The sequence below is a fragment of the Eubalaena glacialis genome, chromosome 2 (assembly GCF_028564815.1).
Source record: "Eubalaena glacialis isolate mEubGla1 chromosome 2, mEubGla1.1.hap2.+ XY, whole genome shotgun sequence".
Lineage (NCBI taxonomy): Eukaryota > Metazoa > Chordata > Mammalia > Artiodactyla > Balaenidae > Eubalaena > Eubalaena glacialis.
In genome coordinates, this window is record NC_083717.1 from 134,580,169 (window position 1) to 134,724,347 (window position 144,179).

The following is a 144,179-nucleotide window of genomic DNA, read 5'->3' on the forward strand; positions in this document are numbered from 1 at the left end:
TTTATCTCCTTGAAAAAATGGCAGCATGGTCCATCTTAAAATAATTATGCTCAGCTCCAAATACCTGTCTCTGGGAAAATTAGATCTATAGATAGGACGTGTAATAGAAGCAGCCTTTTATAAGGACAATTATATAAGAGTTTCCAAAGTGTTCATATCCTCTAATTTTTATTTCAAGGAACTTTTCCTTGCCTCAGATGAGAACCCTTTTAAGTGCATCCTGTATGAGAGATTACACTCTTTGTTATAGGAATCTAAGACAATAAAACTCCTAAATGAGACTGTACCTCTCCTCAAAATTTCTGAAGTACATACCTACACTTTAACATTCTTTTACAGATGAGAAGCAAAATATTAAAAAGGAGAGAGACATTATTAAAAAAAGGAAAAGCTGCTTAAGCATTTTATAAGGTTAATGTTTATGACAAACATTAAGTGAAAAGTTCCTTCTTAGAAATCACAAGCCAGAGAACTGGTTCGGGTGCAAGAAATCAGGAACCACTATGCCCTGAAAGAGGACACTGATAGTAGAAAATTAGTCCATTGATTTGGGTTCTACTCTGTGACTTCTGCTGCAACAGCCACTGAGATATATTGATAAATCAGGTTTTCATTGTCTATTTTTTAGTCTTAACATTGCCATAGAGATAGGATATGGAAGTAGGGAACCCCAAATATGAAGCAGATGGCTGCCAAATTTGGGAGTATCTTTTACTAAAGGAAATCCTTTGAGGAAAAATGTGGAAGATTCCAGCCCTACCCATTGGGTCACCCTAGTCTCTTAAAGGAAGGAGTGTCAAGAGCATGTGGGATGGGACATAGACTGTGGCTACCTCTGGGAAATACAATCTGCTACCAGACTGGTTAAATAAATTATGGCATATCCAATGGTTGGAATATGAGAAACTAGAAAAAATGCTTGAAGACCATTTAATAATAAACACTGTTCATGCTATAATTATATAGTAACACAGATACAAATATAACAGAGTTGATAATGTAGAATTAAATATAATAAGAGAGAATATGATGTAGTGCTATTCCTCAGTAGATATGAGCACATAAAGTACTTTTTCTGAAAAAGGAAAGATGCCAAAATTAGCATGAGAGTAAATTATAAAAGTTGAAGAATAGATTAGTAATTATTAAAGGGTTTGAAATAATATTCAAAGATGTTGCCAACTCTTAAAAAGAAAAAAAGGAAGAAAGAAAAAGGAAAGAAAGGAAGGAAGGAAAGAAGAGAGACGTTTAACCAAGAAAGTTCTGCAGGTGATTTCCATCAAACATTCAAGGGACAGATGATCCTTATATTTTTAAAGTTGTTTCAGATAATTAAAAAAAGAGAAAGACGCTCAAGCATTTCATGAGACTAGTATAACCTTGACTTCCAAATTAGATAAGGATAGTATAAAAATTTTTTAAATCCATAAGTCTATTTCACTTAACACATATGAGAATTCTAAATAAATCATTGCTAACTGAATTTGATAGGATATTAAAAATAACACAGTATAACTAAGAGGAGTTATCTCAGGAATGCAAGGATGATTCAACATGAGGGAAATTTATCAATTTCATTTACTAAATGTATCTCAATTAATATAGAAAACAACGCAGAAAAGGCATTCGATAAAATTTAATACTTGAGACTAAGTGAAAAAAATCTCAAAAGTGAAAAATTGAAGAGAAATCCCTTAATTTAACAAGACCTCTAAACCAAAGCCTACAGTAAATTTTACAACAAAAATATATTAGACACATTGCCTTTAAGTTTGGGAACAAGACAAGGGTGCTTGGTGTCTCCACAAAACTACAACATAGTGTAGCAATTCGGTATAAAAAAGGAAAGGACACTTGAAGGAAAATGACAAAACCATTATTATTTGCAAACGTATGACCATCCACATAGAAAACCAACAAAACCAATAGATACCTTATTAGTTAATAGGAGTTTAGCAAGTTTATTGAATAAAATATCAACTTAAAAAATCTACCATGTTTCTCTATATCAACAATAACCAACTGTAAATTAAAATATAAATGAAATAGTAGCAACAAAAAAGGTATAAAATTTTTGGAGAGTAACACGAAGAATAAAAGGCCTTTATGGAGAACTTTTAAAAACTTTATTAAAGAATATAAAAAAAAGATGTGAATTAGTGGAGAGGTAAATTATGCATATGAATGAGACGACTTAACATTTAAAGGATAAGTCTACCATTTTGATGTTATTTTAATAAAAATTTCATAAAGATTATTGAGGAAGCCAGAAACAATTATAAAATATATTTATAAAAATAAGCACTAATGAATAACAAAGGAACCATTTTTTTTACCTATTATTTATTTATTTACATCTTTATTGGAGTATAATTGCTTTACACTGGTGTGTTAGTTTGTGCTTTATAACAAAGTGAATCAGCTAGATGTATATATATATCCCCATATCTCCTCCCTCTTGTGTCTCCCTCCCACCCTCCCTATCTGTGGTCACAAAGCACCGAACTGATCTCCCTGTGCTATGTGGCTGCTTCCCACTAGCTATCTATTCTACATTTGGTAGTGTATATATGTCCATGCCACTCCCTCACTTCGTCCCAGCTTACTCTTCCCACTCCCCGTGTCCTCAAGTCCATTCTCTATGTCTGTGTCTTTATTACTGTCCTGCCCCTAGGTTCTTCAGAACCTTTTTTTTTTTTTTTTAAGATTCCATATATATGTGTTAGCATACGGTATTTGTTTTTCTCTTCCTGACTTACTTCACTCTGTATGACAGACTCTATGTCCATCCACCTCACTACAAATAACTCAATTTCATTTCTTTTTATGGCTGAGTAATATTTGATTGTCTATATGTGCCACATCTTCTTTATCGATGGACACTTAGGTTGCTTCCATGTCCTGGCTATTGTAAATAGAGCTGCAATGAACATTGTGGTACATGACTCTTTTTGAATTATGGTTTCTCAGGGTATATGCCCAGTAGTGGCATTGATGGGTCATATGGTAGTTCTATTTTTAGTTTTTTAAGGAACCTCCATACTGTTCTCCATAGTGGCTGTATCAATTTACATTCCCACCAAAAGTGCAAGAGGGTTCCCTTTTCTCCACACCCTCTCCAGCATTTATTGTTTGTAGATTTTTGGATGATGGCCTTTCTGACTGGTGTGAGGTGATACCTCATTGTAGTTTTGATTTGTACTTCTCTAATGATTAGTGATGTTGGGCATCCTTTCATGTGTCTGTTGGCAATCTGTATATCTTCTTTGGAGAAATGTCTATTTAGGTCTTCTGCCCATTTATGGATTGGGTTGTTTGTTTTTTTGATATTGAGCTGCATGAGCTGCTTGTAAATTTTGGAGATTAATCCTTTGTCAGTTGCTTCATTTGCAAATATTTTCTCCCATTCTGAGGGTTGTCTTTTCATCCTGTTTATGGTTTCCTTTGCTGTTCAAAAGCTTTTAAGTTTCATTAGGTCCCATTTGTTCATTTTTGTTTTTATTTCCATTTCTCAAGGAGGTGGGTCAAAAAGGATCTTGCTGTGATTTATGTCATAGGGTGTTCTGCCTATGTTTTCCTCTAAGAGTTTTATAGTGTCTGGCCTTACATTTAGGTCTTTAATCCATTTTGAGTTTATTTTTGTGTATGGTGTTAGGGAGTGTTCTAATTTCATTCTTTTACATGTAGCTGTCCAGTATTCCCAGCACCACTTATTGAAGAGGCTGTCTTTTCTCCATTGTATATTCTTACCTCCTTTATCAAAGATAAGGTGACCATAAGTGCGTGGGTTTATCTCTAGGCTCTCTATCCTGTTCCATTGATCTATATTTCTGTTTTTGTGCCAGTACTATACTGTCTTGATTACTGTAGCTTTGGAGTATAGTCTGAAGTCTGAGGAACCATTTTTAAATGAAGAGCAAAGAGGAAAGCAGAATTTATTACATAGTTATAAAAATAAAAATAATGTGGTATCTGCCTCAATAAGCAAATAAAACAGAAATAAATAAAAGAAGGGCTCTGCATAAGTAATTGACTCTACTCTGTCATGATTTAAAAAGAAAGTGGAAGGCTGAGTATTCCAGATTGGGTGAACACAGGTACAGAAGCATGGGTGAAAGATTATGGCAATTCAGGGAACTGACAGTAATTTAGTATGGCTGGAGCATGGGATGCGCATCTGGATAAGTGGTGGAGATGAGGCTGAAGAAGTCTATAGAATTCAGATCAAGAATAGCTTGTATTTCATACTAAGAAGTTTAAAAATATAGGAGGTCATTGAAAGCTTTGAATAAGGAAATGGCAGGCTGTGTTTGACATTTTCAGCAGTATTGAGAATGGATTGGAAAGTTTGGAAAAAGGAAGAGAGTTAGGAGGTTTTGCAGGTGTTTGATTTAATGTGGTAGCCAGGGGAACAGAAGAAGTCAAAAGGATGACTCTGAGATTCTAAGTGACAGTACATGTTGATTCCATTAACCAAGATAGAAAATACAAGAGTAAGACAAGGATGCCCCAGAACCTGAGAGTCAATGTGTAAAATAACACTTCATGAATAAGATTAGTTAGATATATGCTAGATGTAACATTTTCTCAACCAGAGTTGTAAAGTACAGACAAGGTCAAGCTATGTTAGCATATATATAATTGCTCTGGGATAGTCTAACAACTCCCTGTGCCAGTCTGAAACAGGATAACTTTAGAAGATAATTTGTCACAGTAGAGGTGGTGATGTGTTTTCAGCACTTTCCATTGATAAGAAAGACAGAATATGGAGATGGCAACTAACATACTATTAGAGAAGTAACCCCTCAAAGGGGCATAGATGTGGTCTCTCTTGGCCTGGATATAATATCTCCAGTGAGGTCAGAGCTCTAGTTCTGCTTATCATGTGGCCTCTTTTATTGATATCTGGAGAAAGAGAGAAAAAGAGAGAGAGAGAAAGGGGGGGGTGTTTTTGCAGATACACTGATCCATATGAAAATTTTTATTTGTATTATATATTAGAAAATTGGGAATTTAATGGTTCTTGTAAACTTACTGGAATCATTCAGTTCCCCTATCTATAGCTGACATTAGAGCATTAGAGAAGATCAGGTTCATGAACCTGAAAGGCTGAGGCCTGGACCTGAACTATGATAAATTCACCCCATTCCACCCTGGGAAACATCTAGGCAGCCAACCAACTGGGTTTCCTCTGACCAGCTGAGATGTATATGAGACATCTAAATGAAATTGTTTAAAAGTTACCTTAAATTAGAATGAATTTGGGCCAGAGAAAGTGGACTTGGCGTGCTGGACCTTGTAGATGTTAGATGCTGCTTTAGGAAGTGAGATGCCCCAGGAAGAACATGTAAAGTGAGAAGAAAAGCAGGTTAGGAGTTGAACTTGCCCAAGACTAACATGAAGGGATGAGGAGAGACAAATTTACCTTTTTATGAGTATTTATCGAGAAGTCAACTATCCAGGCAAAGATTTTAAGTTTAAGTGTTTAAGATTTAGGTGAGAATGCTGGTAGCAACAAGAAAGGAAAATACAAAATGACTGTGAGAGAGATTGTGAAAAAACAGCAAACTAGGGAAGAGTGACCCTCAGCTCTCATCTAACAGTACTTATTTAAATTCACAGAACTCTCATCTCCCTGAGAGCTTCCTGCCCTGAAGGCACTGACCTTTCCACCTATATCCACCACCTGAGTTAGATCCCAATGCATCTGCCAAATTTGGGGAAGCCCCTGCAGTGAAGTGTTACCACAGCAGGTAACCTAAAAGGCTAACAAGAATTGTTCTACTTGACTGATTACTCCCCACCGTTATCTGGAGAAGGATAGACATTTTTCTTTTGGGAGAAACAACCACACTTTTTTTGGTTTTTTTAAAATTCAGTTACAGCAAGTAAATGCCTCCACCAATTCAAACAAAATCTGTATAACAAACATTGGTGGCGTTGACTAGTGTTCTCAAAGTATGATTCCCCAGAGCAGCAGCATCAGTGCCTTGGGAACTATTAGAAATGCAAATTCTTGGCCTCCTCTCAAACTCAGTGACGAGAAGGGCCCAGCAATGTGTTTTACCAAGCCCTTTACCAAATTTACCAAGAATTTTTCAGATGATAAAATAATTCTTGATTCTTTCACTTGCTCAACAAGCATTACTGGGTAGGCAGCTATAATTTGGGCAAAGGTTCTTTGAATGAATTAATGAATAAGTGAATGAATCAGACCCTATTTCTCCCAGACCCTAGCAAGAGGAAAAAAAAAAAAAATAGAACACAGTTCTTATTTTCCAGAATTTGGTAAAGCAATTTGACATGTGCCTTCTCTGTTAAGTATACAAATCACACCACATTCCTTTTTTCTGTTGTGAAACAATTGTGCACTTGGAGGATAAAATAGCCCTGGACTTTTTATTTTGCCTAATGGCAACTCAATCTCTAGATAATTTCAGAAGCACCAGTTTCAAAATGTCTAAGACATATTGAAGCATAATCTCATGTTTCAGTAATGTTCAGACACTTCTAACTTGTCTTAGTCCAATATTTCTTAGAATAAAACAAAACAAACTAGATGTTTATATTTTTCAATAATTTTAGTATTTTGACCCTGAAATCATGTTGACAATAATTCCTAAGGCCAGGAAAGAAAATTTTATTTGAAAATAACTATGTTAAATTGATATATAACCCTTCTTGACTAGAAGGTATAGAACTTAGAAAAGGATTGGAGATAGTATATGTTCCTGAACCATGTTAGATTGATTAGCTTCTCAGAGTTGGTTCCTTTCTCCATTCTGCCATCCCCCATCCTTCTAAGCCTTTAATTCTGTGTTTTATCTGTTACCCCATAACCCTTTGAAGAGGAAGCATTTTTTTCCTTAAGAATGTACCCTTTTCATTGAGTGGTTGTGGATAAGGGTTCTTAATATTCCTTGCCGTTGCCCCCTTTCATCCCATGGAGTCTGCAAGACCTTAGGAAGCCTGATGTCACTGTGTGAACAAGCTAAATATTGTGGTCGTCAACAGCAAGAAGTTAAGGTCTTTAACCAATATCAAAGCACTGCATATTGAATCCCTGCTTTGTGAGTAAGTGAAGGAGGTTGCCGGGGAGCTGAGAGGGAGAATGGGGGATGGGGAGGAGTTGAGGACCAAGGAGGGAAAGCCAGCAGTGGCCTGCTGACCTAGGCTTAGTAGCATGACAGCTTGAAGATGTGTGTCGCCTCATTAAAATAAAAGAAAGATAAGTTTTGAAACCCATGGCAAAACAAATAGTGCTGTTCCCGTAATCCAAAGTGCAGTGCTGTAGAAAAATTACAATGCTCAAAACCTTTATCAATCTTCAGTTGATAAAATGCAAAAGTCACTCAGTGATCTGAAGAGTACAGAGCATTAGTTGAGTTGCCAAATACCAAATCTTGAAGAATAATTAGGCATTGTAAAACACTTGATAAAAAAAAAAAATTCTCAAATTGTTCTGTTATTCAGAATCCTTAATTAGGTATTGAAATTCAGTTTTATTTTCCTTGGATTTGAAGCTGAGTTTTATCTTCAGGAAATAACCTGGAAGGCTATTCTTATTCATTTCCTGCTTTGAATATATCAAGTTTTAATCAGGAAAATGAAAAGGGAGGAAAAGAATGAAGTATGAAGTCAAATAAAAGACGGGACTAAAATAACTCTCCTAAAATGAAAACAAGGTATGCTAAAATCAGTTAGAATGTGTTGAAAAATTAGGCAAGGAGGAAAATCAAAGCAAGATTTTTATTACTATGTTCCTTAAATATGCAGAGTATTTTTCAGGCTTTGGGTATGAAAACGGGCAGACATTAGTGCTTTTCTAGTTAAAACTCTAAGAACAATGTCTTTTTATAACAATGCCTTTTCATGATAATGCTATTCCATAGTATGGTTTTCTTTTTCCCATTTGATATTAAATATGAAGCTTATTTTTTTTTTTACATCTTTATTGGAGTATAATTGCTTTACAATGTTGTGTTAGTCTCTGCTTTATAACAAAGTGAATCAGCTATATGTACACTTATATCTCCATATCCCCTCCCACTTGCGTCTCCCTCCCACCCTCCCTATCCCACCCCTCTAGGTGGTTGCAAAGCACTGAGCTGATCTCCCTGTGCTATGCAGCTGAAGCATATTTTTGTATAAAATAGGAAATGTTAAGAAAAGAATGTTAGAAGCAAGTGTTGGACATCTGAACTGAGAAACTGCCTATTGCGTATCAAACATTGATTTGGGTTCCTCTTTTACAAACAAGGCTGTTTATTCGGTGCTGAATAAGACAGCAAAGCAAACAGGATATGGGGTTGGTGGGGCGGGGAGAGGGGAGTGAGCATTTCTTGCATATAACAAAAGGGCAGAGTGCTGAAAATATTAAATGGAACTAAGAAAGGATGAAAATACCAGTGCTTTAACAGCAAAAAGTTAAAAGGCATAAGTAAACAGAACCAAACAAACAGAGTAATGACAATTTGATTGGAATTTACATTCTCTATACTAACTTGCCATTTTCATGAAATTTCAAAATGGGCCATAGTGTCAGAGTCCTGCAATTGTGCCGTTGAGGGTATTTGACTGCTTATGAGAAAACATTCCTTTTCTCAGGGAACTGCTCACAGTTTTTTTTTTAAATGACATATTACTTGCGATTTGTCTTTCAAATAAAAATTAAGAGCGTAGGATTATTACCAAGTTTTTTCCAATTACTGCTTTATGGTTGCTAACTAATGGGAAAGAAAAACAAAAACAGTACCACTACCTTCACAGAAAGAAAGTACGGATACTTCCATTTCTTAATTCAGATTGGCTGCTACCAAAAACATCGCTGCTTCAATGCAAGGATATCTCTGGTTTTGCCTCAGTTGCTATCAGATGATCTTTCCGTGTTTGGTGCGATGTCTACTTTCGCTAAATGTCTTTTTTTTTTTTTTCCTTCCCACGCAGGATGTGAGAATCAACAGTTCTCCTCAGTGGGTTCTCCCAGCAGTTCCGGACCCCATGAGATAAATCTCTGAAGCTTGCTCATCCCACAAGCACTAGGTAAACTCACTGAAAACCCTAAGTCATGGAGTAAAACAGCTTCCTGTGGCTTACTGATCTGACTGCCACAGCTCTCAAATCCTTTCCTTTGCCAAAATAATTAACCCCAATACAATCATAAATGCTAAGAAATTTCATGAACATATGAAAAGTATCTCATATATTATAAATGTTTTCTTTTACATTCAGCTCGACTTCTCTGGTACTAATTATTCCCATAATATTTCTAAATTTGTTTTTTAATTTACTCTTGAGAGCAGTGGGCTATAACTGCATTCTAATTGCTTAGCATATTCTACTTATCTATCTGATTGTGTGTATTCCGTTGTTTCAACATTGGTGGTTGTGCCCTCGTAATCAGTTCAATAGAAGAGGGAGACTGCAAAAAATCTGGACTCTTATTTATGACCAAAATTTAGAGTATAATTGTTTTTCATAAGGAAGCTTTATAGGTTTTTTTAGACTCTTTATGTATCCTACTATCACACTGAGAAAAATTGGGTTCAGGGAAATTTGTATTATTTTTATGCTTTTAGCTTTTAGTCTGGGTAAAAGGTGTTCAGTATCCCAAATGTCTACAAGACAGAAGGATTTCACTGAAGGATTTCACTTTTCATCCATTGGCAGATATTTGACGTCCCCTGAGTTGCATTCATTTAATAAATATTTCTTAAAAGTCACCAATTTTTTCGGCATTTTTTTCAGCTTGTAGGACTATGAACAAATTAAATACCTCGGTCCTCATGGAGCTTACATTCTATCAGGTGAAAGAGATAATAAACAAATCAACATGTTACACAGCATCAGGTAAAGATGAATGCTATGAAAAAAATATGTAAACGATTAGACAGTGACTATGCAAGAGCTATTTTAGATGGGTGATCAGGAAAGGCTTCTCGAAGAAGGTGGCATTTGAGCAGAGAAACCAGTTTGTGCTTGAATTGATTTGTGGTTCTTTCTGGAATGACTCACTAAATCCTACAGCTCTTATTTGTCTAGCTGATATTCTTGCGCCCTGCTAATGGCGTTATAGTGAACATAAGCTCTATATCCGAATAGGGGTCTTTTAGGTTACCTATTAAGACTTTCTGGAATTCCCTGGAGGTCCAGTGGTTAGGGCTCCGTGCTTCCACTGCAGCGGGCATAGGTTTGAACCCTAGTTGGGGAACTAAGACCCCACATGCTGTGCAGCATGGCCAAAAAAAGAAAAAAAAAAAAGATTTTCTTTCTATTACTGAGACCCTATTGGATTTGCACTACTACAGGTGAATTGTGAGGTCAACATTAGATTCCATGACAGTAATTAAATATAATAGTATATGACGATGATGGCAATGATGATATAATAAAAGGCACTCAAGATAAATTTAAAAACCTGTAAGTACAGAATTTGTTCTTGTTTTATATACTTCATTAAAACAAGAACCAAAAATTCCACATATTTTCCTACTATTGTTTCTATAAAAGTAAACATCGATTTCTTAAGACTTTATCACATGTTGATTATAATAGAACGTGGTAGACCACTGCTCAGTAACAGCCTATGCCATATATGATGGATAATTTTAAAACTGAGTCATTTAAGTACAATCTTATTGCTTTTTACTGAATATATCTTTCTCCACTGGTTTCTTTGAAAGCAGTTAGATTGCAAGTGTTCCTGAATAGTTTCAGTTGCAAAGAATAAACTGCCAGGTGTAACCCAGAGGCCAACTGCAGTCTAATATTTCCAAGTTTCCTGTGAAGACTTCAGTGAAGCAATAGGGCAAATCCTAATTTACAAAGATGTTGGGGGACAAAAAAAATATACAAGTACTGTTATAATACTTTTCTCTCTCATCTCTTTTTATAATGGTTATATTCAGTTAGATACACTATTTGATTTCATTATTTTCTGAACATGATTATTGATTCCTCATCTTGACTTTTTGTTTTACCTTTTCCCATGACTGTTCATGATATTTAAATAAGTTCAAATAATCAATAGGAGTTTTTTCCCTTTTAATTATGGTGATCATATTGAAGAATTAATTAGCTTGTTTCACAGAAACTATAAAATTAAATCTAAATTTGGTCATCATTCTTTGTTATTTTATAAAAGAATGCTTTGGTAATGATAACTGCTCATTAAGTTAACTCTACTGTCTCTTTTGTTATTGAATGTCCTTTCTATTCATTGACCTTTAAGACAATTAACTAAGTGTTACTAGTCCAAGTAATACAAGATCCCAAATATTTTTCCTGTGAAAATTTGGCTAATTCATCAAATAGAAGAATAATCTTTAAGAGAATATTTTCTAGCATAACTCTTTGGGCAAAAGATAGTTGATCTTATGTTTTATTAATGCTAATTGAATAGGTACGTGGCTGAGAACTCTGGAGAGTATGACTACAGAGGTCTTTTTCAGAAAAACTTGAACTGAAAAATCTAGAACGATCAGGTTACAGTTTATAAGCTGAACGGGCCTTTCACCATAGATGTCTATCCATTGTCTTTATTGTGTGAAGATAATTTATTTAACCCTTTTAATTTTGCCAGAAACTACACTTTATTAAGCCTTACTATAGATGAATAAACTGAATTCTTCTTGAACAGAAAAATAAATAGATTAGTTCTCAGTAAGAATTTATCTTTTGGATCCATGAAAGGAAACTCTGGAAACACAGAAAGGAACATGCTGTGGGTTGCTGCCAGTTCTAGTAGTTAAAAGAACAACTCAGAAGGAGTTGGACCAACAACATGGAGTTTAAGTAAAAATTGTCAAGGAGTCATAGAGTGATAGAATCTTGAAAACACTGAGTTTAAAAAGATACCTTAAATTACATGAAATAACCGACTACCTAATGCTTTTCGCCCTTAAAAATGCCTACTAAGTGAGTGTCTTTCAGCCTATGATTGAACACATACAATGGGCCACTCACTACCACACTTCTATCTTTTATATCTCTAGTAAAAAGTAATTACAATAAAAATCAAACCTACTGATACTGACCCTCAGGGATAAAACCCTGAGTTTTATCCTCAGAGGGGTTAAATAGAACCCATCTTATCAGATAGAACATATCAACAACCCACTGTTTGAAGACAACAGTGAACATTGTGAAGCCAAATGAGGCTACCATTCCTCCCTCATTCTAGAGTCAAGAAACCATTTCTATTAATGTGGCCTAGGATGACATTAGCCTTCATAGGTGGACATCACATACTCAACATGAAGTGAGCTCAGGCAGTTTTAACAATGTTGCTGCCAAGTCATGTATCCCAATTAAAAGGATTTATAGAGTCTAATTCTGCATCTTTTTGAGTTTTTAGCTTAATTTTCTGGTCTTCTCCAAATCACATCACATATGCTAATACATTTAGTCATATGCTTATAATTTGGTCCAAATGACAAACATATTGAAAAGAAGAGTTACAAAGACCTAGGCAATTCATGCACCCCTAGAAACTTCTATCAGTGTCATGTGGTAGTCACTTAACCAGTTTGTAATCCACCTAATTATAGTGGAATTTAGCTACTTCTCTATTTCGGCAAGAATTGAATCATTGAGGTGCCTTTTATATATTAGTTGATATCCAGATAGCCTGTCGTTACATATGATTTACCTTTGAACTTAATAATACCATCAAAGAAAGAAATGGAATTGCTCACTTTTTATTATTTTTCCTCCTTCCACAATCCAGTCAATCACCAGGTATATAGCTGATTTTCTTCTACATATTGATTTAATCTTTTCCCTCATCATGCTCTCATTGACCTTTGTCCAAGCATATTTCACCTCAATTTATTCACCTCCTAACCGGAGGTGGATCCATGTTTGAGGAGATCTGGAGGTTATATAATTTTCAGGGTCCTCCTTAAGAAAAATAATAAAAAATTACAAAAATAAAATTATGTATATTAAAAGTGACCTGTGCAAGGGAGGAAGCCAGAGGCTTAGCTTCACAGTAAAGCTGCCTCTGGGCCTCACTGATTGATCAGGGTTTGGAGTAGCGTGGTCACAAGATTGACATGGTTCCTGATCCCATGGCACTTACATTCTAACCACAGGAAACAGTTCTGCTGCATTAAGATCAGCAGCAGGTCATGGTTCTCAGGTGTTGATTTAATATGAGCATAATGTTGGCAAAAAAGATGTGGAGTAAGACCTTAAAACAAGCTGATTAACAACTCTTTTCCTTCCTTCCTTCCTTCCCTGCCTTCCTTCCTTCCTTCTTTTCTTTCTTGCTGTTTTTTTTTTTTTTTGACTCCTATTCATATTCCTCTTCATCCTGACTCACACCTCACCCAGGACTACCTTTCCCAATCTGACTTAGATTTCTGCCTTCATGTTTTAATTTAAGACATCTGCCTTTGGGAAACTATTTTCCAAACTTCTCGTTCCTAGTCTCCTGTCTTCCTAGTCCCTCCTCCTCAGGGCTGCCAGCACCACACGATGAGCAGGCAGGTAAAGCGTGCAGCTGAAAAAAGCAGGCACTGGAACTTCATGCTTTGTGTTCTTTACAGTGGCTTCACTCCTCATCGTGGATGTCAGGAGACACTGTGTAAACATGTCTGTGGTTTGATGTCTTATAAAAGCCAATATTTGTTATGATAATGAGTGTTTAAACATCAATTTATTACCTTAAATTGCATGTACATGAGATCCTTGACATTTGCTGGATACCAAGCTCTTTCTGAATGTTCACTCTTTTTTTTTTTTTTAATTGAAGTATAGTTGATTTACAATGCTGTGTTAGTTTCAGGTGTACAGCAAAGAGATTCAGTAATACGTATATATATATATATATATATATATATATATATATATATAAAAGAGTGTGTATATATATATATACTCGTTTTCAGATTCTTTTCCATTATAGGTTATTACAAGATATTCAATATAGTTCCCCGTTCTATACAGCAGGTCCTTGTTTATCTATTTTATATATAGTGGTCTGTATCTGTTAATCCCAAACTCCTAATTTATCCCCCACCCCCTTTCCCCTTTGGTAACCATAAGTTTGTTTTCTATGTCTGTGAGTCTATTTCTGTTCTGTAAATAAGTTCATTTGTATCATTTTTTTAGATTTCACATATAAGTGATAATCATATGACATGTCTTTCTCTGTATGACTTACTTCACTTAGTATGATAATCTCTAGGTCCATCCATGTTGCTGCAAATGGCATTATTTCATTCTTTTTTATGGCTGAGTAATATTCCATTGCATATATATATATATATATATATATATATATATATATATATATATATACCACCGTTTCTTTATCCTGAATGTCTACTCTTATACTGTGAAAGCATATTCTGAATAACATTACTACATTCTCTCTTAAAAGGTAAGCCAGTGAAAATAAGCCACCTGTATCAGGAATAACAAGGAAGCTTTTAAAATGCCAATTTCTAGGTCCTGTCCCACTATGTGGTATAGAGAGCAGCAAAGGCCTTCATGGAAAATGACAGGGCTAGTGGTTCTCAAATTTTAGCAAACACCAGAATCACCTGGAGGGTTGGGTAAACAGATTGCTAGGCCTCAACCCCAGGAGTTTCTGTTTCAGTAAGTTTGGGGCGATGCCTGGGAATCTGCATTTCTAACAAGGTCCCAAGTGACTCTGAGGCTGCTGGTCCAGGGACTGTGCTTTGAGGAGCATTGGGCGAGGCCGTCCCACAAGTTCAGTGACATACATAGTGGCAAACTCTCCCTACAGGTTCATCAAGAACACCATTCAAACCGATGCTTCAAGAAAACTACAAACCACCACAAGTCACAGATTTAACAACACTGTATGCGGTCAATTTTAAATCCATAAATGCCATGGGTCTACTCAACTTTTTCTGCCTTTTTATAGTTGAGTGCTATACTTAAGTTTAACCTTTTGTCTCTTTTATAAGGGACACATTTCTTTTATTCAAGTACCTGGACAATACTGTAACTAACATGATGAAAATCTAATGACAATGAACTAAATGCAAATATCAAGTTTTTATGTAAATTTCCAACTGAATACCTGCTTCTGTGCATTAGTACTTAGAGAGTCACTTATCTTAAATCTGTCACACTGTGGCAAGGACTGTGTATTACCAAATTTTGCTAGATTATTTGCATTAACAAACAACTGCAAAATCTCAATGACTTATAATGGTAAAGATTTTTTTCCTTATTCATGTTATGAGTCACCTGTGGATCCCCTGCAGCTCCACTCTACCTATCTTCTCATTCTGGGACCCAGGCTAAAAGGAGCAGTGCCTATCTGGGCATGCCACTGTCATTGCAGAGGGAGGGAGAAATGGCTGAAGCATGCTGTGGTTCACAAAGCTTCTGCTTGGACACACTGTATGCCACTTCTGCTTACATTCCACTGGGCAAATAGTCCCATGGCCCAGACTGATGTTAGTGTGTCATATGACCATATGTGGGGTGTATAATCCTATAGGTTAGACTTCAAATAATTGGAAAGAAAAGTACAATATTACATACTAGAAACTAAGCTTTTCATTTAGCTCTAAATAGGCCAGAGAGTATGCCTGGGGCTTTCAGAGATTGAAATAAGACTCTAAAACAAAGAACACATATGTATTATCTGCCTACTTTGTATTAGAGAAAAAGGACAAGGCCAAACGACGGACAAACTGAAGAGGGAAGAGCATTACAAGAGTCCTGGTCAGTCCATCCCTGAAAATAGAAACTATTGGCCAGGATCTTTGGTTTCTCATCTGCAATGCAAAATTAGAAAACATCCCATAACCCTCCAGGGATAGTATAAGGATTCATTAATTTCCAGAGAGGTAGTAATTTCCCCCAAGGTATTTTCAAGGTTCTGTGTTCCCTCAGAAAAAAAAAATTGCTCAAAAGTCTAAATTTATTTTTAGTTGTTATTAAAGTCATGACATTATACTTACTTGGAGTTAAGCCTGAAAACTTAATTTCTGACCTTGTTAAAGAGATTTTAAATTGCTTTAAAATTTTTTTTTTGTACTTTGATAGATTATGTATCCTCCGCTATTAAATGAATAGGACCAAGGGTACTTGGTAATAAAATTAACCTTGATCTCCTTTCTAAACTTAATAGAATTATCTTATTTACTAGTTAATATATATAATTAATACTTGGGAACATAGTTTTCTACTAACCTATTTTCTATACATACTCAAAACAAATGTTTACTTACTGAAATTCTTTGTTTTCTAAGGACGAAATTCTAATTGCTCTTTTATGATAGGCATGTGATGTACACTTCCTGGTCCTTTCACTGATGGCTTGTTGTTAAGACAATGTAGAGAATGGTGCTATTGAATTTTTTAATCTGCCAATTCTCAAGTACCGAGTTATGACATAAAATTGAGGATGCTATTTGCTTAACAGCTGTCACACTAAACAGGACAACTTGTAATTTCCATGACTACCGGAATCCAACACTAACGGAGGGGCGCCCAGATGAATCTAAGTGACAATTCAGAACAGCTCTCAGGAGTCTGAGACAAGAACCATGACAACAATTGCCAATATGAAAGGAGTCAGCCAGTAAAGAATAATTTCTTAGCGGGGTGCAATGCCTGATAAGCAACAGAAAACAGCAATGCAACATGGTTATTATTTTCTGGACCTATATACACATTTTCTTTTTCTCTTAAATTATGTTTTTACCATCTTGTTATTAATAGATGGCACGTAGACCACAAAAGATCTTCCCATGCACCATCTCATTCTCTTCTCAAGGCTTTCTGGTCATATCCACTTTAAAGATAAGAAAATTATATTTCAGATAACTTATCCAAAGACTCATCCAAAGACACACATCTAGTTAATGAAAGAATTGGAACTTCCTTTGAATTCAGGTCCTCCGTTTCATATTCTGCCTTTACACTAAACCTTGGCTTCCTAGTACTGAGTTTTAAAAAAAACTTAAGCAAATTGCCTTGCAGTCAATTTAGTTCCCTCATCAAAATTTCTGAGAGCATTGAATTGATTATGCTTAATCTTACATAGAAATGATCTGTATGTCTATTACATACTCATTTATCAGAAGTGTTCAAAAATAGTCCATTCTTGCTTCTAGGCAGAGTCTACTTACCATAGCAGGTTTGGTAAATTTCCAGGTACAAAAAATATTTCTTACATGCATATTTAGGTTGGAGTTTGCCAGAAGGTTCTACCAGATATCTGAACCACATCCCCCACACCTGAGATACCAAATTTGAGTGCAGATGATATGTCTATTATGACCCACTGATAACACCTGGCAAAGTTACCTGAATCGGTGAGAAATCAATTAGGATAGGCAAAGAGATGCATTTTTAGGAAAGACAAGGTTTGCTAACCTTTTAGTCAATTACTTTCTCTAGATTACCTTGCTAGATATTATGAAAGATATCATGGGAAATTTGCTATAGAAAACGTACCATCCAGATGAGGAGATAGTACAAATACATCAAAGATAACTAATGATGCATGTTAATGAATTCTTTCATCATATATTCAACAAATATATATCGAACACCAAACTTGCACCAGGTACTATGCTAGAGGTGATGCATACATAAAGGAACAAAATAGAGGAGAGAGCAGTGAAGATATTAAAGCAGAATGGATGCCATGCGTTCCTGAAGAACAAAATACGAGAATTCAGTGTAGACGTTAAAGCAATATAGATGCCACACTTCCTAAGAAAGCAAAAAACAAGGAAACTGCAGTGTAGACACTACAGCAACATAGATGCCACACACCTTGGACAAATGGAGGATTATCCTGGTATTTTCATGGAAAGCCAACTGAGGCCCTGAAGAATGAGTAGAACCAAGAGAGAAAGATTTTAAATCTAAAGATATTTTAGATTAAAAGACTAATATATGTAAAGTTTTAGAAGATGGAAATAAGCAAGACTTATCTGGAAGAGTAATGAGTAATATATTCTATCTATGACAAAGGAAGAAGTGGGAGAAAGGGGTTGAGATGAGTCGATGGAAGGATTCGAATTAATTACAAGTTAATACATTTAGGTGTCTTGTTACAGTGGGGCACCATTAAAGTTACCAAATAGAAGAATGGAATGAACAAAGCAACAGTTTAAGAAGATTAAAGATATGCAAAATGGACTGTAGTAAAGGGGTTGGGGAAGAATATCAAGAGTGGATAAGAGTTGAGGGTACTGCCTGGGAGGGGGCTTGAGGTAGTCTTTTGGGTTATGGAAATGTATATCTTGTTTTGTGGTTGGTTAAACAATCATATACATATACAAAGTGTCAACAGACTGAACACTTAATATTTGCTTATTTTACTGAAATAAGTTTTACTTCAGTACAAAGAAATTAATACAAGAACAACAGAGTGCTTCTAGAGAATGAGGGGAATGCAGATTGAGTAGTCTCTTTCCTTTATCTCGCATATCTAATCCATCTAAAAGTCAAAGTGATTCTACCTTTAAAACATCTTAAATCCTACCACTTCTCTCCATCCCCACCACTTCCTTCCTAGTTCAAGCCAATGATCTCTCTCAACTGGAATATTCCAGTGCCTTCCTAACTGCCTTTCTGCTTCCACTCCTGCTCCACCTCCTTCACTTTGTTCTTAGTACAGGGGCCAAAGTCAAATCTTGTAGATCAGATTGTGTCACTCCAGCTGAACACCCTCCCCTCCCACGGCCCCCAGGAGCTGCCATTTAACTCAGAGTACAATACAACCTCCTACTTCTGACTTACCAAGCTCCGTGTGACCTGGCCTTTGTCTGCCTCCTCCAAATCTTTCTACACTATTCCATCCTGCTTGGCTCTAGATACCCTGCCCTTTCTTTTCCTCAGACATGCCAAACTCATTTTCAAGTAGGACTTTGATGAGCTATTCTTACTCTAGCTGAAATGCTTTCCCCTGATATTTCCTGGACTCTTTCTTATCACATAAATCTCTGTTTAAATGTCACCTCCTCAGCCATCTTTTACATTTTAGTAAAGGGAAACAGACAATAAATTAATTAATTAAATTTAAAAAATCAATGTTAATAAGTGCTATGCAGAGAACTGAGGTATCATGATGTGACAGTGTGACTAGGAAAACCTTTCCAAAGACATGCTAAATTATTCCTCCTGCCCTCATGATTATCATAACCCCCTCTGTGGTATCACAGAGAAAATAACTGAGAGTCTTAGCTATAATACCGTCTCTTTCTAGAAGGATACTTTTTAAAGCTTCTCTGAAGAAGCTTGCTAGATCACCCAAATTACCTTGAAAGAAATTCCATTAACCACAGCTTGTACTTGTTCACAGGAGTCTAAGAGATTACACCCCATTTTAAATTGCTGAAGTGATTCTGCTAGACAAACCACAAACTATTACATCAACATGAAGACAGTAAAAAGGCAAACAGACAATTCCTTCCTCCTTTTCTCCATCTGTGGAATGAAGTTAATGAGATGCTGCATCGTACTACAAAAGTCTTTATAAAGAGTTTGGATATAAATAGAAAGAATGGAACTATTTTGTCTTAAATATGTGTCACATTTATGCATTTTGAATCATCATAGGGTTTATGGATTGTGGAGGAAAGTTCTGTTGGTTTGCAATGATTCTGACGAATAACCAAAATTCTCTACCACTGGCTAGGTCTAGAAACCTGGGCACCAAAATTCAAGACACTGCCCTTAACACAAACCTCAGAGTCATCCTAGATTGTCTGTAATGAGTTGAGATATTTTAAAACAAATCTAAACTCATGTAGAGAAAAATGAAATCATCTTTGAGAAAAGTATTATCTGGAACTCAAAAGGAAAAGCACATAGGAATAGAAAGTCTCAATACTTATGATTAGTTTTCTGTATTAGGTTGCTTCCTAATGGATAGATATATCCATTCAAAAGAAGAATATTTTAAGAAAGTTTGCCACCACTGCCAAATAGTACCACTGCTAGTTTCATAAGGTCACACTATATCTGATGAAGAACTTTTTTCCTTGATGCTTAATATCATAATAGATTTTAAAATTTAATGTGGATTGTTTCCTGCTATGTGTGTATTGCATGTCCTCTGATTGCATTACAGTTGTACTATTCTAATCATTAGGAAAAAATTAAGTTTTATTAGGCTTCTTTTTTTCTTCTTGTTTGGTAATGCTACTAATTTTATAACATTCAACTATGATTCACTTTCTGGCCTTTGTAGTTCCTTTAAGGGCTTACTTACATAATAAAGAATAATATTCTTATTATACTATTGAGGATTTTAATACAAAATAAAGTGATTATTATTAAAAGTGTCAAACTTTTAAAAAGGGAACTCTTTATAATCCCTCATGTTGTTAGGTATCATCAACTTCGAAAAATCAAAAGGCAATTGAATACCTGATTTTCAACTAAGGCTCATCTGCAGCAAATAAAAAAAAACAAAAAACGGAAGTATTACCTGAAAGATTGAGGCATTTTTTTAATAATGGAAAATTGTATTGTTAAATTTCTCTTTTTTAAAGCATATTAAAATATTTCACAGAAATCTTTTCGTCAAATGTGTGTCTTCCCTCAGGAAAGAGAACATACCCTTGGGATGAGATCTCAGCATTATTCAAAAATGGAAAAAGGCAGCTGTAACAGAACTAATATTTAAATTTTGTAAATTATGCAAGAATTAAGTTAATACTCATACTAGAATATTGCTGTGAAAATCAGAATATCAACTGTTAGATTAATGTCATTTTACAACTGACTCGAAGGATATATTTTCTCATGTTTTGACTTAAAAAGTATCAATCTAAATCTTTCATTTTTATAATATTCATCATAGCAATGACAAATGATGATTAAATTAAGTTCTACCTGGAACACTGCCATTTGTCCTATTTTCTATTAAACATAATCTGCATCTTATGTAGTTTTTAAATGCCAGGCACTATGCCAAACATATTACATGTCTCAATTACTACAACACCCCTGTGAAGTAACTATGAGCTTGATGAGGGTAAGCAGTCCATCTCTTTTGTTCACTGATAATATGTAGAACTTAGAACTATGTCTGCCACATAGCAGGGGTTCAATAAATATTTGTTGAGTTGAATGAATTTTATACAAGGCAAGTGAAAGTGCTATATACATAAATGAAAAGTCATATTCCTGTTTGGTTAGAGTTTTTCTTACCTTTCATCCACATGGCAACACATAACTGACTTCCTAGAAAAAAACAAAAACAAAAAAACTATTTCTCCTAGGTGGAGAAAAAGCAATTACTAATTCTATATAAGTTTTGAGTTTTCCTCTGTGGGTTTACAACAGCCAAGCCTCCAAGCTGCAGATCAGATAACAGAGCTAAGAGTAGAGGATAAATGGTACCAATGGCTGGGGGTTGTATGATACTAAAAGTGTAGTTTTAGAAGACTTTGAACATAGGAAATTAATATCTTTGGGAAGACTCTCATTTGCAGGGAACTTGGGCTGGAGGCTGGGGATCTGATGGAGCTCCTGACTCTGGGTGGCAGTGGTAACATAGCAGTCAGACCCCTGAGGAGCTTCTGCTTCTAAACATCCTATTGAACTACAGAGCTTCAGCCTATTGAGATTGGCCCCAAATGATCAGGAAAGATGGTTGAGAGGTACTCCTGAGTAGACTCTAGGTAGGCATGTTAACTTACAGATCACTAAGCCACCTTTATATCTTTCACTATAGTCAAGGTTTTGCTCTATCCGCAACCTAGGACAAAAGAGAGGCTATGAAATTCTGTAAAGCCAAAAACTGGAATGGATGTGGTCAAGAGGCCAGAGACAGCCCTGCACGGGCCTAACCTGGGATTCACAGACCAATGGACAACATCATTGAAGAGATCTCTTTTAGAATGTAGGTGCTTATTGGGTTGGGGAGGCCAAGAGGAGATAACACTGGTGATTCCATAAAAGTGAGGACCCAGAGATCACAACTACCCAAGTTCTCTTTACAGCCCTTTTTCCAAGGCCCCCCCCCCGCCCAAAGCATCCACGTCCTCTCTTTAGCACAGCACCACATATTTCTGAACCATATTAGAAAACCTGAGTTGCTAAATACTGACAGAGTGAATATCAGCAAACTTAAGGAAGACAACTGAGTTAGTGAAATGCCTTAATATTAAAAGCTGCTTCCCTGAAAATGCAATCCCACAACCTAGTGCTAGTTTTTGACTTAAAGTTTCTGTTAATAATCCCCGGTTCTGAATATGCTCCTTAACCTATTCTTAGTAGATCTCCAGCCAGGAATTTGAACATATGGAAAACAATGAAAGAAATTTCCAGGGGAGTATAGATACAAAGGCTATTGGTTTGAAAACTTTTCCCTAAAGGTAGTATTTAATGTTAATATTAAAATCTTGTATCATTTTACCTTGGGTGACTAAAAGAGAAAGGCAGCAAGCCTCAAATGTTAATAATGACTTTTAAAAAATAATTCAAAAAGGTCTTAGATTAAAAAATCAAGCAGTTCTCTAAATTTATTGTTGTAGCTATTTAATATAATTTATTGTAAATGTTTTAACTTCTTGTTAGTTTCTTTAGCTTCTTGATTAGTTAATGCATACACATGTGCGTGCGCACACACACACAAACACACAATTATATCATTAGTATTCCTGCAGGTCACTTAAAATATCCACATGCCTCCTCTCTAACTTCTTAATCCCTTTCTAAAGCTAGTGACAAATAGCAAGTGCCACTGGCACAAAGCTAAAGGGAAATTGTAAAAATTATTACATGACCTTGGGAATCAATCAATAATCTGAAAACATGCTGGAAAAGAAATCATTACCTTTTTAGAGCTTTATTGGCTCTGATTCAGATGCTTCTGTGCTGACTTTCCGATTTGAACCTGAGTGTAGGATAAGTAACCACCATTTCCTCATTTGTAAATGGGTTATTCTGGCACCACCCTTTACTTTCCTTATAGGAATTTCCTAAGGAATCACTAGCCTGCAGTTAAAACAAAAATAAAGTTGTAGAAGTTTCAGGGGAAGTTCCACGTAATCATTACAAACATCATTCATGTTGTGAATGTTGCATGAAATAAGAGAAGCAAAACAGGTATTTTTTTTTTAAATAGTAGAGTTCTTTCTGACTTTTGAAAGTGAAAAACCATTTCTATATCCAATAGATGATATAATATTTTATAAGTCGTGAACATCTACAGGTTATTTAAAAAACATGTTTTGAGACTAACAGCTAAAGAAGAGTTACTATTAAATAGGGCTTTCTAATGAAAACAGGTCTTTACACATAAGATATTTAAAGTGCATTCTAGTTCTAGAGCCTAGAACTGCTTCTGGCACATCATAAGGTCTCAGTAAATATCTGTATAATTAAATGAATTTTACTGATGGGGAAAGTGTTATGTACAGTAAGTGAAAATTGGCATTCCTGTTAGACTAAATGCTTACCTTTCATCCCTACCACACACAAGAGTGGGATGTTCCAGAAAAAACTATCTTATCTATTGAACTATTGTAATTCCTTTATTTACCCCAAAACATTGGAATAATATAACCTTACAAAAGCAAGCCACTAATTATTCTCAAAGATGACATAGTATTCTTTTAAACTAAAAGCTTTATTTGAAATTTTTTCAAGTAGATGCAAGTAGAAAGTCTAAATATGGATAAAACTAAAATGCAAGTTTCAAAATCTAGATATCCACTAAGGAAACTGTTAAATGTCTGATAATAAGTAAGGTATTTCCTATTTTTATTGTTTTCTTAAGTAATAAGATAAAAGCCTGAGGCAAGTATTGCATCTAAGATCATATTGATCCCAACGCCAAAGTAACCTTCAAGCTAAAATTTTATATGACATCCTGCTACTTAATTTATTTCAATGGATTTTTCTGATCACTAATATATAAGAATGTGATTTACATCATTCAGTACTTTCTATCTGGTAGGAACATTCCTTACATTTTAGTACTGAATGGATGATTTCTTTTTGCCATCAAGACCAGTAGGATCACAGTATAACAAGGATAATTCAGATATAATTAACTGCTTTCAAATTAGGAAAGCATTTATTTCTCTTCCTCTTGCTATTATTTATCTTTGGTCCCTTCATTATTTATTTGCACCCCTGTTTCTGGAAAAGAAAACAATAGGGAAAGGAGGTAAAATTAAGAGAAATAATTATGACTAATTGTTCAAAAGTGATTAAAGATTAGATGGGAAGACTGAAACCAGTCCTGAAGCAAAACCTCTTAAGGAATCTGGATTTTCGCCAAAGATGGTAAAGTTATATGAATGCTCTGACATATCAGCCCTTTGCACAACACTGGTCTTAGCAGTGAGTCTCTCTCTAGAGAGATGACTTGATCCAGGTTTGAAGATAGGGGAGGTAGTGAAGGAGGGCTGATATTGAAGCTTCTCACAATGAAAACTTATATTTAAAAATAAATTGTGCAGTTACAGTTTCCCAACATTCAGATTTTCTTGTTCGGTTTCAGATTTATATTATATTTATATTATATTTATATTGTTTTAAACAGTATATTCATATTTATTGAAAATGTGTGTAAATATGAACTTAATGTAACACCCAGAGAACTGTTGTCTATTTGGCTTCAAACCTACTTGTATGTCGACATTTTCTCATTTTAGTTAGTCATCCCATGGTTGCAATCAAGAAGTAACTGCTCTGCAGTTCAACTTTCTGGTTAGAGTATGGAGTATGCGAGACTTACTAAAAGGGCATTATCCTGAAAGATGATTGCAAGTATTGAACCTAGACTTCTAGGGCAAATAAGCCCATAACATTTAATAAAGTGCTGGAGTGCAAGTTATGTGAAGTGGAAAGCTCTCAGAATTGTACTGACTTAAGTGGGTTTCTGATTTGTATATGATCACATGCCATTGATTTTCAAATCACTGGTTATACAGCTAGATAGGCATAAATAATAGATAAGTCTTGGTTTGTTTCAGATAGTAAAACTCTAACTCAGAAGTTACTTTCATAGAGTATAAAACACACTGAGATACTGAGATGCTAGTGCTCATATATATTTTATGGTGTGTGTATGAATCTGTATATTTAAGTCTGAGAATCTTAATGATTTATGGGCCAGTTAGTACCTCTGGTTAAAATTAAATGATAATGCTAGTGAGTTTGATGTCATGGGTAGGAATCTAACAAAGTCGAATTCCCATTGAGTTATGTATAATTTTTTCCAAGATTTACAACTGCATGCTTTAGCTTGGCTGACTATTTCCAAAATGTCTCACTGGTCACAAAGAATGACATAAGAAGGTGTCCAGTTTTCAGCCATATAAATACAAGTAATCATCATGTTATTTAGCACATAAGTATTACATAAATATTAGCTACTATTACTACTACTATACAATAGACTACTTTAAAGATAACCAGAAGATGAGTTCCTACTGATAGTAACTAATACCAATTATAATAGATGGCTACACTTTTATATCATATAGTTATGATAGATATGGGCAGGTAAATACATATGTTCATTTCTACTAAAAAAAAGACTTAATTTTTCACATCTTTCAGAGATGATCCTCTTGGACAATGTTATCTTGAAGTGACATATTCAATGAATAGTTTTCTTAAGGAGGTATTTACAACAACAAAGAGGAAAGAATAGACTGCTTCTTATTTTCAGATTTCCTAGTAGATGTGCCCAATATCTATCAAGGGATGATGGTAATCTCAGTGCAGACCGCACAATTTTCAATATGCATTTCTGCTGCAGAAGTTATTATGATTGCAGTTATATTTATAATTTCAAATGTTAAAATCTTATGAGAGAATTAAGCTTCAATTAGTTTAAATTCAATTCGACAATTAATCAAAATGTGTGTCTACTCAGAAAAAGAAGTAAAGACAATACCAGTGCATGAAGATAGCCTAGATAACATAGTTCACATCTTCCTTTCAACTGCAGTGAATGTAGAACAATGAGAGAGGTAGCTTTCAGGTCAATAGATTTGTGCAAATCAAAAGTTAAAAAGGCCTTATGGCTAAACACTGAAATATTAGCTTGTAACATTCACCCCAAAAGTGACACTGTCCAAATTTAAATGTGGCAACTGTCATAAGAACCGTGGCCTCCATATCTGACCTTGAGTAAAATTACATTTTATTGCAATTCCGTGTAAAATAAAACATAACTTATTGCTTGTTTCAATTACCTTATTTCAATCATTTCTCAGTGTTTATCCAGTTGTACTAATTCCCAAAAAACTACTTTGCCAATTTTACTGAAATTAAGAAATGGTAAGCTATTTTTGATAAATCTTATACAAATCCATATTCTATTCCTTAGTTCTTTAGGAGACTTGTCTTAGATGAACCTCAGAATGATAAATCTACCATTAAAACAATATTTAAGCAGGAAAAAATGTGCTTACTAAGTTAGCTTTCAAAAGAGAAGAAACTTCTGAGACTTCCATAAAAAAAAGGTAAAAAGATACCATTATGCTAAGATGTAAGTGGACACCCCAATAAAAAAGAAAATACTTCATTTTCAGGAGAATTCTTCTTAAATAGTATTTAAACTGCATCATCTAAAATTGGTAGCAAAAGTGCACAAATGCCAATAGTGTGAAAAGCAAATAATATGAACTAAAAACATTTTCTAGGATACTGTGTGGGTCATTTTAGGAGGTGGCACTTTATTCACATCATCATAAAATGTCTCCCTGACAGTTGATGGAATTCATTAAAAGACTAATAAATCTCAGCATGAAACGTTAGGGAAAAATGGGAGCTATTACTTGGACAACTATGTGGTCTGTAAGTAAATTTACCAGGAAAATGGAGCAGCCCATTAACGGTAGTGGAGATGATAGCGAGGTGTCTGTGGAATGGTGAGATTTAATTTGTCAGTACCTGGCTTTAAAGGTAATTACTTAAACATATGGTTGGATGACATGGTGCTTTAAACTGCATGATTCAGACATTATGTTAACCAGGGCACCGTGACCTTCTGTCTGCGCACATAAATCTGAGAAATGAAATCTATTCTAGATAATGCCTGATGTAGTGTATACTGTATTTTATTGATTATGGGAATACTTGTGAAAGCAGTTTGTCAATATAGGATACTGTAAAGTGCTACTTAATTGGACCCCAAATAAGTGGACCCAATTGTACCCTCTAACATGAACATAAAAGCAAAATCCAAAGATAAATTTTACTACAGGCCATGTTTGGGTAATTGACCTAACCGTGCTCTTGAACAATGATCCTATTTCTGAGCCCCAGTTTCTTCTGTAGAACATATAAAGACTTCTTTAAGTATATTCTCAGATGCATGGCTGCTTTGCCTTAACACCTACTGGGAATCAATGGGTTGCATCTACTTAATGTCAGGTTGAATGAAAAGCATCTACCACTAGATAAGGCACTGGAACAGCAACTCCTACTAGATAAGTAGTATTAAGGGTATTCATCACTTTGGTATAAGTGAAGTAGAAGTGCTGTATATAGCAAATGGGTTCTAAGTACATATACAGCAGCCAGAGTAAAATGGCCAAATGATGGTCAGGTCCTGCCAGCCCTTTACTCAGAACCCTCCACTTCTATATGCAGCGCGGTACCCTCAATTAGATCAGAATCTAGGAAAAAGAAAAAGGACATTAGTGGAAAAGTTGATAAATTCCAATGAAGTCTGTAGCTGAGTTAGTAGTACTGAACCAGTGTCAACTTCTTAGTTTTGAAAAATGCACTATGGTCATGTAAGATACTCACATTAGAGGAAGCTAGGTGAAGGTTATACAGGATCGTTATGCTATCTTGGCAATTTTTCTATATATTTAGAATTATATAAATATACATATAGAATTATATTGAAAATAAGAATTTTATTTAAACAAAACAAAGTAAGACCTCCATTTGCTTCCTGTGTTACTCCCAATAAAAACCTCAAGCTTACAATGGCCCATACATGTTCTGGCATCCAAGTACGTCTCCGATCTCAAGTCCTATTACTCTCTCCCATGTTCACTCCTTTCCAGTCACTGGTCTCATAGCTATTTCTCCAACACACCAGGCATGATCTCATCCCAGGGCTTTGCAGTTATTTCTCTTCTTGAAACATTCTCCCTCCAGATACCCACAAGGCTGAGTCTCTCACATCCTTCCTGTCTTTTCATAAAGACCTCAGTGAAACCATCCCTAGCCTTGTCTATTTTCCCTGCTAGAACATAAACTCTAAGAAGGCAGAGATTTTTGTGTGTTTTTTGTTTATTACTTTATCCCTGTACCTAGAACAGTGTTTGATATATAGTGGACACCTGATATTCATTGAATAAATGAATGCACAAATGAAAGAAGAAAGAAAGAGATAATGAAAGATAGACAAATATACCAAATAGTAGCTGGAGAGTACTAGGTTTTTAAAATACATTTATAATCATTTAATGTCACAGAATCATGTAATTTTTAAATAAGAAGGATTCCTCTTTTCATTGTTCCATCACCCAACATGTTATTTCTGCAACAATTTATATTTCTTGTTATTGCTAATAAAAATGGAAGCAGAGGTTGTAGCTTGATCTCTAGATCTTGGACAGAGTTGCCTGTGAAAATAATTTATTTTTGGACCCTCATACTAATTAATTGATATGTTATTTTGCAAAGATTTCGATTTCAGCCCCACCAGTATGTTAGAGAAACACATTTTCAACCTTTTTCCCAAACTTCCACTTGTTCTTGTCATACTTACAAGTGCTCCTCTCTTTGTCCCCTTCTAACTATATCCACCATTACTCATTGCTTCTGTTTGTAGGCATGTGATGTGACTCGACAGGCAAAGGCTTACTTGGATTTCCAGTTCAGGCAAACATTTCAATGTAGACTGAACAATGAGAATGGTAAATGAGCACTAAGTATATATTTATACCCTACACACACACACACACACACACACACACACACACACACACACTGTGTAGACCTAAGCATTCTGACATATTTAACTTCTGCATTTCCAAGGCTGTTTCTAATACAAAAACTCTAGTTTTAATGTATTTTTGCATCATAAAGACAATTATTGTTTAAATAAAGATAAATGCTCATAAATAAAGATAGATGTTCATAAAATTTACCCAGATCCAATATAAGCAAACATTATGAGTATGTCATAATGGTGATGATGGGCTACACTGTGTCAAACTAGAGGAGGGAGTACTGTCATTCTCTAATCCCTCCACCTCCACCCCCAAAAGGATCAACAAATAAATGTCCAAATGCAAATGTTCTAGTATTATATACTAGTGTATTTTGTAAGAAAAAAATATGCATTTCTTTTACTTTCCTTTTTAATCATTATCCCTGGGCAGTATCATTTATCATATTGTCTACTTATTTGTGAAAGCTCACAAATTGTGATGCTGACATTCTCATGTGTACTGTTTTTGGAAAGGGGTATTTTGGAAATCCTGGCCCCAAGGCCAGTGGGACATTACAGCTTAAGTCTTTATAATATCACAGTGTCAACTGAGACCTTCAATCACCTATGAAACCCCAGCTTCCCACCTCTAATTTTCCACTCTTCTACTTTATCTCATGTTTTTTAAAACAATTTCTCAGCAATTCCTATGGAAGTATCATTTGTATATGTTCTCCACTCTCAAGGATGTGACTCATCCTGGCCAGGAAATTTGGAACACATTTAGAACTGCCAGGTGTTTTCTTCGATTGTTCTATCCCATCTTGGACTTCCTTTCCTTCCCAACAATATTTTCTACACTTTTTAGTGCCAATATTACTCATGATAGAGAAGAAAAATCAGAATGCTAACTAAACAGACATTCAGAAGTAAAAAGTATCAGGTTTTAGAGACAAATTATGTGTAAAGGTTGAGGGAAGTATGGAGTTGGGGACAATTTCCAGGACTCTGGGTGGTGTATTAGAGTTCTCTGGAGAAGAAAAAAAAAAAAAAAAAAAAAAAATATATATATATATATACACACACACACACACACACATATATTTACATATATGTATATATGTATATACACACACATGTATATACAGAGAGAGAGAGAGAGATTGAGATTAATATTACATAAGGAATTTGCTCTTATGATTTTGGAGGCTGAGAACTCCCAAGATCTGCAGTTGATAAACTGGAGACCCAGGAGAGCCAACGGTATCAGCTGATGGTTCTAGTTCAATTCTGAGGGCCTGAGAACCAGGAGAGCAGACAGTGTAAGTTTCAGTCCTAGTTCAAATTCAAAGGAAGGAAAAGACCAATGACCCAGCTCAAAGTGAGGCAGAGAGAGCAAATTCTCCCTTGCTTGGTCTTTTTGTTCTTTGCAGGCCTTCAGTGGACTAGATGAGACCTATTCACATCAGAGAGGGCAATCTGCTTTACTCAATCTACCAATTCAAATGTTAATCTCATCCAGAAACACCTTCACAGACACTCCAGAATAATGTTTAACTAAATACCTGGGGACCTGGAAGCCCAGTCAAGTTGACACATAAAACTAACTATACCAGGTAGTTAGGTGAATTGTGATGTTTTCATTAAAACAGTTGACTTCTGAACAGGCATAGTATGAAGTTGCTATGTAATGTCCAATTGGAAATATTGTTTGGAGTCCAGAAAAGATTTTGAGACTCTAGATTCAGATCTGGTGAAAGTTGAAGTCATAGAAATGGATGAAACTGTCTAGGAAGGACACATAGATTCATTAACTGCATCATTTACTGAATATCTATTATATGATGGGTAAATAGGAAACACTAGGAATATAATATTTAACAAAATGAAGACAAACCTTACCACATGGAGCTTAAATTCCAGGGAGGAAGAAAGATATCAAATAAATAAACAAACAAATTATATCATCAAAAGCATGGTAAATGCAACAAAGAAAAATGGTATCAATCTATAAGGAGAGGTAAAACTGGACAGCTACATGTAAAAGAATGAAATTAGAACATTCCGCAATGCCATACACAAAAATAAACTCAATATTGAGCTGCATGAGCTGCTTGTAAATTTTGGAGATTAATCCTTTGTCAGTTGCTTCATTTGCAAAATGGATTAAGGACCTAAATGTAAGACCGGACACTATAAAACTCGTAGAGGACAACATAGGAAAAACACTCTTTGACATAAATCACAGCAAGATCTTTTTTGACCCACCTCCTAGAGAAATGGAAATAAAAAAAAAAAATAAACAAATGGGACTGAATGAAACTTAAAAGCTTTGGCACAGCAAAGGAAACTACAAACAAGATGAAAAGACAACCCTCAGAATGGGAGAAAATATTTGCAAACGAATCAACGGACAAAGGATTAATCTCCAAAATATATAAACAGCTCATGTAGCTCAATATTAAAAAAACAAACAACCCAATCAAACAATGGGCAGAAAACCTAAATAGACATTTCTCCAAAGAAGACACGCAGATGGCCAAGAAGCACATGAAAAGCTGCTCAACATCACTAATTATTGTAGAAATGCAAATCAAAACTACAATGAGGTATCAACTCACACCAGTTAGAATGGGCATCACCAGAAAATCTACAAAAAACAAATGCTGGAGAGGGTGTGGAGAAAAGGGAACCCTCTTGCACTGTTGGTGGGAATGTAAATTGATACAGCCACTATGGAGAACAGTATGGAGATTCTTTAAAAAACTAAAAATACAATTACCATATGACCCAGCAATCCCACTACTGGGCATATACCTAGAGAAAACCATAATTCAAAGAGACACATGAACCCGTGTTCATTGCAGTTCTATTTATAGTAGCCAGGTCATGGAAGCAACCTAAATACTCATTGACAGACGAATGGATAAAGAAGTTGTGGTACATATATACAATGGAATATTACTCAGCCATAAAAAGGAATGAAATTGGGTCATTTGTAGAGACGTGGATGGATCTAGAGACTATCATACAGAATGAAGTCAGAAAGAGAAAAACAAATATCATATATTAATGCATATATGAGGAATCTAGAAAAATGGTACAGATGAACCGGTTTGCAAGGCAGAAATAGAGACACAGATGTAGAGAACAAATGTATGGACAACACGGGGGGAAAGTAGCAGGGGGGCTGGTGGTGGTGGAATGAATTGGGAGATTGTGATTGACATATATACACTAATACGTATAAAATACATAACTAATAAGAACCTGCTGTATAAAAAATAAATAAATAAAATTAAATTTAAAGAAAATCTATAAGGAGATATAACAAGGGAACATAACCTAATTTGGAGAGATTGGGAATACTTCCATGGGAAAGTGATATATATATTAAAACCTGAAGATTGTGTAGACTAAGAAAAAGAGCAATGTGTTGGAAGAACTGAAATGCAGCTTTGTGTCTGGAACTTTGCAATGAAGAGGAAAAGTGTCAAGAACAAGTCTATAGAGGGAGATAAGGTGTGACCTTGCAGAGCCTTGTAGTCAGTAAGAAGTATTTAATAGATTAAACTACTAGTAACAATTCTTCACTCACCTATAGTAGTATTATGCAACCAACTCTTGTCATGGCTTCATGATAAGCACAGGATACTTCTTTATCCCTTGATTTTGGGTTTGACCATGTAACTTGCTTAGGGAGATGAGATGTCAGCAGATTCAGAATAAGTGGAAGTTTGAAATGTGCAGGCATGGCTGGACTTGCCCTCTTGTAGTTTTACCACCACTGTGAAAAGAATATGCCCCCAGCCAGGCTATTATTAGTCAGAAGAGGATGAGAATATTACGGAGATGACCTGGAATCAACGTGTCTTAGGAACTAAGCCCAGCTGAACTTCGGCTACATAATCTGACCTTCAGCAAACTGGCAGACACGATAGTAGAAAGAATCATTGTTCTATATCTCTGAGCTTTGGGGTGGTTTGTTACACAGCAAGAACTGACTAATACAGAGGCCTTGAGGAAAAATAATGTTTGAGGGAAGAGTTAAAGGAAGGAAACCAGAGACAGAAAAAGACTAAGAAGAATAAATCAGAGGTAGAAGTGAAATAAATAGGGAATAGTGTTGGGGATACCAGGACTGAGGGAAATTTCAAGGAAGAAATTGTCAAATTCCACAGAGAGATCACCCAGAACGCAAAGCAAAAATAAAACACTGGGGGGGGACCTTCAAAATGGCAGAGGAGTAAGACGTGGAGATCAACTTCCTCCCCACAAATATATCAAAAATACATCTACATGTAGAACAACTCCTACAGAAGACCTACTGAACGCTGGCAGAAGACCCCAGACTTCCCAAAAGGCAAGAAACTCCCCACATACCTGGGTAGGGCAAAAGAAAAATGAAAAAACAGAGACAAAAGAATAGGGACGGAACCTGCACCTCTGGGAGGGAGCTGTGAAGGAGGAAAAGTTTTCACACACTAGGAAGCCCCTTCACTGGCGGAGACAGGGGGTGGGAAGGCGGGAAGCTTCCAAGCCACGGAGGAGAGTGCAGCAACAGGGGTGCAGAGGGTAAAGCAGAGAGATTCCTGCACAGAGGATCAGTGCCGACCAGCACTCACCAGCCTGAGAGGCTTGTCTGCTCACCTGCTGGGGCGGGCGGGGGCTGGGAGCTGAGGCTCGAGCTTTGAAGGTCAGATGCCAGGGAGAGGACTGGGGTTGGCTGCTTGAACACAGCCTGAAGGGGGCTAGTGTGCCACAGCTAGCCGGGAGGGAGTCTGGGAAAAAGTCTGGACCTGCCTAAGAGGCAAGAGACCATTGTTTCAGGGTGCACAAGGAGAGGGGATTCAGAGCACCACCTAAAGGAGCTCCAGAGACCAGTGCGAGCCGCGGCTATCAGCGCAAACACCAGAGAAGGGCATGAAATGCTAAGGCTGCTGCTGCAGCCACCAAGAGGCTTGTGTGCAAGCACAGGTCACTATCCACACCTCCCCTCCTGGGAGCCTGTGCAGCCCACCACTGCCAGGGTCCCGTGTTCCAGGGACAACTTCCCTGGGAGAACACACGTCGTGGCTCAGGCCGTTGCAACATCACGCCACCCACTGCCACTGCAGGCTCTCCCCGCATACCATACACTTCCTTCTCTCTGGCCCGAGTGAGCCAGAGCCCCCAATCAGCCGTCCCTTTAACACCCCCCGACTGCGCAAAGAACAGACACCAGAGGGCGACCTACATGCAGAGGCGGGGCCAAATCCAAAGCTGAACCCCAGGAGCTGTGCGAACAAAGAATAGAAAGGGAAATTTCTCCAAGCAGCCTCAGGAGCAGCGGATTATATCTCCACAATCAACTTGATGTACCTTGCATCAGTGGAACCTGAATAGACAATGAATCATCCCAAAACTGAGGCGGTGGACTTTGGGAGCAACTGTAGACTTGGGGGTCTTGGTGCTATGGCTGGGTGTCCAGCCTGAGTCTCCGAGGAGGGAGAACAGAGTTCAGGACATTGGTCCACCAGAGACCTCCCGGCTGCACGTAAAATCAATTGGCAAGAGCTCTCCCAGAGATCTCTGTCTCAACACTAAGACCCCGCTCCACTCAATGACCAGCAAGCTACAGTGCTGGACACTCTATGCCAAACAACTAGCAAGACAGGAACACAACACCACCCATTAGCAGAGAGGCTGCCTAATATTATAATAAATACACAGACACCCCAAAACACACCACTGGACGTGGTCCTGCCCACCAGAAAGACAAGATCCAGACTCATTCACCAGAACACAGGCAACGGTCTCCTCCACCAGGAAGCCAACACAACCCACTGAACCAACCTTCCCCACTGAGGGCAGACACCAAAAACAATGGGAACTACGAACCTGCGGCCTGCGAAAAGGAGACCCCAAAAACCGTAAGTTAAACAAAATGAGAAGACAGAGAAATACACAGAAGATGAATGAGCAAGGTAAAAAACCATCAGACCAAAAAAATGAAGAGGAAATAGGCAGTCTACCTGAAAAAGAATTCAGAGTAATGATAGTAAAGATGATCCAAAATCTTGGAAATAGAAGGAGAAAATACAACAAATGTTTAACAAGGACCTAGAAGAACTAAAGAGCAAACAAACAATGATGAACTACACAACAAATGAAATTAAAAATTCTGTAGAAGAAACCAGTAGCAGAATAACTGAGGCAGAAGAATGGATAAGTGACCTGGAAGACAAAATAGTGGAAATAACTACTGCAGAGCAGAATAAAGGAAAAAGAATGAAAAGAATTGAGGACAGTCTCAGAGACCTCTGGGACAACATTAAATGCACCAACATTCGAATTACAGGGTCCCAGAAGAAGAAGAGAGAAAAAAAGGGACTGAGAAAATATTTGAAGAGATTATAGTTGAAAACTTCCCTAATATGGGAAAGGAAATAGTCAATCAAGTCCACGAAGCGAAGAGAGTCCCATACAGGAAAACTCCAAGGAGAAACACACCAAGACACATATTAATCAAACTGGTAAAAATTAAATACAAAGAAAAAAATATTAAAAGCAACAAGGCCAAAGCAACAAATAATATACAAGGGAATCCCCATAAGGTTAACAGCTGATCTTTCAGCAGAAACTCTGGAAGCCAGAAGGGAGTGGCAGGACATATTTCAAGTGATGAAAGGAAAAAACCCACAACCAAGATTACTCTACCCAGCAAGGATCTCATTCAGATTCGACGGAGAAATTAAAACCTTTACAGACAAGCAAAAGCTAAAAGAATTCAGCACCACTAAACCAGCTTTACCACAAATGCTAAAGGAACTTCTCTAGGCAGCAAACATAAGAGAAGGAAAAGACCTACAATAACAAACCCCAAACAATTAAGAAATGGTAATAGGAACATACATATCAGTAACTACCTTAAATGTAAATGGATTGAGTGCTCCAACCAAAAGACATAGACTGGCAGAATGGATACAAAACAAGACCTGTATATATGCTGTCTACAAGAGACCCACTTCAGACCTAGGGACACATACAGACTGAAAGTGAGGGGATGGAAAAAGATATTCCATGTAAATGGAAATCAAAAGAAACCTGGAGGAGCAATTCTCATATCAGACAAAATAGACTTTAAAATAAAGACTATTACAAGAGACAAAGAAGGACACTACATAATGATCAAGGGATCAATCCAAGAAGAAGATATAACAATTGTAAATATTTATGCACCCAACATAGGAGCACCTCAATACATAAGGCAAATGCTAACAGCCATAAAAGGGGAAACTGACAGTAACACAATCATAGTAGGGGACATTAACACCCCACTTTCACCAATGGACAGATCATCCAAAATGAAAATAAATAAGGAAACACAAGCTTTAAATGATACATTAAACAAGATGGACTTAATTGGTATTTATAGGACACTCCATCCAAAATCAACAGAATACACTTTCTTCTCAACTGCTCATGGAACATTCTCCAGGATGGATCATATCTTGGGTCACAAAACAAGCCTTGGTAAATTTAAGAAAATTGAAATCATATGAAGTCTCTTTTCCGACCACAATGCTATGAGACTAGATATCAATTACACGAAAAAGTCTGTAAAAAATACAAACACAAGGAGGCTAAATGATACACTACTAAATAACCAAGCAATCACTGAAGAAATCAAAGAGGAGATCAAAAAACACCTAGAAACAAACAACAATGAAAAAATGATGTCCGCAAACCTATGGGATGCAGCAAAAGCAGTTCTAAGGGGGAACTTTATAGCAATACAATCCTACTTCAAGAAACAAGAAAAATCTCAAATCAACAACCTAAGCTTACACCTGAAGCAATTACAGAAAGAAGAACAAAAAAACCCAAAGTCAGCAGAAGGAAAGAAATCATAAAGATCAGATCAGAAATAAATGAGAAAGAAATGAAGGAAACAATACCAAAGATCAAAAAACTAAAAGGTGGTTCTTTGAGAAGATAAACAAAATTGATAAACCATTAGCCAGGCTCATCAAGAAAAAAAGGGAGAAGACTAAAATCAACAGAATTAGAAATGAAAAAGGAGAAGTAACTGACACTGCAAAAATACAAAGGATCATGAGCAATTACTAAAAGCAGCTGTATGCCAATAAAATGGACAATGTAAAGAAATGGAGAAATTCTTAGAAAAGCACAACCTTCCAAGACTGAACCAGGAAGAAATAGCAAATGTAAACAGACCAATCACAAGCACTGAAATTGAAACTGTGATTTAAAATCTTCCAACAAACAAAAGCCCAGGGCCAGATGGCTTCACAGGTGAATTCTATCAAACATTTAGAGAAGAGCTAACACCTATCCTTCTCAAACTCTTCCAAAATATAGCAGACGGAGGAACACTCCCAAACTCATTCTACGAGGCCACCATCACCCTGATACCAAACCCAGAGAAAGATGTAACAAAGAAAGAAAACTATAGACCAATATCACTGATGAACATAGATGCAAAAATCCTCAACAAAATACTAGCAAACAGAATGCAACAGCACATTAAAAGGATCATACACCATGATCAAGTGGGATTTATCCCAGGAATGCAAGGATTCTTCAACATATGCAAATCAATCAATGTGATAAACCATATTAACAAACTGAAGGAGAAAACCATATGATCATCTCGATAGATGCAGAAAAAGCTTTTGACAAAATTCAACACCTATTTATGATAAAACCCTCCAAAAAGTAGGCATAGAGGGAAATTACCTCAACATAATAAAGGCCATATATGACAAACCCACAGCCAACATCGTTCTCAATGGTGAAAAACTAAAACCATTTCCACTAAGATCAGGAACAAGGCAAGGTTGCCCATGCTCACCACCATTATTCAACATAGTTTTGGAAATTTTAGCGACAGCAATCAGAGAAGAAGAAATAAAAGGAATCCAAATCAGAAAAGAAGAATTAAAACTGTCACTGATTGCAGATGACATGATACTATATATAGAGAATCCTAAAGATGTTACCAGAAAACTACTAGAGCTAATCAAGTAGCAGGATACAAAATTAATGCACAGAAATCTCTTGCATTCCTATACACTGATGATGAAAAATCTGATGAGAAATTAAGGAAACACTCCCATTTACCACTGCACCAAAAAGAATAAAATACCTAGGAATAAACCTACCTAAGGAGACAAAAGACCTGTATGCAGAAAACTATAAGACTGATGAAAGAAATTAAAGATGATACAAACAGATGGAGAGATATTCTATGTTCTTGGATTGGAAGAATCAACACTGTGAAAATGACCACACTACCCAAAGCAATCTACAGATTCATTGCAATCCCTATCAAACTACCACTGGCATTTTTCCCCAGAACTAGAACAAAAAATTTCACAATTTGTATGGAAGCACAAAAGACCCCGTATAGCCAAAGCAATTTTGAGAAAGAAAACCAGAGCTGGAGTGATCAGGCTCCCTGTCTTCAGACTATAATGCAAGCTACAGTAATCAAGACAGTATGGTACTGGCACAAAAACAGAAATATATATCAATGGAACAGGATAGAAAGCCCAGAGATAAACCCACGTACATATGGTCGGCTTATCTTTGATAAAGGAGGCAAGAATATACAATGGAGAAAAGACAGCCTCTTCAATAAATGGTACTGGGAAAACTGGACAGCTACATGTGAAAGATTGAAATTGGAACACTTCCTAACACCATACACAAAAATAAACTCAAAATGGATTAAAGACCTAAATGCAAGTCCAGACAGTATAAAACTCTTAGAGGAAAACATGGGCAGAACACTCTATGACATCAACCACAGCAAGATCCTTTTTGACCCACCTCCTAGAGAAATGGAAATAAAAACAAAAATAAACAAATGGAACCTAATGAAACTTTAAAGCTTTTGAACAGCAAAGGAAACCATAAACAAGATGAAAAGACAACCCTCAGAATGGGAGAAAATAGTTGCAAATGAAGCAACTGACAAAGGATTAATCTCCAAAATATACAAGCAGCTCATGCAGCTCAATATCAAAAAACAAACAACCCAATCCAAAAATGGGCAGAAGACCTAAATAGACATTTCTCCAGAGAAGATATACAGATTGCCACAAACACATGAAAGAATGCTCAACATCACTAATCATTAGAGAAATGCAAATCAAAACTACAATGAGGTATCACCTCACACCGGTCAGAATGGCCATCCTCAAAAAATCTACAAACAATAAATGCTGGAGAGGTTGTGGAGAAAAGGGAACCCATGGGAATGTAAATTGATACAGCCACTATGGAGAACAGTATGGAGGTCCCTTAAAAAACTAAAAATAGAACTACCATATGACCCAGCAATCCCACTGCTGGGCATATACCCTGGGAAAACCATAATTCAAAAAGAGTCATGTACCACAATGTTCATTGCAGCTCTATTTACAATAACCAGGACATGGAAGCAACCTAAGTGTCCATCGACAGATGAATGGATAAAGAAGATGTGGCACATATAGACAATCAAATATTACTCAGCCATAAAAAGAAATGAAATTGAATTATTTGTAGTGAGGTGGATGGACCTAGGGACTGTTATACAGAGTGAAGTAAGTCAGAAAGAGAAAAACAAATACCATATGCTAACACGTATATATGGAATCTAAAAATAAAAAAGTTTCTGAAGAACCTAGGTGCAGGACAGGAATAAAGACACAGACATAGAGAATGGACTTGAGGACACAAGGAGGGGGAAGGGTAAGCTGGGACGAAGTGAGAGAGTGGCATGGACATATATACACTACCAAATGTAAAATAGATAGCTAGTGGGAAGCAGCTGCAACGCACAGGGAGATCAGCTCGGTGCTTTGTGACCACCTAGAGGGGTGGAATAGGGAGGGTGGGAGGGAAACGCAAGAGGGAGGAGATATGGGGATATATGTATACGTATAGCTGATTCACTTTGTTATAAAGCAGAAAGTAACACACCATTGTAAGGCAATTATACTCCAATAAAGATGTTAAAAAATAAATAAATAAACTACTGACTTTGTAAATTAGAAGTACTTTTTTTGGCGACCTTTGCAAAGGCAGCATCAGTTAGTTTGGTATAAGCAGAAATCATATTTCAGTGGGATGAAAAATAAGTGGAAAGGGAGAAAATAGAGGCAGGATCTGTAGACCACTCTTGAGTGTTGCAAGGAAATGGAGGAAGGCGGAGTCAAAGAATAAGACAAGGACCACGGGAGCAAAACCAGAGTCGTATTTGTTCCCTTGCCAAGCAGAAGGGAAACAAGTTACTCAAGGAGAGTTGTGCAGGTCTCCAAAAGCTTAAAGAGGAAGGACTAGATAGGAGGCCAAAGAGGGAGCTTATTCCACATGAGAAAGGATTCTATGCACTACATTCTAACTGGTTAAGGGAGGATTATAAACTATCTCTTGGAATTGATCATGAGTCTGCTGTATATAATAAAAGTACGACAAGGGTTTTTAATAATCCCAGAAATGCTTCCTTAGCCTTGGAATGCATATTGGGTATTTTCATATGCACTTTCATATGCTTGGGACATGCCACACTTTTCTCTTGCCCCAGGCGAAGACTTGAAGGGAAGGCACAGTCAAGGGTACTACTTTTAGAGCGAAGATGCTTTGAACAGGTTTCTAGGTTTAAAGTATTTGATGGAGAGAGTGAGAGAGTGACAAATTTATGAAATACTGTGAGACCAAGAACTTCAGAAAGTAGTAGAGATAACTTTTTCTTGAACACGGCAGGTGACACTGAATGGAAATGAGATTGAGGGTAGAAACTGAAGGCTGGAAGACTTTACTCCTGTTGCCTCTGCTTTCTCTGAGAAGTTCAAGGTGGATCATCTGCTAAGAGTGAAGGGACAGTGGATGTATCCCTTCTGTGATCAACTTTTTGTTCCAAATACAATTTTAAGAATGCAGTTTCACCATAGCGACTTTCACACATCTCAATTCATTTTGTATTTTAACCTTCCTGACAGTCCCTCCTAACTTAATCTAAAATTCATGAATATACATGGGAGTGTAAGTTAATTAATAAAAATTTGGAAGGCAATATGGCAATTGGTATCAAGAATGTTAAATGTTCATACACCTTGATTTAGTAATTCCATTTCTATGAATTTATAGAAATTAGAAAATACACAAAATGGTAATTGAAAAACTGTATTAGTTATTATATTAAACTGAAATATACACTGATAGGGATTTTTAAAGGTAAATTATAGTATGAACATACACACAATAAAATTGTATGCAAAAATAAAAATTATGATATGGATCTATGCTTATGTCTACGGTAGTACTGTTGAATCAAAACAGTTAGAGATTAGTAGCTTGATGCTAAATGTGATTCTATTCACATAAAATTGTTTATATTGTAGTGTGTGTGAGTGTGTGTGTGAGAGAGAGAAAGAGAGAATGTAAATAAAGATCAAAATGTTAACAGTACTTATTTATTGGTTGAAGGATATGGAGTTGTGTTTACTTTCTTCTTTTTATTTGTTGTATTGTTTGAATAATTTATATTAAACATTTATCACAGGTGTTGTATACATGAACCAAAGATGGCCTCTGTGTATAGACTAGGTAGTTTATTTCTTCGCTGACACATTAGCTCAAAAGCCCACCAGCACCAAACTCAAATTTTGACACACCCAGTTGTTTTTAAAATATCCCAAGCAAGCAGATTTTCAGCTATTTAAAGCCTGTCTGCTCTGCATACCCTGTGCACCCTCACTGGACAGCTGTAACCCACAGATAAGATAGAGCCTTCTGGCTATAACTCCCCAAGCCGTATGGCCCTTTGGAGCTCTCTGACACAGATACCCCCTGCTATTGCTGAGCAACAGTGTCTCGAGGTGGAAGCCCGCCTCTAACTTCCTCTCCCCCCAGGAGTCTCTTTGCCCTCCTCCCATTCTGGATGGTGGTCCCCTCGCCTTAAGCCTCTGGATGTCTCAAGCTGTGAAGAACTTCCCCCGTCACAGCCCTGTATGTTACGGCCTCCCATGGCATATCTTTTACATTGATCAGCCTCCAATTCCCTTGAACCCCCTACAATAGGCATCTGTAATAGCACATAAAAATAATAAAGCAATTTTTAGAGTGGTTTTTTTTTTTTTTTTTAAGGATTTAAATGGGCCCGCAGCCTGTGTCAAGAGGAAACTGGGTAGGATCAAGCTTCCAAGGAAAGCTGCCTTGCAAAGCGAGGACCCAGGGCCTTAAACCTCCAGTCAGAGTCTCAGTTGACAACCAAGGTCAGACAGAAAGTATCCTGCCATGACCACAGAGTCACATTGTCCTGCTTTTTGGTCTCAAATACCCTTTGTTTTTAATATTACCCCGTTTTTCTGACTGGTAAGCAGGCAGTGGATATTCTAGGTGTCTTTTCAGGCCAACTGCTCCATTCTTTTTTTTTTTTAATATAAATTTATTTATTTATTTAGTTTTGGCTGCTTTGGGTCTTCGTTGCTGTGCGCGGGCTTTCTCTAGTTGCGGCGAGCGGGTGCTACTCTTCATTGTGGTGCGAGGGCTTCTCACTGCGGTGGCTTCTCTTGTTGCGGAGCACAGGCTCTAGGCGCAAAGGCTCAGTATTTGTGGCACATGGGCTCAGTAGTTGTGGCTCGCGGGCTCTAGAGCGCAGGCTCAGTAGTTGTGGCTCACGGGCTTAGTTGCTCCGCAGCATGTGGGATCTTCCCGGACCAGGGCTCGAACCTGTGTCCCCTGCACTAGCAGGCAGATTCTTAACCACTGCACCACCAGGGAAGTCCCCACCTGTTCCGTTCTTAACCCAGGTGAGTCATCAGGGACCTCGCACAACTTCCTCTTCCCCTCAGGTGATACTTGCTCCTTCTATAGAAGTTCATAGATTCATCTGAGTGTTGTTTTCCTTCTTCCTCCCCAGTCAGATTGCAGGCCAGCAAGCTTCCCCGTTCCCCCCCTCATGGAATGCTCCCCTCCCTTTGGAAAGAGGCTTCATCTCGGTGTCTTCAATCATGTTTCAGAATCCAAATGCAGTTTGTTGATACCATCTGCATCTCTCAGGTCTTTCTCTCTCTCCTTGCAAGATTGAGAGCTACTACTTAACTCTCCAGCCCCCACTCCCAAAGTTATGTTTTCTGATCAGGTAAAAGCTTGATGACTAACTAGGAAATGATCAACCATTAATACTAGACTTTGATAATCAAAAGATTATAAAGCATACCATAGCTATATATCTATATTCCTATATTCCAGACTGTACTGCAAATTTGCAAATTCAGCAGATGCTGTTGTTCATTTGCAATGCAAAAGAAACATACAGTTACTATATATTGAACCTTTATTTGACTCAAACAGATAAGTGGTAAGAGTGATTCTCATTTTTCACTGGGGAATCTGAATCGCCTTTGAGAAAGCAGGAGAGAGAGTTGCCCTGTCGTTAGAGGGAAGGCAGTTATGGAGAAGGCAAACTAATTTCCTGAATTCCAATACCATGTTCTTTGGAGATGTTCCTTGATAATCTTTGCCTCCTTCCTCTTCAAATAAAAAGTGCTTAGTGTTAGTATTCCTCACGTGAAACAGTCTGTGATTTAACCAACAATGGGGAAGGGAACATCATATTCAAAGATTTATTTTTGCACACTTCTAAGTGAACTATGGATAAAGAAAAGCCGAAGAGGTGCCTGAAGTGAATTTCAGTCCATGTAAGCTTTGCAATTTCTCTCTTCTAGACCTGTTGCAAAGAGTGACTGCCAGGTGAATAGGCCTTTGTGACATGTCAGCATAAACCATTTTGATAGAATTATATGTTTCTTTTTCACCCAAGATCCTCTTTTTCCTTATACCTTTTGTTCCTGCCCTTGTCTCTAATTCTCACTGTGCGTTGGAAGTGATTTACTCAGGCTACAGAAAATCACTCTGCTTCTTTCTAAATGTCAATCCTGGGAATCTTCTCACACTCTCTTAGAGCCGTGTCAGGGTTAAAAAGACTTCCAAATCAGACTTTAATTACAGTCACTATTGAGGGCACATCAGCCTCTCCATAATGACTAAGTTAACAGTGTTCATAGTACAGTTCTAACAGTGATCCAGGTTTTTCAGGCATTAAGTGGTTTCATCATTTCCTTACTTTCATTTTTTAAAAAAACAAACTCGGAATATGCTTCAAAGAATAAACTTAAAGACTCTAGCTTTTATACACTTGGTTCATTGTTGCATATAATTAACACATTCTTGTTCTCTTCTCTACTTAATTTAGAACAACATTAAATTTCCATGCAACCCACAAATGTGTAAGAAATTTATTGTTAAGAAACCCAATTGTGAGTTGGCAAAATCTTTGTCCAGAGATATCTGGAACCCAATTTGCCAGGAGCGGGTTGATGCAAAGTTGTGAGGAAGGCAAGTTTATCGTGTCTCCCACTTGGTTTGGAGTATTGGTTCTCTTCTAAGCACCCTCAAAGCCACCTCATCCCCATCCTTGGCTGGAAGGATGCCCAGGGATGTGAAACTCCCCTCACAGGAATAATATCCTCCCAACACACTCACACTGCAAGGGACCGCTTTACCAACTAAGCAACCTGATAAACCTTGTACTAGAGTAGCCATTTGAGCAGTGTCTTCCTGAACATAATGTCTCTTCCTTGTCATCTAGATCCATTAGTGATTCTCCTGGGAGCAATTTCAGTTCTGGGGACAAAGACATCTTCTTCCTAGCTTCCCACAAAATATTTCTCAGTATATAAAAAAGCCATATGGTAATAATAATAATAATAATGACGATCAGTAATAACAAACACTCAAAGGGCACTTATTTTGCTTCATAACAAAGTGTCCTAAGTGCTTTGCACATGTATTAACTCATTTGATCATCATAAAAATCCGATGAGGTTGATACCATTATTATCTGCCATTTTACAGATGGTCTTTTGATGACATGTGCAGACTGCTTTCCCACTGACTTAGGAGCCTCTTTCTCCTACTCAGGATTCTATAATGACACGCAAAAGCTTTTTAACAGTAGATAGAACATATTTCAGTATTGCTGGTGTCAGCAAAATCCCTGACAGGAGAGGATAAAAGGAGTCAGCTCGTAGTGAGTGGAGACTGAACTAGACAGAGGTTCAGACAACATTAAGGTGCTCCTATAGCACAAGGAGAATACTCAGGGAGGATTTCTTTGGCTCTTGCAGTTTTAGGATGCCATCTAATTTGGGCAATAGTCTGAGATACCCACTAAAGAGATCCTTTTAAGGAAGAATTGGTGACAAAAATTCTAGGAAGGTGTGGAATAGATTTCTAGTTGCTGTACCAACATCCATTTACTCTTTCTTTCTTTGTAAGAGACCTCCAATTATGGAGGTGGCAATGTGCCTAGCTAAAATAATGCATTTCTCAGCTTCCTTGGTCCTAAAGTGGCCATTTAACTGAGCTATGACCAGTTATACATAAACAAAAGCTATTAGGTGGAGAAGACAGCTAGGATGTGCCACTTGGCCCCTTCCTCTTTCCTACACCCTGCTTCCTGGAATGCAGATTTGATGGATGGCGCTCCAGCACCATATTGGACTACTGAGGTGACTTTGAGGATGGAATTCAGATACCAAGAATGGAAGAGTAGAAATAAAAATGGAAGGTGGGTCCCCGGCAGCCATGGAGTCACTACATTTGGAGGACTGTACACCCCCCATACTGATTTTAGGTGAGATAAATGCAATACACGGTCATGTGTTTAAGCCACTGTTACTTCTGACTTTTTGTTATATGATGATAACATGATTCTAGCTGGATACATAAAGGTAGCTCGAGGTTTTATGGGCAGCAGAACCTCTCCATTTTTTACAAGCAGAGAAAACTCAAAAAAGACCCCTTTATTAACAGACTGGTCCTGAGGGGAGAGACCAATTGAAGAAATTTGGGCCAAGATTTCCTGAGCCCTGAATGACGGAATTAACCTCTCTGCTTCTCAGTTGTCTCATTTACAAAACCAGGATGCTGAATTTGATCATTAAGGCTCCTTTCCAGGTTGAAAATTCTGTAATTTTTCAAGTAGTAAGAATAAGACACACACAGTGTTGCTCAACAAGCCCTGCTGAAACGGTATCAGTCTGAGTGAACTGTGTGATTTTCTCCTGGTAGAGAGGGGGTACCTGAATTGAATTCAGCTAAAACCCTGTCTCAGGCAGTGGCGCCGTTTGGAGATGTGCCTTTGCACAGAGTTGCTACTACTTTTGAATCAGGTCATGGTTGCCATAATCAGGGAGCATTTAATTGGAACAAACAGAAGCTCATTTAAGCAGGCTGAAGCATTCTTTATCCAAATAATACAGAGATACCTTACTGAATAGAAGGGAACTCCAAGGCAGGAAGTCCCAACAGGGAAACTGGGAATGGAAAGTTGAGAATTCTCTCTCTTCTTGTCTCTGGTCAAAGTGATATTCAATCTTTGCTTTCTTCTCCTGCTTCTTACCGCTGTCTAGCTTTCTCTGCTGCAGTGCTTGCAAGGTAGAAAAATGAAAAAAGCTTTCCCACCTCTACATAATCTCCTTTACAAGCTAGTACACCACAGTGAGTTAGATGCCATCTCATTCAAATTCTTAATTAAATCTGATTGGCTCAGGTTTAATTGGTGATGGCCCTGAGCCGGCATAAGGTCACAGGCTACAAACAGAGCAGGCAGGGCTTAAGGGCTGATTCTGTAGGAAGGAGCATGACTGGGAAGGGATGATTTGCATCTTCAGAGAAACAGCAAGAAGGTCTTCGAGCATGCCTCTTTAGGAGGGGATGCAGTTCTTCACAATCGAAGAGCTGTCCATGGGATTCTGCTGAAGTGGGGAAGGGCAAGTGACCATGCATCATATCAAGATATTGGGTTGTGCTTCCAAACCTACCTGGAGTGGGAAAAATATGTTGCTGTTTTGAGTTTGTAACACTTATTGCAGATGTGCAGTAAGATGTGTGTATGGGTAAACTTGGAATGATTATAGTTATTTGAAATAACTATATTGTGAAATTTTTGTTGAGAATCTAGCAGCATCCCTTCAGATAATTAAAGTCTCAGAAGGAGACTGAAAACTGCTAATTCAACCTCTCTTTTATCTCTTTCTCTAGCTCCTACTAATCTAAGCTCTCTTTTATCTGTTTCTTTTATCTGTTACTAACCTTTCTATTTCATGCAGACCTTATCTGTGTTATTCAGATTTTTCTAATTACTACCTTAACCAGTTCTAAACTCCATTATTTGTGAATCACCTTGATAATTAACTGAATGTTTCTATATTTTAATTGGATGGAATTCATTATTTTATAGCATATTTACAATTACTGTAGTGTAAAAGACATTTTAGTAATAGGTATCCTTGCTTTTTTTGCTATAATAATATAGATAAACTTAGAGTGTTTTTGTTTATTTTAGGATTTGGCTCAAAATAATGGTTTCCATGACATCTTTCATATCTCACATTAATAATTATTTTATCCTCAAGAACATAGATTTTGGTCGCTTGGTAAGATTTTCTGGTTTTTCAAAATTTAACTTTTTGTTTTTCTTTAGTCCCTTAAAGCACAGGAAAAAAATGAAATATAATTCAGAGGGAATACACGAATGTAGAAGTAATATCTGGACTTAAAACTCACAAGTTATGATAGCTTCAACAGGTCATTGAATTCTTCTGAACTTCAATTTTCATTATGTAAAGTGACCAAAACACTATATGAATCTACTACTCCATATGATTATTAAATTTATCAAATTAAATAATGGTTATGAAAATAATTTATAAAATGCAACTATGTCCAGCATCATATGATGGTACCAACAGGGAGTTTACCCACCTTTCCATATTTTGCAAGATGATGAATAGTGGCTGCCAGAAGTAAAAGTAGATGAAGCATAAATAAATTGGGTCACCTGGGCTCAAATTGGTGAATAGCACAAGAGTAAACAAACCTCTCTATGTTAAGTGTGAGTGAGACATCATGATTGGGGGCAAACTAATGTGCTATTTCATCAAGGCAGCATGTCCATACAATATAACAGAAGGGCTTTTAGGGGAGAGTCTATACTTAAATGTGATGCTTGCTAATCAATCATCATTTATTCTTTTATCATGTAAAGTTCCAGACCACTGATTTGACAAGAATCTCATGAATTAGTTTAAATGTATTCCTGATGTGTAACCAGTATCTCCAGCAGATTTCAAGAATGCATTTCAGTGTGTACATCCTTATTAGACATATCAAAATAAGACTTACCTGAAGCTAGTATCATCAGATAAGCTCTTGAGTGCAAGAGCTTACTTCTGGCTCAGTAATCAACTTCTCTAAAATTGTCACTGAGGCTGAAGGGACAGCCTAATAAAAATTGCAGGCTTGCCTTGCTCATACTTTCTAAAAATGTGTTACAGCAGATATAGATACACAAAAAAATACCTTAACTCATATGAGTATTATATGCTTTCTCTAAAGGAATTTCATATTTTGAGATTAGAAAGTATTCAATCATCTAGATCAGGAATTGTATTAAAATCTGACTCACCTTTCTTGAAATCATGTATTGGTAGCTTGTTGGTGTTTGGGCCTGGCTTCTGAGAACAAATTACTTGTCTCAACTGTCTAAAGCTAGTCTTTTTTCCAGCTATCAGAGGTGTGCACATAAGCCGTGTCTCAGACCTATCATCACGAAGAGGTAAACTGAAAACAAATACAAGTTGAAGAAACAAACTGACTGTCAGAGCTCTAGCTCTAAGGAAAAACTACATACCATTTTCCTCTTAAACATGACACTCTGATTTTTTCAGGAGTCTATCTGATAATGGTGGTCTAGACTGATACCTCCTTGTCAGTGCCCCAATACTGCACCCCAGCAAATGGGCTGTCAGATCAGACAGAGAACAGTGAGTTCTCCTACAGTGAAGACTTGAAGAAAAGGAAGTGTTCCTGCTCCTGAACTCATGGAAAAGAGAAGACAATGTGATACCCTCAAAGAATTACCTAGAACAAAGGGAAATGTTACAAAGGTTCAGTCTAACATAGACAGACTTTAGTGACATATGGTTAAAGGGGGGAAAAACCAGCATGTGGAGGCTTGGGAAAATGATTACAGAGACATGCCCAGAAAAATGAACAGTGATGATCTCTGCATGCTAGAAAGGGCTGATGTACATATGTCTGTCTGTCTGTATGTATGTATTTATATCTTTTATTTTTAAAATTTATTTATTTTATTTTTGGCTGCATTGGGTCTTCTTCATGCGGGCTTTCTCTAGTTGCGGCGAGTGGGGGCTGCTCTTCGTTGTGGTGCGCGGGCTTCTCATTGCGGTGGCTTCTCTTCTTGTGGAGCACAGGCTCTAGGCACGTGGGCTTCAGTGCTTGTGGCTCGCGGGCTCCAGAGCGCAGGCTCAATAGTTGTGGCTCACAGGCTTAGTTGCTCTGTAGCATGTGGGATCTTCCCAGACCAGGGCTTGAACCCATTTCCCCTGCATTGGCAGGTGGATTCTTAATCACTGCACCACCAGAGAAGCCCATAATATATGTATTTAAACTGTTTTTTTTCTTTTTCTTTCTTCCTTCCTTCCTTCCTTTCCTTCTTTCTTTCTCTCTCTCTCTCCCTCCCTCCCTCCCTCCCTCCCTCCCTCCCTCTCTCCCTCTCTCTCTCTCTTTCTTTTTCTGCTTACTTATAGGCTCAAAATTCTCTGTGGTGAACATGTACTAGTTTTGTAATAAGAAAAAAAGTGTAAAAAGAAAAAGGCTACACTGTGGTTATGACAGCAAAAAAGGTCTCTATTTGGTGTATTCCCTCAGTCAAGGGATGTGGTCATTCTTATGTCAAAGTCAAGGACAAAATATGATAAAGGAAGATGCTAGATTTTAGAACTCCAGTTCTATATTGTTTTATCCTTTCAAAATATGACAGTCTCTTAAAATCACTATGTATTTATCAATATTTACCAAGAAGATTACTAAAATACATTTTTGTTACATCTGAATAAGTCTGGTGGGAGAATGAGTTGCTGGCTAGCCTCACATAGAGCAATGCTTCTTCTATCCTCACAGGATGATGCTTTTATCGGTTCACGATCAGATGAGAAAAATAAGGAAAATGTGATGTGAGCTTTATGTAAACAAAGTTCATTTAACTTTTAAACTTTATTTTTAAGAATGATGCTGAGCTCTACCCACCACCAGTCCCTCCCATCAGGAAACTTGCACAAGCCTCTTAGATAGCCTCATCCACCAGAGGGCAGACAGCAGAAGCAAGAAGAACTACAGTCCTGTACACTGTGGAACAAAAACCACATTCATAGAAAGACAGACAAGATGAAAAGGCAGAGGGCTATGTACCAGACGAAGGAACAAGATAAAACCCCAGAAAAACAACTAAATGAAGTGGAGATAGGCAACTTTTGAGAAAAAGAATTCAGAATAATGATAGTGAAGATGATCCAGGACCTCAGAAAAAGAATGGAGGCAAGGATCGAGAAGATGCAAGAAATGTTTAACAAAGATCTAGAAGAATTAAAGAACAAACAAACAAAGATGAACAATACAATAACTGAAATGAAAAATACACTAGAAGGAATCAATAGCAGAAAAACTGAGGCAGAAGAACGGATAAGTGACCTGGAAGACAGAATGGTGGAATTCTCTGCTGCAAAACAGAATAAAGAGAAAAGAATGAAAAGAAATGAAGACAGCCTAAGAGACCTCTGGGACAACATTAAACGCAATAACATTCGCATTATAGGGGTCCCAGAAAGAGAAGAGAGAGAGAAAGGACCTGAGAAAATATTTGAAGAGATTATAGTCGAAAAGTTCCCTAACATGGGAAAGGAAATAGCCACCCAAGTCCAGGAAGCGCAGCGAGTCCCATACAGGATAAACCCAAGGAGAAACACGCCAAGACACATAGCAATCAAATTGGCAAAAATTAAAGACAAAGAAAAATTATTAAAAGCAGCAAGGGAAAAATGACAACATACAAGGGAACTCCCATAAGGTTAACAGCTGATTTCTCAGCAGAAACTCTACAAGCCAGAAGAGAATGGCATGACATACTTAAAGTGATGAAAGGGAAAAACCTACAACCAAGATTACTCTACCCGGGAAGTATCTCATTCAGATTCAATGGAGAAATCAAAAACTTTACAGACAAGCAAAAGCTAAGAGAATTCATCACCACCAAACCAGCTCTAAAACAAAAGCTAAAGGAACTTCTCTAAGTGGGAAACACAAGAGAAGAAAAGGACCTACAAAAACAAACTGAAAACAATTAAGAAAATGGTAATAGAAACATATATATCGATATTACCTTAAACGTGAATGGATTAAATGTTCCAACCAAAAGACACAGGCTTGCTAAATGGATACAAAAACAAGACACATATATGCTGTCTATAAGAAACCCACTTCAGACCTAGGGACATATACAGACTAAAAGTAAGGGGGATGGAAAAAGATATTCCATGTTAATGGAAATCAAAAGAAAGTTGGAGTAGCAATACTCATATCAGATAAAATAGACTTTAAAATAAAGAATGTTACAAGAGACAAGGAAGGACACTACATAATGATCAAGGGATCGGTCCAAGAAGAAGATATAACCATTATAAATATATATGCACCCAACACAGGAGCAACTCAATACATAAGGCAACTGCTAACAGCTATAAAAGAGGAATTTGACAGTAACACAATAATAGTGGGGGACTTTAACACCTCACTTACACCAATGGACAGATCATCCAGACAGAAAATTAATAAAGAAACACAAGCTGTAAATGACACAATAGACCAGATAGATTTAATTGATATTTATAGGACATTCCATCCAAAAACAGCAGATTACACTTTCTTCTCAAGTGCACATGGAACATTCTCCAGGATAGATCACATCTTGGGTCACAAATCAAGCCTCAGGAAATTTAAGAAAATTGAAATCATATCCAGCATCTTTTCTGACCACAACGCTATGAGATTAGAAATCAATTACAGGGAAAAAAACATAAAAAACACAAACACATGGAGGCTAAACAATACATTACTAAATAACCAAGACTTCACTGAAGAAATCAAAGAGGAAGTCAAAAAATACCTAGAGACAAATGACAATGAAAACACGACAATTCAAAACCTATGGGATGCAGCAAAAGCAGTTCTAAGAGGGACGTTTATAGCTATACAAGCCTACCTCAAGAAACAAGAAATATCTCAAATAAACAATCTAACCTTACACCTAAAGGAACTAGAGAAAGAAGAAAAAACAAAACCCAAAGTTAGCAGAAGGAAAGAAATCATAAAGATCAGAGCAGAAATAAAGGAAATAAAACAAAGAAAACAATAGCAGAGATCAATAAAACTAAAAGCTGGTTCTTTGAGAAGATAAATAAAACTGATAAACCATTAGCCAGACTCATCAAGAAAAAGAGGGAGAGGACTCAAATCAATAAAATTAGAAATGAAAAAGGAGAAGTTATAACAGACACCACAGAAATACAAAGCATCCTAAGAGACTACTACAAGCAACTCTATGCCAATAAAATGGAAAACCTGGAAGAAATGGACAAATTCTTAGAAAGGTATAACCTTCCAAGACTAAACCAGGAAGAAATAGAAAATATGAACAGACCAATCACAAGTAATGAAATTGAAACTGTGATTAAAAATCTTCCAACAAACAAAAGTCCAGGACCAGATGGCTTCACAGGTGAATTCTATCAAACATTTAGAGAAGAGCTAACACCCATCTTTCTCAAACTCTTCCAAAAAATTGCAGAGGAAGGAACACTCCCAAACTCATTCGATGAGGCCACTGTCACCCTGATACCAAAACCAGACAAAGATACTACAAAAAAAGAAAATTACAGACCAATACCACTGATGAATATAGATGCAAAAATCCTCAACAAAATACTAGCGAACAGAACCCAACAACACATTAAAAGGATCATACACCATGATCAAGTGGGATTTATCCCAGGGATGCAAGGATTCTTCAATATACGCAAATCAATCAATGTGATACACCATATTAACAAACTGAAGAATAAAAACGATGTGATCATCTCAATAGATGCAGAAAAAGCTTTTGACAAAATTCAACACCCATTTATGATAAAAACTCTCCAGAAAGTGGGCATAGAGGGAACCTACCTCAACATAATAAAGGCCATATATGACAAACCCACAGCAAACATCATTCTCAATGGTGAAAAACTGAAAGCATTTCCTCTAAGATCAGGAACAAGACAAGGATGTCCACTCTCATCACTATTATTCAATGTAGTTTTGAACGTCCTAGCCACAGCAATCAGAGAAGAAAAATAAATAAAAGGAATACAAATTGGAAAAGAAGAAGTAAAACTGTCACTGTTTGCAGATGACATGATACTATACATAGAGAATCCTAAAGATGCCACCAGAAAACTACTAGAGCTAATCAATGAATTTGGTAAAGTTGCAGGATACAAAATTAATGCACAGAAATCTCTTGCATTCCTATACACTAATGATGAAAAATCTGAAAGAGAAATTAAGGAAACACTCCCATTTACCATTGTAACAAAAAGAATAAAATACCTAGGAATAAACCTACCTAGGGAGACAAAAGACCTGTATGCAGAAAACTATAAGACACTGATGAAAGAAATTAAAGATGATACCAATAGATGGAGAGATATACCATGTTCTTTGATTGGAAGAATCAACATTGTGACAATGACTATACTACCCAAAGCAATCTACGGATTCAGTGCAATCCCTATCAAATTACCAATGGCATTTTTTTACAGAACTAGAACAAAAAATATTCAAATTTGTATGGAAATACAAAAGACCCCGAATAGCCAAAGCAGTCTTGAGGGGAAAAAACAGAGCTGGAGGAATCAGACTCCCTGACTTCAGACTATACTACAAAGCTACAGTAATCAAGACAATATCGTAGTGGCACAAAAACAGAAATGTAGATCAATGGAACAAGATAGAAAGGCCAGAGATAAACCCATGCACCTATGGTCAACTAATCTATGACAAAAGAGGCAAGGATATACAATGGAGAAAAGACAGTCTCTTTAATAAGTGGTGCTGGGAAAACTGGACAGCTACATGTAAAAGAATGAAATTAGAACACTCCCTAACACCATACACAAAAATAAACTCAAAATGGATTAGAGACCTAAATGTAAGACTGGACATTACAAAACTCTTAGAGGAAAACATAGGAAGAACACTCTTTGATATAAATCACAGCAAGATCTGTTTTGATCCACCTCTTAGAGTAATGGAAATAAAAACAAAAATAAATAAATGGGACCTAATGAAACTTAAAAGCTTTTGCACACAGCAAAGGAAACCATAAACAAGACGAAAAGACAACCCTCAGAATGGGAGAAAATAGTTGCAAATGAATCAACGGACAAAGGATTAATCTCCAAAATATATAAACAGCTCATGCAGCTCAATATTAAAGAAACAAACAACCCAATCCAAAAATGGACAGAAGACCTTAATAGACATTTCTCCAAAGAAGACACATAGATGGCCAAGAAGCACATGAAAAGCTGCTCAACATCACTAATTTTTAGAGAAATGCAAATCAAATCTACAATGACGCATCACCTCACACCAGTTAGAATTGGCATCATCAGAAAATCTACAAACAACAAATGCTGGAGGGGATGTGGAGAAAAGGGAACCCTCTTGCACTGTTGGTGGGAATGTAAATTGATATAGCCACTATGGAGAACAGTATGGAGGTGCCTTAAAAAACTAAAAATAGAATTACCATATGATGCAGCAATCCCACTACTGGGCATATATCCAGAGAAAACCATAATGCAAAAAGCACATGCACCCCAATGTTCATTGCAGCACTATTTACAATAGCCAGGTCATAGAAGCAACCTAAATGCCCATCGACAGACGAATGGATAAAGAAGTTGTGGTACATATATACAATGGAATATTACTCAGCCATAAAAAGGAACAAAATTGGGTCATTTGTTGAGACGTGGATGGATCTAGAGACTGTCATACAGAGTGAAGTAAGTCAGAAAGAGAAAAACAAATATCGTATATTAACGCATATTTGTGGAACCTAGAAAAATGGTACAGATGAACTGGTTTTTAGGGCAGAAATTGAGACACAGATGTAGAAAACAAACGTATGGACACCAAGGGGGGAAAGCGGCGGCAGTGGGGGTGGTGGTGTGATGATTGGGCGATTGGGATTGACATGTATACACTGATGTGTATAAAATGAATGACTAATAAGAACCTGCTGCATAAAAAAATAAATAAAATAAAATTCAAAAATTAAAAAAAAAAAAGAATTATCCTTATAGTAGCTTCCCTCCCCGACCACACAGTCTGTCCTCATTATTCATGGACTCCATATTTATGAATTTGCCTGCTTGCTGAAATGCACTGACATGCACAGAGCAAAGAAAAATCTGAATCACCCAATGGGCACATTCTCACTGAGGTCAAACAAGGTGATGCTCTGACTTCCTGTTTCAGCTTTCATACTGTAAACATGCCCTTTTCACAGTCCATTTAGTGCGACATTCTTTGCATTTTTATGTTTTTTATTAATGATTTTGCTGTTTAAACTTGCCCCCAAGCACAGTGTTGAAGTGAGGTCTAGGGTTCCTAAGCACAAGAAAGCTATGATGCACCTTATGGAGAAAATACATGTGTTAGATAAGCTTTGTTCAGGCAAAAGTTACAGCAGTGGTGCCATGAGTTCAATGTTAATAAAGCAATAATATATATTAAATGAGGTGTTCTTAAACAGAAACACACTAAAACAAGGTTATGTATGGTTGACTGATGAAAGTGCTGTGAACAGAAGGCTCTCAGGAACCTAACCTTGTAACTCCCCTGGGAGCAATGGTTCAGCATTTGCTAATTCACTGTTCCCAGCAAGTTTATAGAACATAACTCTCATTAATAAAAATAATATAGCTATATATATATATGCATATATAGATCTAAACATATATATGCACATAAAGTTTTTAATGTTATGTTACTATTTGTTAAAAAGTAAATTCAGTAACTTAATGTTCATCCTCACAAATTCCTGTTTTAAATATCACATCCATAAAAATTTCAAGTTCTGGGAGCAACTCACTTTCATTCATTCAAACATTATTTAGCTAACACCATTTATTCTCTGCTAGGTTTTGCTGAGAGCACAATAATGGAGAAGACAGTGATAGTACCTGCTCTTTCGAAATACATATTCTAAGGGAAGACACAGTCCACTCCCCCCAAAAGACAAGTAAGCACATGAATAAAATGACTTGACATGGTAATTTACGTTATGAAAAGAATAAAGAAGGGACTAAGATCAAAAGCGAAAATGGGGAAACTTAACTCTAGGTAGTTTAGTCAGAGCAGGTTTCTGTGGGGAGGTAACGTTTAAGACTGAGACTTGAAAGGATAGAGGGAATTAGACACATGACAAGGGGGAGCACATTCCATTCAGATGGGAGATCTTATGCTGAGACCAGGAAGTGGAAATGTGCTTGGCCTATTCAGAGAACTGGAAGATGACCAGTGTGACAAGAAGACGATGAGATGGGAACAGAGTAGAAGTGGAGACATGAACAGGCGACAAAGGATGCAAGAACTGTAGCCTCTGGTACAGAATGTGATTTTACTTCATTATTATGGGAAGCCACAGGAGGAATTTAAGCAAAGTATTCACATGATTTCATTTACATTGTAAGACCATTTTTGCTGCAGTATAGAATGGACCAGAGAAGAGAAAGCATTAAAGTTAGGAGACCCAGTGAGAAGTCTATTCCAATAATGTGAGTATAAGATCATGATGGTCTAACAAAGGTGAAGCAAAGAGATTGACGCCAAGAAATCTATCGGACATAAAAGGACATAGGGATGAACTGGATGTAGGATGAGGAAAAGTGAGTATTCAAGGGTAGCCCAAGATTTCTGGCTTAAGTATAAAATAGGGATAATAATGTTTACTTTACATGGTGTTCTAAGGGTTAAATAAGGTATTCCATACAAAACACTTATTATGATGCTTGATACATAGTAAGTACTACATGAATATTAGCTATTATTATCAGATACGATGTAGAAATAAGTGCTATTTTGTGTTTACAACAGTATTTTTCAAGTAGTTAAATGTCTCCCTGGGTATGTTATTACAGAGAATGATGGTGAATTTAAGGTAAAATTAGAATGCTATTTGACAAAGAGGCCCAAGAATATTGAAATCCTGACTTAGTCCAATAATCCTGCCTTCCCGTGAAGTCTCCAAATTAAAATAACATCCAGTTTACACCTAGAATTTGGACTCTCAAACCCAATATAATTTAGACTGGACCATGAAGACAGTCTTTTTACTATACCAAGTAAGCTTGTGCCAGCTTCTAACCAAAGCAGACTTGTTCACTTATCCTGTGACACCTCCCCGTTCAAGTGGAGTTTGTATCTAAGGTTGGGCTGAGTGAATAGGAGCCATCCTCAACCTCTTGGGAAACTATACGCACTTAATGAAGCACAGTCATGGTCTTGGACTCCTCTTAGGGGTAGCAAAAGGGCTGGAGTGAGGGGATGCAGGAAGGCAGAATTCCTGAGCTCCCTTTAAAGGATGAGGTACACTATAAATTGACTTAGAAAATTCTTTTTCTCATGGCTCAAGCTAAAATGGACTTATTTCATTCCCTGGCCAAATCAGTATAGATCCTAAAATTACAAGAGAGTAATATGATATACTAATTAAATTAGCCACAGTAAAGACTCCCTTCTTCAGAGAAAGACATAATGAAGTCTGAGGCATGTGAGTTTGGTCCCTTTCGGATGCTATTAAAGCCTGAACCAGCCTAGTGGCTGCAGGCGTGCTCATTCACTCAACACGCATTTATCGAGCTCTGGTTCATTAGGGCCATCACACAACAATCCGATTACTTTTAGTCTTCATGGTTTTCATCATAAAGAAAACTGGATGATATTACTCTTTTCTGGTAAAGGCGGGTGTGTTATTTTTTTTTTAATATCAATCAAGTTCAGTTTTGTCAAATACAGCTAAACCTCCTAAAATTTTGAGAGAAGTGTAACAGAATAGTTAATCTTTCTTTTTTTGTGTTTATCTAATTGCATCAGCACAAAATGCTTATTTGCCACTCAGGGTAAAACTGTTAAATGAATAATTAATTTTTTTGCTGCCTGCATCTGTTTAACATGTCAGTTCTTCCAGTAAAAAGGAAGACACTTTTTACTGAGTGATACACTATTTATCATTTATTCATTAGATTTCTGAAAATGTGCTTGTGTTTTAAGACTAGTTACACAACAGAAAAAATATTTTTTAAAATATTGAGGATCCCCCCAGAAAAATACTCAAAGGTACACATACATACATATACACACACATAAATATATATAAGCTTGGAATCCTATCTTGTTACACCAGGGTGGTAGGTAGGCAAAAGAAGAAACTTGCAAACATGCTGAAAACAGCAGTCAGAGAAGTCTGAAGATGCTGGTCTCTCCTATATAGCTTGCTGATTTCAGCAGCTTATGATTGCATAGTATGAACTAATTAAGTCAATACTCACAACACCGGCTAGCCATCAGAAAGGACCAGAGATAGAAAACATAATAAGAGTAGAGAAAACAATGCATATGGATGTATATCGTAACTACGGCAAATTTCTATTCTAAGAACCAATTAATGCAAAGTCAGAGAGTCCTCTACTATTTTAATGAGTTCAGTTCATATTCATCAGAATTTAAAATACATAGTAATAGTAGTGATTAATTGTTATAGTTATCATAATGTGAGTGTATAATAAACTGGAACTCACAGGAGATATCATCTGCTATAGTGTAAAATTCAGTAGAACATAGATTGATTTCAGACTCCTTTAGATTACAGACATTCATCATAGCAAACTAATTTGTCACAAGTGACTGAGAGATGCAATCTTCTCATTATTCAATAATTAATATATATATTGATAAAATATATTGTATATGTATATGTAAACACAACATATAATTTAAGTAATTGAGCATAATAAAATCGAATCCTTAAAAAGCTCATGAAATATAATTGAGTCTTTATTTGCTATTTCCTGAAATATCTGAATTGCTTTAAGGTTATTCTTTCAAACACCAATTATCTATATACAGTACAGCATCAAAAGTTCTGCACTAGTTTTGTGAATATCAGATAAATGGGTCTTTTCTGTATTTTGGGCAACCCAGTCCCATAACCTAGCCTTAAGAATTTTTCTGTTACTCAGCCCTATTGTATGATAATGATATTTTGGATTCCCCTGAAATTTCACAAGTTCATTTACCAGCTGTCTCAGAGTTTAAGAACAGCTTTTTCCTCATGGTAGAACAGCTTATATCTAGTAATTTCACCCACTAAAAAAGGACAAAACAGAAAAACAACATTGCAAGTTACATTAAAATGTAATCTTTAGACTGTAAAATAACCAGAAATATGATTTCTATCCAATTAAGTAGCAGAGAATAAATTCTAATGCCTGCATTTACAGAAGATACCAGCAATCGTTAGTAAACAAACTGCATGCTAATTCACCAGGTAACTGAGAACACCAGGATAATAAAGTTCCTTTTAAGTGCACTGAATATAAAAACAAATAAACAAAAACAATAAAAAGTGTGCAGCAATCAAACAAAGCCTGTCTTTTTTCTAATGAACCATATAATAATTACCAAAAAGGTTAATGTTAGTGAAGATAAAACAGAAACCTTCTAACTAAAATCTTCATAGAGTTGAAATCTAGTTAAGTTTTGTTAAAACAATAATTCAATGGAGAACAAGCAGAAATACAAAAGAACAAAATTTTCTACCTCCTGGGAGGAAAATACAGAATGTACTGACAGTGGGTGAGGTGGTAGTTTACTTGGGTGGGATAAAAAAGCAACAAACAATGATCATTGAGTCAACCAGCCAGCATTCCAGTTGTTGAATTCAATTGCATCTAATTAAAGGAGTAATGACAATGGGAAAATATTTTGAAATGTCCCATCCATATCCCCTGCTGTAAAAAACTGCTGTGATATTTATATATATATATAAAAGGCAAACCTGAGGCATTTACTTTCACACTGAGGGACATTTTCCTGTCAAAATGTTCTCATTTGATAGCTTCATCCCATAAAATAACTAAACAAAAACAAGCAGCAGGCAAGCTACTCAGCTGGCCATCTAGGTGCTTATTTCAACACTTATGAAGAAATAATGTCAGTGGCATGCCTAATAAAGTGGTCTTCCTTGAGCTGGATGCTTGTCAGTGATGGTGACAATGTATGAGTTGAGTATATCATACAAACCTTCTTAAATATACAGTTCTTTCAAGCAGTGCACTTATCATTAGATTAGCAATCTGTTGGCTCAATTGAGTATTACTCTTGTGTGTAATGTAATTTAGAATATTAGATGTCTTCATGTAGCCTTTGCAAAGTGAATGGGTACATTAGAACAGATGGGATGATCCTCCTCTGTCCTCCACCAAAGACAAGATGTAGAGGAAAAAACCATCACTGTGATTGAGTCAGGTCTACTCCTACTACAATAATCTGAAAAAGAGCATCCTGAAAACTCAAATCTCATTTCCCAGTCATTTCGCTTATCTCCTTTCTTAAAGTGAAAGGGTTTTCATGAAGAAGGTAGGGTAGGAGGTCAGACTGATCTTCATTATTAAGAGATCAAGAAGAGGGTTACAGGGCTGGAGGAGACGGAAAGATGGCTAGAAGCTTGGTGTTGTAGACCTTTTGGTGTTTTCACCAGTAAAAAGCTCTGAGGCTCCTCTTGTGTACAAGAAGATTGAGAAATGGAGGGAGAGGGGTTTAAAAGTGCTAGTGTAGGTTTTAAATTGGATCTTTCTTAATTTCCAGTAAGAAATAAAATGCTTTTTAAATTACCTTTGGTTGTTGAACTAAGCCTCTTCCAACACAATCCCATCCAGAACTGAGACACCTGAAGGATTCATTAGGGTTACCTATACCATGGCTCCATCACCTGGAACCTATGATCTAGAGCTACTTCCAAAAATAATAAAAAGTCTATATACCCTTTGATTTGTCCAATGAAGTCATGTAGATAAAATGGTAGCGTTTAAAAATCATGACATTACCATGCAAACAGCCGCAAGAAAGAAGTTTCAAATATTCCTCTTTCTTTTAAGGAATGATTCAATGATGTGATTAAGTGAAGAATAAATGGGATTATTTTTTTCTGGTTGTAGGTGTAATTAGTCTTAAAGAAAGCATTAATAAGGCATATAATTCTTTAAATCTCCTTGATCCATTTAATAAAATATGCAAGAACATCTTCCAGACTAAGAGAATTGTGTGTTCGGGTTTATTTTTACCATTGTTTAGGAAGGGCCATGAGTGGTTGCTTCATGCTACTGTCTTTAAATTTTAAATTTATTCAGAAACTAAATTCAAATCTATCTTAGAGACACACAGAGATCTTATACATTTTGTACTTTCTCGATGGAAACGTGGCAATCTATTTTTTCACCTTCCTGTGGAAATGATCATGAGTTTCAACTTCCTCTTATCAGACTTTTAATTTTATATTCATTTGAAGATTCAAAGTAAAGTCCTTAGATATGTGAGATATAGCTGGATTGCTCTCATTTTGTGTCTTCTCAAGGGGACCGTGACAATCCAGTTATCTCGCAAAATGAATCATGTGAACGAATCTGTCACTGTTAAAGTACTATCTCCTTGTAACAAAGGAAAAGTGCTTTCGTACATTAAAAAGCATCAATATTTATTCAGGAATTATTTCTACTAAAAGAGGTTTCAATATTTGGATAGAGGTAGGAATGCAAGCTGCAATGACTTCTGACACCAACTACCAAGAGTTGAGCCAAACTTCACAGGTTAAGGGCACAGTCCTCTACAAGACTGCCCTCCCTTCAGATATCAGCCACAAGCTCAGGGGTCCCCAGGATACCCTCTGGTTGGCTAAAGATTTGGGTGTTTCCACTACCCCCTCAGTTTCAGTAATTCACTAAAATGACTCATGGAACTCAGAAAAGTGCTATAGTAATGATTATAGTTTTATTATAGCAAAGGGATATAAGTCAGAATCAGTCAAAGAGGAAGTTGCCTTGGGTGAGTTCTGGGAGGATCCCAAACATGAAGCTAATTACATTGTCCTCTCCCCATGGGATCGGGACACATTACCCTCCTGGCACATGGATGTATGACAGACAATGTATTACCAACTAAGGAAGTTCACCTGAGCTTCAGTGTCCAGAGTTTTTACTGGGGTTCCATTATGTAGGCATGATTGATTGGATCATTAACCCCAAGGTTGAATTCAATCTTTAACAGCCCTCCCTTGCCTGGAGATTCGGTTGGGATCATGTGGCTCAAAGCCCCAACCCTCCAATCACATGATTGGTTTTTCTGGCATGACTGGCCCCCATCCTGAATCAACTTGTTAACATAAACTATCTTTGAACCCATTATTATTAACAAAGAAACTCCTATTACTCAGGAAATCTCAAGGGTTTAGAGGTCACTTCCCAGGAACCAGGGACAAAGGCCAGCCAAATTCTTTATTACACAAAGCCTATGAAATCTTATATCTTACTAAATTATTTTACAATCAGTTTTGAACATTTTGGGGGAAGTAGGAACATTTAGGGGAAGTAGTCTTAAACCAAACCCATAACTGGCCCTTGTCTACTGGCCTATATTCAAGTTAAGACAAGAAACCGTTTCCAAACATAAATGTAAAGCTTCCTATTAAACTCTTACTATAAAATTATTACTTCTGAGAAATTTAATTTCAAATAATGATGAACATGTTATACATTTCCCAAGGCAATAATTATACTAATAACTGGATGGTACATCAGAGTAATGATAAGAACCAGGTTTTGCAGTTACTAGTAGGTATGGATTCTAAATTCGTATATTGAACCCAGATCTGCCATTTGTTTCTGAAATGGGAAACACATTAAGCATTTTTGCAATTATCAAATAAGAAAATGTATACCTTGGACTCTGGGAGGGCTCACACCAAGGAATACTTCCCAGAACTTCTGCTGCCAGTGTCCTTGTCCCCACAGTGAGCCACAGGCACCACCCACCTCTGCAGGAGACACTACAACACTAGCAGAGGGCAGAGAGCAGAAGCAAGAAGAACTACAATCCTGCAGCCTGTGGAACAGAAACCACATTCACAGAAAGATAGACAAGATGAAAAGGCAGAGGGCTATGTACCAGATGAAGGAACAAGATAAAACCCCAGAAAAACAACTAAATGAAGTGGAGATAGGCAAACTTCCAGAAAAAGAATTCAGAATAATGATAGTGAAGATGATCCAGGACCTCAGAAAAAGAATGGAGGCAAGGATCGAGAAGATGCAAGAAATGTTTAACAAAGATCTAGAAGAATTAAAGAACAAACAGAGATGAACAATACAATAACTGAAATGAAAAATACACTAGAAGGAATCAATAGCAGAAAAACTGAGGCAGAAGAATGGATAAGTGACCTGGTAGACAGAATGGTGGAATTCACTGCTGCAGAACAGAATAAAGAAAAAAGAATGAAAAGAAATGAAGACAGCCTAAGAGATCTCTGGGACAACATTAAACACAACAACATTCGCATTATAGAGGTCCCAGAAGGAGAAGAGAGAGAGAAAGGACCAGAGAAAATATTTGAAGAGATTATAGTCGAAAAGTTCCCTAACATGGGAAAGGAAATAGCCACCCAAGTCCAGGAAGCGCAGCGAGTCCCATACAGGATAACCCAAGAAGAAACATGCTAAGACACATAGTAATCAAATTGGCAAAACTTAAAGACAAAGAAAAATTATTGAAAGCAGCAAGGGAAAAATGACAAATAACATACAAGGGAACTCCCATAAGGTTAACAGCTGATTTCTCAGCAGAAACTTTACAAGCCAGAAGGGCTTGTAAAGCATGATATACTTAAATTGATGAAAGGGGAGAAACTACAACCAAGATTACTCTACCCGGGAAGGATCTCATTCAGATTCGATGGAGAAATCAAAAGCTTTACAGACAAGCAAAAGCTAAGAGAATTCAGCACCACCAAACCAGCTCTACAACAAATGCTAAAGGAACTTCTCTAAGTGAGAAACACAAGAGAAGAAAAGGACCTACAAAAACAAACCCAAAACAATTAAGAAAATGGTCATAGGAACATACATAGTGATAATTACCTTAAACGTGAATTGATTAAATGCTCCAACCAAAAGACACAGGCTTGCTGAATGGATACAAAAACAAGACCCATATATATGCTGTCTACAAGAGACCCACTTCAGACCTAGGGACACATACAGACTGAAAGTGAGGGGATGGAAAAAGATATTCCATGCAAATGGAAATCAAAAGAATGCTGGAATAGCAATACTTGTATCAGATAAAATAGATTTTAAAAAAAAGAATGCTACAAGAGACAAGGAAGGACACTACATAATGATCAAGGGATCAATCCAAGAAGAAGATATAACAACTATAAATATTTATGCACCCCACATAGGAGCACCTCAATATATAAGGCAACTGCTAAGAGCTATAAAAGAGGAAATCGACAGTAACACAATAATAGTGGGGGACTTTAACACCTCACTTACACCAATGGACAGACCATCCAAATTGAAAATAAATAAGGAAACAGAACATTTAAATGGCACAATAGACCAGGTAGATTTAACTGATATTTACAGGACATTCCATCCAAAAACAGCAGATTACACTTTCTTCTCTAGTGTGCACGGAACATTCTCCAGGATAGATCACATCTTGGGTCACAAATCAAGCCTCAGGAAATTTAAGAAAATTGAAATCATATCAAGCATCTTTTCTGACCACACGCTATGAGATTAGAAATCAATTACAGGGAAAAAAACATAAAAAACACAAACACATGGAGGCTAAACAATACGTGACTAAATAACCAAGAGATCACTGAAGAAATCAAAGAAGAAATCAAACAATACCTAGAGACAAATGACAATGAAAACACGATGACCCAAAACCTATAGGATGCAGCAAAAGCCGTTTGAAGAGGGAAGTTTATAGCTATACAAGCCTACCTCAAGAAACAAGAAAAGTCTCAAATAAACAATCTAACCTTACACCGAAAGGAACTAGAGAAAGAAGAAAAAACAAAACCCAATGTTAGCAGAAGGAAAGAAATCATAAAGATGAGAGCAGAAATAAATGAAATACAAACAAAGAAAACAATAGCAAAGATCAATAAACTAAAAGCTGGTTCTTTGAGAAGATGAACAAAATTGATAAACCATTAGCCAGACTCATCAAGAAAAAGAGGGAGAGGACTCAAATCAATAAAATTAGAAATGAAAAAGGAGAAGTTACACCAGACACTGCAGAAATACAAAGCATCCTAAGAGACTACTACAAGCAACTGTATGCCAATAAAATGGACAACCTGGAAGAAATGGACAAATTCTTAGAAAGGTATAACCTTCCAAGACTGAACCAGGAAGAAATAGAAAATATGAACAGACCAATCACAAGTAATGAAATTGAAACTGTGATTAAAAATCTTCCAACAAACAAAGTCCAGCACCAGAAGAATTCACTGGTGAACTCTATCAAACATTTAGAGAAGAGCTAATACCCATCCTTCTCAAACTCTTCCAAAAAATTGCAGAGGAAGGAACACTCCCAAACTCATTCTACGAGGCCACCATCACCCTGATACCAAAACCAGACAAGGATACTACAAAAAGAGAAAATTACAGACCAATACCACTGATGAATATAGATGCAAAAATCCTCAACAAAATACTAGCGAACAGAATCCAACAACACATTAAAAGGATCATACACCATGATCAAGTGGGATTTATCCCAGGGATGCAAGGATTCTTCAATAAATTTGGTAAAGTTGCAGGATACAAAATTAATGCACAGAAATCTCTTGCAATCCTATATACTAATGATGAACACTCTGAAAGAGAAATTAAGGAAATACTCCCATTTACCATTGTAACAAAAAGAATAAAATACCTAGGAATAAACCTACCTAGGGAGACAAAAGACCTGTATGCAGAAAACTATAAGACACTGATGAAAGAAATTAAAGATGGTACCAACAGATGGAGAGATATACCATGTTCTTGGATTGGAAGAATCAATATTGTGAAAATGACTATACTACCCAAAGCAATCTACAGATTCAATGCAATCCCTATCAAATTACCAATGTCATTTTTTACGGAACTAGAACAAAAACTCTTAAAATTTGTACGGAGACAAAAAAGACTCCAAATAGCCAAAGCTGTCTTGAGGGAAAAAAACAGAGCTGGAGGAATGAGACTCCCTGACTTCAGACTATACTACAAAGCTACAGTAATCAAGAAAATATGTTACTGGCACAAAAACAGAAATATAGATCAATGGAACAGGATAGAAAGCCCAGAGATAAACCCACGCACCTACGGTCAACTTATCTATGACAAAGAAGGCAAGGATATACAATGGAGAAAAGACTCTCTTTAATAAGTGGTGCTGGGAAAACTGGACAGCTACATGTAAATGGATGAAATTAGAACACTCCCTAACACCATACACAAAAATAAACTCAAAATGGATTAGAGACCTAAATGTAAGACCAGACACTATCAAACTCTTAGAGGAAAACATAGGAAGAACACTCTTTGACATAAATCACAGCAAGATCTGTTTTGATCCACCTCCTAGAGTAATGGAAATAAAAACGAAAATAAACAAATGGAACCTAATGAAACTTAAAAGCTTTTGCACAGCAAAGGAAACTATAAACAAGACAAAAAGCAACCCTCAGAATGGGAGAAAATATTTGCAAATGAAGCAACTGACAAAGGATTAATCTCCAAAATACACAAGCAGCTCATGCAGCTCAATATCAAAAACACAGACAACCCAATCAAAAAATGGGCAGAAGACCTAAGTAGACATTCCTCCAAAGAAGACACGCAGATGGCCAAGAAGCACATGAAAAGTTGCTCAACATCACTAATTATTAGAGAAATGCAAATCAAAACTACAATGAGGTATCACCTCACACCAGTTAGAATGGGCATCATCAGAAAATCTACAAAAAAGAACTGCTGGAGTGGGTGTGGAGAAAAGGGAACCTTCTTGCACTGTTGGTGGGAATGTAAAGTGATACAGCCTCTATGGAGAACAGTATGGAGGTGCCTTAAAAAACTAAAAATAGAATTACCATATGATGCAGCAATCCCACTACTGGGCATATACCCAGAGAAAACCATAATTCAAAAAGACACATGCACCCCAATGTTCACTGCAGCACTATTTACAATAGCCAGGTCATGGAACCAACCTAAATGTCCATCGACAGATGAATGGATAAAGAAGATGTGGTACATATATACGATGGAATATTACTCAACCATAAAAAGGATCGACACTGGGTCATTTGTAGAGACGTGGATGGACCTAGAGACTGTCATACAGAGTGAAGTAAGTCAGAAAGAGAAAAACAAATATCGTATATTAACGCATGTATGTGCAACCTAGAAAAATGGTACAGATGAACTGGTTTGCAGGGCAGAAGTTGAGACACAGATGTAGAGAACAAACGTATGGACACCAAGGGGGGAAAGCAGCGGGGGGTGGTGGTGGTGGTGGTGGGATGAATTGGGAGATTGGGATTGACATGTATACACTGATGTGTATAATGGATGTCTAATAAGAACCTGCTGTATAAAAAAATAAAATAAAATAAAATTCAAAAATTAAAAAAAGATAATGTATTCCTTGAATATAGTAAATGTACAGTAAATGGATTCGATTATTATTATTACTTTATATATACGTGAGGTGAAATATATAGAGATTTTGTGGTCTATTTATATATATATATATAATAAATGACAACAACAACAAAAGAAAGTTCCTTGGAAAAAGAACTAAATATCTTGTTGACCCATGAAACTTTTATATATTGACATTCAAGTATAAATCATAAAAGCCCAGTGGAACTACTGATGTGTCAGAATGTGTGAAAATAATAAAACCCACATGCTGGGTTTTTGAAGCTCCTTAAATTTCTTATAGCTCTACTCTTGTCCACCCCTTAATCTTTTCTAGTACGTCAAAACACTGGCAATTCAGCCGTTAACACAAGGAATATCAGTCACTTCTCTCAAGAAACTTACATTAGAGTGGGGGAATAATAGATAATTAACAAAATAAAAAATAAAATATAGAGAGTTTTAGAAGATAAATCTATGAAAAAAATAATCCAGAAAGATGAGGATAAAGAGGTGAGGCTTGCAAATTTAAATAGGATTCCCAGGGAAACTGCAATCTGAGGGTGGTGAAAAAGAGAAGAAAATTCCAGGCAGAAGAAACAGCAAGTGCAGTGGCTCTGAGGCAGAAGTCTGCCTGCTTTCTTCAAAAAGCAGTTAATAAGGTCAGCGCTGCCTAATTGGAGTGAGCAAGGAAAAAGGAGTAGGAAATGCAGTCAGATAGGTAATGTGGGGGGATGGGAGCCAAGTAGGTCATTGAAGGTTTGGTTTTTATCTTGGAGAGCCATTGAAGGGCTCTGAGCAGAGGAGTGACATGTTTTAAAAGGATTCTGTCTGCTGTGTTCAGAACAAAATGAAAGGGAGAAGGTGAAGAAATAAGAAAACTATTTAGGATGCTATTGACAATATGCCAGGTGAGAGATGAGAGTGGTTTGGATCATGGTGGTATTGGCAGGGGAGGGGGTGTGAAAGCACTTAGTTTCTGGATATATTTTGAAGGTAAAATCAACAGGGTTTGATGGCAGATTGTGAAGCTTGTAAGAAAAAGAATAACCAAGGATGACACCGAGATATTTAGCCTAAGGAACAGGAAGCATGGAATTGTCATTAACTAAGATGGAAAGACTGAGAGAGAAGCAGACTTTGGGGGAAGGGAAGGAAAAGAGCCAGAATTCTAATCTACATTTGTCTGATTCCAAAGCTTGTACTCTGAACTACAACAAGTCAGTATACCAGCTTTCATTTATTGGATGCCTGTAATGTTGAGAGAGCTATGGTTTACATATTTTGCCTTATTAAATTCTTTCAAGAAGCCTATGATGATGAAAATAACAATAGGAAAAACACATAATGCTTACTATGTGTCCTTAACAGTTATATACCTCCCCGCCCCCTGCACACATACTCATGTAATCCTCACAATAATCATAGGGGTAGATAACTCCCAAGTCCATTCTTTTATCATCAGGGAGGGATGTAGAACTGAAGATGGAGGGTCAAAGGGCTTGTCACCTAGAGATCACACTAATGTTTGTTCCTTACATAGTCCTTTGGCCAATGGATTATAGAGAATAGCACCTTTCAACTTTCTGTAGGAGAGGGGCCAGGAGTAACAACAGAATCAGTGGCAGTGGCCTGCTATTTCTGGGAACTCTGCTTACGGACTCTAGAGTAATCTAAATGTATGTGGATGTGTGTGTGGGGTGTGTGTGTGTGTGTGTGTGTGTGTGTGTGTGTACATGTTTAGTTTTACTGTATTAGTTTCCTAGGGCTGCCGTAACAAGGTACCACAGACTGGGTAGCTTAAAAAACAGACATTTATTTTCTCACAATTCTGGAGACTAGAACTCCAAGATCAGTCAGCAGGGTTGGTTTCCTCTGAGGCCTCTCTGATTTGCTAGTAGATGGCCACCTTCTCCCTATGTCTTCATATGGTCATGCATCTGTGGGTGTCTATGTTCTAATCTCCTCATTTTATAAGGACACTTGGCAAATTGGATTAGGGCCCACTTTAATGACCTCATTCCAACTTAATTTCCTCTTTAAAGACCCTCCCTCCAAATACAGTCACATTCTGAGATGCTGGGGGTTAGGACTGCAATACATGAATTCGGGGCTTGGGTGGGGGGAGGACACAATTCAGCCCATAACTGTTACCTAACATTGTTACTTAAAATCTTCTTGATGCAGTAGTTAGCAAATCTCTTTCCCACTGAACCTTAAAGGTAGATTCTAAATGTTTGTCATTGGATGAGGGATATACAGAGGCAGCAGTGTGATGGCCCCTGGGTCTCTTTTACTCTAATGGCCTTTTCTCCTCCACCTGCACTCTATGTCTCAGACATGGGAAGAGAGACAGCAGGTAGTGACAGCACCTGGCTCACTCTTGGGTATTGCAATAGCATGCATAGTGAGGAAAGTTTAGTCAGAAGATAACCGATTAGTCAGTTCTGTCAATAATTCAGGAAAACTTGTACCATCTACCCTCTGCTACATGATGGAAGAGAAAAATAAATGCTTTTCAAACTCTTGAATTTTTGAAGCTAAGACTAAGTTGACAGACACATATCAATGTTGAGCTTCTATGGCTTTAAGTCAGTTTCATAAGATTTTTTTAAAGTTGAATTGGACACTTCAATTTTCTTATTTTCCTTCAATAGGAAAGATATGTAGAATTATTCAGAATGTCTATTGATGGAAAGATACTGGAGATTTTTATTAAAAATCTACATGTAAATGTATTCCCTCAAGATTGTGAAGTATTCTCTCTTCGGAAGTACAAAACTGATTAAACTCACCTAGAAATAATCTAGATTCTTTCCATAAATGAAATGAGTACACTTTTAGCTAAAGGGGAAACAGACATTGTCTATTTTCCAGGAATTCTATAAAAACGGTAGACTGACAAAAGTTCACTAAAACAATAATGTGAAAAAGACTTGCAAGCTGCTTTCAGAAATGCATTAATATTCAATAGTTACTGGTGACTATAACCCTGGAGATGAACCTATTGGGTCAACCTTACAACTCACTGGAAGAACTGAATAATGTAGGGAGATGGATTTGCCACACGCTTGAAAGTATGACAGCAGGGCAGAAGCGTCATCAAATTGTAAGGTCCTTAAATTCAACTCTGAACAAAAGGCATTGCAGGAAGAGACAGAACTCCAGTACCCAATTCTGTATTCACAACCTAAGGTTTAATGGGTTAAATATGACTTCTGGGATTGGAAGAATCAACATTGTGAAAATGACTCTACTACCCAAAGCAATCTACAGATTCAGTGCAATCCCTATCAAACTACCACTGGCATTTTTCACAGAACTAGAACAAAAAATTTCACAATTTGTATGGAAACACAAAAGACCCCGAATAGCCAAAGCAATCTTGAGAACGAAAAATGGAGCTGGAGGAATCAGGCTCCCTGACTTCAGACTATATTACAAAGCTACAGTAATCAAGACAGTTTGGTACTGGCACAAAAACAGAAATATAGATCAATGGAACAGGATAGAAAGCCCAGAGATAAACCCACACACATATGGTCACCTTATCTTTGATAAAGGAGGCAGGCATATACAGTGGAGAAAAGACAGCCTCTTCAATAAGTGGTGCTGGGAAAATTGGACAGATACATGTAAAAGTATGAAATTAGAACACTCCCTGACACCATACACAAAAATAAACTCAAAATGGATTAAAGACCTAAGTGTAAGGCCAGACACTATCAAACTCTTAGAGGAAAACATAGGCAGAACACTCTATGACATAATTCACAGCAATTAATTCATAATTCCTTTTTGACCCACCTCCTAGAGAAATGGAAATAAAAACAAAAATAAACAAATGGGACCTAATGAACCTTAAAAGCTTTTGCACAGCAAAGGAAACCATAAACAAGACCAAAAGACAACCCTCAGAATGGGAGAAAATATTTGCAAATGAAGCAACTCACAAAGGATTAATCTCCAAGATTAACAAGCAGCTCATGCAGCTCAATAACAAAAAAACGAACAACCCAATCCAAAAATGGGCAGAAGACCTAAACAGACATTTCTCCAAAGAAGAGATACAGATTGCCAACAGACACATGAAAGAATGCTCAACATCATTAATCATTAGAGAAATGCAAATCAAAACTACAATGAGATATCATCTCACACCGGTCAGATTGGCCATCATCAAAAAATCTAGAAACAATAAATGCTGGAGAGGGTGTGGAGGAAAGGGAACACTCTTGCACTGTTGGTGGGAATGTAAATTGATACAGCCACTATGGAGAACAGTATGGAGGTTCCTTAAAAAACTACAAATAGAACTACCATATGACCCAGCAATCCCACTACTGGGCATATACCCTGAGAAAACCACAGTTCAAAAAGAGTCATGTACCAAAATGTTCATTGCAGCTCTATTTACAATAGCCAGGACATGGAAGCAACCTAAGTGTCCATCATCGGATGAATGGATAAAGAAGATGTGGCACATATATACAATGGAATATTACTCAGCCATAAAAAGAAATGAAATGGAGGTATTTGTAATGAGGTGGATGGAGTTAGAGTCTGTCATAGAGAGTGAAGTAAGTCAGAAAGAGAAAAACAAATACCGTATGCTAACACATATATATGGAATCTAAGGAAAAAAAAAAAAAGGCCATGAAGAACCTAGTGGCAAGATGGGAATAAAGACACAGACCTACTAGAGAATGGACTTGAGGATGTGGGGAGGGGGAAGGGTGAGATGTGACAGGGTGAGAGAGTGTCATGGACATATATACACTACCAAATGTACAATAGATAGCTAGTGGGAAGCAGCCGCATAGCACAGGGAGATCAGCTCGGTGCTTTGTGACCACCTAGAGGGGTGGGATGGGGAGGGTGGGAGGGAGGGAGATGCAAGAGGGAAGAGATATGGGAACATATGTATATGTATAACTGATTCACTTCGTTATAAAGCAGAAACTAACACACCATTGTAAAGCAATTATACTTCAATAAAGATGTTTAAAAAAAAAAAATGACTTCTGTTTACAAAGCTTTTAGCTGATTCCTACTGGGGACTTGGTCCTGATGACCCACTTCCCCAGGCCTCCAAAGAAGGCCTTAAAGACTGGGTCACTTCTAACTCCCACCTCATTACACAGACCTAGAAGAAAAGTAGGTCCTTAGTTTAGAATGAGAACCAAGCTGAAGGTATTTGGGAAGAGTTAAACCTTCTGAAGTTTTTGGTAATGGAATTAAATGCTTTGGTTTGAATTAGAAATGGCAAGTTTCAAGTTGCAGGATTTGTTAGACTGTCTCCTCCATGATAAGAACAATTGCAATATCTACTTATATTTTCAAAAAGGTTTATAACTTATGAAGCTTTTTATATTCGTTATTTCATTTAATAAATTTTTTACAATGTAGAGAAAAGTCCAGGATTCAGCTTCCAAAGGCCTTTGTTCGTGTGTCTGAGCCTTGATTTCCTCACCTATGCCGGAGATAATCACATGAACTCTACTTACCTCAAGGGACAGTTATGAATGTCAAAGGATATAGTATTATATGAAAACAATTCCAATTCCATTGTTAGGTTTTATTTTTATAACAGATTTTATTAAACCACAACCTATGAATTAATCATGTATAATTTTTTCTGGTGAATGATGATGAGAATGGCTCCACTGTCCTGACAATGGAGCTGCCAAAATCTTTAAAAACAAGACTTAATTATTATCTTAAGTTGAGGGAATTGAGTTTTATGGTCATTATACCTATGAAGATTGAGAATTTTAGTTAATGATCACCTTGGATATATCTAGCCACTAGTAATGGAAAAAGGTTAAAAAATTGCCAGTGAGAAAGGTAGTTATTTCTTCCTTTAGGATGTGAAAATAACAATTTCCACTTATTGAGCACCTACTTAGTGCCAAACACTGTTCTAGGTGCTTTGTATATTTCATTTTCATCCTTACATGAGGATGTGTTTACTTTTATTCTGTGTGTGTGTGTGTGTGTGCGTGTGTGTGTGTGGTGAGGGAGAAGCTGAGAGAGGTTAAGCAACTTGCAATTTACCAAAGATTTCCTCAACCAGGAAGTAATGGAGCTGAGATCTGAGCCCAGATCTGTTCAGCTCTAAAGTCCCTTACTCTTTCTAATCAAGATTTTACCACATAAATATTGACACTCAATTACCATGTGTTCTTGTATCTGAATGCATGGAGGTCTGGTAGGGCTAAGAGGAAGATGTACATGCTTCTAGGCATGTCAGAATGAGCACGGATACTCTGCAAAAGGCTGCGATTACATTTGACTTTGTCTCAGCTTCCCCTCTCATGTTCCTAAGGGTGCCCTCATACTAATGCCACAAGAAGGGGATAAAAGAGATTATTCACCAAAACACTTCATGGAGAGGCCGTTGTTTGTGTTAGAAAGAAATACTACCAAGGGTGGGGAACTGCAGCAAACAACAGTTGTTAACTCCCTATGCATAAGTCAAAGAGAGGAAATTTAGTTGTTCCTAAGAAGGAGAAAGAAAAACTGAAATGAAGATGGAAAGTTAGCTAACAAGCTTGGGTCCTGAGCAATGAAAGGGCCAGAGAATGAAGCTCTTAATACAGGGAAGCCAAAAAGAGTCATAGGAGAAAACAAACACATGTTAGGGGTTCTCCAATTGGTCGGTTGAGGAGTATAATGTAAACACTTTATTCCACTTCCTTCAGGAAAATTTACTATAAAACTTAATACGATATTGGGGAAATGCGATGGTCCGAATTTTTGTGCCCCCCCCCCAATTTATATGTTGAAATTTTAATGCCTAATGTGATGGTTTTAGGAGGTGGGGCCTTTGGAAAGTGCTTACTTAGGTCATGAGGGTGAAGCCCTCATGAATGGGAATCATGGTCTTATAAAAGAGACCCTGCAGAACTCCCTAGCCCCCTCCAACCATGTGAGGACACAGCAAGAAGGTGCTGGCTATGAACCAGGAAGAGGGCCCTCACCAAAACATGGCCAGGCTGACACCTTGATCTTGAACTTCTCAGCCTCCAGACTGTGAGAAACACATTTCTGCTGTTTATAAGCTACCCAGTCTGTGGTATTTTGTTACAGCAGCTCAAATGGACTGCCATAGGTTTGTAGATTAATTTGGAGGAGACTAGAAGTGGTGAATTCTCAGTTAGGGTCAACATAGGATAAAACAGCACATGTGCACAGAGAAGGTGGAGGATAGGGGACACCAACATCTGCATTATGTAGTCCTCTGATTGTGGCATCCCTTCCCCACCACCATCATTTCTACCCTCCCTCAAAGTGAACCACCTTGCGAAACATTATTGCCCCCTTCCCATCAAACTTGTTCTATGAGTGCACTTAAACTAGGCAAACATTCTGATGTCCTTAATAAAAATAATTCTGAGAATTTTAGCATTGTGTGGAACCTCAGAGCTAATATAATCCTGCTCCTTGGAGTTTAATTCCCCCCTTGGTGGAATATTCTTGAAAGTATTTGGTACATAGCAAGCATTCAACAAGTGTTTGTTAATGTGCCAGACTGTACTACTATTCACCAATATTTACTTCCCCTTGTCATCCTGGGGGAAGATTGTAGCACCTCCCCCATTAAAATCTGGACTAGTCCCTGGACTTGCCTTGGTCAATGAGTGGGATGAAAGTGATATTTGCCACTTGGAGGAGAATCACCTTAAGGAACCAGAGCCCATGGGTTTCCATATATCTCAGATGACAAGGTGAAAGTGCTATAGGTTTTGAAAGATGGACATGGATTGCTTACTGATGGTCCAAGGTTAGAGAGGGCAGCATTAGGGTCCAGAGAGGAAATTACTAAAAGTAAAATAAGCTAACTTATTCCAGTTTTTCTCATTGCCTAGAGAGAATTTTAATGAATAACTAGAGGAAGAAGGAGAAGAGAGGAAAATTTTATGCCTTTGCAAAATTTAGGAAGATGGAGCTCCCTGACAGAAAAACAAAGAGCCAAGTCACCTAAGTGTCTCCAGGCCATCAGAAGGAACTCAGAAAGCAGGACTGGTTCTACCTCAATTCCTACTCTTTCCAGCCCCATAAGAGCAAACTTTTTTTAAACTTATTTAAATATTATTAAAATATTAGAACAAAGCATTAATAAGGAGGGTAGACTTTCCATTTTTAAATTGTGAAATAAAAATGGCAATTTTTACTTTTCCTCTTGGAAATCAAACAAAAGCAACAAGAAGAAAAATGAAAACTTTATCTTCACTGAAAGTTGGAGAGGTCATTAATTCCAAATCACACTATATGAGGGAGGTCAAATAGGATTGTGGGAAGATGCTGAGAGAAGATGACCACATTGTAGGTCTCAGAAAAATATGGCAAAGCACAATTTCCCACAGTATTCCAAGACAATAGTATAACAAGGATGTGTGTGTGCATTGGCAGCAGGAGTCATGGACCTAGTTTATCAAGAAAGACTTAGAAGTGAGGTGAGATGTAGGAAGTGAGGAATCATGCAGACAAACTATATTTATAAGAAACTCACTGAGATCAGGTGAAAAGGAAATATTCTGCATTGTTAGCAGTCCTGCAGGTCATATCTTAGTTGCCTCAGGAAAAGAAAAGACTAAAAGAACCCAATCACACACCAAACACTGTGTCACAGGTCCCTTCCCCATACACTCCTTAATAATACTCCTGAAAATAACTTCTCCTGAAAATAATACTCCTGAAAATAACTACTCCTGAAAATAACTTCTCATTCAAGGGTAGACTAGAATCTATATAAATACCCTGTGAGGAAAGAAAATGAGTGAAGAACAGAGAAAAATGACAGAAGAAGAAAACTTTTTAGAATAATGTTGCCATAGGTTAAATGAGTAACCAAGCATATAGTCAAGAAAAAGAAAACCTAAATAAAGCAATTGCTTCTATAAATCAAGGACACAAGGCAGAGTTCACCTGCATTGTAGAAGGATAAGACAAGACAACAAAAGAAATGAAAATAAACTTAGCTACAGATTCTTGAGTGTTACATGAAATAAAATTTACAACACCTCTGAGAAACAAAAGACTTGCACAAACAGAAAACATGCTATTGATTCAGGTAGGAAGATTCAACATCTTTGCGGGTTAATCTATAAATTTAATACAAGTTAACTCATCATGTCAATAAGATGTGTTTTGGAGCTATGCAAGCAAAACTTAAAATTAAAATAAAAACAGAAGTATTCAAGAATAACCAGGAGTCTTCTGAAACAGAAAAGTAATAAGCTTAAGAAAGGGAGAACTAGCCCTACAAAATTCTGAAACATATCATAAAGTGAAACATTAAAAGAGTTTGGCACTACTACATGAACAATCAAACAGATCAATAGAACAGAAGAAATTCCAAAATAGGCCAAAACGCATTTGAAAAAATCAATATATGACAAAGGAGACATTTCAAATTAATGGATTAAAGGTTAATTAGTCAATAAGTGATGTTGGAATAATGGCTAGTCATTTTGAAAACAATTAATTTAGGTCCCTATCTCAGACCTTACACCAAAATAGATTCTTGATGGATCAAAGATTTAAATTTTTAAAAAGTCTAAAGGAAATATACAAAGTATCTCAATAAAATCAGACTGGGAAAAATCTTTCTAATTATCACACAAAACACAGATGCCATAAAAATGATAAATTAGACTCAACGGAAGTTGTAAGTTTTTGCATTGACTAAAAGCACTGTAAATGAAGTCAAAAGACAAAAAATAAATTAGGAAAAATATTTATAATTTATATTGCAGATAGGAGATAATTTCTTAATCTACTATAAACATGTTATAAAATAACAATAAGATGAACAACAAAATAGAAAAATGGGTTTGTGTGTCAGAGGTTCTCAGCCTTGATGATTCACTAGAAGGACTTGACTAAGAAAAGCTGTTATAGTTATGATTACTGTTTATTACAGTGAAAGAATACAGATTAAAATCAGCAAAAGGAAAAGGCACACAGGTGAAATCCAGGAGAAACCAGGTACAACCTTCCAGGTGTCCTCTCCCAGTGGAGTCACATGGACACACATAATTCTTTCAGCAATGATGTGTGACAACACATGCAAAGTGTTATCAAGCAGCGAAGCTCACCCAAGTCTTGGTGTCCAGGACTTTTACTGGGAGTCAGCTATGTAGGCAGGCCATATCTGTGCCACTGACCTCAGCTACTCAGACCCTACGTACCCCAGAGCAAAACAGATGTCCTTAGTAAATCACAGTTAGCATAAGGTATCTGATCGAATTGGTGGCCCAAGGTATCAGGTGTATAAAAGCACCCTTACAGGCAGAATATTCCAAGAACTCAGAGTTCACCTCCCAAGAGCCAGCCAAGCTTTGGTCCTGAGACAGAGCTTTGTTGGGAATGTGAAGGTGTTGAGCCTCCCAAGCCAACTGACTTAACCCTTTACTTGTTATTGGGAATGAAAAATGGTACAGGCACTTTGGAAGCAGCTTGGCGGTTGCAGAAATGTTAAACATATAATTGCCATGCAACCCAAGAATTCCACTCCTTCACATCTACTCAAGAGAAATGAAAACATACGTGTGACTTGTGTGTGACCATTCATAGCAACATTATTCATAATGGCCAAAAAGTGGAAAAAACCAAATGGACATTAACTGATTAATGAATAAACCACAGGTAATATACCCCTACAATGGAACACTGCTCAGCAATGAAAAGAAATAAAGTACTGTTATATGCTACAACATGTATGCCTCTTAAAAGCATTAGGCTAAGTGAAAGAAGCCAGTAACGTAAGACCAAATATTACAAGATTGCATTTATACGAAATGTCCAGAAAAGGCCAATCTATAGAGACAGAAAGTAGATTAGTGGTTTCTTGGGGCGGGGTGGGAACAGGGAATGATTGCAAATGGTCACCAGGGATATTTTTAGAGTAATGTAAATGTTGTAAAAATTGGACTGCAGCAATGGTTCCATGACTGTAAACTTACTACCAATTATCAAATGTTCACTTAAATTTAATTAATTGTATAGTTTGTAAATTATGCCTCAATAAAGCTGCTAATTTTTTTAAAGGTGCTGCACAGCACTCTGAAATGCTACCACTTGTGGAAAAGAGCAGAGTACCTCTGGAAGCACATGCAAGAAACTGGCAACAGTGGCTGCCCCTTGAGGGACAGAGGGGCACAAGAGGCCAGGATGGGAAGAAAAGATCCTCTATAATGTATAGCTTCGTACTCCTGGGATTTATACCATGTGTGTGCAATCACTTTTCAAAAAATAACAACCTAAAATCTTTCGCATCTCTTGGTGACTAGGAGATACTTGACTGCCATTGATAGTAAGGAAGTCATCAGTAGTAATGGGATTATTGGAGAGGATAGTCTGAGAGGTAAATGCTGCATTGACTATTTTCAGAAACGATCATTTTTATATCGTAGAGTAATATTTGAGTGGTAATATCCCAGAATCAAGGGACTTGCAGTGTATGCAGAGCCTGAGATAAAGTTACCTGCATACTTCATTACAGTGGGAGAGATAACAGCTGAGGCTTTCAGTTTTTTGATGCAGGAGTGATCATTCCGAAGGTTTTGGGAGAGTAATATATCACACTTTATATTTTAGCCATTTTGCCACTATCCTTGTTTTCTATTAGATACCATAAATGCAGCAATTCAAGAGCAAACTGTTGGAAAACACGTTCAACTCATCTTCTGCAGCTTTTTATCTCTTCAAATTCTCGAATTCACTGTGCTCTTTTGGAAGCTAAGTGGATGTTTTTCATATGCATGGTTTTCCACACAACTGAAATTGCTAAATAATTATTAAGGTTCTGCTCCACTTAGAAAACCTGTACTAATTAGCTGTAATAGGTTAAATCCCATTACGATCAATTCCCTAATAATGAATATCTCTGTAATTTCAAAGATTTTCAATTCCTAATCCCTCGCTCACTTATTATTATACCTGATGTTGAACACAATGATATTGCAAGCAAATGGAAGTATTTGAGCATCTTGGTAATGAAATTTCAAGATGCTTGATAAGAGAGAGCATCCTATAAATTACTAATACTTGGAAATTTTTAAGAATATGTCATTTAGAAATGAATCTGTGTGCTTAATGTGACTATCTGCTTTATATTACTCAGAATCTGTGAATCAAAGCAGGGTGCTATGATCTCTTTTCTTTTGTGACTAGTACCTTTTTAAACTCTTAATCTTCCATTATGACTAACTGCCCTCAACTGTCTGGAGATGAATATGATATCATTGTCTGAGAATATGTTAAATGATGCTTTCTAAATGAAATGCTTCATTTAACCTTGGAGACCTACTTAAAATTTTATTTCCCATATGATAATTCTTAGTTAAGACTAAGGATAAAAGGGTAAGGAGACAGATAATGTATGCACAGCTAACTACGGGGAAGCAATACGAGCATAGCTAGGGTTAGCCCCTAGAAACTGCGATGCATAGTGAGTTAGTTAAGAGTATGGGCTCCAAGTTAGACAACCCAAGTTCAAATTCCAGTTTAGCCACTAACTTGTTTGTGTAATTTGATTGAGCAGATTATCAAAATCCTTTTAAAATTCATTTTCTTATATGTGAAATGGGGATAATACTAGTGTCTACTGCAAAGAGTTGTTAAGAGGATTACATAAGACCATCTATATGAAGTGTATAGTAAAGCCTTCATTCGTTATTGTTCAAGGTCATGTTTTGATGGGAGCTTCAAATTTTATAGGAAGAGGAGAATAAGTTTACCCACAAACCAGGGTGCTCTTATTTAAACAGGATCAAGAATTCAAAGGCTATCCAGAGAGCGGAAGATGTGCTATAGAGATAGCTCAAGATTAATCTGAATAATGACTGAAGGACTTAGAACTGCATGGTAAGGAAAAATGGTCTTGGAATTTTAAAAGTAACTATGTGAACCTGGCAACTTGGTTAACCCTCTGAGTCTTACTTTACCAACTATAAAATGGAAACAATATCTTATGAGAATTAAGTATGTCTATGAATATGAAGTAGATAGCACAATTCTTGGCACAGTCTGGGTGCTCAATAAGTGATAGTAACTTTTACTAGGAGGATTTTTATAATTAACTGTTTATATGTTTTGCAGTATTAAGAACAAGAGCAAATCTGTCATACAAAGTAAATTGTGTACTAGTTGTGTGTAGAAAAGCAGGATGTATGAAACATACCAAATTAAGAGGGAGACAGGCAGAGCTGCACAAGGACCAGGTCACCATGGGGAAATGGGGTGTCCAAGAACTAAGCAAGTCACATCTGCCCACATGACTTTAAAGAGACTCCTTGGGGCACCAAGAAAAGAAGGAGGAGAAAACAAATACATTGATTTCCAGATGGTAGAGTGGGTGGAAAAGAGAAGGAAAATAGAGGAGCTGGAGGTAAACAACAGCTGAGGCCAAAAAAAAAAAAAGAAAGAAAGAAAAATCATGGCAGGAGGATGTTAGGTGATCTTGGTTGAAAGAGACTATTCTGTCTGGGACTAAAACTCCTCAGATTAGGAATAAAGATGCAAGAAAAGTATCCACAGAAACTGTGGTGGTAAAGAGAAAGCAGAGAGTGGCCCCAATGGAGGTGCAGACAGTCTGCTAAATGTAACACAGCCTCGTCATTCGATTAGGGCCTAAGACTAGTGGAGGAGATGACTCAAAAGGGAAGGAAACAGAGTTCCAAAGAATCCATGAAGCACTAATTAAAAACACACATGGAGTAAGGACAATCAACAGGAAGAAAATATACACATGAGAACACAAAAAGCTGGAGACATGATGTAAAGGACTCTCAGAGAAGAAAAATTGGATGTATTCCTAGTGCAAAAACATAGGCTGATGGGGGAAAAGAGGCAAATAATACTCACAGAAGAATTCTAAATAATACCTGTAGTTATCTACAGATACCTCCCTGCCAAGAGAATGGATTTAATTCCTAGCCCTCCTACCCTGAGGGTGGGCTACATGTAGTGACTTACTTCCATAGAATAGAGTAGGAGAAACCTGGCAAACACCACCTTAGCCAAGTGATGAAAGTTAATGTTACTACAGTGATTTCATGTGGATATCAGGTCCCCTCTGACGTGATGTAAGGAGAAGGGCACTTCACCCCTGTGGTAGTCTTTCCCAAAACCCATAACTCCATCCTAATCATAATAAAAAGATCAGATAAACCCAGAATGGAGTACATTCTGCAGGATACCTGACCAGTACTCCTCAAGACTGTCAAGGTCATGAAACTGTCACAGACCAGAGAAGACTCAAAGACATGACAACTCAATGCAGTGTGATGCACTAGACTGGATCCTGAAACAGGAAGAGGACAATGGAAAAACTGGTGAGATCCAAATAAACCCTAGAGTTAGTTAATAGTGACCTACCAGTATCAGTTTTTTACTTTTGACGGATGTACCATGGTAAGATGCTAACAATGGGGGAAAGATGCTGAAAGGTACTTTTTCTTTTTTTCTTTTCTTTTTAATTTTATTGAAGTATAGTTGATTTACAATGTTGTGTTAGTTTCTGGTGTATTTTGTATGGGAACTCACAGTACTCTCTCTGCAACTTCTCTGTAAATCTGAAATTATTCTAAATTAAAATAGCTTATTTTTAAAAAGATGATAGCATGTCAAAAGGACACAGAAGTTAACTGAAATATCTCCCAATAGCCAAATGATGATAGAATTGGATTAAAATCCAAAGAATAAAATAAATATTCATGATCATATACTGATAAAAGTAAATGACTGAATAAATAAAGTAATCGTGGAGAAGGGACAACTGTTCCTTACAGAAGAATTCCAATTAATAAACACAGAAGAAATGAGGAAAGTAGATAACACCATTAGAACACCACAGTAATAATTGCTACGGGCATAATCAACCAATGAATGCTAAAGTTAGTGAGAAAATTCATGGAAAAACAGGATGTTTGCATAGCCCTGAAATTTCTTCCAAATACTTTTTAATTACAAAGGGTAAAAAAGGTAACTTTACAGTGAGGAAACCTGGCAGACACCATCTCGGTTACCAAGTGATCAACGTCAACACCACCAGTTATAAGACATGAGCAAACATCAGACAAACCCAAAATGAGAGACATGCTACAGAACACCTGAAACAATTCTTCAAAAGTGTCAAGGTCATGAAAGGCAAGGAAAGACAGAGAAACCATCATAGATCAGAGGCAACTAAGAAGACATGACAACTAATGCAATGTGGGATTCTGGATTGGATACTGGAACAGAATAAGGACACTAGTGGGATTAAGTCTGTCGTTTAGTTAATAGTGTTGCACCAATGCTAGTTTCTTACTTTTGATAAACATATCACGGTTATGGTAAGATGCTGATATTAAGGGATGCTGGGTGAAGGACACATGGGAACTCTTTATACTATCTCTGCAACCTTTCTGTAAGTCTAAAGTCATTTTAAAATTTAAAAATATATGCAGATATCAATGGCAGTCTCATTATCCTTTGGTAATTCTGGAATTTCTGCCAAGATTGTTTTAAAAACTCGTTTGGCAGTATTCCAGATGCTTTCTCAATTTCTGGTGACCCTTGAGTGTTTGCTCATACTTGAGAATTGGAAGTAAAAAAAGGAAGACCCAGAGTACACAGAGATAAATAGAGGGGGGAGAAGAAGATGGCGGAAGAGTAAGACGCGGAGATCACCTTCCTTCCCACAGATACATTAGAAATACATCTACACGTGGAACTGCTCCTACAGAACACCCACTGAACGCTGGCAGAAAACGTCAGACCTCCCAAAAGGGAACAGACACCCACAGGCGACCTACACGCAGAGGCGGCTCCAAATCCAAAGCCGAACCCCAGGAGCTGTGCGAACAAAGAAGAGAAAGGGAAATCTCTCCCAGCAGCCTCAGAAGCAGCGGATTAAAACTTCACAAACAACTTGATGTGCCTGCATCTGTTGAATACCTGAATAGACAACGAATCATCCCAAATTCAGGAGGTGGACTTTGGGAGCAGGATATATTAATTTTTCCCCTTTTCCTTTTTTTTTGAGTGTATATGTATATGCTTCTGGGTGAGATTTTGCCTGTATAGCTTTGCTTTATAATAGCTTTATTTTACTTCACTATATTTTATCCTCTTTCTTTCTTTCTTTCTTTCTATTTCTTCTCCCTTTTACTCTGAGCCGTGTGGATGAAAGGCTCTTGGTGCTCCAGCCAGGCATCAGGGCTGTGCCTCTGAGGTGGGAGAGCCAACTTCAGGACACTGGTCCACAAGAGACCTCCCAGCTCCACGTAATACCAAATGGCGAAAATCTCTCAGAGATCTCCATCTCAACATCAAGACCCAGCTTCACTCAACGACCAGCAAGCTACAGTGCTGGACACCCTATGCCAAACAAGTAGCAAAACAGGAACACAGCCCCATCCATTAGCAGAGACGCTGCCTAAAATCATAATAAGGCCACAGACACCCCAAAATACACCACCAGACGTGGATGTGCCCACCAGAAAGACAAGATCCAGCCTCATCCACCAGAACACAGGCACTAGTTCCCTCCACCAGGAAGCCTACACAACCCACTGAACCAACCTTAGCCACTGGAGACAGATACCAAAAACAACGGGAACTACGAACCTGCAGCCTATGAAAAGGAGACCCCAAACACAGTAAGATAAGCAAAATGAGAAGACAGAAAAACACACAGCAGATGAAGGAGCAGGGTCAAAACACACCAGACCTAACAAATGAAGAGGAAATAGGTAGTCTACCTGAAAAAGAATTCAGAATAATGATAGTAAGGATGATCCAAAATCTTGGAAATAGAATAGACAAAATGCAAGAAACATTTAACAAGGACGTAGAAGAACTAAAGAGGAACCAAGCAATGATGAAAAACACAATAAATGAAATTAAAAATACTCTAGATGGGATCAATAGCAGAATAACTGAGGCAGAAGAACGGATAAGTGACCTGGAAGATAAAATGGTGGAAATAACTACTGCAGAGCAGGATAAAGAAAAAAGAATGAAAAGAACTGAGGACAGTCTCAGAGACCTCTTGGACAACATTAAACGCACCAACATTCGAATTATAGGGGTCCCAGAAGAAGAAGAGAAAAAGAAAGGGACTGAGAAAATATTTGAAGAGATTATAGTTGAAAACTTCCCTAATATGGGAAAGGAAATAGTTAATCAAGTCCTGGAAGCACAGAGAGTCCCATACAGGATAAATCCAAGGAGAAACATGCCAAGACACATATTAATCAAACTGTCAAAAATTAAATATAAAGAAAACATATTAAAAGCAGCAAGGGAAAAACAACAAATAACACACAAGGGAATCCCCATAAGGTTAACAGCTGATCTTTCAGCAGAAACTCTGCAAGCCAGAAGGGAGTGGCAGGATATACTTAAAGTGATGAAGGAGAAAAACCTACAACCAAGATTAATCTACCCAGCAAGGATCTCATTCAGATTTGATGGAGAAATTAAAACCTTTACAGACAAGCAAAAGCTGAGAGAGTTCAGCACCACCAAACCAGCTTTACAACAAATGCTAAAGGAACTTCTCTAGGCAAGAAACACAAGAGAAGGAAAACACCTACAATAACAAACCCAAAACATTTAAGAAAATGGGAATAGGAACATACATATCGATAATTACCTTAAATGTAAATGGATTAAATGCTCCCACCAAAAGACACAGACTGGCTGAATGGATACAAAAACAAGACCCATATATATGCTGTCTCAAAGAGACCCACTTCAGACCTAGAGACACATACAGACTGAAAGTGAGGGGATGGAAAAAGATATTCCATGCAAATGGAAATCAAAAGAAAGCTGGAATAGCAATTCTCATATCAGACAAAATAGACTTTAAAATAAAGACTATTACAAGAGACAAAGAAGGACACTATATAATGATCAAGGGATTGATCCAAGAGGAAGGTATAACAATTGTAAATATTTATGCACCCAGCATAGGAGCACCTCAATACATAAGGCAAATACTAACAGCCATAAAAGGGGAAATTGACAGCAACACAATCATAGTAGGGGACTTTAACACCCCACTTTCACTAATGGACAGATCATCCAAAATGAAAATAAATAAGGAAACACAAGCTTTAAATGATACATTAAACAAGATGGACTTAATTGATATTTATAGGACATTCCACCCAAAAACAACAGAATACACATTCTTCTCAAGTGCTCATGGAACATTCTCCAGGATAGATCATATCTTGGGTCACAAATCAAGCCTTGGTAAATTTAGGAAAATTGAAATCGTATCAAGTATCTTTTCCGACCACAACACTATGAGACTAGATATCAATTACAGGAAAAGATCTGTAAGAAATATAAACACATGGAGGCTACACAATACACTACTTAATAACGAAGTGATCACTGAAGAAATCAAAGGGGAAAACAAAAAATACCTAGAAACAAATGACAATGGAGACACGACGACCCAAAACCTATGGGACGCAGCAAAAGCAGTGCTAAGAGGGAAGTTTATAGCAATACAAGCCTACCTCAAGAAACAGGAAACATCTCGAATAAACAACCTAACCTTGCACCTGAAGCAATTAGAGAAAGAAGAACAAAAAAACCCCAAAGCTAGCAGAAGGAAAGAAATCATAAAGATCAGGTCAGAAATAAATGAAAAAGAAATGAAGGAAACAATAGCAAAAATCAATGAAACTAAAAGCTGGTTCTTTGAGAAGATAAACAAAATTGATAAACCATTAGCCAGACTCATCAAGAGAAAAAGGGAGAAGACTCAAATCAATAGAATTAGAAATGAAAAAGGAGAAGTAACCACTGACACTGCAGAAATACAAACGATCATGAGAGATTACTACAAGCAACTCTATGCCAATAAAATGGACAACCTGGAAGAAATGGACAGATTCTTAGAAATGCACAACCTGCCGAGACTGAACCAGGAAGAAATAGAAAATATGAACAGACCAATCACAAGCACTGAAATTGAAACTGTGATTAAGAATCTTCCAACAAACAAAAGCCCAGGACCAGATGGCTTCACAGGCGAATTCTATCAAACATTTAGAGAAGAGCTAACACCTATCCTTCTCAAACTCTTCCAAAATATTGCAGAGGGAGGAACACTCCCCAACTCATTCTACGAGGCCACCATCACCCTGATACCAAAACCAGACAAAGATGTCACAAAGAAAGAAAACTACAGGCCAATATCACTGATGAACGTAGATGCAAAAATCCTCAACAAAATACTAGCAAACAGAATCCAACAGCACATTAAAAGGATCATACACCATGATCAAGTGGGGTTTATCCCAGGAATGCAAGGATTCTTCAATATACGCAAATCAATCAACGTGATACACCATATTAACAAATTGAAAGAGAAAAACCATATGATCATCTCAATACATGCAGAGAAAGCTTTTGACAAAGTTCAACACCCATTTATGATAAAAGCCCTGCAGAAAGTAGGCATAGAGGGAACTTTCCTCAACATAATAAAGGCCATATATGACAAACCCACAGCCAACATTGTCCTCAATGGTGAAAAACTGAAACCATTTCCACTAAGATCAGGAACAAGACAAGGTTGCCCACTCTCACCACTATTATTCAACATAGTTTTGGAAGTTTTAGCCAGAGCAATCAGAGAAGAAAAAGAAATAAAAGGAATCCAAATCGGAAAAGAAGAAGTAAAGCTGTCACTGTTTGCAGATGACATGATACTATACATAGAGAATCCTAAAGATGCTACCAGAAAACTACTAGAACTAATCAATGAATTTGGTAAAGTAGCAGGATACAAAATTAATGCACAGAAATCTCTTGCATTTCTATACACTAATGACGAAAAATCTGAAAGTGAAATTAAGAAAACACTCCCGTTTACCATTGCAACAAAAAGAATAAAATATCTAGGAATAAACCTACCTAAGGAGACAAAAGACCTGTATGCAGAAAATTATAAGACACTGATGAAAGAAATTAAAGATGATACCAATAGATGGAGAGATATACCATGTTCTTGGATTGGAAGAATCAACATTGTGAAAATGACTCTACTACCCAAAGCAATCGACAGATTCAATGCAATCCCTATCAAACTACCACTGGCATTTTTCACAGAACTAGAACAAAAAATTTCACAATTTGTATGGAAACACAAAAGACCCCGAATAGCCAAAGCAATCTTGAGAACGAAAAATGGAGCTGGAGGAATCAGGCTCCCTGACTTCAGACTATATTACAAAGCTACAGTAATCAAGACAGTTTGGTACTGGCACAAAAACAGAAATATAGATCAATGGAACAGGATAGAAAGCCCAGAGATAAACCCACGCACATATGGTCACCTTATCTTTGATAAAGGAGGCAAGCATATACAGTGGAGAAAAGACAGCCTCTTCAATAAGTGGTGCTGGGAAAATTGGACAGATACATGTAAAAGTATGAAATTAGAACACTCCCTGACACCATACACAAAAATAAACTCAAAATGGATTAAAGACCTAAGTGTAAGGCCAGACACTATCAAACTCTTAGAGGAAAACATAGGCAGAACACTCTACGACATAAATCACAGCAAGATTCTTTTTGACCCAGCTCCTAGAGAAATGGAAATAAAAACACAAATAAACAAATGGGACCTAATGAAACTTAAAAGCTTTTGCACAGCAAAGGAAACCATAAACAAGACCAAAAGACAACCCTCAGAATGGGAGAAAATATTTGCAAATGAAGCAACTGACAAAGGATTAATCTCCAAGATTTACAAGCAGCTCATGCAGCTCAATAACAAAAAAACGAACAACCCAATCCAAAAATGGGCAGAAGACCTAAATAGACATTTCTCCAAAGAAGATATACAGATTGCCAACAGACACATGAAAGAATGCTCAACATCATTAATCATTAGAGAAATGCAAATCAAAACTACAATGAGATATCATCTCACACCAGTCAGATTGGCCATCATCAAAAAATCTGGAAACAATAAATGCTGGAGAGGGTGTGGAGGAAAGGGAACACTCTTGCACTGTTGGTGGGAATGTAAATTGATACAGCCACTATGGAGAACAGTATGGAGGTTCCTTAAAAAACTACAAATAGAACTACCATACGACCCAGCAATCCCACTACTGGGCATATACTCTGAGAAAACCATAGTTCAAAAAGAGTCATGTACCAAAATGTTCATTGCAGCTCTATTTACAATAGCCAGGACATGGAAGCAACCTAAGTGTCCATCATCGGATGAATGGATAAAGAAGATGTGGCACATATATACAATGGAATATTACTCAGCCATAAAAAGAAATGAAATGGAGGTATTTGTAATGAGGTGGATGGAGTTAGAGTCTGTCACACAGAGTGAAGTAAGTTAGAAAGAGAAAAACAAATACAGTATGCTAACACATATATATGGAATCTAAGGGAAAAAAAAAAAAGGCCATGAAGAACCTAGTGGCAAGACGGGAATAAAGACACAGACCTACTAGAGAATGGACTTGAGGACATGGGGAGGGGGAAGGGTGAGATGTGACAGGGTGAGAGAGTGTCATGGACATATATACACTACCAGATGTACAATAGATAGCTAGTGGGAAGCAGCCGCATAGCACAGGGAGATCAGCTCGGTGCTTTGTGACCACCTAGAGGGGTGGGATGGGGAGGGTGGGAGGGAGGGAGATGCAAGAGGGAAGAGATATGGGAACATATGTATATGTATAACTGATTCACTTTGTTATAAAGCAGAAACTAACACACCATTGTAAAGCAATTATACTTCAATAAAGATTTAAAAAATATATATATATGCAAATCACACACACACACACACACACACACACACACACCCCAAAGGCTAAACATAAAGAAGGCTCACTTGGGGTTTGGTGTCCAAATACCACCACGTGCCCCCTTTCCTCTTAGTCCTGAATTCTGGCTAATAGTGCAAGCTCGCAAAGACCGAGATAACTGGCTAATTCCTAAGCTTTAGTCAGCACACCCTTATTGGTGTGGCTGGAGAACACAGTGGAGTCTTCCCACGGCGCTCACTGAGCCTAGGCTGCGGGTCCCCTATCGCTCACATTTGAGTACTCAGGCCCATCAGAGAAGCTAGAGAACAGAAGGCTTCCCACCCCACTGGGGAGAGTCTGTCTTTCGTGTTCATCACGTGGAGAAAGGTAAAGAAGCAGCAGCAGTACATGATTCGAAAGGCAAGTTCAAAGGTGTGAGAGGGTCATGCCGAGGCCCTTGATTTCAGTGCAGCCATAGCCCCTGGCTACAAGGTCTCAGTGGATATCAAGCTCTCCCCAGTTCCCAGTCTCACCAATCAGATGGTTTACTCCTTTTCCCACTATGAGACTGGGTGAATTCATTGCAGTTATTCTCCAATTCACTGAGAAGTTGATTAGAGGAAGTTTTCTTCAGTATGTCGTTCTCTTGGTGATTGGATTGAAAATCCTTTCATTAAAACATAAGAATGAGGAAAATGAGAGTTTCTCCCCAACAAAAAGGTCCTCTCAAAGAATAAGTCACAAAAAGGTTTATTTTTTTCTTTACTCTCCATGATGATTATGGTTAAAAGATATGTGATCTTGCTCAGAAAACATAGGGCTGAGGATACAAAGTAAGTGAGGGAAGACCAAATTTGTGAAAGTTTATACTTCCCAAGAGAAATATAAAAAAGGAAAATTTGTTCAATAATATGGCACCATGCCTGCATTTATTAAGATGGGTAATGTTGAATGGAGAATTTAAGTGTATTTATAGAACTGTGGAATGGGTTGGGAAGTAATAAAAAATTGGCCCATAAACCCAAATATTTAGAATTGTCCATAATAATACAATACTTAATGCAAACACTAAGAGTATGGAATAACCTCTGAGAAATTATTTAAAATAAAGCATTTATAACATGAGAGGTTATTAAGGGTAGGTAAGTCTTATTCTATTCTCAAGATGCCAGAGGCCTATGGGGTAGCTTAAAAAGTTATAAGGAGTGAAATAGATGCCCCCACCTGCAGATATAGTTAATAGAGACATTTAGAGAAAAAGTAAAGAAGTTAAAGCAGAAAGAGTAGGGCTTCCCTGGTGGCGCAGTGGTTGAGAATCTGCCTGCTAATGCAGGGGACACGGGTTCGAGCCCTGGTCTGGGAAGATCCCACATGCCGCGGAGCAACTAGGCCCGTGAACCACAATTACTGAGCCTGCGCGTCTGGAGCCTGTGCTCCGCAACAAGAGAGGCCGCGATAATGAGAGGCCCGCACACCGCGATGAAGAGTGGCCCCCACTTGCCGCAACTAGAGGAAGCCCTCAGCCCTCGCACAGAAACAAAGACCCAACACAGCCAAAAAATAAATAAATAAATAAATAAATAATCCCAAAAGTTAAAAAAAAAAAAAAAAGCAGAAAGAGTAAAGATGACTCAGTAAATCGGTGGCACCAATATAGATATGATCAGAATCATAAAAACACCAAAAGAAAAGAAAAAAAAAAGGCCAAAGAGACAGATGTGTCACAGTCTTGTACAAGGACGCAAAATGAAGGTGGATACAGGTGTGGCAGCAATATGGACTTTAATGAGCAACTGTGGGAAAGTGGAAGTGTTTTTACAGAGCTATTTTAAGAGAAAGAAATACTTAGAGAATAGTGCCATTGATGTAATTCTGAAAAGGAAAAGTCATGAGACTTAACTGCAGATATCACAGTTCATAAAGTGAACAGTTAATTTGCTGATCTGAAGAAGAAACATGTGACTGATCTAAATGACCTCAGAACTGCTTTCAGCAAAGTTTCTAAGCACAGCCTGTGCAAACATTTGGTGGTTTTTAGTCACCTTGGAAGAAAGGTAGAAGTGACCAGTGACATGAAACAAGGCTTGCCTGCCCTGATGTGCTGCAAAGGAGAAAGGGAGGATATTAGGAAAAAAGAGAACATTGTCAATGCCAACTCTGACCCAAACTGCAGAAATCCTACTGCACGATCTGAGTGATACGGGTCCAAACACAAGGCACTGCAATGAACCACGAAGAGGAATCAGCTATGGAGGAGGTGGAGGGACAGTATTTTATACTCAGATCAAGAATAAGAGCTTTCAATGGACAATGATTCGTTCTGCAAAAATATACAAAGATATTCCAGATGAGCTTTGAGGATATCATATATCAAGGTGACCAGTAGAGAGAAATTAACGGAATGCGTCTCTTTAATATATGTCGCTATCCATCAGAGAAAGTCCATCTCCAATTTAATAAGTTCAGTAGAGAGATGAAAGCAGGGATAGTGATACAGAAGCAGAGGTAGCTCTCTGTATGAAGGAGATCCTGGTGAAAACTGTGCATGAGACAAGGTGAATTTTTCTAAAGTCACCTGTTTTTATCAGTTTGCAAGCTTGAACCCTCTGATTCACATTCTTGGCAAAATCTGATTCACATTCTTTGCCTTATCACCTTCTTTCCCATTCTTTTTTGTATGGTTGTAACCTTATTAATTTATTACTAATTAATAATAATTACTTCCTTGCCAGAGGTAAATTGTCTTTTTAATTGATTAATGTGCCTATAAAGTGACTCTTCAATTATTACTACAGCATATTTGGAGTTTCCATAGTTAGCAAGGACAACCAGGCTGTGTGTGCATGTACTTGGAGTGACCAGGACTTTGCAGAATTCTTATTGGTTAAGTTTCTCTTGACCTAATTGTCCCAAATGTGACTCAATGGCTCTTAGTCACAAGAAACAGGTCACAGTGGATGATTTTCAGTGAAGTAATAATAGTAGTTAATGGTTTCTGAGCACTTATTATGTGCCAGACACATCATCTAATTATCTCTTCACTGCAGTTGTATGATATACAGTATAGTATTATCATACCTATTTTACAATTAAAAGAAAAAAGCAACAACTAAGGATAAAAAAAATTTAAATAATCTGCAGAAGATCACTGCATTAGTCTGTTCAGGCTGCCATAACAAGATATCATAGATTGGATGTTTTAAACAACAGAAATTTTATTTTCTCATAGTTCTGGCATCTAGAAGGCCAAGATCAAGGAGCCAGTTGGGTCAGTTTCTGTTGAGGCCTCTCTTCCTGGCTTGTGGACAGCTGCCTTCTTACTGTGTCCTCACATGGCCTTTCCTCTGTGTATAGAGAGCTTGTGAGCCCTCTGGTATCTCTTCCTCTTCTAACAAGAACACCAGACATATTGGATTAGGGCCCACCCTTATGACCTCATTTCACCTTCATTACTGCCATAAAGGCCCTATCTCCATAAATAGCCATGTTGAGAGTTAGGGCTTCAACACAAAAATTTTGAGGCGACATGATTCATTCCATTAACACTAGCACAGCTGATAAAGGAAGGACTAAGGATTTGAACCCAGAAGTTCAATTCCAGATCCTGTAATATTACACTCTTCTGCCTCCATATGCCATACACAGTACATACTTGTTTCTACTAATTCTAAATAAAATATCTGGCCATTCATTTTACTGCCAATCACAGAAGAAACATCTAAAATCTGTCTCTCATGAAAAAAATGGCTGAATATATGTGAAAAATCATATTTTATAGTTTGTGGAAGTTCAACCCATGTGAATGAAGGGTACCATGATTGTCATCTGCACCATGGAGTATTCTGCATTATAAAGTTAGGCCAGATGGCATTTGCTAAGGCCTAATATATAGTGCATGGGGTAGGAAAGTAGTATTTGCCTCAATTGACAAAGAAAATTTGAATCTATATGCAAGCCCAGCCCAGTTGAGGACGAGAACACTTATCCATTTATTTAGTAAGCTATGCGTTATACTTGTATTATGTGCTAGCTATACTGTGCCGTTAGGTAGGACATTAGGATAGTACAGCAAGTACAGCAAGAACAATGCTTATTACTCTTTGCATAGGAAAACATAGTAGGTGCTGGATATCTGTGCAGTATGTAACTGGGACACAGAAAAGGATGTGGCAATTCAGCTATAACGTGGATGGATATCCACAGAGGAGTAAATGTATGCCAGGGAATTTAAACAAAAGGCAAGAAAATAAAGGTTAACCCAGAAGAAGGAGAAACCAAGAAAAATTCAATTGTACTGATAATTTATAAATAGAAGATGAAGTAAGCAGATATCTTCAGTATCCTTTGATGAGGAAGAAGATGAAATTAGGATAATGGGAAGTTAAAGCCTCCATCAAGCCAGTAGTGTTTGCTACCACGACATATCTCGATATTTTCTTATATATTTCAATTATAAGTACACAGATCAGTTTGAAGTACTCCTATGCATACGAAAAAGTCAAAACAACAAAGGAAAACTTATCTTTCGAATGTGCTTAAGAAGATGGCAATGTGGGGGGATACTGGCTCGAAGAGAAATGCATAAAAGCAGGATATTGGAGAAATATTTTTTAAACATTTTAAGAAGCCATTGGAAATAAAAGAATCAGAGCAAAGCAGAGTCACTGCATGCATGCTTTACATAACAAAGGACCAGCTAACATCAATCTAAACTTGTGGTTCAGAAATGATGGCACCTGTACCAGAGAACGTTAGAGAGAAAAGAAGACAGGGTAACAGTGGGTCTGTGAATTGCTAGTGAGAAGACAAAGGCACGTAAAACACACTTCCTGGTGTTTCAGAGAAAGGTTCCATGGAAAGGATATAGTTGTTCACATCTGGCTCTAATATTCTGAGAGGTGATTACAGAAAGAGAACTTCAACTTCAATGCATATATATTTTGTACATATTATTCTTCTGGCTGATGTTCATCAGAGAAAAGAAGCCTAACACTGGTCCAGGGTGTTTCCCCAATTTCCCTTAACTTGAAATCTAGAGAGGGAGATAAAACATCCATACCCATATACAAGATTAAAAAAACCATATATATAAGACTTTATGATATTAGTGCCAAGCAGTTATTAAGTGGAGGGTGAAATTGCCGGGAATTTCTGAAGGAGGAAAGCACCTTTGGAAAAACTCAAATAAATAAAGAAGATAAGGAATTTCTGAAGTCTTCTTTAAATTTCGATGTTTCATTTGAATAAAACTTTTGGGCAGTCCCATAGGTTATGTGGTAGTAGAAGCCAGGTTTATTACGAGTCTACTCAAGTTGTTTTAATAATTAATTTTGATTCTACCTAATTGCCACAATGCCTGGAAAATGTAAATAAACCAAGACGTCTTGTTGACAATTTATTATTAGGGATACATTGCAATTGATGAATTTCGGATAAATGATCGATGTTAAAAATTGTCCCTAGCTTTCTTCATCGTGTTTTCTAAAGATTTTCCCGTCATTTCTCATCAAAAAATTAACTGAGTTTAGCACAGGATTGGCTTTCCTATAATTTTACCAATTGAGCAAGATTACCTATAAGAGGCTGTCATTAGAATTTATTTTTACATTGGGGTAGGTTAGTTGCCATAGTGAATCTATTTCTAGTTTCTTACCTCATTTTAAATAAACATACACAATGTGTAAGGCTTCTTAGAAGCAGAATTGAGCTGTTGCTTCAAGATGGAGAGTTTGGCACCCTCCCAGATAATTCTCCCATTTTTGACATTTAGGGTGCACTCTCTCTATTGCCTGAAGTGTGTCCCTTGCAGATTTGTATTTTTACACTTTTTAGGCAGAAGTCCCTTTTCTTTTCCTTGTTCTTCCGCTCCTCTTCATTACCCTTTCCTTCCTCTTCTTCCCCTTCTTCTTGACCTATACAACAGCACTGAGCATGAGTAAATAGTACAGTCCTTTGTCCAAAAGACCAGGCCTAACTCACAAAGGGGCTCGCTGACGTGAGTCTGGAGTCAGGTCTCAATTGCGGTTTGCTTGGTGAGTTTCATTCAGTGGCTCTTGAAAGGCCCGTCCAGCATCCTTCTATTTCCCCCTTACTTCCCATACTACAGCCCTACTGAATGAGTTCACACTCCCTTAAATTCCATCCTCCCCATGCTCCTCACCATGCACAAGCTGCTCCTCTGTTTCCCCCCTTCTCCCACCTCTATGTATGTCTCAAAACCAAGCCAGGCAGTCTTCCCCCTTTGTCCCATCTCCACCCCCAGCCTTGAATGGGCACCACCTTCTCTGTGCTCCCCTAGTTCCCTGTGCATCTTTCAATTATGGCACTGACCATGACACTTTACTTTTCCATTAACTGACCTGAGAGTCCCTCTCCTACCTGCATCAGCATGGCACCTGGCCCAGAGCAAATTCTTCATAAATTCTGTTGGATGAATGAGGACAAAGAGGGCATGCAGATAACATTTACAGAAGACACAAGGTTGGACTTGAGAGCCGTCATGCTGGATGTTAAAGCAGTTTCCGAAAGCACATCAAACTACATCTGACAGGGAGGAATTTCATAAGGGAAAAATGTCAAGTTTTGCACTTAGCTTCTAAACAATCAACTGCAGATGTGTAGGGTTGTGGAATATTAGTGTAGGTAAATATGACTTCAGGATTTATTTGACTCTAGCTCAAGCTCATAGAATCCAAAAGTCTGAAAGCACATGACAGCTCACCTTGTTTAACCCTCTCTGTGATTCACTAGTCCCTTCAGTGATGTGCCTGGTGAGGGCCATTCTGTCTTCTGTGTGAATACTGCCATGACTTTGTCAGCCTGGTGCTAGTTGACAAATGTTTTAAAATGAAATGAAATGAAATAATAAAATAAAATAAAATAATCTTCAGCTGCATCAGTGAAAACAGAGCGTTCAGACAAGGAGATAATAGTGTGGTTGTTCTCACCCCTGTTGTGACATTTACCACGTTGCATTTTTGACAATCATTTGTTTCCTTATCTAACTTCTTTATTACACTGTGGACAGTTCTTTGAGGACACAATCTCTGCCCTGTCAACTTTTATATCCCAGTATCTAGAGCAATGTACTCAATGATCAAACACTGAATGAAAGAAAAAATGACGGCACTATACCTATGGCAAGCACAGACGATCGCGTCGGATTGAGAGTGCAGGCTCTGAAGTCAGGCTTGAGTTAGAATATCAGCCCTACCACAGCTTAGCTGAGTGACACAGCCCCTAACCTCTCCAAGCCTTGGTTTTTATGTATGAGATAAAAATAGATGTTTTGAGGATTAAATGACAAAATAAACGTAAGCACCCAGCATTGTCATCCTTCTGGAAATCATCTGAACAGAAACACTGACAAACCAAAGAGGCTTTAAAATGGTGAAGAAGCATGAATCCACAGAGAATAGTAAAGGATATATGGAATGTTTGCCCTAGAGGAGGGAAAACTTAGAGGGGAATGTGAGTTGAAGAACTATTAATGCAAACAATAACCTACTTGCCTGGCGTTTTATATTTCAGAAAGAAATATTTTCCATAGGCTATTTTATTTGCTTTTTACAATAGCTGTCTAACTCAGGGAGGGAGAGTAGGCATGCATCACTATTCTTAATCTATCGATGAAGAAACTGAGGCACACAGTTGCCACTTGCCTAATGTCCCATAGCTGAAAGTGGTGCAACTGGGGCTGACCCCAGGTGTGCTGGTTTATGGTCACTTTTCTTTCCACTAGAGCACAAAGCCTCTGGAGAGGCTTGGAGGGTGAATCTTAATGTATGACTCTGAAAGTCAAAGTTAAGATTAATGACTGAAAAGTCATAAAGAGGTAGATAATGTCTCAACGGAGAGAGGAGTTTTTTGGAGCAACTGCAATCAACCCAAATCACAAGTGAATAAAGAGCCTTGTGAAGAAGTAAGTTCCCTGTCATTCTTCATATTTAAGGAGAGAACAAATGCCTACCCATCAGAGAGCCTGAGGGGGAATATAGGGCACAACGTCGTCCAAGTGTCCTTCGAACACTAGTTCTAAGTCACTTATCATAAAAAAATGAATTCTAGACATTTAAAATTCCCCTATCTGCTCCCCACAAGAATATTATTGAAACAACAATGGCAAGTCTTTTGAGTTCTTGCAAAGGAAAATGTCATGTTAATTCAAAGTGGCTTTATATTTATCAGTGAAAAAAGAAAAAAAATCTTCGACATCAATGTATCTAAGAGGTGATTCTTTGCTAATGACCCAGGAAAATTTCTTAACCCTCACATTGTTTATTGATATTCTTATGTATTTCCTCTCTAAATAAGGCTAGTTTGTAAACACTGTCTATGTAACAAGTACTATTATAGTCTAAAATTTTTATGGATACTACTTTAAATATGCGTTACTCTATCCCAATTGAGATCGTCTCAACAGTGTTTATAGGCAACATACAAATTAGGTATAATTAAAGATGATGCATTCACATGTTTTAATTACTGCTCTCAAGCAGTAGTTTGACTAAATGTGAAAATTATTTCAGGGCACTGTATTCCAAGAGATGCACAATAATAAAACAAGTTCTGCAATTTTAATTTGTTCAACTATGTGAATGTCATTCATTTCTTTCTGGATTAAATATGACTAATTATATTTTCCCAAAATCCATTTTATGCAAAGTTATCAGAAGGAAAATTCATAAGGTAGAAAGAAAGATAGATTTGGATTCCTAGTAGCATGAAACATTAACATGAAACACTCCCAAAGAAAGAAGCTTTACTATTATTTCTTTCTAAGGGATTTTAAAAATCATCCGTTAATCTTCCTTCAGTTATGTTTTTAAACTAAGAAAAAACACTAAGAATATATTACATTAATTTAACTAACATATGATAGTGTAAGTACAAAAGAGAGTAACAGATTTTCTAATTTTTATATATGTATATGAACACAAAGATTGCAGAACTAGTAAGAGATTATCTAAATTACTTTCTAAAATTATTCCAGGGAATTCCCTGGTAGTCCAGTGGTTAGGATTCTGTGTTTCCACTGCAGGGGGCACAGGTTTGATCCCTGGTCAGGGAACTAAGATCCCGCAAGCCATGCAGCACTGCCAAATTAATTAATTAATTAATTTAATTATTCCAAAAATACTAAAAAAAAAAAAAAAATCAGTGTGTAAGTCGCACATCACTTAATTTTTGAAAAGATATATTCCTATGTATTTAGGAACATGGAAAATCTTGATTATTGGTGGAAATCAATCATTAAATATTTAAATGTTTAAATAGTCAAAGCTAAGTCGTTTGTATTCAAGATAAGTTCAACGCTCTTCAACTTTTATTTAACCTTTAATAAGTGAATGTTCTCATAAACGGGAATAGATTTCATTTTAAACTACATTTCATTCAGTTATGTGCTGAATATAGAATGAAAAGCTTAAGTGATAAACCATACTGACAAATGAAACAAAAAAGGTAGCAGTAATCTATGTCAGTTTTCACTGATTATCTGGCAAAACTCAATCACAGATTTTGTGCTTTGAAGATGGAAGAGCTATTTAAAAGGTAACTATTGTATTTATAGATTCCCATAATGCCTTGAAAGCACAAAAGCAAATAATAAAGACCTTTCTCCTGAATTACAGTAGCTTAAATATAAGATCAAGAGCTGAGTTTTCTGGTATTTTATTGATTGTACAATGTAATGTATTCTGTAATTGTCTTTTGTAAAGTTTAAGATATTTAAGCTCACTGTTGGATGATCTGGAGCATAATTTAGAGAACAAGTAATTTAACACATTTAAAAAACAATAATGACAAAAATTCTTCAATCTGATGAAATAAGGGATTGGTGGTGAAGGGAAATTTCAAGGGGGTGAGAAGGGAATGTATTTCGCTATCAGGAGCATCATAGAGGTCAATGAGAGAAATCTCTGCCCTGACAGTGGGTTAAAATGGACACATTTTGAGAAATAGTTTTGATTTTTTTAATCAGCTGATTTTACTGCATATTTCACCAATACGAAGTTTCAACAACTGTATTTCCATCAGAGAAAGGGTTCAAAAGTCCCTTATCACTGAGAGTATCTTTTTTCAATAAGGATATTTCTAATTATATTGAACCAAAAATATACCAAGTTAAAATTTAGTTTATTAGAATATCCATTTCTGAAATTTCCCAAAAGATCATTTATGTAGAGCAATGCATTTATTCCTGATATGTATTTATATTAGAATTTCTAAGCACTTTCTTAGACACTATGTAATTTGATACTTTCCAAGGAAAACATTATTTTATAGCTACTTGTAACATTCTCTTTTCTGAGATGAAAATGAGATTGGCCTACTGCAGTGGACAAGACACAGTGTATTATTTAGGTATTAAATATAACTCTCTTATTTTAAGAATGATACATTATATTAACTGTATTAGATACAGTTTGATTTGTTTTAAATACAGCAAATGTGATCGTTTTATCAGATGTGAAGTCTTGAAAAAAATATAAACATATTTGGGTCTACCCTAGGTGAAGACGTTTTGTAAACAAAAATAGAAAATTTTATTTTGCTCAAGAAGAATGAGTGATACAAGTTAGAAACCTTGACATTGCACAAAACAGGTAGTATTATATGAATTAAGTGAATCAAGAAGTAGAAGAATGATTTACAGTGAAATATAACACAGACTCTCTCCCTCTGTGTCTCTCTGTCTCCATCTGTCTCTGTCTCTCTCCCTTTCCTTTCTTCTTTCTTTTTTTCTTTTTAGTTGCTAAGGAAGTTCTTTCCCAGTTCTACATCATTACTGTATTTAAGTGTTAAATGACTATTAAATCTAGTCATTTAATATTTGATATTTAAAAACTTAAGTCCCAGAAAGTAGAAATAATGGTGGCTTTAAATGCAGGTATCTGTAAATCTTGCAAAGTAAATGTGGATACAGCAGGCAGGAAGGGCTTGTGGATATGCTTGTATTTATACACATGATTGCAAATGTATTACAAGAAGTAGCAAAACATTGTTTTCAAATACATACCATATTTAACAAACAGCCTTCATTTTGTTTTGGTTATAAATATTCTTGACTCCCAAAAGCCACTTTCCCTGGGTACCAATGAGGGATGAAAATCTCATCTGAAGAGTTCAGCACTGCCAATTAGATCACCTGGGATGTAGACTCCTTTTATGTTAAGGTGAGTAGAGCAGCCATGCTAGCACATCATGCTGACATTCAAGGGGCCAGGGTGGTGAGGAGAGTTCAACGGACCATGGGAAAGTGGCTGGTTAAGAAATGTAAAAATACTGAATTGACTTGGATCTTTTATTTTTTCCTGATGTTTAAAAACAAAAACAAGTTTTGGAATATATTCAACTCAACCTGGTAGGAAATCCTAGAAATCTCATTGGGCATACGCGGTGCAGAAAAATAATGTGAAAATTCAAGAAAAAGGGGACTTCCCTGGTGGCACAGTGGTTGGGAATCCGCCTGCCAATGCAGGGGACATGGGTTCAAGCCCGGGTCTGGGAAGATCCCACATGCTGCGGAGCAGCTGGGCCCGTGCGCCACAAGTGCTGGGCCTGCACTCTAGAGTCCACATGCCGCAACTGCTGAGCCCACATGCCACAACTACTGAGCCCACGTGCCTAGAGCCCATGCTCCGCAACAGGAGAGGCCACTGCGGTGAGAGGCCCACGCACTGCAGTGGGGAGTGGCCCCCGCTCGCTGCAACTAGAGGGAGCCTGCGAGCAGCAACGAGGACCCAATGAAGCCAAAAATAAATAAATAAATAAATAAATAACAAGTCATTTCATCCATTAACATGAAAAATATCTACAAAAAAAAAAAAATTCAGGAAAAAGGTTATCTATGCGAGAGAGCCAGAGGGGAGGAAAAAGGGTACAGCGCATTGGTAGATGCATAATTATTATAACATTCCAGTTCTTTGGTCTGGGTGATGTGTCTGTGGATAAACATTTTTATTATTGTACTTTATAATTCAGGTGTGTGTGTGTAGACACAAAAATTCTTTTGAATGTAACAATTATTACATTCCAAAAAGAAAATAATGTAAAAATGTTTTATAAAATGAAATAAATACAGTTATCTCTTCGAGAGGGTATTGTACATGTTCCACAAAGATTCAAGAAATTTTCTTTCTGGGGAAATACAAGATCAAACTCTATACAATTGTTAATATTTTTTTATTGCTTCTACTACTAATAAGGTTTTGTGTTCTGATTTGTTTTTGCTTTTCTCCTTTTTTATTTGTCCTCCATTCTTATCAGGCTTTGAACAGCTATTTGCAGCTTGCCTGCTCTCCTTGACCACTCCTCACCTCTACCCACTAAGACCTCTGCTCTCTCGTCCTTGCCTGCAGGACTCTGTGATCTTCCTTGCCTATATAAACACTGCTGAATGAGTGTCCTTCTCACTAAAATGGGAAACAAGACTTACATGGGTATCTTTCCCTCCATCCCTCCCTCACATCAATGTACCTCTCTTTTGGTACTCTAAGTCTCTGCCTCTATCATATCTCACCTTAGCCTCTCCTTCACCTGTCCTTTCAAGTGGATATCAGAGGACATTTTGACCCTTTTGACATTTTTCTTCCACACAGATAAGTTGATTTGCTACATGCTTTTGGCCTTGAGAGAACGAAAGCTTGTGGGTTGTCTCTGTACCAGGAGTCAGCTACTTGCAACATCTATCATTTTTTTCTTTCCTGTCTATGTATTGTTGACTGTCAATGGTTTATTTTCAATTTGTTCCTCTTTGCCTCTGTAACTTGTGTTTCCCCAGAACTGTTTCTTAAGTTGTGCTGAACTGTGTGTACTATATCCTTCCATTAAAAATCAGTCTGTCCCCCTCTCTTTCCTCTCTCACACACATATAGTTTTCTATAGTGTCCAAAATATAGGGTAGTCTTTTTAGGTTTTATTCATCACACTTGCATGTGTCTCCTTTGAAGACCGTGTCTGTCCTGCAGTTGGAATGGTCGGATCACCCATGCAGACTTCTGGGACATGGGCATAGTCTACAAAGATGGATTACATAGTTTTGTAATTTCATAGGAAAATACAACAGAATGTATATGTTTTACACACACAGATCCTTGTCTGCTGCTTTTGAATGAACTAAATAATTAGGAGGTTTTAGAAGCTGTCACGCAACCACTTATTTAAAGAAAATAAAAACTTAATACCATGGCATGGTGAAAAATGCCTTTATTCCACGCTAAAAACCTCTTCCTCTGTCTGACCTGTGTATCATAGCTGAGAAGGAGTTCTGTTAAAATGAACTTCAGGAAATGATATTGCCATCTGTGTTTCTTGCCTGAATCAGTCAGCTACTGTCACAATAATGCTGTTATAAACCACTCTCTCAAAATACAGTGGCAGAGGAGACCTTCAAGATGGAGGAGGAATGAGACATAGAGATCAACTTCCTCCCAATAAATACAACAAAAATACATCTACATGTGGAACAGCTCCTACAGAACACCTACAGAATGCTGGCAGAAGACCTCAGACTTCCCAAAAGGCAAGAAAATCCCCATGTACCTGGGTAGGGCAAAAGAAAAAAGAAAAAACAGAGACAAAAGAATAGGGATGGGACCCACACCTCTGGGAAAGAGCTGTGAAGGAGGAAAAGTTTCCACACACTAGGAAGCCCCTTCACTGGTGAAGACAGGGGGTGGGCCGGGGGGAAGCTTCAGAGCCACGGAGGAGAGCACAGCAACAGGGGTGCAGAGGGCAAAGTGGACAGATTCCTGCACAGAGGATCAGTGCTGACCAGCACTCACCAGCCTGAGAGGCTTGTCCGCTCACCTGCTGGGGAGGATGGGGGCTGGGAGCTGAGGCTCAGGCTTCGGAGGTCAGACCCCAGGGAGAGGACTGAGGTTGGCATGAAGACAGCCTAAAGGGGGTTAGTGCACCACAGCTAGCCAGGAGAGAGTCAGGGAAAAAGTTTGGACCAGCCGGAGAGGGAAGAGACCTTTGTTTCGGGGTGTGTGAGGAGAGGGGATTCCTTCCCAGTGTGCCCACAGAAGGCAGAGCACTGCCTAAGTGAGCTCCAGAGACAGGCACAAGCCACAGCTATCAGCTCGGACCCTAGAGATGGGCATGAACTGCTAATGCTACTGCCACTGCCACCAAGAATCCTGTGTGCAAGCGCAGGTCACTATCCACACACCCCCAGAGCCTGTGCAGTCTGCCACTGCCAAGGCCCCAAGATCCAGTGACAACTTCACTGGGAGAATACATGGCATGCCTCAGGCTGTTGCAATGTCACAATGGCCTCTGCCACCTCAAGTTCGCCCCACATACAAATTATGACTACCGTACCCCTCTCTACCCCGAGCCTGAGTGAGCAACAGAGCCCTAATCAGATGCTGCTTTAACCTCCTCCTGTCTGGGAGGGGAACAGACTCCTGAGGGCGGCCTACATGTAGAGGTGGGGTCAAAACCAAAGCTGAACCCCAGGAGCTGTGCAAACAAAGAAGAGAAAGGGAAATTTCTCTGTGCAGCCTCAGGAGCAGCAGATTAAATCCCAACAATCAACTTGATAAACACTGCACCTAAAGAATACCTGAATAGACAACGAATGTTCCCAAAATTTAGGTGGTGGACTTTGGGAGCAACTGTAGACTTGGGGTTTGCTTTCTGCATCTAATTTATTTCTGGTTTTATGTTTATCTTAGATTAGTATTTAGTGCTTATTATCATTGGTGGATTTATTTATTGGATTAGTTGCTCTCTTCCTTTTATATATATATATTTTTTCCCTTTTTCTCTTTTTGTGAGTGTGTATGTGTATGCTTCTTTGTGTGATTTTTTCTGTATAGGTTTGCTTTTACCACCTGTCCTAGCGTTCTGTCTGTTCATTTTTTCGTTTCTGTTTTTCATTTTTTTCTCTCTTCCTTTTCTTCTCAGCTGTGTGGCTGACAGGGTCTGAGTGCTCCGGCCAGGTGTCGGGCATGAGCCTCAAAGGTGGGAGGGCCGAGACCAGGACACTGGACCACCACAAACCTCGTGGTCCCACGTAATATCAATCGGTGACAGCTCTCCCAGAGATCTTTGTCTTAACACTAAGACCCAGCTCCACCCAATGGCAAGCAAGCTCCAATGCTGGACGCCCCATGCCAAACAACTAGCAACACAGGAACACAACACCACCCATTAGCAAAGAGACTGCTTAAAGTCATGCTAAGTTCACAGACACTCCAAAACACACCACCAGAAGGACAAGATACAGCCCCACCCACCAGAACACAGGCACCAGTCCCCTCCACCAGGAAGCCTACACAACCCACTGAACCAACCTCACCCACTGGGGGCAGACACCAAAAATAATGGGAACTACGAGTGTGCAGCCTGCGAAAAGGAGACACCAAACACAGTAAGTTAAACAAAATGACAAAACAGAGAAATATGCAGCAGACGAAGGAGCAAGGTAAAAACCCACCAGACCAAACAAATCAAGAGGAAATAGGCAGTCTACCAGAAAAAGAATTCAGAGTAAGGATAGCAAAGATGATCCAAGATCTCGGAAATAGAATGAAGAAAATACAAGAAACGTTTAACAAGGACCTAGAAGAACTAAAGAGCAAACAATAATGAACAACACAATAAATCAAATTAAAAATACTCTAGAAGGAATCAATAGCAGAATAACTGAGGGAGAAGAACGGATAAGTGACCTGCAAGGTAAAATAGTAGAAATAACTGCCACAGAGCAGTATAAAGAAAAAAGAATGAAAAGAATTGAGGATGGTCTCAAAGACCTTGGGGACAACATTAAACACATCAACATTCGAATTATAGGGTCCCAGAAGAAGAAGAGAAAAAGAAAGGGTCTGAGAAAATTTTGAAGAGATTATAGTTGAAAACTTCCCTAACATGGGAAAGGGAAATCAAAATCAAGTCCAAGAAGAGCAGAGAGTCCCATACAGGATAAATCCAAGGAGAAACAAGCCAAGACACATATTAATCAAACTATCAAACATTAAATTCAAAAAAAAACTATTAAAAGCAGCAAGGGAAAAGCAACAAATAACATACAAGGGAAACCACAGAAGGTTAACAGAAACTCTGCAAGCCAGAAAGGAGTGGCAGGACATATTTAAAGTGATGAAAGGGAAAAACTTACAACCAAGATTACTCTACCCAGCAAGGATCTCATTCAGATTTGACAGAGAAATTAAAACCTTTACAGACAAGCAAAAGTTAACAGAATTCAGCACCACAAAACCAGCTTTACAACAAATGCTAAAGAACTTCTCTAGGCATGAAACACAAGAGAAGGAAAGGACCTACAATAACAAACCCAAAACAATTAAGAAAATGGTAATAGGAACATATATATAGATAATTACCTTAAATTTAAATGGATTAAATACTCCAAACAAAAGACACAGACTGGCTGAATGGATACAAAAACAAGACCCGTAGATATGCTGTCTCAAAGAGACCCACTTCAGACCAAGGGACACATACAGACTGAAAGTGAGGGGATGGAAAAAAGATATTCCACGTGAATGGAAATCAAAAGAAAGCTGGAGTAGCAATATTCATATCAGACAATATAGACTTTAAAATAAAGACTATTACAAGAGACAAAGAAGGACACTACATAATGATCAAGGGATCAATCCAATAAGAAGATATAACAATTGTAAATATTTATGCACCCAACATAGGAGCACCTCAATACATAAGGTAAATGCTAACAGCCATAAAAGGGGAAATCAACAGTAAAATAATAATAGTAGGGGACTTTTTTTTTTTTTTAACATCTTTATTGAAGTATAATTGCTTTACAATGGTGTGTTAGCTTCTGCTTTATAACAAAGTGAATCAGTCATACATATACATATGTTCCCATATCTCTTCCCTCTTGCATCTCCCTCCCTCCCACCCTCCCTATCCCACCCCTCTAGGTGGTCACAAAGCACCGAGCTGATCTCCCTGTGCTATGTGGCTGCTTCCCACTAGCTATCTATTTTACATTTGGTAGTGTATATATGTCCATGACACTCTCTCACCCTGTCACATCTCACCCCTCCCAGTAGGGGACTTTTAACACCCCACTTTCACCAATGGACAGATCATCCAAAATGAAAATAAATGAGGAAACACAAGCTTTAAATGACACATTAAACAAGATGGACTTAATTAATATTTATAGGACATTCCATCGAAAAACAACAGAATACACTTTCTTCTCAACTGCTCATGGAACATTCTCCAGGATAGATCATATCTTGGGTCACAAATCAAGCCTTGGTAAATTTAAGAAAATTGAAATCACATCAATTATCTTTTCAGAACACAACACTATGAGACTAGATATCAATTACAGGAAAAAAACTGTAAAAAATACAAACACATGGAGGTTAAACAATACACTACTAAATAACCAAGAGATCACTGAAGAAATCAAGGAGGAAATAAAAAAATACCTAGAAACAGATGACAATGAAAACACAACAACCCAAAACCTACGGAATGCTGCAAAAGCAGTTCTAAGGGGGTAGTTTATAGCAATACAATCCTACCTCAAGGAACAAGAAAAATATCAAATAAACAACCTAACCTTACACCTAAAGCAATTAAAGAATGAAAAACAAAAAAAATCCAAAGTTAGCCGGAGAAAAGAAATCAGAAAGATCAGATCAGAAATAAATGAAACAGAAATGAAGGAAACAGTAGCAAAGATCAATAAAACTAAAAGCTGGTTCTTTGAGAAGATAAACAAAATTGATAAACCATTAGCCAGACTCATCAAGAAAAAAGGGAGAAGACTCAAATCAATAGAATTAGAAATGAAAAAGGAGAAGAAACAACTGACACTACAGAAATACAAAGGATCATGAGAGACTACTACAAGCAACTATATGCCAATAAAATGGACAACCTGGAAGCAATGGACAACTCTTAGAAAAGTACAACCTTCCGAGACTGAACTAGGAAGAAATAGAAAATATGAACAGACCAATCACAAGCACTGAAATTGAAACTGTGATTAAAAATCTTCCAACAAACAAAAGCCCAGGATCAGATGGCTTCACAGGTGAATTCTATCAAACATTTAGAGAAGAGCTAACACCTATCCTTCTCAAACTCTTCCAAAATATAGCAGAGGGAGGAACATTCCCAAACTCGTTCTATGAGGCCATGATCACCCTGATACCAAAACCAGACAAAGATGTCACAAGAAAAGAAAACTACAGACCAATATCTCTGATGAACACAGATGCAAAAATCCTCAACAAAATACTAGCAAACAGAATGCAACAGCACATTAAAAGATCATACACCACGATCAAGTGGGGTTTATCCCAGGAATGCAAGGATTCTTCAATATACGCAAGTCAATCAATGTGATATACCATATTAACAAAATGAACGGTAAAAACCAAATGATAATCTCAATAGATGCACAAAAAGCTTTTGACAAAATTCAACACCCATTTATGATAAAAAGTCTCCAGAAAGTGGGCATAGAGGGAACCCGCCTCAACATAATAAAGGCCATATATGACAAACCCACGCCAACATCATTCTCAATGGTGAAAAACTGAAACCATTATCTGTAAGTTCAGGAACAAGACAAGTCCCCACTCTCACCACTGTTATTCAACATAGTTTTGGAAGTTTTAGCCACAGCAACCAGAGAAGTAGAGAAATAAAAGGAATCCAAATTGGAAAAGAAGTAAAACTGTCACTGTTTGCAGATGACATGATATTATACGTAGAGAATCCTAAAGATGCTACCAGAAAACTACTAGAGCTAATCAATGAATTTGGTAAAGTAGCAGGATACAAAATTAATGCACAGAAATCTCTTGCATTCCTATACACTAATGATGAAAAATCTGAAAGAGAAATTAAGGAAACACTCCTATTTACCATTGCAACAAAAAGAACAAAATACCTAGGAATAAACCTTCCTAAGGAGACAAAAGACGTGCATGCAGAAAACTATAAGAAAATGATGAAAGAAATTAAAGATGATACAAACAGATGGAGAGATATACCATGTTCTTTGATAAGAGGAAACAACATTGTGAAAATGACTATACTACCCAAAGCAATCTACAGATTCAATGCAATCCCTATCAAACTACCAATGGCATTTTTCACAGAACTAGAACAAAAAATTTCACAATTTGTATGGAAACACAAAAGACCCCGAATAGCCAAAGCAATAAATCTTGAGAAAGAAAAATGGAGCTGGAGGAATCAGGCTCCCTGACTTCAGACTATACTACCAAGCTACAGTAATCAAGACAGTATGGTACTGGCACAAAAACAGAAATATAGATGAATGGAACAGGATAGAAAACCCAGAGATCAACCCATGCACATATGGTCACCTTATCTTTGACAAAGGAGGCAAGAATATACAATGGAGATAAGACAGCCTCTTCAATAAGTGGTGCTGGGAAAACTGGACAGCTACATGTAAAAGAATGAAATTAGAACACTCCCAAACACTATACACAAAAATAAACTCAAAATGGATTAAAGACCTAAATGCAAGGCCAGACACTATAAAACTCTTAGAGGAAAACATAGGAAGAACACTCTGTGACATAAATCACAGCAAGATCCTTTTTGACCCACCTCCTAGAGAAATGGAAATAAAAAGAAAAATAAACAAATGGGACCTAATGAAACTTAAAAGCTTTTACGCAGCAAAGGAAACCATAAACAAGACGAAAAGACAACCCTCAGAATGGGAGAAAATATTTGCAAACGAAGCAACTGACAAAGGATTAATCTCCAAAATATACAAGCAGCTCATGCAGCTTAATATCAAAAAAACAAACAACCCAATCCAAAAATGGGCAGAAGATCTAAATAGACATTTCTCCAAAGAAGATATACAGATTGCCAACAAACACATGAAAGGATGCTCAACACCACTAATCATTAGAGAAATGCAAATCAAAACTACAATGAGGTGTCACCTCACACCAGTCAGAATGTCCATCATCAAAAAATCTACAAACAATAAATGCTGAAGAGGGTGTTGAGAAAAGGGAACCCTCTTGCACTGTTGGTGGGAATGTAAATTGATACAGCCACTATGGAGAACAGTATGGAGGTTCCTTAATAAACTAAAAATAGAACTACCATATAATCCAGCAATTCCACTATTGGGCATATACCCTGAGAAAACCATAATTCAAAAAGAGACATGTACCACAATGTTCATTGCAGCACTATTTACAATAGCCAGGACATGGAAGCAACCTAAGTGTCCATCGACAGATGAATGGGTAAAGAAGATGCGGCACATATATACAATGGAGTATTATTCAGCCATAAAAGAAACAAAATTGAGTTATTTGTAGTGAGGTAGATGTATCTAGAGTCTGTCATACAGAGTGAAGTAAGTCAGAAAAAGAAAAACAAATACCGTATGCTAACACATATATATGGAATCTAAAAAAAAAAAAAATGGTTCTGATGAACCTAGGGTCAGGACAGGAATAAAGACGCAGAGGTAGAGAATGGATTGAGGACACAGGGAGAGGGAAGGGTAAGCTGGGACGAAGTGAAAGAGTAGCACTGACATATATACACTGCCAAATGTAAAATAGATAGCTAGTGGGGAAGCAGCCGCGTAGCACAGGGGATCAACTTTGTGTTTTGTGACCACCTAGAGGGGTGGGATAGGGAGGGTGGGAGGAGGACGCAAGAAGGAGGGGATATGGGGATATATGTTTACATATAACTGATTCACTTTGTTGTACAGCAGAAGCTAACACAACATTGTAAAGCAATTTTACTCCAATAAAGATGTTAAAAAATATACAGTGGCAGACAACAATAAACAAATATACTCACAGTTGCTGGTCTGCAGGCCCTTGAGGTATTTCTGCATCACATTCTCTTATTGCTCTGGGACCAGCAGACTGTCTGAGGCCTGTTCTCATGGCGATGGTAGAAGTGCCAAGTGGGTGAACAGAAACATTGTGCTGCTTTTTGTTTGTTTGTTTGTTTGGTTGTGCTGCATGTAGGATCTTAGTTCCCTGACCAGGGGTTGAACCTGTGCCCCCTGCAGTGGAAGCATGGAGTCTTAACCACTGGGCAACCAGGCAAGTCCCTCCTGTGCTGCTTCTTCAAGATCTAGCTCAGAACTGGCACACTGGTCTTCCTACCTATAGTGTATTAGTAAAAGCAATTCACAGCTGTAATGGGATGGGAAATATACTCCACTCCTACTAGGAGGAACCTCAGAGTCAAAGGGCAAAAGGTGAGATTATAGGAAAGGGTGAAGGATTGGGAACAAATATGCCATGTATCTCACTGTCATTCTTTCCAATTCAAGGAAGGCTTGACACTAATTATTTCAGACACGAAACTCTAGATGCTTACTTAAATATTTCGCAGAAAGGTATTTACCGATCTTTTCCTTATTTTGAGAAATCTTTAAGACAGATGATAAGCTTTTTGTTTGTCTGTTTGTTTGTTTTTTGTATTTAGAAGAAACACAATGGTTAGCAGGAAATATCAGTTAATTGAATGGAAGACTGTTGGAATCAAGCATATTTCCTTTACGAAGTAAATAGAATTCTTCTAAGTAACCATAACCTATACATGAATTATGGCTTTAAATAGGACTTTGTGTGTGGCTCATAAATCATTAAAATCATTAGCGATGTTTACTGTTATGTTCTTTTCTGTTTTCTTTTCTCCAAGAGCTACATCCTCCATGAGTCCCAATTTTCTTTATGAATAGACACCTCACTGGAGGACAGAAAAATTCAGCATGTAGAGAGATTATAATAATTGGAGGGTACTTTAAGTTCATTTATAAAGAATAGACACCTTTTACATATGTCTTGTCTCATTAAGAAGAAAACAGATATAATAAAGTCAATTCCCTAACCAGTAATAAAGCAGATTTATGGGCCTGTATACAGTTCCAAGGTAGACATTCAATATGTACTTACTGAATTAATAACTAAATGTAAGAAAAGCTTGGTTATTATTAGAATGAAAAAGCAAATAATTAATAGGAAATGAGTAATTAAATAGATTGGTGAATCTGATATAACTTGATCTTACTCACTAATAGCCCTGGATTCTTCATTTTTAGGATATGTAGCAATTCCACAAAATTGTTTAGAAATCATTGTGTTAAAATTGGAATGTCATTAGAGATTATAACTCACACATGATAAGGAATGGAAGACCAATGTTTTTTCATGTTGACTACAAATAACTAAATCCTCTGGATTTCAGAACCTCAAAAAAGTGAAAATAGTATCATCTATTATATTATCACCTTTTATAGATGGTGAAAGTAAACCCACCCCTGCCAAAGTCTGGAGTTTCACAAGCTGGTTTGTACACTAAAGCTTAGAAACTAGGTCTCTGGATCTCGGGGCAATGTTGCTCCTGTGGAAAGATATCAAAACGTACATTTGACCACGATGATATTTGCTTTATTTTGCTCCAAATGATGTCTATGAAATTCATCCATGTTGATGTGTGTATCAGTGGTTTATTCCTTTTAATTGCTGAGTAATATTCCATTGTGTGAATACACCATGACTTGTTCATCCATTCTACTGCTGACATGCATTGGGGTTTCATTAGTCTTGGGCTATTGTGAATATAGTTTCTGTGAACACTCATATCCTAAGTCTTTTTGTGGGCATATGTTTTCATTTCACTTGGGTAAATACCTAGAAGTGGAATTTCTGGGTTAATTGCCTGATAACTGTATCCTGAAATTTATAAGAATCTGCTAACAGTCCCCTAAAGGCAGCAGAGCAGTGCTTATAAAAGTCCTCAAAAAAAGAGAGTTAAATGAGATTAACTGAGATTTCTGTGCCCAGACAAAATGTAGATCAGGTATAAAGGCAGGAGATAAACTTCTTTAAAAGTGTGATGAATATACATTCCCTGAGCTTCTTGAAAAAGTGAAAGAGAACAAGCTTTTTATGGTAAAAAGGCATGGCTGTGATCATTAAATTCATTTAATCTCAGGACTTGAAAAACAAATAGTAAATTTTTTTATTGCAAACTAAAATGTTAATGTCTTAATCCCTAACAATACAGAAATGATAAAAATCACAACTGTTAGTAAGAGAAGGGAGAGTTAAGGACAGTTAGTGCAAGTAAGTTTATCTTTCATAGCCAAGCAGTTGAAAGATATTAAATGGATTAAGCAAGAAATAAAAATATAAGCATATTTAAAATGTAAGAATAAACACTAATAAAAGTGTACATAGCTTAAACTTATTCTTGCTCATAATAAGGAATCAATATATGAGCCTAAAAATGTAGAGGATTCAGTACACTGCACAGAGTTAATCATTAGGTAAAAAGCAAAGTAAAAGATTTTATACATAATAAAAACAGAAAGCATTACATAAAATATGGTGATAGAACTAAGACCAAACATTTCTGTCACTTCAACAAGGTATGCCTTTTCCAATGAAAAAAAAAAAAGACTCCTACTGAACCACAAAGCCAAACATAACCACACACTGTCTACAAGAGAGACACACTTAGAACAAAACACCAGTGTCCCGAGAGAACCACACTAAATAATGGGACACACAGTGAAAGTTCAGTCCATACCCTCCAAATGTGACTGAAGTGAGGGAAAGGGCCCAGCTACACAACACACCCATGAACTGGGCTGGACGAACCTTTAATTAATAAGCTGTGCTCTGTAAATACATCCATCAAAGCTCATGTTCTATTTGTTCTCTCCACCTTCTCCTCTAAAGGTCTTTTTGGAAATTTAGACCTGCTTTTCCCTGACAATGGGCCAGCAGTGAGGACCAGCGAGGGGTCCCTATCTGTGTACCTTCCTGCTCATCAAGGTTCTGAGATGCCTCTAGACCCAAAAGACACACCACGCTTGTGGTTAGCTGAGAAAAATAGAAGACTAATGGTGATCTGACACAATGACAGCCAATTTCCCCTCTCCAGGGCAGCAGCAACGCTCCATTTATCTTGAGCCCTTTGTGGGTGGGCTACCTGTGCTCTTCTTGTTCTTACGAACAAGGATGGGCAGGGTGGGCCAGGGGGCAGCAGTGGTGCACCTGGGCCTCTTGTAGAAGGACAGGACTAAAGAAGAATTGCATTGATATGATAAAAATATGGAGTTTAATTTGTCTGATTGTATCTTTCATTAAACACAAGATAAGCTCCAACAGAGAGCTATATCTCCAGGCCAGTGTTACTAATATGAGTCTGCATTTATCTTACTCTTACTATGGGGAGTACTTATGTTTTACAGCCTCATGGTCGTTAGATTTTTTTCTCAGCTACAGGTATTAGAAAACTGATGATACATTCAGTGGTATTCAAGGACATTGCAAGTAGCAAGGGGTGCTTTACCGAAAACACATTTTAGATATTTGGATTATCTTTGAAATGCAGAGCATAAGGCAGTAAAATGCAAAACACTCATCTTTCCTCTGAGCTCATTTAAATATTCCTTGACCAGGAAAATAATCATGTAAGAGTCATTGTGGGATTTCTACCTCCCCAAGGTGAACATTTTTTCTAAGGAGACTTACAGGCTCTGAAAAGAGGGAACCATCTGAAATTAAAATACCCTGTGGAAATGATGAAGAATGAATGTTAAAATAAAAATGGTCTCAGTTTCTTCCTCCTTCAGTATAGAGACAGAATTCTTTAAGGCCCGGTGTCTGCACATTATAAGTTATTACACAAAGACACAGCACAATCACACACAAATTAGAATTATTCTTTTCAGATGCCTTGTCTGTTTCATCTCCTATCACAGACATGTCCCTGAAATAAGCGATCACTTAACTTAAAAAACAAGAATTAGCATTTACCTGCGTGAATGGCAATGATTAGATAAATTTCTGTAGAGTCCTTACAATTAACTTTTGTGAATGTCACCTTTATTTACTCCCCTGTTCAATCAACACAGTACACTTTCAATAGTTAACGTGTGTGGAATAACATGGAGAAAAATTAAATGAAAATTCGTCCATCTCTCCCAATCCTTTTAAAGGAGCTCTGACTCCTTTTCAGGACCAGAACTCAAGCAAATGTTGAACCTCTCTCAGTTGACAATGCAATAGTTTGGTGAGGATGACTCATAGCCCAGGATCTTGTATTTCAGAAGACATCTCAGGGAAGAGTGTCAGTCTCACAGGCAGCCTGCCTGCTGGCTGCGAATCCCTGTGTGAGGCCAATCTTGTGCCCCTGAGGCCCACACCACAGCAAGATTCATTTCCGGTCTTAAATGAAGAGTGGATCAGTGCCCTTCTCTGAAAGTATCCAGAGCAGGCCCCTAAACTGTGGGACACTTGCCTTGACTCCACATTCTGCCGCCTGTTGAGTGTCCCAGGAAGCCCATGGATCTGGTGTAACCTCAACTTCTCTACTTCTCTGGCCTTATGGTCATCTCTTCTCCTGGTCCCACTCTTAGTTTCAGTGTGCTGTCAATCTGTGCATTTCAGTCTGAGCCATGGGAACCTCAGCTCCTGATTTCAGTATTACTCTAGCCTGTTACCTCACCAAACTCAGCAAGTTCCAGCCTTGGCACCATCTCCACTCTCAGTAGCAGAGATCCAGACACCAACCCTATGCAACACACGAGCTTCCAGGACTGCTCTGTTCCAGAAGGAATACCCCCAAAGGGCCTTCAATGCTCCGGAAGAGAGAACAGCCATGAAGATTTGCACCTGATGCTCAGTGCCTACATCACAAACAGAAGAAAAGCTCCTCTTCTTCATGTCCACAGAATGGCAGCCTTTTGTGATCGATCAATGGAGAATTAAGAACTAAGGCACAAGGGAGAAAAAAAGCAAGAAAAAAGTCAGTTAGAGAAAGAAGAAAGAAAGTAACAAGTAGAGATCAGAGAACCAGATGGGTGATAAAAGGAGCTGTGGTGGTGATGATTAAAACTGAGATGGGAAAAAAAGAGTCTTCCTCTAGTAAAAGTCAATTAGTAGAAGCACGGAAAGGCAATGATCATCTAAAGAGAAAATGGACACACGTTTATGACTGGATAGGGCTGAGCATAAAAAAGCATTAGTAGATAATCACAATATTCTTCAACATAGTATATAAAATATCAGGGAGCAGGATGGCTGATATTTAAAGGCTCAACAGATTTTCAGTCTTTCAAAGTATGAAGGGAGCATATAGTTCTAGCTCTAGAAAGAAAACCATTTCCCATGCCCCATGATGCTCTCACGTAAATAAATTAGGGAGACTATATGGTGTTCTGAGTTAGTGGTTCTCAGTGAAAAGATAGAAAGATGTCCTTGTCTCCAACCCAGTGCTCTTTGAAAAGGCAAAAGAGTTTTATGAGCAAATGCAAATGACTGATTCATGTGTATTTTTGGAGGAGTATCTTTGGCATTTTAAAAAGACCCTTGGTATTAAAAAGGTTGGATATAACATGAACAATAGTTAGCAAATGACCATGCTGCAGTAACATGTTGTGGCATTTTCAGACAGCTCATTTCTTAGAACAATCTCTCTTCTGTGCACTGCAATGGAGCTGCTGAAATCAAGCCTCTCTGGGATTCAACAGAAGAAGGATTATTTTTACACATGCAAGTTGAACAGGCTCTCTGAAATAAAACTGCTGGGTTAGAAACTCCATTATCCTACAACTTCCAAAACCAAAAAATATCTTCACTCGCCCCTCACAGATTGCCAGTTGTTGTGAGGATGAACACATGCATTTGTTTTGCCTTGATATTCAGAGCAGTCCAGACATACAGTTCTAGCTCTAGAAAGAAAACCATTTCCCAGTCACTTGTCCAGGATTATGAAGCTACTCTACCCACTCTCAGGCAGCAGGATCAGTTTGGGAAATATTTTTCCTACATTCCTATACAAAATGTACTTTATTGATTTGACTCGTTGTTTGGGAATTGTTCAGAACAGCAAATAATTCTAATAACAGCTAACATTTACTTAGTGTCAGGCAGTTTTAAGCACTTTACATAAGTGTACTCATTTAATCCACAATAGGGTGTTTCTACCTGGCACCATTAAGGTGAGTTCTTTAACTCTGACAACTAATTGGAATTCTAACAGTCATAGCTTCCTCCTATGATCATCCGAAATGAGGCAACAATGAGAAACTAGACTTATCTGTCAAGTCAGGAGGTCAGAATACATCCAGCCTTAATCCTGAACCAATAACTGAGTAATTAAGATGCTTGAAGCTGACAAATGACTCCTATTGAGCTTGGTCTTCTTGGGAAGAGTGATATTTATTCTAAAGGCTGTAATATTGGTCTCAATGCGGGGATTTTATACAATATAATCTATGAATAAATAATTGAAACAGGTACTTTAGTAAGTAAATATGTATCCATGTTCTACTCCAACATAATAATCCTTAAAAATCTTCTGTAAAATGTGCCTAAGAAGGCTTTTCTAAATAAGTTCTGCCCAGAGCCAGTCATTTGTGAAGGCAGTCCTTGGTCGCACCCTACTAGGTATTCTTTGCATGGATACACTGACTATTGCAATAAAAGAATTAATTCCTATTACACTGGGGTTCTAATAAATCAATGGATTGTAACTAGTTTGCCTTTTGGAGGGAGTAGATGACATCCAGAACATTTTTTAAGATCCCCTATGCCTTAGGTATGTTCTAGGAAACAGAATGTAATCACCAAGAAAATCTTCTTTCCTACAATAACTAAAATCTAAAAACCACAGTTAATTCAGTACAGTTATCCAAGGACAGAGGAAACTTGCCCATTGGTGCCTCAGTATCAGGGGAATGATGAGCCCCACTCCTTCCTTCCTCATGGTATTTATTTTATTCCATATAACTTCTTAGCCCCATATAGGTGACATGCACCACATCTTAAAGAATATCTTCCCATATGGCAAAAGTGATTACCTTAATTAAAAGTTTGTCTTAAAAGAATTATCCTTCCAGATTGGTTTGAGGTTATCAGTTACTTTTTTACTGTTTACATAACAAAGAATACACTGCCAAATGTCTCCTGTCCCCACTTCTGAAGTGCAGAGGAAAGGATAGAGTGTATCCGGCAGATCCCCAGGATAATAAAACGTGGTTAGAATTAACTTTAAGTTGAATGGTGTGTCAATTACTTCCTTCAAAAATCTCCTATATCATCCACTCAGAGGCCAGATTTATAGAGAGAAATACTCATTTACAGCCTGCTCTCCAGCTGCACTTCATTTACAACTTTCACAGTGGCCACTGAGAGGCTAGTGGTAAAAGAGCAAGACCATCCTCCCAAGACCATGCTCTTATGAGGGCTAGAGAGCTGGGTGTAGAGCTGTTCTCTCTGAGCAAAGGGGCAGGCAGTGTCTATCCTTCTGGGGTTTCTAACAGCCCTTCTCACACCAGAACGAGCCAGTCCGATGCAACGCATTTTTTAAATTGCTCTACTAAATGAGAATGTAATTGGATTGAAGATATTTTAAATTTATTCAACTAAAATTTATTCAGTTTAATTTTTATTCTTGTTAAGATCAACAGTAATTAAATGGTATAAAATCACCTCAAGTTAATTTATTTTCTAAGCCCTTTAAATGACCTTCAGGAACAAATAGCTTTCTCCCTTTCAAGTAAATCATATAATGTCTTTGCTTTAACACAGATGGCAAGAAATGGGAATAAATTTTACTGGTGCAACATATTAGAAAATCACAACTAAAACAGGAGAGAAAAAATGTTTCCTTCTCTCTTTGCAATACTATAAGTCATAAAGTAAACCAAGTAGAGTATAAATATATAAAATACAAGTTACCTAAAGCAGTGAATTAAACTTAGTAGCTATCTTTCTACAGTGCTATACAGCACTACCTTTTACAAAGGTTATTTTTCATGGTTATCATTCTAGATGCTTGGAGCAGCAGTATAGCACTTAATTGAAAAATGTATGGTCTTCATCTTAAGCAGACAAAACTTAACATGGATATAACTAACCAAGGTATACACGGGATGAAATTAAAGTAGAAGACTCAAACAGAAACAGGTGTGCAGAGAATTGTGTTTTGATTTTCGGCAGATAGCAGACAGTCTCTTGAAATAAAATTCCCTATCTACCCCGATGCTCTGAATGTCTCTAAATCACACTTGAGCACAGCTATCCACTACAATAGTGAAAAATATGAAAAGGAAATAACCCACCTGTAAGAGATACATTAGAGTTTATTCACACCTTGGCAGCTAAAATATGTATTTTTAAATTTCAAAAACATAACGTCAAGTGGAAAAATCAAGAAAATTGAAAATATATAGAATTATATATGTGTGAGTATATATCGGGTTGGCCAAAAATTTCGTTAGGGTTTTTCATAACATCTTACAGAAAAACGCGAACAAACTTTTTGGCCAACCCTATATATGTGTATATGTATATATACAAAAATAAATATATACATATATATAATACAGCAATAATATATACTGTTTATAGATACAGTCACAAATAGAAAAAGCACTAAAACATGTGTGGAATGGCACTCTCCAACTTCCGGATAGTGATTCTTCAGGGAGGAAGAAAAATAGATAAATGCATTAGAATTTAGGTGCATCCATAAAATTTTATTTGAGAGAGAGACCAGATGCAAATAGAACAAAACGTTAAAATCTGTTAAATTTGAGAAACAGACACATGGGTGAGTTTTATTTTTTGCTAGTTTGAAATATTTTATTAAAAATAAATAGAAAAAGAAATCAAATGCCTCCATATATATTTTATCATTAACAGCTGAGTATATTGCCTTATTATGATTAGAATCTTACTATGATTAGAATAATGTGCTTGATTTTTTTTGAATTTTATTTTATTTATTTTTTTATACAGCAGGTTCTTATTAGTCATCCATTTTATACACATCAGTGTATATATTTCAATCCCAATCTCCCAACTCATCACGCCACCACCACCCCCCCATGCCACTTTCCCCCCTTGGTGTCCATACGTTTGTTCTCTACATCTGTGTCTCTATTTCTGCCCTGCAAACGGGTTCATCTGTACCATTATTCTAGGTTCCACATATATGCGTTAATATACGATATTTGTTTTTCTCTTTCTGACTTACTTCACTCTGTATGACAGTCTCTAGATGCATCCACGTCTCTACAAATGACCCATTTTCAGTCCTTTCTATGGCTGAGTAATATTCCATTGTATATAGGCACCACATCTTCTTTATCCATTCGTCTGTCGATGGGCATTTAGGTTGCTTCCGTGACCTGGCTATTGTAAATAGGGCTGCAATGAACATTGGGGTGCATGTCTCTTTTTGAATTATGGTTTTCTCTGGATATATGCCCAGTAGTGGGACTGCTGGGTCATATGGTAATTCTATTTTTAGTTTATTAAAGAACCTCCATACTGTTCCCCATAGTGCCTGTATCAATTTACATTCCCACCAACAGTGCAAAAGAGTTCCCTTTTCTCCACACTCTCTCCAGCATTTATTGTTTGTAGATTTTCAGATGATGCCCATTCTAACTGGTGTAAGGTGATACCTCATTGTAGTTTTGATTTGCATTTCTCTAATAATTAGTGATGGTGAGCAGCTTTTCATGTGCTTCTTGGCCATCTGTATGTCTTCTTGGGAGAAATGTCTATTTAGGTCTTCTGCCCATTTTTGGATTGGGTTGTTTGTTTCTTTAATATTGAGCTGCATGAGCTGTTTATATATTTTGGAGATTAATCCTTTGTCCGTCGATTCGTTTGCAAATATTTTCTCCCATTTTGAGGGCTTTCTTTTCGTCTTGTTTATGGTTTCCTTTGCTGTGCAAAAGTTTTTAAGTTTCATTAGGTCCCATTTGTTTATTTTCATTTTTATTTCCATTACTCTAGGAGGTGGATCAAAAAAGATCTTGCTGTGATTTATGTCAAAGAGTGTTCTTCCTATGTTTTCCTCTAAGAATTTTATAGGGTCCACTCTTACATTAAGGTCTCTAATCCACTTTGAGTTTATTTTTGTATATGGTGTTAGAGAGTGTTCTAATTTCATTCTTTCACATGTAGCTGTCAAGTTTTCCCAGCACCACTTATTGAAGAGACTGTCTTTTCTCCATTGTATATCTTTGCCTCCTTTGCCATAGATTAGTTGACCACAGGTGCATGGGTTTATCTCTGGGCTTTCTATCTTGTTTCATTGATCTATGTTTCTGTTTTTGTGCCAGTACCATATTGTCTTGATTACTGTAGCTTTGTAGTATAGTCTGAAGTCAGGGAGTCTCATTCCTCCAGCTCTGTTTTTTTCCCTCAAGACAGCTTTGGCTATTTGGGGTCTTTTGTGTCTCCATACAAATTTTAAGATTTTTTGTTCTAGTTCCGTAAAAAATGCCACTGGTAATTTGATAGGGATTGCATTGAATCTGTAGATTGCTTTGGGTAGTATAGTCATTTTCACAATACTGATCCTTCCAATCCAAGAAAATGGTATATCTCTCCATCTGTTGGTATCTTTAATTTCTTTCATCAGTGTCTTACAGTTTTCTGCATACAGGTCTTTTGTCTCCCTAGGTAGGTTTATTCCTAGGTATTTTATTCTTTTGGTTGCAATGGTAAATGGGAGTCTTTTGTTAATTTCTCTTTCAGATTTTTCATCATTAGTGTATAGGAATGCAAGAGATTTCTGTGCATTAATTTTGTATCCTGCAACTTTACCAAATTTATTGATTAGCTTTAGTAGTTTTCTGGTTGCATATTTAGGATTCTCTATGTATAGTATCAAATCATCTGCAAACAGTGACAGTTTTACTTCTTCTTTCCAATATGTATTCCTTTTATTTCTTTTTTTTTCTGATTGCCATGGCTAGGACTTCCAAAACTGTGTTGAATAATAGTGGTGAGAGTCGACATCCTTGTCTTGTTCCTGATCTTAGAGGAAATGCTTTCAGTTTTTCACCATTGAGAATGATGTTTGCTGTGGGTTTGTCATATATGGCCTTTATTATGTTGAGGTAGGTTCCCTCTATGCCCACTTTCTGGAGAGTTTTATCATAAATGGGTGTTGAATTTTGTCAAAAGCTTTTGCTGCATCTATTGAGATGATCATATGGTTTTTATTCTTCAATTTGTTAATATCATGTATCACATTGATTGATTTGCCTATATTGAAGAATCCTTGCATCCTTGGGATAAATCCAACTTGATCATAGTGTATGATCCTTTAATGTGTTGTTGGATTCTGTTTGCTAGTATTTTGTTAAGGATTTTTGTATCTATATTCATCAGTGATATTGGTCTGTGATTTTCTTTTTTTGTAGTATCCTTGTCTGGTTTTGGTATCAGGGTGATGGTGGCCTCACAGAATGAGTTTGGGAGTGTTCCTTCCTCTGCAATTTTTTAGAAGAGTTTGAGAAGGATGGGTGTTAGCTCTTCTCTAAATGTTTGATAGAATTCACCTGTGAAGCCATCTGGTCCTGGACTTTTGTTTCTCAGAAGATGTTTAATCACAGTTTCAATTTCATTACTTGTGATTGGTCTGTTCATATTTTCTATTTCTTCCTGGTTCAGTCTTGGAAGGTTATACCTTTCTAAGAATTTGTCCATTTCTTCCAGGTTGTCCACTTTATTTGCATAGAGTTGCTTGTAGTAGTCTCTCAGGATGCTGTGTATTTCTGCGGAGTCTGTTGTAACTTCTCCTTTTTCATTTCTAATTTTCTTGATTTGAGTCCTCTCCCTCTTTTTCTTGATGAGTCTGGCTAATGGTTTATCAATTTTGTTTCTCTTCTCAAAGAACCAGCTTTTAGTTTTATTGATCTTTGCTATTGTTTTCATTGTTTCTATTTCATTTATTTCTGCTCTGATCTTTATGATATCTTTCCTTCTGCTAACGTTGGGTTTTGTTTGTTCTTCTTTCTCCACTTCTTTTAGGTGTAAGGTTAGATTGTTTATTTGAGATTTTTCTTGTTTCTTGAGGTAGGCTTGTATAGCTATAAACTTCCATCTTAGAACTGCTTTTGCTACATCCCATAGGTTTTGGATCATTGTGCTTTCATTGTCACTTGTCTCTAGGTATTTTTTGATTTCCTCTTTGATTTCCTCAGTGATCTCTTGGTGATTTAGTAATGTATTGTTTAGCCTCCATGTGTTTGTGATTTTTACATTTTTTCCCCCTGTAATTGATTTCTAATCTCATAACATTGTGGTCAGAAAAGATGCTTGATATGATTTCAATTTTCTTAAATTTCCTGAGGCTTGATTTGTGACCCAAGATGTGATCTATCCTGGAGAATGTTCCGTGCACACTTGAGAAGAAAGTGTAATCTGCTGTTTTTGGATGGAATGTCCTATAAATATCAATTAAATCTATCTGGTCTATTGTGTTATTTAAAGCTTCTGTTTCCTTATTTATTTTCATTTTGGATGATCTGTCCGTTGGTGTAAGTGAGGTGTTAAAGTCCCCCACTATTATTGTGTTACTGTCAAATTCCTCTTTTATAGCTGTTAGCAGTTGCCTTATGGATTGAGGTATTCCTATGTTGGTTGCATATATATTTATAATTGTTATATCTTCTTGGATTGATCCCTTTATCATTATGTAGTGTCCTTCCTTGTCTCTTGTAACATTCTTTATTTTAGAGTCTATTTTATTTGATATGAGAATTGCTACTCCAGCTTTCTTTTGATTTCCATTTGCATGGAATATCTTTTTCCATCCCCTCACTTTCAGTCTGTATGTGTCCCTAGGTCTGAAGTGGGTCTCTTTGAGACAGCATATATATGGGTCTTGTTTTGTGTCCATTCAGCAAGCCTGTGTCTTTTGTTTGGAGCATTTATTCCATTCAGTTTAAGGTAATTATTGATATGTATGTTCCTATTACCATTTTCTTAATTGTTTGGGGTTTGTTTTCGTAGGTCCTTTTCTTCTCTTGTGTTTCCCACTTAGAGAAATTCCTTTAGCATTTGTTGTAGAGCTGGTTTGGTGGTGCTGAATTCTCTTAGCTTTTGCTTGTCTGTAAGGCTTTTGATTTCTCCATCGAATCTGAATGAGATCCTTGCTCGGTAGAGTAATCTTGGTTGTAGGTTTTTCCCTTTCATCACTTTAATTATATCATGCCACTCCCTTCTGGCTTGTAGAGCTTCTGCTGAGAAATCAGCTGTTAACCTTATGGGAGTTCCCTTGTATGTTATTTGTCATTTTTCCCTTGCTGCTTTTAATAATTTTTGTCTTTAATTTTTGCCAATATGAGTACTATGTGTCTCGGCGTGTTTCTCCTTGGGTTTATCCTGTATGGGACTCTCTGCACTTCCTGGACTTGGGTGGCTATTTCCTTTCCCATGTTAGGGAAGTTTTCGACTATAATCTCTTCAAATATTTTCTCGGGTCCTTTCTCTCTCTCTTCTCCTTCTGGGACCCCTATAATGCGAATGTTGTTGAGTTTAATGTTGTCCCAGAGGTCTCTTAGGCTGTCTTCATTTCTTTTCATTCTTTTTTCTTTATTCTGTTCTGCAGCAGTGAATTCCACCATTCTGTCTACCAGGTCACTTATCCATTCTTCTGCCTCAGTTATTCTGCTATTGATTCGTTGTAGTTTTCAATTTCAGTTATTGTATTGTTCATCTCTGTTTGTTTGTTCTTTAATTCTTCTAGGTCTTAGTTAAACATTTCTTGCATCTTCTCGATGTTTGCCTCCATTCTTTTTCCGAGGTCCTGGATCATCTTCACGATATCATTATTCTGAATTCTTTTTCTGGATGTTTGCCTATCTCCACTTCATTTACTTGTTTTTCTGGGGTTTTATCTTGTTCCTTCATCTGGTACATAGCCCTCTGCCTTTTCATCTTGTCTATGTTTCTATGAATGTATTTTTTGTTCCACAGTCTGCAGGATTGTAGTTCTTCTTGCTTCTGCTGTCTGCCCTCTGGTGGATGAGGCTATCTAAGAAGCTTGTGCAAGTTTTCTGATGGGAGGACTGGTGGTGGGTAGAGCTGGCTGTTGCTCTGGTGGACAGAGCTCATTAAAACTTTAATCCGCTTGTCTGCTGATGGGTGGGGCTAGGTCCCCTCCCTGTTGGTTGTTTGGCCTGAGGCGACCCAACACTGGAGCCTACCCCAGCTCTTTGATGGGCCTAATGGCGGACTCTGGGAGGGCTCATGCCAAGGAGTACTTCCCAGAACCTCCACTGCCAGTGTCCCTGTCCCCACGGTGAGACAGAGCCACCCCCCGCCTCTGCAGGAGACCCCCCAACACCAGCTGGTATGTCTGGTTCAGTCTATATGGGATCACTGCTTCTTCTCCTGGGTCCCGATGCACACACTACTTTTTGTGTGCCCTCCAAGAGTGGAGTCTCTGTTTCCCCCAGTCCTGTCGAAATCCTGCAATCAAATCCCACTAGCCTTCAAAGTCTGATTCTCTAGGAATTCCTCCTCCTGTTGCCAGACCCCCAGGTTTGGAAGCCTGACGTGGGGCTCAGAACCTTCACTCCATTGGGTGGACTTCTGTGGTAGAAGTGTTCTCCAGTTTGTGGGCCACCCACCCAGCAGTTATTGGATTTGATTTTATTGTGATTGCGCCCCTCCTACCATCTCATTGTGGCTTCTCCTTTGTCTTTGGATGTGGGGTATCTATTTTGGTGAGTTCCAGTGTCTTCCTGTCGATGATTGTTCAGCAGTTAGTTGTGATTCCAGTGTTCTCGCAAGAGGGAGTGAGAGCACGTCCTTCTACTCCGTCATCTTGAACCAATCCCTGAGAAACTTCTAAGTATCAGGCACTGTCCTTCAGTATCTTTTGCTCACCTGCTAGTGTTGGAGGGTCTCCTGCAGAGGCAGGGGGCAGCTGTGGCTCAATGTGAGGACAAGGACACTGGCAGCAGAAGCTCTGGGAAGTACTCCCCGGCAGGAGCTCCCCCAGAGTCCATCCAGAATAATGTGCTTGTTGTTAGCACATTAACCACTTAGTTATAATATTGCAAAGCACCCATTTTCTCTCATTTCTTCCTTTCTAACCAAGGGAGAATGCAGTTTTCAGCTTTCCCTTATCATTGTCCCCTAAAAGACTGTTATTAAACATTGGTACCTTGGGTAAGGCCATTTGTGACATTCTCAACCCCATGTAAAAAAAAGTAAGGAGCAAATTCTTAGTGAACGTCAGATTTTCCCAGTGTCTAAATTTTTATTTATTTATTTATTTATTTTTGGCTGCAGTGGGTCTTCGTCGTGGTGCGCGGGCTTCTCATTGTAGTGGTTTCTCTTGTTGCGGAGCATGGGCTCTAGGTGCGTGGACTTCAGTAGTTGTGGCTCGTGGGCTCTAGAGCACAGGCTCAGTAGTTGTGGTACACAGGCTTAGCTGCTCTGCGGCATGTAGGATCTTCCTGGACCAGGGCTCGAACCCATGTCCCCTGCATTGGCAGGCAGATGCTTAACCATTGCGCCACCAAGGAAGCCCCCCAGTGTCTAAATTTTTACCAGAGTTCAACTTACTAACTGAGAGCACAAATGTCATGAATTATACCCACATGGTCTAACATAAATTTTCAAAGATGCTTAACATCAAAGAGAAAGAAACTTAAACATTGTGAAAGTGATAAATGATATATATACATAATTATAGCAACTTAATATAGGAAAATTCATAATTAAATCTGTCTTAAGCGAAAGAGTTTTAAATGAATTAGCCATATACCAATGTAAACATTTATATTGATGAGGTTATAGCTTACCCAACAGAATGATCAACTGTAACAATAACTGAAAATTAGATTAGTGTATAGAAGTGGCAAAATGGTCATTAGTGCACTAAGATAAAAGCGTATTTTGTGGGGCTTCCCTGGTGGCGCAGTGGTTGAGAATCTGCCTGCCAATGCAGGGGATATGGGTTCGAGCCCTGGTCTGGGAAGGTCCCACATGCCGCGGAGCAACTAGGCCTGTGAGCCACAACTACAGAGCCTGCGCATCTGGAGCCTGTGCTCCACAACAAGAGAGGCCACGATAGTGAGAGGCCCGCACACCGTGATGAAGAGTGGCCCCCACTTGTCGCAACTAGAGAAAAGCCCTCGCACAGAAACGAAGACCCAACACAGCCATAAATAAATAAATAAATAAATAAATAAATAGTATTTTTTAAAAAAGCATATTTTGTGACAAGATCACATCCATGTGATACTTAAGTGTACAGTGTTAAAATTCACCCATTTAAAACGGTAACATAAACTTTATTTGCCATTGTTTCACAAGATTTGGCAAACCCTGCAGAGGAAATTATTCTGGGAATAATATTAAATGGTGTTTTGCTTATCATGGTAATTATAAGAGAAAAATCTTTGTTTCCAAACAAATGGAGTAGAAGTGAGAGTCATGAGTTATGGAGGAAGATTCTGTGATGCTTAGGGTTCAAACTTTCCTGGATAATCTACAGGGAACAAAAAAAATAGAAGGGAAGAAATAGGATGGATTATCATTTCAATTCTTAGTTCTGAGTAAGAGATACCAGAAACTTTGATATCAGCCCATAAGCAACTGATTATATTACTTGAACCTACAGAATACACTGAATGCTTGAAAGTTATAAATAAATTATCTGTTTTCCATTTATTTGAATCATTTTCCAAAACATAAATGAACGAAAAGTGTAGAAACAAGTGGAACAAACTATGCTTTAAAAGATTCAGCCCCGTAGAGGTGTTAAATAGTGAAATTCCTCGGGAAACTCAACCATGTGTTTTGTGCCTTATCAGCTCTGAATAAATAATGCAGCCTGTCTGCCAAATTAAGAATGTCATAATAAGTTGTTTAGATGGTGTTATAAGTGAGAGATGGATTGGGCTGTGCTCTCCTAAAGGAAGTGGGTAGATGACATTGGTGGATAAGGAAAATGCACATTAGTGGCAAGGACACAAAATTAAAAATGACAGAATAGGGGCTTCCCTGGTGGCACAGTGGTGGAGAATCTGCCTGCCAATGCAGGGGACACGGGTTCGAGCCCTGGTCTGGGAAGATCCCACATGCCGCGGAGCAACTGGGCCCGTGAGCCGCAACTACTGAGCCTGCGCATCTGGAGCTTGTGCTCCGCAACAAGAGAGGCCGCGACAGTGAGAGGCCCGCGTACCGCGATGAAGAGTGGCCTCCGCTCACCGCAACTGGAGAAAGCCCTTGCACAGAAGCGAAGACCCAACACAGCCAAAAATAAATAAGTAAATAGCGTTCCCTTTAAAAAAAAAACAAAAAACAGAATAAGTGGGAGATAGTAAAGCAGGTGATGAAAGGATTTTAGAGAGACAAAAAGGATTCTCTTAATTAAATGTGATTAGGCATCTGTTATTTTTTTTAAAAAAGGAAATCAAAGTAGTATCAGGACACATTTTTCTGATTTTTCTGACTAAGCAGCAAGATTCCACCACCACCCTTCATCTTTTTTAAACTTTCAGTTTTGGTGTGTGAATTCTAAAGTAAGTCTCAGACATGAGTAATTTTAGCCTGGAAGCTATAAGAAATAAAGAGAATTTTGGAATGAAGGTTGCAAAGTCAGCCATTGGGCCTTCTCCAAGTAATAACAGCATGTAGTTTTATTAAGCATGATAGATTCCCCTCCCAGAGTTTTTTAAAAACATCAGACATAACTCTCATAGAGACAGGGACTTTGCAGACTAAATTATTCTAAATAGCCATTTAATTAATGCCAAAAACACAGAATAAGATTTCAATCTACAGGGGACCCTTATAATATTTCTTTAATTAAAGCACCTGTAAAAATAACATTGTTATTTTTATAGTAGTAACTACATTTGGATACTATTAATGTTGTTATTCATTAGATTCCTCTTCAAGAGGTTGCTTTAAATTGATCACTCAGGTTTCCTATATCCCCATCACTATTGAATAATTAATTCAAAGAATGATTATTGAACAATTGATGTATACAAGATAATATGATAGACGTGGGGGTGGGAAATGAAAAGAAGTTTATAACTTAGCCCTTATTTTTAGCAACTTTTTTTTTTTTTTGGCCGCAGGGCATGTGGGATCTTAGTTCCCAGACCAGGGATGGAACCCCGCCCCCTGCAGTGGAAGCGCAGAGTCTTAACCACTGGACCGCCAGGGAAGTCCAGTCCTTATTTTTAAGAAGCTTAACATCTAAGTAAGAGATAGTCAGGAAATGTATGATCAGGGAAGACTATGGAAAAGGTAGAGTTTGAACTGGGCTTTGAAGGATTCTTCACATTTTAAGAGCCATGACTGGGGGGGAAAAAAAAAAGTGCCTAAGTAATAAGAATCAGCTACTTCAGGCTGAGCAAAACAATGGTTCCTGCCCAACTACGTAAGAGGAAACTTTGTGCTGAAAATGAATTTATAGCTAAGAGATATGTATGAATTAATTAAACAAAGATACTTGGTTTAAGAACATGCAGAAAGTTCTAAAATAAATAAGCAGTTCACAGTCTGAGAATTTCAGACCCCTAGAGGGATCACTGAATTACTGCAAGCAACTTACGAAGGTAATCCGAGTCCAGGCAATGGATTTAATAAATAACATCACCGGCAAATACTAACCACTGTCTTTCAAAAGCTGTTGTGGGTGATAAAGAATATATCCAGTTAATAGCAATAGTGCACTGAAGGAATAACTATTGAAATTTCATATCACTTCATTGTTTTATTCAGATTAAAGAAACTATATATATACATATGCATCATACTACATCGCCATTTTTGTTGACATTTTTAGTTAATATATTATGACTATATTTTTATGTGAACGAATATACAGCTTATAAATCATTTCAAAATATTGACTGGTATTTTGTTCTATTCTATAATTAATTTAAACATTCCCCTACTTTGGAAGATTTAAGTTGTTCTATATTAAAAACGATGCTGTTTATAAACATTCTTGCTATAGCTAAGTATTATATACATCCTTAAATTTTTTGGGATAAATCCCTACATATGAAGTCGCTAAGTCAAAAAGTATACACTTTTTAGGATTTCAATATATATTGCTAAATTGCCTTCTCAAAGATTCTATCATTATGTGTTCCTTCCAGCAGGTTATAAGACCACTAACTTCCCTGCTAATATGAAACAATATTATATACAAAACAGAAGTAGAGTCACAGATATAGAAAACAAACTTATGGTTACCAGGGGATAAGCAGGGGGAGGGATAAATTGGGAGATTGGGATTGACATACACACACTACTATATATAAAATAGATAACTTATAAGAGCCTGCTGTATAGCACAGGGAACTCTACTCAATGGTCTATATGGAAAAAGAATCTAAAAAACAAAAAAGAGTGTATATATGTATATGTATAACTGATTCACTTTGCTGTACACCTGAAACTAACACAACATTGTAAATCAACTATACTCCAGTTAAAAAAAAAAAGCAAGTGGGCAATGAACAGATGACCTCCTCTTCCCTAGTACGGAGCCTTTAAAACAAACAAAGTGGATATAGTTTGGCAAAACTAAAAAAAAAAAGGGTATTCATAGTCAAATAGATTAGAAATTTCCAAGCTACAGTTATATGGCATGTGAAGTACACAGACAATCAAAACATATTTAAGTGTTTCGTGCATGTGTCTCAGGTCAGCAGACAGATCTATGACAGCTATCGAGAACTGTGTACAGTGTTTCCTATCATCAACCACTCATACACTTTCCTAAGAGATATTCACCTTGTTGAAAGTTCTTTGCTTCTCTGTAGCCTCAAAGAATTACAACCCAAGGTGCTCTGAAAAAGGAATCAATACAGTAAGAAATATCCTGGTTTCCCAATGTGCACAATCATGTGAGAAAGACTACTTTCCCTTGCAGAGGATCCTGTTACTTCGACAGGAGCAGTATCTACATAGGAGGGAATGAGAACAGTGAAAATGTGATCGCTGTGAATGTGGTAGCATTACTCCAATTCATCCAGAAAGAAGAGAGTAATAGAATTGGAATTTTTATCAGTTTGGGCAACTTAGAAAATGTGCCTTCTACGCACACATTCACTGTTTTCTGTGCATGGCAGGAAAAGAAATGGATTTGTTGGATCTGATTACAGTTATTAAAAAATCAAAAAGCTTTGCCTCTATTTGATTTCTTTAAGCGATGCCTATTCCATTTGGAGAGGATTGGAAACTATCTTTTGAAAAAAAATGTAGGTCTCAGGAACCTGTAGGAGTAATTTCTATTAATTACACTTTGAGATCTCTGACTATCTACACATTTCAGTAACATTCACTTATGCCTTCAAAACGAAAATAAGAAGTCTTCCTTCTGAAAGAGAGAAAATGATGATGTAAACAGGCAGAGGAGAAATTGAGATTTTAAAAACTTGAAGTCCTTCAGAATACTTTGATTCTATATTTAATTCTATTCCTACATCCTCTTCCCTGATTTGGTGCTTGATTTTGTTTTCCCCCAAATATCGTGTCATCCTATGTTGATGCTGCCTTGTTTATTAGAGCTCTAGTTTACCCTACAAATTCACAAGGTCTAATTCTTTCAGTATCTGTTGTTTTTTTGGATGCTAGAGAGAGGAAGCTAAGAATTCCAGGCAAGAATCCAAAGTCATGTTGTTCAAATAAACCTCCAAATACACTGACCATGGGAAAGGATTTGCCTTTCTAAACTATTATTGAAATCTATCAAGGGTATAAGCAAATCAGGAGAGCAAGAGGGATGGGACTAAGGCCCAAGGAAGAAGATTTGAACTAGTTAAAATTCAGCATGTGTTATCTGGGCTTGAAAGTCACAGAGCAGCTAAAGGGATTTATGGGAATTCACAACAGAGTGAGTTGTAGGAAAGAAAAATATCAGTAAAACTCCTTACAATGAAAATAATCTAGACAGATAACAGAAGTTGCTGCCCTAAAATACCAGTTACCAATAAATATGACATAAAACCAAGCACTCATTGATCAGAAGATTTCCTGCAGAATGAAGCTGATGCCAAATGCTTGCATTACAGAGAGGTTGACAGCTGAGCTCTGTTGGGAAATTGGGGGGAAACCACACGATTTGTTTTTCTACAAAATTTACAGAAAATCCTCAAACAAAGTACAGAGAATTTCCCCAAGTCCCTTACCCAGTTTGTCCTATTGTTAACATCTTATATTCTCAGAGTATATTTTTCAAATCTAAGAAACCAACATTGAGTAACTAAACTTGATAATTTATTCAGATTTTACTAGTTTTCCTCCAAGATGCTTTTCTTTTCTGGGATCCCATCAGGGATACCACATTGCATTTGGTCATTATGCCTCCTAAGACTCCTCTTGGCTGTGACAGTTTCTCAGAATTTCCTTGTCCTTGCTGACTTTGACAGTTTTGAGGAGCACTGGTCAGGTTTTTCTTTTTTTCTGAATGTCCCTAATTTGGGTTTGTCTGATGTTCTTCTAATGGTTAGACCGGGGTCAGCGTTTTTGGTGAACAAAACCCACAGAAGTGAAGTAGCATTCTCAGAACACTCATGTTTTAAAAGATAAAATTAATAGATTGCCCTAAGGCTTTTGAAACATTTTTCCTATGACTCCACCTCCTAATTAACTGAAAGCCTAAATAATAATAAAATGAAATCAGCGAGGCTGCCATGACCTTTTCCGTCGAGAACTAGAACTTTGCAGTTGTGACTTTTCCTTCGCAGTGATATTCTCTCTTTCTGAAGGGTAGATATATTGATACCATTCAGTGTATAAGTCATAACTCAGCTATGGGAGTACAAAGGAAAGAAACACAAGTTTGTAATACTGGAGGATAAAACAGACACCACCCTGGTTGGCCTCCTAGCAGCCATCGCCAGCCCTCTTTCACCTTGCCCACCTCCTACTTTAAGGTCAAAAAGGCCGGCTGCTCACTTTCCCAGCCTCCTTCATATTTGATCCAGTGCTGGTCTACAAGATGAGCGCTGGCTAGTCTCCTGGGGTGTTCGGCAGGGCTGTGAAGGGGGACACTTCCTCTTTGACAGAGGGAGACAGATGTGGCAGGAAAGCTTTCTCACCTGTTCTGACGTGGATGGGTGGAGAGGAAATGCTAGGGCATGTTTCAGCTGTGAGGCAACAAGTCTAAGGACAAAAAGCCAAATGCTGAGAACGGAAGAACAGAAGGCGAAAACAGTCTGACTTCTAGAAGGCATCACTGAGCCACTGAATCAACCCTGGGACTGCTAGAGGAACTAGTAAGGTCCTCACTGTTTGTCGGGTTTGCAGCTCAAAGCATCCTTGCTGAGACGTGCAGCAATATTGACATTTCTCATGATAACTCAGAGGAGATGCATTGGCAACCCATAGACATGTTTTGTATTGTTTACACAGTGTTAAAACTGTAGTTACTCTCTCTTTAAAATCAGTTGATTTCACAGGGAGAAAATATTCTCACTTCTTTTGAAAAAATCAGCAGATCTGTCAACACTTGGCCCACAGGTCAACCTGCCAACAGTCAACTGGAACTGGGTAGCAGCTGCCACTTTTAGACGAGATCTGTGCTTTGCTCTTCTGTTCACCATAGTTCCCACCCTGGCCGGCTTCATGCATTTATATTATCTCTCTGGACCTTGTAGCATCTGTGAAAAAACCTTCATAGCTGGGTTTCGTTTAAGGCAAGTCTTCTAGATGCCCCTTTTGATTTTTTTTTTCAGTTTTGCATAAGAGGAGTGGCCCTTAATTTTGGAAGAACGTGTGCAATGAAAATCATAGAAATATGGCTCTGACAAACTTTGCAACTTCTTTGTGATGCCACACCTCCTTTTCTGCTCTCCCTCTCCTCACCCTCTGGCCTCCCACAGCGCTGCTGAGGAAAAATGAGTTAAGATTAACTTCCCAACTAACATATCCCAGATGCTTTATTTTGCCTGGAAGTTCCTATAGTCAGTCAGGAAAAAAAAGTAAACCTCTCATATATCCATTTACCCTCCACAGAAACTCACCTAACTGATCTAGACGTACCCTTTGGATACAGCCTAACAAAGTTTTATCATTGCTATGTTTTGAGTTTGTAGTTCACAGTTCCTAACTAAAGAAATGCAGTGCATGGCCCATGAACCACGCTCCAGGGCTGAACGCATACATACTACCCATGGATTACAGCTTTTTGCTGGGGCATTTCCCATAGCTACAGAAAAAGTGGCAAAGGGGAAATCCAGCAAAATGTACTCAGCCTTCAATGGCATGTGTATGATTGGAAAGGTAAATATGATAAGTTTGTTTAGATAAGGCAACTAGATAGGAGGAAGGCAAAGTTTATTATTACTTCCATAGCGGGTAAGCATGAGACTTCTCTGGAGAGAAACTTTTGAGACTTGCCTCAAGATTTCAGAGCCACCTTCTTCAGGGTCACCCCCTACCCTTAGCAGTAGCGTCACTGCAACAAATCCAGGAATGATATGCCCCTCCGTGCATCACCTTCAGCAGTCATAAGCACAGTGCCGCAGGAAATGTGGAGGAGTGGGGCAAGCTGGAAATCAATGCTTCAGCAAACACTGTGTGGATGGTGGAACCTGAGGCGTGTAACCCCAAGCCTTGTTCAAACGGGCATCGCCAGTCAGCGGTAGCCTCATTACTAGGCAGGACTATGAGCTCAGTTGTAGTTTAAAGTAACTGTAACAGGTCTCTAGGCTTACCTGATTTCTGATGAGAAAGTTTTATCACTTTAACCGTCTAACCTGATGTTCATTGCATTATAAGAAACAGAGCTGGACAGAGGCAGGACTTTGATTCAAAATGATCTCTTCAGCGTATGTTTTCTCTATTACTTCCAACAACAACTCCCATGGAACAGGTTGGTTAATTATTTTGGCTCAAACGTCAGTATCCAATGTTTTCAAAAATTATTTCTTATTTAATTTTAATCTGATTTTAATTACTAGTATTTCAAAAAGAATCAATTCCTACTTTCATTGCAAATACTTTTGGTAAAGGTTCCGAATTTTCAATATAGTGTTTGTCTGGAAATTACAACATAGGGCAGGTTGCCCTGAAGGGGGTCATATGTTTCCATAAGAATAATGTTATAATGAGGAGGAGGATATGCGATCTAATGAATAATAGTAATAACAAACATTTATAATGATAAAAATAACAAAAATATGGGGCTTCCCTGGTGGCACAATGGTTAAGAATCTGCCTACCAACGCAGGGGACACGGGTTCGAGCCCTGGTCTGGGAAGATCCCACATGCCACGGAGCAACTAAGCCTGTGAGCCACAACTACTGAGCCCGCGTGCCACAACTACTGAAGCCTGCGTGCCTAGAGCCCGTGCTCTGCAACAAGAGAAGCCACCACAATGAGAAGCCTGCTTACCGCAACAAAGGGTAGCCCCCGCTCACCGCAACTAGAGAAAGCCCGTGTGCAGCAACGAAGATCCAGTGCAGCCAAAAATAAATAAATAAATAAATTTATTTTAAAAAATAAAAATACTACTATGGGCTTATTTTTATGGTAAAATTGTACTTCCAGTCACATAAAATGGGCATAAAAGTAATATACAATGGTTTTATATATATGTGTATGTATGTACACATATATATATGAAAATCATACAAAGGGCCTCAATATATCTATATATCTCTCTATATATTTAACTAAACAAATAAACCATATCATAAATTTGACCTAAAATTAATATATTACTTACAGTAAATACTAATTAATAATTCAATAATTTTGTTTAACTTCTTAGCATTTAGAAGAGATTTGGGAGAGATTTACCTTGGATAACTTATAAATCATCTCAAGTAATATCTGTCACAAAGGTATGAATTTATACATTGCTTTTCCTTTAAAAATTTTCCGTTTAGTTAGCAGAAATGTTTTCCATTCTTTTTCACCTCATTGCTTTCCTAAAGGATGGCATGGGTATGGAGCTCCTATATACTTTCCTTATTGTTGTATTTCTTGTTATTGATGATGATGATGATGGTGATAATGACAACGATGCAAATAACTTGTTTTTGTTCTATGTCCTTGGTTTGGGTTTTCAGAAGACTTTCAGAAAAAAAAAAATCTTTAAAAATCTACAGGTAATCCCGACATTTACAAAAACACACAAAACTATTTAGTAGAAACGTATTTTTATAAGCTCAAGTTTTTAAAATGTTACTTATTACAGATTGGTTCAGGGGGAATGCTAGGTGTATTCAGTTGAATGCAAAAATATGAAAGTAGGAGAAGTTAATAACAGCTTCACTTTATATCAACTTCAGCATCTAATTTGTCCCTGTGTGTCTGTGATATATTTCCGGTTGCATAGCATTATGAAAATATAATATGTAGGGATGTAAATGCCAATAGTTAAAGTGATAGATTGTAATTTCAGGATTTTTTAAATCGAAGTTATCCAAAAGTTTGAAGGACGACTAATAATCTTTTTGTTAAAAAAATAATTAAAAATAGATAATAAATCAAATTTAAGCTATAATAGCCACTTATATATTAATCTACACATTGTAAATAATACTACACACATATATTCCTATATGCAATAAGGTATTTACCACACCACTTGCGAGCTTGCACACTGTGAGCATCAGCCAAGCAGAGGCTGGTGTTTTGCCCATCACATGCATGCTGTCGCAGTGTATTTCCTTTTGTTATTACACAGAAATTGCAGAGCCGGAAAATGCCTTTATTTATTAGTTATATCTAACACCTAGCACAGAGCTAGACCATAATAGGCATTCTTGTTGAATGAAATGAATAAAACTATTAAAGCTTTGATGAGACCTCTCAGATCATTTCATAAATGTGAAAATCCAACACGCCAATTACCAAGTCATTACAAAGAACCAATGTAAAAATTAATAAAATATTATGTATAGTTAAAATGCACAGTGTAGACATGTTTGCATAAATTTTGTTGTCTGTTAAAACTTTGCAAAAGGGGATACCAGTTGTGAAACTGGCCATTAACCCAGCTGCATCAAGTGATTAAGTTGCAATGTGTGAAGGAGCAAATGGAAGGAATTTCTTGCCTTTCACTTACATCGTGGGTTAAATAGGATTTTGTGCTCTAACCTGAATCATCAACACAAAAATATGCATTCAATGAATGGTTTATGATGGTTCTGTTGATTAGTAACATTGTTTATGTGTGAAAATGTGCTTATGGATTCAAATAATGGATTTATACATACATTTTTGCACCAAAGCCTATTTGTAACTTGAGAAATTTCCTTACCATCCTGGGTGTTGTTGTATCTACTTTAAAATATTGCTCCACAGAACTAAAGTATTTGGCATTTGTTTAAAGTTTTTGAGTTTTACTATTAATAATTTTGGTTATGGCAATGGTTTTAAAAGCTAATGAATATTAGTGAATGTTCATGGATTTAAAACCATGTCAAATGCCAGGAATTGTATCAATACATTAAATGCTGTCTCATTTAAACCTACAGATTGCCTCATTATTACTGACATTTCACAAATCAGGAAATGAGGTCCAGGGAAATGAAGCCATTTTTCAAGGTCACAAGGCCATTGAGTGGGTAAGCCATGATTTAGACCCAGGGATGATCACTCCAAGACACTGCCATTCCACTTTGCGTCTTACCCACGAATGCAAAAAAGATCATGAAATGAGAACATTGTGACACTTGGATCTTACGATTACTTCTATGTAATGTCTCTGGAGGGTCTTAAAAAATGACTTGGAACTGATAGATACTGCAGTAAGTTAGACTCTGCAGCAGGGGCTTCCATGTTCTTTAATCCTCCAGTCCGGACATGATACCCTCTATGTGTTCCCCATATTCTCTGAATTTATTTTTAATATGTTATACTATAATTGTCCATCTACTTTTTCTTTGTTATCCATTAGACTGTGAATAATTTGAAGGCAGAAATATTTTGTCATTTACCTTTATAACACCAATGCTTAGCCCAGGCCTATCAACACATAGTGCAGTGCTTGGTTGGTACTTAATAACTGAAATGAATGAATGAATGAATGAATGGAAAGTTGGAAAGCATTTACCTTTATTTAGGCAGATCAGTCTCTGCCTAAATAAACAGGATAAAATGCAGAAAATCTACTTCACTTACTATTTAGCCTTTTAAAAGACACCAAATTTTGCCTGCTATTTCTACTCCTTTCCTGTAGATAACTGATTCCCTTTGTCTAAGGATTTAATGAAGACTGGTGCAATAAGTACGTTGGAAAAAAATCTGAAACAAAAGTAAGTTATTATGGTTCTTATTTTAGTTCAACAATGACTAAAACAATTATTCTCAGGACCACACAAACATATTTTCCTTTCTTTTTTGGAATTTCAAACCATCACCATGTAATGTAACTAAGCAGAAGGAAATTTTTCTAGTAATGTAAGAAGACATCCCTTTTTAAAAGGTTCTGTTACAAAATTAAAACTTTTTTGCCAAAACATTACTAAGCAGTTTCTCACTATGTGCCAGTGAAAGGAAAAACACAAAAATAAAAACACTTTTGAATAACAAAGCTATAAAAACACATTGCTATTTTAGATGGCTAGTTTTCTGAAATCTTCTTTCCCTACACCATTCATCTATCTCCCACCTACAGAATTTTACTAATGGCTCCTTTTAGATTTTGTTAATTGCAAGCTACATAAATTCTCAATAGAAAGTGACCCTTTTCATTCTATATTTTGTGGTAAGAAAGTGCTATTTAACTGGAAGAAAGGTACAGATGCTCAACCTAAACTTTTCACACCATAGTCCCCAGGAATGTGGGAACATTAAGATACATGGAATCCAATATCCACCTACACAACTTTTTACTTCTAGGTCTTTGAAAAAATGTTAAGAACACACTCAAGTATAAATAATTTAATTAAATAGGAATATTTAATTAAAATCAAATTTCTTGGGTACTCATTTTTTATTCTAATCACTTATGGAATACAGTATTGATCATTTTTATGATAGTTTTTGTACCCTTTGGTAATCCATTTCAAGTACAGATGTGTGAGAATTCCCTAGGGTAACTGTAAACCAACAGGTATCCTCCAGGCTTGTATTATTAAGAATCATTTTCTGAAGAGCAACATGTGAGTGGGGAAAAGCACTGATCTCAAAAGAAGTCACAACACTGGAGTTCAATTCTTGGGTCTCTCATTAACTAGTTATATACCCTTGAACAAGTCATTTAAGCACTCCTGACCTTGGCTTCTTGATCTGTGAAATGATGGTATCAGGCCTGATAAGTTCTAAGATCCTGCCCAATGTAAAATTAAATTAAATTAATAAAAAAATCTTCCTTTAAGATTCAGAAAATATTTGTATTTATAGGAAATAATGGATGTTAACTAAACATATTGTGGTAATCATTTTATAATATATGTAAGTCAAATCACTATACTGTATACCTTATACTTATACAGTGCTATATGCCAATTATATCTCAATAAAGCTATGAAAAAAGATTCAGAAGATAATAAATACATGTACAATAAAGGGATTATCCTTACAAATATCAGTTCTCATTCTGTACAGGCTAAGAGTTGATTTAAAAGAAAGAGTTCTAAAGTTAAAGATTCAAGTGTTAAAGTTGTAAAAACTAATATTTGTAAAGACCATTGAAATTAGTCTTTTATTATTTATTTTAAATATAAAACCACTTATTCACTTAATAAACAGCATTCTAGTCAATGAGTTTGTGACAACTGAGACTGCTCTAACCAATGCTGGGATGTGGCTCAGATCTGTGATTTTAACATAACCTCTCATAAGATTAGACAATATTTTCAGAATTTTCTTTGCATTACCTTAGCAATTAGGCTGACATGGAAAACTACCTCTCCCATCTCATGTATATATAAATGCTGGATCAATATAAGCATACCCCCATTTGTATACATTTAAATAAGATGTAAACTAATAAAAGTATCCACATGCAAAAGAATGCAGTTGGACCTCTACCTCAGATCATATACGAAAATTAACTTAAAATGGTCCGTATACCTGAGTATAAGAGCTAAAACTCTTAAAATCTTAGAAGAAAACACAGCATCAAAATTTTCATAACTCTGGGTTAGGCAATGATTTCTTAGATATAACACCAAAAGCATAAGCAACAAATGAAAAAATAGATAAATTGGACTTCATTAATATTAAAAACTTTTGTGCTTCAAAGAATACCATCAAGAAAGTGAAAAGATAATCAACACAACTGGAGAAATATTTTCAAATCATATATCTAATTAAGATGTTTTTTATCCAGAATATATAAAGAACTCACAACTTAACAATAAAAAGATAAATTATAAAATTAACAATGGTCAAATGATTTGATTAGACATTGCTCCAAGGAGCATACACAGATGGGCAATTAGCCCAAGAAATGATGCTCAATATCTTTAATCACTGGAGAAATGCAAAAAATGCGATACCACTTCACACACACACACTAGGATGGCTATAAGCAAAAAGACAACAATAAGTACTGAGTGTTGAGAAATTGGAAACCTCACACTTTACTAATATGAATTTAAAATTGTGCAGCCACTATGGGAAACAGTTTGGCAATTCCACAAAATACTGAACATAGATTTACCCCATAACTAAGCAGTTCTACCCCTTGGTATATACCCAAGAGAAATGAAAACATACATCCCACATAAAAACTTGTCTAATAATGTTTATAGCAGCAGTGTTTAAGATAGCCAAAAAATGCAAACAACCCATGTCCATCACCTGGTAAACTGGATAAACAAAATGTGGCATATTCACACAATGGAGTGTATTTTGACAATAAAAAGAAATGAAGTATTGATAGAGGCTACAATGTGGATGAACCTTGAAAACATTATCTTAACTGAAAGAAGCCAGTCACAAAAGACTATATATTGCATGATTCCATTTATACGAAATGCCCAGAATAGGCAAATCCATAGAGATAAAAGTATCTGGGGGTTCCCTGGGGGAGGGAGGAGGATACAGAGAGTGACTGTAAATGGATACCAGGTTTATTTTTAGTGTAATGAGAGTTTCTAAAACTAGATAGTGATGATGGCTGCACAATTCTATGAATATACTAAAAATCACCAAATTATGCAATTTAAAAGGATAAAATTTATGGTATGTGAATTATATCTCCGTGAAACTGTTTAAAAAAATAATTTACCTAAACTAAAACAAAACAAAAAAAGGATGGGTAGTTTTGACACTAAATCAGATATGTGAAGAGAAAAACAGTCAAATGGAATCTAGATATAAATAAATCATTAAGGATGAGCTAAATAAATAGAAAATTATAAAATGAGCAATTGTGAGAAATAGATGTTAGAATAAGAAGGTCAAATATATGTCTAATAGAAATTCAAGAATGAATATAAAATGGGAGAAAGGCAATATTCACAGGAGGTAATGACTGACAATTTTTCAGACTTGAAGAAGGGTAGTTTGAAAAGGTACAAGTCCTGAGCAAGACAACAAAAAACAAATTTAGAGACATTTAAAAAACAAATTATGGGGACAACAGAAATCACTAAAATTTAGGAGAAAGATTATATAAACCTCCAGAAAGAAATTTATGAAAAAAGGAGTGAAAATCAATGTAGGATTCGGCCTATATAAACTACAGTTCAAAAGTTGTGGTGAAAATAGACTTTCTTGGCCAAATACTGAGTTTATTACTCACAACACTACCAGAAAGAAATATTAAAGTAGGTACCACAAGAAGAAAATTGAACCAAGAAGGAAAACATAAGATAAAAGGAGGAATGGCATGCAAAGAAAGTGATAAATATATTTTGAATCTCAATTATATATAGTAGATAAAAATAATAATTATTATATAAATAACTTCTAATTAGGAAATTAAAAATAAGGCAGAACTAAGTACTAGACAACAATAACCCAGAATACAGAAGATCAGTGTTAAAGCAATCCAAAGCTGTCATATTGTTCAAGAAACAGATAAAGATACAGATTAGTTTTACATCGTGGTTAATTATTATATACATATATTTAAATTTTAAGAGAAGCTGTCAACAAAATAGGAATAGAATATATAATTTTTAAACTCAGAGGAGGAAAAGTACAATAGAGAAATCTATTCATCCAGAATGGGAAATGAAAAGGGTAAGAATAGGCAAATAAGTAATACGATAGAAAACACAAAATAAGTTAGAATAAATAAGTCCAAATATTTTAGTAATTGCAATAAGGTAAATGTTTTAAATGTATCTATTAAAAGAGAATATTAGCATGGATTTTACAATTTAGGCATACCCTTAAAAGAGATACAATAAATTTAAACAAAAAAAAAGACATACAAATATTGAAAATAAAATAATTAATAAATACAATGGAGAGTACTAACCAAACAAAAGTTGTATTAATATTAATACTGGATAAAATTGAATTTTAAAATTTGTTACAAAGGTAAGAAGTGACACCATGAAATTTCACAATGATAAAAGAAACATCAAACAAAGTGTTAGAACAAGCATGTACTTGTTTACACAAAATAACCTGGCCTCAATATATAGAAAGTAAAACTAACAGAATTGGAAAAACTAAATCCATAATTAGAATGGGATACTTTAGTATACCTCTCTCCAAAACTAAGAGATGAAGCAGGCCAAACAAACAAACAAAACAAGGATATAGAAATTTGGATAATCTCAATATTTAGCCCTCATTTAACAAACCACTCAACTCTGCCCTTGTAGCACTAAAGCAGCCACAGACATTACATAATAAATGAGCATGTCTGCATTCCAATAAAACTTTCTTTATGAACACTGAAATTTGAATTTCATGTCATTAACATGTTTTGAAACACTATTCTTCTTTTGATTTTTTTAACCATTTAAAAATGTAAATAATATTCTTAGCTTATAGGATGTATAAAAACAGCAGTGAACAGAATCTGGCCCACAGGCTGCAGTTTGCCAAGCCCTGTACCAGACCACACATAAATGCTTACAAATTCCAAATGCAATAATCTACTTCTCATAAAAAACATATAATTTCTGTTAGCATAGAACCAGTTTATTACTGTTACTTTTAAATGAATTAAATAGCTAAATATATTTTTTCAATTTGTGAGTTTAATACAATAAATACTGGCAGATAAAACCGATATAAACAAAACTCTTTGGGGCTCTGAGTATTACCTGAGTGTAAAGGGATCTTGAGACCAATAAGTTTGAGAACTACTACATATAAAGTGTTTTTTGTAATAATGGAAAAAAGTGGAAAAATCCTAAATGTTCATTATGGTAATAAATAAATGTTAGAGTAGATTTATTTAATAAGTAATAGACAGTTGTTGAAATGAATAAACAAGACATATTAGAAACACAGATACATCTCAATACACATTTGGCTGGCATTTAATAAAACACAGTGTGGGGCTTCCCTGGAGGTGCAGTGCTTAAGAACCTGCCTGCCAATGCAGGGGACATGGGTTCAAGCCTTGGTCTGGGAAGATCCCAAATTCCATGGACCATCTAAGCCTGTGTGCCACAACTACTGAGCCCGCACTCCACAACTACTAAGCCTGCGTTCTAGAGCGCATGAGCCACAACTACTGAGCCTGCATGCCATAACTACTGAAGCCTGCGCCCCTAGAGCCTGTGCTCCGCAACAAGAGAAGCCACTGCAATGAGAAGCCCATGCACCACAATGAAGAGTAGCCCGTGCTCCCCGCAACTAGAGAAAGCCTGCGCACAGCAACAAAGACCCAACGCAGCCAAAAATAAATAACTTAAAAAAAAAAAGAAAAAGAAACTAACCTCAAAAAAAAACCATATTGCAGTTACTTTGGCACTGCTTAATTTTTAAAATCATATATAAACGTTATATGTTTCAAAGATATATGTCTATATATATATGCTATTTGCATAAAATATACATTTATTTTCATAATATAAATATGAAAAGTAAGCCAGAAAGATACTCACAAAATTCTTTATACAGGCTGCTTGTAGAGACAGAGGAATAAACCTAGGAAGCAAGAATAAAGTGGATTTCAACTCTTTACCAAAAATATATACACACGTGGCAAATATGATCAAATGCTAACATCTGTTAATTTGCTATTCTATGTGGTGAGTACACAGGCAAATTTATCCCCTTCTCTAATGGGGATAAATCATCAATGTAAATCATGCATTAAAGTCACAACATGAACTACAAATACCACTTTAAAATTTCAAAACTTGAACAAGTGAGAGCAAGGAGGGCCTGGGGATTCATTTAGTATAGGACTAACTCTGAGGTGTGTGGTTATTCATAGCTTTCTTCAAATGTGTATTCAGTAAAAACATTAGAAAATATAGCCAAATGATGGGAGATGCAGGTCTCTGAGGCACAGTCAATTCCACAAGGTGATGCATTTCAACCTATGGAGGAAAATGCCATTATTATTATTATCATGTTTCCAGGTGCTCCTGTATGTGGCTGGTTCATGTTGTCCAGCCATTCTGAGATCCCAGGACAATGGAAAGCCCTCAGCTTCTCAATTTGTGGGGCCAGGATTAGGTCTAGGCAGAATGATGCCAGGGTCTGTGGCATCAAACAAAACAATTTCTATGCCTTACATTCCTTATCTATAAAATGGAGATAGTAACATATAGGCACTAAAGCTATTATGAAACCTAATGAAATCATGTATTTAAGGCATTTAATGCTTGGCACACAGTAAATTCTAAATAAATTTTAGTTATTACTGAAGAAATACCCACAAACCACAGACTGGGAATAAACATTAGCTACAAACGTGAAGTTTTTACAATGTAAAAAATCATACTGAATGAGATTCCCCTCCCCTGCCTTATACATGCAGAAAAATCAAGAGAATAAATGTATAGAGGATATATGCAT